A 144,179-nucleotide genomic window follows, 5' to 3' on the forward strand; every position below is an offset into this window, starting at 1 on the left:
TATAGGCCTTCTTGAACTAATACCAGTGAGGATTTTAAGGAAAAATCAGAAGCCATAGCGAAGGCCTAATCAAACCACCATTTTCTGTTTGCTTCAATGATAGTGTAACTTTTTTATTTATAGCTTTCTCCTAGTAAATATGCAATGTATGGTATCTACAGTATTGTCACTGCTTATGGGACTTTGATCTCGTCGTGTTCTCGTGTGTGCGGCTAAGTGGCCCTCATATGTCATCGCTAAACAGAACATACTGCTTGAGTGAAACCACGATGCCATCAAAAGCCATGTACGAAGACAAATGCGCTGTAAAAAAAGTCACTCAGACTACTCTAATTTGCTTAGCAACTGCCTGTAACAAGAGATATGCCAAGTCAACTTTTTCAATTTCGTTCTCCCAACAAACGACTTTACACGCGTTAGCTCACGTTACACATTTGCATGGTGCATTTCGTTTTTTAACACAGTAACTGAAAAGGTGTAAAAATTAAGCCCATTTTTTCTTAGAGACAAATACGGAAATTGCATAAACTGGCGAAATAGCTTGTTTTCCGTATTTTCCACATGCAGGTTGTCAAAAAACGTCTCTGTTCTTCTTAAGCTGATATTTTTTTAGTAGAGGGGAACAGGATAATTATTTATCATTTTCTGCGATGCGAGTGTGCACTCATACTGTCACAGCATTGTCGTGTCAATGTTAACAGTCAGTATGCGCCCCCTTCGTTAAAACTTTGATGCCGCTAAAGCTTCGCCTCTAAGAGTTCAATGTGATAGCATACTTCACAAACTTAGAGCATGAAACTTTGTGAACTTGCTATGCCCTCACTACGTGGCCTTAAGAGACTATAGGCGCAGTAGCGTGGGCGCCTTTTGTAGTGCACGGGTGGCCGGCGTCAAAGCATGATGTCATTATGACAATCCCATGTTCTCACGCCCGCTGGCAATGGGCGCTTGTATCACGCATTATTGCTGCAAATTATTATGTTGCTCAATGAAGCACGTATACAGGACGCATGTGTTTGTAAAGCATGAAAACTACTTCACTGCGTTTCCAAGGAGATGAAGTTGTTTTCACTATATTCACAAGCATACGCGTGTTCGTGTGATAAGAACATTCGCTTGCAACGTGATTGACACGGGTTCGATTCCCACTAGGACCCAAACGACCCTAGTTCGGTTCCGACTAGTGTTTTTCATCATTCAATTCATTTGCATTGTACTTGATTTTTCGGTCACGCATAGGATGATGACTTTTCGCTCAAAACCAACGACGCTGAGGCCGACGCCAGAATTTCCGCGAAACGAGCTCCTTAACGCTATGGCGTTAATAATGTTAGTGACGCAGCTAACATAAGTGTACCTATAAACTACCTCCTATAGCACGTTAATAGCCTTAAGAAATACAGAACCACCTGTTATTTGTCTGCTTCATTGTAGTGAAATGAAAGAAATTGTGTTTATTCCTGTCATTGTGAGCATGGAAACAATGCTGGATTTAAGTAAATAGGGGATTTTTCATTAGGTACAACATTATTCAAAACTAATAGGCAAACATAGGGAGTAGAGACACCAAATAGCTTCTCATGAAGTGCGTTTTGTTCAGTGGCATTTGGCACATCTTCTACTTAGTATTTTGTCCCTACCGAGATTGGCCCACTTCCGACTAAGCACACCTTAAAGGACCGCGATGAATTTTTTCGTCCGTCCAACTACATTTACACATTTTTTTGGTATGGGAGTTATCCCCCAAGAGTGCATTCGACAAAGGTATGGTTGCATCGCAAAATGAACAAGCGATCACCAACTTGTTGTATTTCAAAAGAATGCACATATAGAGGTCAGAGGCAGAAATCCCAAACGTTCTCTTTAGATGGTGTTCTTTTTTATTTATTGGAGTACCGGCGTTGCCAATGCTGTCTTATGCACTTTCCGTGACTGAAATATTCTCTCCCCAAAATTACCTGCGTGAGAACTTGCTGTGAATACGGGTGAAACGAAAGGCTTGTGTGGCGACAAAAGATATTTGTACATGACAGGTGCACTACCAAATGAGTATAAGAGTTTCATAAACATAGGAATCCGCAAACATAAATTCTAACACAACAAACTTCCATGTGGGCACCGGTATGCTTGGATAAGAAAAATGAAAACCGAGTGGGCGGACTGGAAATTTTATCATTGTATACATTCGTCCGCTATCTATAACTATATAGCCCGTAAAACGCAGTTACACATCACACATATCAAAGAGTTCGCACGGCGAGCATCCCATTCCTTTTTGAGACAAGGTTATGCTTTATGAGTACACAACCAAATCGTCATAACATTATTTCAACCCACAGTAAAAGGTATGCTCGCAAGTGCGCCAAAGTACAAATTATAACCTCTTATTCTATTTCGTAAACGTCCGCAAGCTCTACTTGAGTCAGCTACTAATTTATCATCCCTAAGATGTTCGTGTAGTATAGTGAATTACGTAACGCTAAAATTGTTAAAACAGGCTATGCATTGCAGCCTATCAGTCTGCCGGGCATGGGCGAATACATGCAGTATCGCGAAATTCGAATTTATTCTTTTTTTTAATTATTGCCGATGCACAACTTGTCACTTCTCCCCCCCCCTCCCCCTGTGCACACAATTGCTTCTATAATCTGCCTGAAGCCTGAAGGTTTCTTTCGTTTCTTGCTCATTCGACTCTATACATGTACGCAGAATCATATTCAAGAGGACAAATTTTACACTTGAATATGGGCAACAAAGTAGTAGCGATGCTTCCCTCTTAACGAAACTAAAGATGTAATCACAAATGACGACAGATTAAAGGCTGTGGTAGATAGTATAAATAAAATACATAATTGGTGATATTGTGGGCAAATTACTCAAAATATATTGAGGGCGCCGGCAAGTGCATGTCTGGAGACCTGGCACCTGTCAGGTTATTCGAACCGTTATTAAAAAGGACTGTCAACGTGTCAATTTTAATATCTTCTCTTAAGCCACCTGGATCTCAAGCTCCCCTGTAATTTCGAACGTGTCGTGAGTGTAGATTGACACATCGACGTAAAAAAGTTTACGCCAAGGGCTACGTTCTTGGATTCAAAGCCGAGGAAGTGAGGTAATATTTATAGCAACGTTCATGAGGGAACCCCGCCACAATATTGATGTATTCCTTCGACAGAAAAAATGCCATTTAGAAGAATATTTCGCTGAGAACACACCAATACGTAATGGCTTGTTGAAGGGCATTATGACCGGCTTACTACTCGGAAAGCTCTTCCCAAACTGTTTCATCTTACCAGTATGAAATCTTGTGGTGACAGGTACAACAGTTTGCGTGGTTACGTAGACACTGACAGTAAACTTGATAGTTACCTTTCATGATGTTGCTAAGACGTATTATTATTGTAGAGTTTTTAACGTTCCAAAACGACGATATGATTATGAGAGAAGCTGTATAGTGGAGGGCTCCAGAAACTTCAACCAACCGGTGTTTCTTAACGACTGAAATCGCACAGTACAAGCGCAATTGCCATTTAGCTCCATCGGTACGACCACCATGGGCGAGTTCGAAAGCACGACTTTTTCGTCAGCAGGTAAGAACCACAACCTCTACCTTACCATGGCAGAAGTTGAAATGTATTGTCAATAATTATTGCAGTTAAATGTTTGATATGACTGCAAACTCTCTTCTTGCTTCACGTTCAATCATAAAAATATATCAAGTTACAAAAATGATATCGCAGAGACAAATGAACAGAAAACAATGAAAAGTAAATCTGTTTTGCAAGCAGTGAACAAACTAATTAATGAGTAGGACTTCTTTCTATGCGTTACTTTACAATAACGCTAATGAACTTAGCAAAATTTTGTTTTCAGGAGAGCGAAGGTGCCACACATCTTCCTAAGGTGAAAGCTTCTAGTGGCTTATACTCGCGGACTTTGCCCATCCGTCCATTCATGTCTGTAAACGGGGCCAGCTGTGGCCCCTACCCTTCAAAGAGTCTCAGCAATCACGTGATAACACAGCGCCGCATAGGAATAGGTCCACAGCCACAGTTGTGGCCCCTCCCTCTTAGATTCCCTCAGCAATTATGGGATGGCACAGACGTGCGCATGTCAACACATCTTCATCAGACATCTTGCTGCAGCAGTCGAGTTAGTCGGACGGCTAGCAAGTGTTCCGGTGACGATTCCACGGAAGGCAGTCCGGAGACGTGCCCCGAGTATATCGATTCCGCCAGTAAAAAAGGACTGAAGAGAAAGGTCAAGGAAACTAAACAGACATGGCATAGTCAATCTTATGGCCACAGGCTTTGACTGAACACACATTGTAAAGCGCAAAGTGCCTTTCTTATTTAGTAGCGCTTCAGTCGGTATGCTGTAAACAATAAGCGTTCAAATAGGTTTTGGAATCTGCACCAGTATATAAATCTCTGTCATAATTTAAGGACTTGTGTACAAACCTTCTGCCACTAAATTTTGTTATTATGTAAGTGGTAATCATTCGAGAAAAAATATTAAAGTGTGGAGACACTGACCGGAGAGCAGTAGAGAAAAACACATTCGCTGGTTGCAACCACTGCATCATGGATCATGTGAACCAGCTGCATTTACTACGTTCTCAATAGCACTGTATTTGGATGAAGCGGCATCACCTTTCAACAGAACGGGAACGTTTAAAATAAAGTGATCGTCGACACAGAATAACAGCGGATCTGTAGATTGAACCCTGATTAACGACTCTGGGTCGTACACCCCCACAGTTGTCTGGCGCCGAACACCAAGACTTCTGGCTTCGAAACTTCTAATCCCTCGTGAGTTGACTAACGGGCGAAGATTTGTTGGCGATTCATAAGTAAGGCTTTATACAGCGTGATTATTCACTGCACACTACTTTCAGTGACGTAGAAACTTAGCCATCTTTACCTCCTTTTAAATTGGTAGGATTGATTCAACAATGCTAAACGAGTTTCTCCAAGACCCCGGAACCCACATTCACCCAAATAATAATAATAATAATAATAATAATAATAATAATAATAATAATAATAATAATAATAATAATATTAGTTCTTGTGGGTAAATCAACCAAATCCACCATTTCATTATGAAAGATGCCGTCATGGAGCGATTCGAAAGTATTTCAAAAGCAATTACGCATATTGCCAACAATTCACAATTCTTCAACAAGAAACCGCCACATACAGCTGTCAAGTGAGCAAACTCGGTAACGTTAGCAGCAATATCTCATTTGTTTTTTTAAATGTTTTGTTATAAGAATTAATTTTACAAGTTCATATTGCAAGCTGCGAAGTGAATTTGTGGAATCAATTCAAAGTTTATTGTATTAACACCCAATTTCTTGAGTTCTTCAGTTATCATGCCTATTAATTTTGCAAATATAAAAGCTAAACGTGACATTTCACACCCTGTTACAGAATATTCATGCCACAATACTCGCCCTTACGGGCATTCGCTGCATTTCAGAAAGCGACACTTGATCATTTTCTTAACATGAGCATCAAACATTAACAGACCTTTGCAGTTTATGCACAGTCCTGTAAAAAATTACCGCATATTCCCGGGCCAATGATGAAGAGCGGGGACAAAGCTCCTAAAACAGTCAGGGTTACACCGTGAAAAGTTAAGTGTTTTCACTCAGCACAAATGAAAGTGATAGTTTGTGTGGCATTGTGTTCTATACAAACTTAAATGACCACTTGTCCTTCGCCTTCATGATGGTCGGTGAAATGGCGCGACAGAGTTTCTCGCAGGGGCGTGATATTGGCAGTATTTGCAGATACTTGTAGAGAAGGGACGTTTCCAAGTGTTTCAGCCATTCGTGCATTTGGCATACCTCGGGATGCCATCGACGAGCACGAGCCGCAGCGGCGTACACACCCAGCGCTCCTCGTCGTCCGTGGTCCACCAAGCACGATATGGCAAGGCAAGGACACTCCTTCACGTACGGCGACGATTGATGAGAATGAGAGATAGCGGGAGTGAGCACCCTTTTTTCGGTGCAGCAGCCAATCGGAGAGCAGCTGTACCCCCATAACCATCTAGTGTAAACTCTCCAAGCGCCATATTTCATGCATCTTGAAGGGACAGTGCCACTAAGGAAACTAGATGAGAAATGGCGATGACAATGTAGAGTACATGCAGTGCCATCTAGTATATAGTCATCCAAGTACGGTTTACACACATTTCTATACGACAGCAGCCTCTATTATATAGTAAGGAAGACGCGGCTGAGGCAGCACGCTTGTTTGAGTTACGCCGATCGACGACTGAGCAGATGGTGCTATAAAGAGCTTCGCCCCTAACAGTTTTGGTTAGCAGCAAATTTCACAATCATCGGCCACTATGCCGTAATGCCAACGTGGGCAACTGCAATAGATGGTGGTAAAGAATCGGAAACGGGGCGCGGGTGCATATCCACAACACTAAAAACGCTTGCCACTCCCAACCAAGCGAAGCTTGGTCAATCTCCCTGCCTTCACTCTCTATTTTTCTCTCTCTACTTTCATCGATAATGAAAGAAATGTTTTATCGCAGGTTTGAAGAACAACACGAATCTCAAGGGAACACAGTTTACATTAGGGCGAAAATTTGGCTAAGCCAACATACAGTCTTCGGTTTTGCTTGTCATTTCTTATATTATTAAGTGAAAGTGATCCAACAAACAGAATGTGAAGGTAGCCATTCTTAGCAGACAGCTGTTACCTTTCCCCTTGTGCAGTGGCTACAGCTGAATTTAGTGTTCACAACAGCAGTAAACGTGCACTGTATAGAATGCCCAGTGGCTCGTTCCTCTTCATCATGTAGCGACGAAACCTCATTCACCTTTTATGCAGCTTTGGTAGCAAATGTATGAACAGTTACGTTCAAGTTCCCTCTAATAGTAGGTACATGCTCTGTGCTTTCGTGGGGACTTCTTTAAGGCTATGTCTAATTTTGTAGGGCCTAAAGGAAGACAAAGGGTAATTGCTACTAATGTGAACGTTTCACGGTAGAGTGTTGTTTCGTATGACGTATCATGAAAGGCGGAAATAACCATTTCACTGATGAACCTTTGATTACAGACGCCAGATTCAGCCGTCACGGCACTCAAAAAAACTCGCACGAAACACATATATATAAAGCTGCTACTATGTATGGACTCTCGAGTTGATTAGAAATCGATTTGTGCTCTACGAGCTTAAACCCGTTGGCTCGGGCACGAGTTAACGAAGCGTGGAAATACCCGAGCGCGCTCTCTCCTCCACCTTTTCAATTTGACCCCCTCTGTTTCATTCCTCTATCTTTCCCTCTCTATTTGCCACAACAATGGTAGATCGTTGGTGCCATTCACGAGCTACAGGACTACCGTAAACACTAGCCTATGGCTCCTCAAGTTTATGCCATTGTTTACTGTGGCCTCTATTTACCTAAATATGTTAGCCAACATGATAGGTGTTTGCAGTGTCTTCAATTATGTTATTTCAGGGTTTGTAACAGTTCATGCAGGAAAAAAATCACGAAGTCAGCTGAGGTTTTTTAACCAAAGAGAAAATTTTCTTCCACGGCTCAAAAAGAACCTATGGCACTTTTACATCTTTTATTTCAATTGAAAATAAATTTGGCTTAACATAATTTACGATATTTCTAATAGTGTATGGTATGTCTGCTAAGTTGGTCAAAAGTATAGGCTGACGTACGTTTTCGTATTTTCATCATTATAACCTGCAATTGTCAAGCACATAATTTGCTTTCTTTTGGGATGGGATGTCTCAGAACGGGCATATGAGGTCAAAATACAATACACGGACAAACTTTTTGAAACAACAGTTCTCGTGTTCCTGATGACTGACACCGAGCCGTATTTGTCAATGATTTGAATCTAAGTACGATGACCTTAATCAATATGTGCAAGAGGAGTGAGCCAAGGTTGTTGGAAGAGGAGGAGGAGGAGGTAAATTTATTTACAGAAAGGCAGAGAGGTCGGCCTGAGCGATAGCTTGCTCTAGCCTGCTACTCTACACTGGGGAAAGGGAAAGGGGAAAAGAAAGAATAATGGATTACGATGGTGAGACAGAGAGGTGAGTATGTAGTGTTCTTTCTAGCTGAGGCACATTTTATGGCCGCGCACATAGTCCAGTTGTTTCTAAAAAGGTAATAACTGCTCTTGTGACCACAGTTGCACTGTTGGTGTCTGGCCAAGAGCCCAACACGGTCTCATCAGTTAATGACCTACTGCGATATAGTTCAGTAGAAGAGATCAGTGTTTGTCGTTCACGTGCGTATGCTGGGCAGACACAAAATATGTGCTCAAGTGTTTCTGGCACATCACAGTGTTCACAATTAGGACCGGTGTTACTGCGACCGATGATATGTGCGTAACGTCTGGTGTACGCTACACCAAGACGAATGCGGTGGATCATACTTGTGAGTTGCCGTTTCAATTTAGGAGGCATGCGGAACCTCATTTCCGGGTCCCATTTGTCAAGTCGCTGGTGTCGCCGTTCCGGTTTGGTCCAGTGATGAAGTGTGTAGCTGCGCATCACGCAGCGAAGCAGGGCCTTCGTGTCAGCTCGTGAAAACACAATGCGTACTTCAGGGGCACTGCTTAAAGCATTTTTAGCTTCAGCGTCTGCCTCTTCGTTTCCCATCACGCCACAATGAGCGGGAATCCACTGGAAAGTTATAAGATGACCATTTGTTGAAGCAACCTGAATAAGTTCTGTGATTTCTATTGCCAAGCTGTAATACGGACCTTGCTTCATGATGCAATTATTGGTTTGCAAAGCGGGTTAGGCATCACAGAAAATCGTCCAGGCTCGAGGTCGCTCTCCGGAAATAAATCTTATTGCCTCCCGGATAGCGACAAGCTCTGTTGGAAATTTCTTTACTATGTTTGTATAACTGGAATAAATGGCAATAAGCTATGGAGGCGAAAGTGCTGCAAAGTATTCATACTTGGAAAAATCAGTGCTTACAAGACAGAGACACTACACCAAACTTGAAGAGTACCACGGCCATGTTGGGTCCTTCTCGTGTTCTGTCTCCGTCTTTCTCGCGCTGATATTTACAAGCATGATAATGATTAATCAACAGTATGATGCCATTGATGCAAGCATGGTTGAGACCACATGAGTAATATAGATTTACCATTTGAAATAACACATCGCGTTTTGAAATTTCATAAAATTGTAGACGTTCATTTATAACTATCTTAGTAAATTTATTTATTAAGCTAATGAGCAACGCTGGGGAGGGTTCACTTTGCTTTAAAATTATGCTTGTAGGCTGTGTAAACAGCTTTACATTGTGACCACTTTCATGTCAGCAACCGAAAGACCCCAATTATTGCTCCCGTAAATAAAATGTAACACACTAACGGATCGTGTCGTACAAATATAGTGATCTTTGCTAGAAATAGTGCAGGATGCATGTGTAAAACACACAGGTCCCAGCTACTGGAGTACTGATGTGCTCCATAATACAAAGCGCACAAGGGCAGTGCTGATCACGCACAAACAATATGTGTGTTTTATTTACCAATTTTGCGCAATGGTCTGTATAGTATTTTTACTCAAAGTTTTGTTGAGAACTAGGTTCACCAAACTAAATCAACATGTACCTGAAGCTGACAGCAAACATTCAGAAGCAACTTCTAGGCCAATGAAAATTAGCGCTGAGTTTTGCGACAAGGGCTACGCAGATTGACTAACGTTAATAGTTTAAGACAAAAATGATAAGCTTTCTCAGTGCTTATTGAAGTGATGGGTGTAGTACAGCTAAAATTATTACAAAATGACCTCTTCGTCTAAGGTAATTCCCCATGAACTGTTTAACTTAAAAAACTGCCAGCTGATGGGCAGTGGCTTTTTTTTAGATAAAGCTTGAGACTATGCTCTGTGACCCTATTTACGATATTCTTTACATAATGTTTAAACGCAGTCTCATAGTCGCTTCCTCAGTGATATTCTGTACCTGCCTACATAGAATTATCTAGGAGGGGTGACTACAAAGCTCATATGAAACTATAGCGGATGGCTACGCAATACACGAAGTACAACGAAACACGTTCGCAGACTTGGACAGCTTGTAGCGTCTTAACGAATACATTGGTGAAACGATAAGAATACTTGAAAATGGTGTCCAGCAAACAGTGATGGCTATATCGAGATCTGCGAATCACCACTGTTGGACGAAGGAGGATAATTTCATTGCGCTCATGCAGGCTTCCATTGAGAAAATCAAAGGATGCTTCAGGTTCGTTTTTGTGAGTAAGGCCGGTATTCGCAAAACAACCTTGGCCTTACGTCAAGTTTTCTTCAAGATTTTGTACGCTTTAGTTGCATTGTAAAGGCACAAAAATGAAAATGACGTAAAAGATAAGAACAAGATTGGTTAGTAAATGCTGGCCTACTTTGTACATCAAGCCCAATGAAGACTTACAACCGATAAGAAAAAATCGAGGTAAAGCTGATTATGCTTTGAAAATACCTGCCTAAATCAGAACAGCGTCAATGAACCTAGCGCGTACCATTTTTTCATCTGTCAGACGGCTTTGGCTCTCTGTGCATGCCTCAACCATTCCACAGGTAAGCAAACAACTCCAAGCGTAACATTGACTGCTTCAAAGTATAATTGAATTCATACTGCAAGAACAGCTTTTGAGTTTGTAATACAACATTTTTTTTTATTTTCGAACTAGAAGTAAACAAAAAAAATTCCGCCATATCCACGAAGTGAATGATGATGAGTGGGCGAAGCTCCGGAGGTAAACCTGGTAAACCATGAATCCTCTGTACATTTTGCCCACTCGATTTTATTACATCGCTCCCCCTAGCGTACGTCGCCGCACTAAATCGAACGATTGCCTTCAACCAATGACACGCGCCATATGTGACATCATTCCTATTTTATAAGATCTCGCGTCTTTCATCAACTACAAGTACCGCTTTCTAGTTTATAACATCTTGCATCTTTTCATCATCAGCTACAAGTACCACCATCTAGTAAACAATACAAGAACTAAACGAGAGGTGGCTACATACGAGACGGTACCGCCATCTAGTGAACACTGCAAGAACTAAACTAGAGGTGGCTACATACAGGCGACGGTACCGCCATCTAGTGAACACTGCAAGAACTAAACTAGAGGTGGCTACATGCAGGCTACAGGGGACGCACAGCCCACGCCCTAAGGAGCTTCGCCCCTAAAAGAATTGCATGGCGCTGTGGTAGAACACATGCTTGATAGATCTTCACTCAAATTCGCAATTTTTATTGTTCAACTTATTTGCATTTTTCTTTTTCTTGGTCACGAACAAGATAATTTTTCACTCACAACCAGCGACGCCGAAGCCAACGCTAGAACTTCTGCGTAGCGAATACTTAAGCACTATCGCGTTAAACACACACACATATCCCTAACATAGCTTTCAAATCTACAAGACTCTGAAATTTATCTTATATTCGGCCACAATTAAAACAAGCCTTAAGATTGACTTTAAGAATGGTACGCGCAAGCCTCAGTACTCTAGAAGAGCACATGGAAGCTCAGAGCGTATCGCGAGACGGAAGACAAACTGAAATCCCTAAAGGAAGGCACATACTCAATACTCTCATCAATAAGCTGCACAACAAAACACAGTATTAGGATAATATACCACATGGAACAAGGACAAATCTTTATGCACCGCCACTACCAAGGAACATACCCCACGATTATAACAACGAAGGGAGAACGAAAAACTTGAAGACAATGTTAAGCATATTCTAAATATGCAAGAAAACATCCGTCATGAATGAAAAGCATGTAAACCCACGGCATTTCATTTCGCTCAGAAATTTCATGGGCTAGAACTACCCGAACCAAGCCCCCTTCTCTCTCAGATTGTCTTGTTTTTTTTGCATCCGACGCGGGAGCGCGATCGAAATCATATTGAAGGCGATGTTCACGCTACACAATTTCCTGTGTATACTTTATTTTGAAATGAAATATTTTAACAATAATTTCTACTCGTTTTAGTGCCAAAGAAAAACGGCATTCCTATTTACCTAAAAGACAGTATAGTTGTGTTATATTTCCACATCACTAAAATACTGAATCTCATACAGCATTTATAGGAAGCAGGCATTAGCTTGAATCTTCGTAAAGTCAAACGCCCGAATTCACTGTCTGCTTCAAGGAATTCAATAGCTTGACAAGCTTAGTGACACTTAAAATGTATTTAGAATACAATGTGCTATATACAGCTGCGGATATATCTTACGTGCATGACAAAAAGTATTTAAAAAAAAAACACGCGATGTCATTTGAAGAGGAAATTAAATAGGATCACTGACTTTTTTGATAGTTTCTCCGACATATTCAATGAAGTCATGTAGTGCTTAACAGACAGTGAAGGTTTCATGTCTTGTTCATTTGCCCTCTCTTTTTCAGTGGTGTGGCCGCATTGAATATGAAAGCAGAAGACAATGGCTTTTTATTATTTTTGCCTAAAACAGTGTGTAGCCAGACATTATTTTGAAAATTTTATCTGGAAAGTGCGATGCCTCAGTGGCATTTTTGAATAGTTTCAGCCACACACATATTCAGCAATTCAGGGAAGGTGTTTATGAGATGAAATGCAGAGAAACATTTTTATCTCATTTAGATGAACGAAAGGTTCCCTTTTGAGATGTTCTCTTTGCACACGTGTGCGCCTGCACTGTGGCAATATGGTCATAGACAACAAGGGCGCCCTAAAGACCAGCGGCTAGATTCTAACATGCAACGTGCAAGCTGCGGAAAATACCGCTATTGCATTGATGATATCTTCTGCGAAAGTCGAATATATAATTCAGAATTCTCAGGCTAATGTCATTAAATTGGCAAGGCGGCGAATCTCGCTAGGACAATAAATGTTTGTAAACTATGTAGACTAAAAAATATCCAAAATATTGTGGCAGCTGCAATTTCCTCTGTTTCTGGCAACGAGGTGACTTACACTGTAGCCTGAGGGCTTACACGCGGAGCCACTGAAACAAGCCCGCTAGGATTGAGAGGAGATCGCATGGTAGCCTACAAAGAAATCACTGACCATTATCAACTGGAAAGGGCCTGGTATTCTCCCGCTATTCACACACTTACCAAGCAGCAAGTGGTAGCCTGGCGACACCATCAAACAAACACGTACCCGAACCCCATGGTATATGGCAACTATTCCTCAGATCAGTACACCAACAGCTACAAATTATGTAAGAAAAGGTTGGACCTACTTGACATCCTGTGAGCCTGTGCAAAGGTGGTCAAGCAGAATCACACCATTAATCACGCGCTGCTCAGTACACATTTGGAGGAACAGCTCTGGTCAATCTGATGGGACGATGACGACACCAGGGCTCAAGCGCCCTGAGTTGAAGCCTGGAGATGCGATCCGCACCTTCAGTGAGATTTTGTGACAAGACATTATTCCTCTCCACAGCGCTTCTACGCGTCCAGTGGAAAAGGGCATAGAGTGAGTGCCGCCTCACAAAAAACATCGGCGCGTCGCAAAGCAGATCTTACGTGACATCTGACGTTGACGTAACCCTGCAACTGGCACATATAATCTAGAGCACCGACACGTGCGTGTCACTGGCTGAGAAGGTGGAGAACCCAGATTGACATCGGCCCGTCAATCGCTCTCTATAAATATGATGCACTAGTGTATAGTAATAAGTTGACTGATCAGTAATAGGTCACAGCTCTGTGTGCGTTTGGGCCATGATGATAGCACACGCCGACTAGAGAACAGTGGGTTTTCAACGAACACATTCGCTTTTTTGCACTAAGTATCTTGACTGATTAGTCTTTATTTATGGTCTGATATTACATTTACACCCTTCACAACTGTCAACTTAAATCATCATATATTTTTTTATGTAATCTATCATATTTGAGTGGAGTTGCATTACGTTCGGGTCAATGCAAAGCTTTGCAGTAGATGTGCGTTAATCCTGTTTCTATTTGAATTTTTCCGTTCATCTGAATCATTCCCAGTTTTATAAACACCAGGGAAGATTACTAATGGAGTCCATAATAAACTGCTTTACCCTTTTTTATAAAAAGACCACATACAAGTTGCACGTATAACCATAAAACGTGGTACCAGCTATACTACTGCTCAACATATAGTAGAAGTGAGCCAGTTGTTACAGTAGGAGAATGGCCTAACGAGTGGGAAGATTAAAGCTGCGCACCCATTGTGAGCGCCTCAGCAATGATATTCCTATGATCCCCATCATCATCCATCTCAACAGCAACAAATCGTGCAGCTGCGCAGGCGGCCGTATTGCCCTAGGAGGACGTAGTCGTTGGATCGTAACTGGGTAAAATTGGTCGATTTCTAGCGCAGTGAGGAACCTCGCAACTGTGCTACAGCAGGTGCTATAAGGGAGTATAAAGCACGCTCCATGGCAGACGCTTCGCTACCTTACGTTGTGACTCTGCAGTGTGTTGTGCGCCGTTGAGGTGATCTTGGAATTATTCCAATATCATTAAAGACATGGCACAAAGCCCTCCAATATAAAACCGCACAAAAAACGTTCCTGGAGCAGTAAACTTGCACACCTCTTTGCATGGCTCTTTGCACGGTCAGAGCACTCGAGAAACTGGTGTCCTCTCCACTTCAATCACGTCAACCTTTCTCCTCACTGAAGCTTCAATTAAACTAACTGCCAGGGGCGAAGGTGGAGCTTAAACGACTATTTTTGTATGTTTGTACCTGCGTTCGTATGTGTGCGTGTATGCATACGCAAGCGACATTGAAAATTTTGAGGGGGTTCGAAGATTCTGCTTCTTTGGCTACACCCCATGAGGCCCCAGGTGACTTGTCACAACGCTGCGTCTTTTAGACTGTGAACAGTTGGCATATGACTCACCGAATCTGTCTTCGCTAGTGAGAAGAAAAAGACAACCGTCTCACGCTAACACATTGACCAGCTCTGGCTAAACTAATCCTTTTTTGTGAACAGAAAGAAAGCAGGAGATTTTTTTTTTGCTTAGTCATAGTACACCCCCACGGTTATATGTCAAACCCATTCACTAGAGATCTTTCCGGTGAGCTCTTCTACGTAGCTGTCTCTTTACTCATGACTTTGACCCCTTAGCGAAGCTCACTGTATATATATTCTTTTCATTCTTTCATTCCGTCTTTTTGGAAATGGCAAAGCAATCAGGCAAGTTCCGGTCAAAACAGCGATCACGTACAGCGATGACGGCCTGCAGAAACGTCACCGCAATATTTTCTGTTGGATAGTATTCTATCTTAGTTTGTCTAGTTTTTGACTGACAGTTCTCAGCTAGTCACGAATGAGACGTTGACCTGGGGGCCAGCGGCACGTTTTGTTGTTTTTGCTGTTGTTGTTATTGTTACCCTGGTGTTGCTTCATCTTATAAGTATAGTGAACGCTTACATCAGGGGCACTTTCTAAGCTGTTGTAACGTCACGTCAGAGTACCACAGAATAAAAGGTAGGAAGAATTTGTGGGATGAAGAGAAAAAAAAGAAGCAACGGCACAAAAGTCCGGATTGCTACTCTAAACGCAAGGACGCTGGGAACAGAGGAGGATAAACAAAAGAGGCGAAGGAAGAAAAAATAAAACGAAGAAGATCACTTTATAACTTTCCGACACGTAGGCTGTCAAGAATTTCTCTCAAAACAGTGACAGGCTTGTTTGTTTAATGTGCTCAGAATCCCACTCTTGTCTTATTTGTGAGCACCTTAGGCACGAGGGCGTCCGTTTTATTCTCTATACCAGGGTAGCGACATGGCAATACGGGTGAAGCATATGAAGATCAATGTAGTCCGTACATGCATATGAGTGCTCGAGAACCTGAGCTCATCGAGATTAATACGGAATGCACTAATCGGGCATAACCCCTTATGTGGCAAATGTTTTTTATATCCTGTACATCCACCCCTTATGTAATACCCCCTTGTGGGGTCTTTAAGGTAATAAAACATGATGATGATGATGATGAGGTGTCATATTCACACAGCGTTGCCCGTAATTGCCTATTATACTATGTGTTGATAAAAATACAATTACCCGAAAGCTATTTTTGTCCCAAACTTTCGAAGTAAACTTGAATCACCGTGGGAATAGTGCAACGTAATTTGCAGCATAAGGAAATCCTGTGAATATGAAAGCTCGAAAGACTGCGCGGAAGTTGTCGTCCTGTTTAGGTGCAAGACTGAAAAAAAAGGAAACCATGGCCCCTTGAAACACATGTTCTTGACGAGGGTATCGGACTGTATAAAGCATACATTATGGGCCCAGCTGGCAGGATCATAAGTGACGCTGTTAGCAACGCGGGCACGATTTTGTTGTGACCATTAGCGTATGATACCAGGACCCTGGCAGGAAGCTTTATGAATAAGAATTGTATCGTGTATGACTGCAGAAAACTTTAGAACGTAAAAAGCGGGAGGAAACAAAATAAAGACAAGCTTGGCAACCAGATGATAATCCGGTTAGTCATAGAGTAGGGATAATTCCCTACTCAATGACAACGTGATTAAGAATTCGAAGGAAGCAACTCAGAAAATGAAGTAGAAATTCGGAAAGAGCACTCATACTGATACGTGCGCGGCTGGCCAATGAGCTTATAATCGATCGCTGAAGCCAGGTCACTTCAACCAATGTTATCGTTGCTTTTCAAGCCGGGTGCCGGTACGTTATTGGCTGAAGAAGTTTTCGCTCCAAATATTGTGTTATAATCCACTTTTTTAACTTCACTTGAAGACTTTGGCATTTAATTTTCAAGTTACCTATAAGGTACAGTGCATGGAGCCTTGACGATGAAAAGCTATGAGTAGTATGAATAACTATGGCAGCATGTTATATATTATGTAGACGTGACGATTCCTGTCTAGTTATTTACTTAAAATCCTCAATGTTTGTGAAGAGGCCCTGGTTATGCTATTGTGGTGTCGAACGAGTTAGCAGCTACAGCGTGGAACGAACGATAATTGCAAGACGCGCCTAATAAAACAAGTGGTCTTGGTCACAATGAGCACCAGAATTCTTTGCATCAGTGTGAGGTTTAAAAAAAAAGAAGCGGCGACTTAAGGTGAAATAAAAATGAGAGTGAAAAAAAAATTCAAAACCGGTGCAAGCTGCGTGTTCAAACGTTACGGGTGCACCAATTACAAAATATTTCGTACTTCGTGCTGCTAATGAAAAATTTCCTATTTTATACACTGAAAGACGCTGCTTGTGCCTTTAAATATATTTATTATTGCCCAAGTTTCATTTATCAGTTGGTTTTATTAACACAATTGGTCTGGTTTGGATGGTTGATGTACGAGACCTCTCGTTAGATTTTACCGCGTACCAATTGACACCTTCTCCTGCCGATTCTTCCTTGATCTCCTCGCTGTGCTGTCTTTTCTGACAGCGCAATTAGTTACATATGTTCTGAGCAGTTCTTCCTCAAGAATATAAGGAGCGGTACTGGCAAAGCAACCGCACTAAGCCTGATGTCTAAGTCTGCAGCAGCGCGAATAAGAAAAGGTATGAAAGGCTGCACAAGCTACACCATTAAAAAAATTTCTCCGCTGACAAGCTTTACACAATATATATTTTCTGTCTATATCTCTTTAAAACTTTCCGTATGGCTCTAACCCTACTTCCTGATGTCGGTGGTATGCGTAATCACCGGTAGGCATGCTAAAAACAATCCCTTCATTTGAACTCGGGTCTCCTGCTTAAAAATAATCCCTTGAAGTTAGTTTGCATGCCACAAGGAGAAAACGTGAGGACAACACTCTACTGCAAATTCGCGAGATGTTTCCGCTAAAGTTCAGCAGAGTGCACTAGGCCCGGTCACACGCCACGGACGTGCTTCCAAGACTGTCTCGAACTGTTTTAGGTTGCCTCTCAGGTTTCAGCTGGTTCCCCAGCGTGAGCGGAGACTATATGAGACAAACTAATTGATGCTGTTTGAATTCTTTTTCAATAAAGCCCTGACATCACAGCATTCAACTACGCGTAGGAACCTTGCTAAAAAGTGTTAATCTGTTTATAGCGTAAATATCTGAAGGCTTATGGTTTCTGTACAAGCCACTGTGTTTTTTTCTCAAGCGTACTGCTTGTGTCCTGTTCAGCCTGGCGTGACGAAACTTGTATATGTATCTCTGCCGCCTATGCTGCATCGTGATATCGTGAAACCTAATCATAACATTCTTTTAGGCCTATACGCCTGCGGTATACCCGCGCACCTGGGGTGCACATGGTACTGCAAACTAGTTGTAGAAGCGTAAGGCCTCGAGCAATGCGATGAGCCGCTTTGTTCGGGGTGCTCCTTTTAGTGTGGGCCGGGATTCATCACAATTGGACTCGGTTATTGATGTCTATATCTCCTCAATGCAAGGAACGTTGCTGAATAATGTCGCACGCCTCGTGCGAGCTGGGTGTGCTTGCTTGAAGTATTGTGAATGCCGTTTGCGAATCGCTGATGTTGCTGTGTTGTTGCTTGTGCATGATATAGATGGTATGTCCTCAAGTCTTGCATGTGAAAGAAGTAGCTCTTCATTATGTTTTAAATACAACATGAATGCTAACTTGTGTGGGTAGTGGAACAGACGAAAGGCTATTTTTATATTCATGCACAAATATACACCGACAAAAATTATTGGAATTTAAATCAAAATACACCAAAATAGCTTTGATCTTTCCTGTCTGTTTTCAACGCTTTCAAACTCAAACAGAAAACATAGCATTAGCGAGAAATACGGCAACACAGGCAATACAGCGGAAATGGAATAGTTTTAACTTCCGCTTGAAATTACAAGAAAGTCCTGAAGATCTCTTCGGACTGATAATCTTGTGGTTCAGGAAAGAGTGAAAAAATAAAGTGAAGTGTATAAGTAAATGGTGTTAGACCTTTGTTTTTGTTATGAATATTAAACAGTCATACTTGCTATATTTTGACATCAATATTACTCGGCACTGACGTCACCTGCGAAGTGATCTTGTTTTTTTTTTTCTTCAAGCAAGCTTTTCCTTTTGGCTAACCAGTGTCATTTCCCCTGCAAGCCAGTTTACAGTTCTCATTCACATTGGTGCTACGCTTCCTTACGGAACCGACAAAGTAATCAGGCGACTTCCGGAACTAATTACGATTCTCTGCTCCGATAACGAGCTACAAAAATGGTGCCAGCGATGCTCATGTCATGCATTTATTTTCATAGTATTCCTTGTTTTCGTTCAGTGTTTTCAGACAAAGCTTTCCAGCTCAGTTCACTGACAACAATTTTTGTTGTTTATACGGTCTTATTGCGAGCATTTTGTTTGCAATTTACTTATCTCCACCACGCCTGGGCTTGGTGCGAGATTTGATAGCGCATCACAGATGATTTATGGGAAACATTTTGTGAAAATACGGATTGCTCTAATATCCTACGATGCATGCCAGAATTATTAGTAGGTAACTTATCGATTTTCAGGAACAGTTTTTCTCTAACTATCTGCTGTATATATTATAAAAACATAAAGCAACAATTATAAACTAAAAAACAATTATATTGATCTAGGTAGGACCTTTATTCGCCAAAACAACGATACCATTTTTAGTGTCTTACTGAAGGGCTGGGGAAAAAAGTTTGACGCCCGTAAGGCTTTCAAAGAAAATGAAAGCTTACCACATGAATATTTGCAAGTTTACCTACTTTCAAAGTGCCATTGCCGTTGCTAAGGCTTGATGGTTTAGCCACCTGGGCCACTAAAGGTCATAAGCCTGCCTACTTGTATCAGTTAGGGTCATAAGCCTGCCTAAACATACAGTTAGCATGAAGGCTTCTCTCGATATGTAATGATTCTAGCGTAATACACACAGTTTAGTTCACCTTCAACACTATAGTGTGCTTGAACTTGATTGTGCCGAAAAACATTCACTCCGCGCGTACACACAGGCCAAAAACCGACACTCAGCAAAAGCACCGTGTCAAATAATGTTGATAACTTATTTTATCTCACGACATCACAAAGTCCTCTTTATCTTACTTAAAAATATCTAAATACGTTACGGCTATAAATAGCTTCTTTTACAACGAGGATACTTTTTTATGGATGTATAGAAGCTTCAATTTATCGACGCTGCTGATTCAAGACAAAATCGACGCTGCTGATGGGACAAAGACAAAGTAATACAAAGTTCATCACTGTCGCCGCCACCACGAGATGGCATTGCCGTTTGTGGCTTCACTAAACAATGATCTTCAAATGTAACGAGTGTTTATATGCTACTTAGCGAGAGAGAGAGAGAGAGAGATAAATATTTTATTGGAGAGCTGGAAATGTTTGCCGGGCTTTTCGCCTGACATGCTGCTCTAGGTACTGGGTGATGACTATGATATTTACAGTGACAAACACATAACACATACAGCCACACACGTTAACTGCACTGTTTGCAATGTTTAGTTCAGGCTTTTGGCCCGCAAGGATGATGATGATTTTTGGGGTTTAACGTCCCAAAACCACCATATGATTATGAGAGACGCCGTAGTGGAGGGCTCCAGAAATTTTGACCACCTGGGGTTCTTTAACGTGCACCCAAATCTGAGCACACGGGCCTACGACATTTCCGCCTCCATCGGAAATGCAGCCGCCGCAGCCGGGATTTGAACCCGCGACCTGCGGGTCAGCAGCCGAGTACCTTAGCCACTAGACCGGCCCGCAAGGAGGTACGTAGCGATGTTGTGGCGTGTAACCCACTGGAGATGCTGTGGTGTACTACTAAGCATTACGCAGAGGCAAACCGCGTATCGTGAAACAAACAAGCCCTGAATTGCGCAACCACACCGTGAAGCACACCGTTGTTTATCCAGAGGCAATGGCTTCTACGTGTTGATTGCTTTCGCGGGCATGGTCTCTGAGTATAACTACGCTGCGCTTATTATATGAGAGAAAGAAGGAGAGAGAAATTGTTATTGAGAAGAACCCGCTGGCTGATTAGAACCTGCTGTGGGAGTGAGGAAGGCACCGTATGGCTGCTTTGTGAAGGCTGTAAAATGGTGCCGTAACACTTCAATTAAGCGAAGCACCAAATAAAACATTACAGCATCCAGGTCCTCTCAGAGACCTGATAGACTCGAGAACATACTGAAAAACAGAATATAGAACCTTGGCACATAACCATACCCTGGTTCTCATAAAAACAACATCTATGAGAGCAGCACGTGATTAGATAGAAGCACTTCCCCGAAGAACAGCAGGGCGAAAATTGTACTTCGAATACAGAAGTAGCCTCTGCATTTGAACAAATCGCTTTGCGAATAGGAAACTACCCTTTTTCGAATATCTCGAAACATTGAGACGTGCGTTGGACTGTTTGACGGTAGGAGAATCGACAATGCTCGGGAAATTGAAAACGGGGCCTGCTTTCAGGAGGAAGGACAAAGTTCACTCAGGGGACGCTGACTCTGGCCCCGAAGAATTGGAGTTGTTCGCGGAATGAACATCAGTGCGAAATGAGGGTAGCTGTGAAATGACAAGCCTTCAAAAACATAGGAACAAACCGTTGCAGCTAGGCTATAAATAACTTCGTTTTATGTGCACTCAGCTGTATTGCCTCGAATGGTGAAATATCAAATGAATAAATAATGTTCGGCGCAGAAAGGATCTCCACCTGCAGGCAATGTTCGTGGTGCAAAGCTGCAGTTTTGAACCAAGGCGTCGCGACAAAATTACTCCTACCATAGATCAGAAGCTTCTTAGGATTGCATAACCGATAGAGAAACAGTGTAGTAAAGACTAACAATAATGCCGTGAACAAGATTCTCATGTAAATATCAATGAGAAAATGTTAGTGTGTTGAAGTGAGGGCGTCAAGCGGCAAATGAAAGGCTGATTATTCGAATAGCGTAGTTACAACGCTCCGATTTCTAGTATTCTTATTTTCACTTACGTAGAGTTATTGTTGACTAAAAATGCACTGGTCTTATTCGTGATTAAACTTGCAACAGTGGAGAAGCTTTAGCTCACAAAATTTTCCGTTTGCTTTAGTGAAAAGTATCATCTTCATGCCGGCACTAGCACCACTCTTCGTCCTCGTTTTCTTTTTTCGCCGTCCGAAGAATTCGCCTGACACGTGCTCCCTCACAGCACTAGCTAGTTTGGCCTAGGATGCGGCAACGTGGATGAGTGAAAAAATGAATACATACATCCAGAAAGAGAGGGATAAAAAAAATAGAAAGAGTGAGAACAAAAAAATATACAGAAATGTAAATACAAACGCATGCGTCAAGACAGAGTGTACATAGACAAATAAGAAAATTGATAAACGAAAAATAATACAGAGAAAAAAATGAGAGAACGAGTTAGAACGAAAACAGGAGCAAAAATTAGAAAGAAAGGTAACAACAAAAAGAAAGCAGTATAAATGGGGCCGAACTGTAGTGCCGAAAGTTGCTGTGACAATTGTAATTTTAAAAATAAATAAACAGAGATAAATAAAAACACCGACAGAGAAACAAAGAGAAAAAAAGAAGGCAGACGATTGAAAAAAAAAAGTCGGCAGATCCCACGTACCTGGGAATTCACGTTATGCGAAGCATGCGGAGAGAAGGTGACCGTGTTGCAATTTTTATAGAGCGACACGTGAAGAAGTGACGCTAATTATATGTACAAATGTTGCACACACAGACATGTTGAAAAGTTGCAAATGCTTATATAACCAGTCGATTGCACTTGCGCAACGATGCCAATTAAAACAGGCGTATTAGCAACATCAGAAGCTCATATGAAGCGCTGATGGTCGTGAGGATGCTGGCCCTAGACACGGCTTCATAGATCAACTTCAGCGCATGGCAACTGACCACAACTGACGTTACCCCGACGTGACGGCTGTATCAAAAGAGTTCATTAGTAATGTTTACAAAATTGAGTAGGCAGCACTGCAACCACTATTGACGTTTCACGAAGATTAGCGTCTATTTGAAAAGTAGTTCCGAGGCCTGGCGTAGCTCTTTGGTAAAATGCTTCATCGCCACGCCGGGTGCTTGGGTTTCAATCCAGCTGGGACTCTGACATTTATTCTTTGCATTCATCGGGTCGACGCTATCAATGTTGAGTATTTCTTAACGCTCGCGCTTAGCGCTCAGCCGTGGGCAGTCAGTCACCTGTAGCACATACCCGCGTACAAGCGGCACATATCCGCCCGTGGTTATGTGCCGATGGCTGGCTGGAAGGTGTTTGATTCATGCATCATGAGAATCCATACAACACAAAAGTAAAACGTGTACATGAAAAAGTAGTACAGCGCTTACTGTGCATTGATATAAGAGTGCTTATACAATACAACGTACGCAACGGGATTGTGACATTATTCATGTCTTAACCAGCGCGTCATATTTGTCAAACCATCTTACCCTTCAATGCTACAGAACATCGTTGGCGCAAACTTAAAGGACGTCGAAAGAAGAGACTCGGAAAGGCGAGATAGATATGTAAATAGATACGCTCAAAGTCTCCGAAGTTTCGTAAGAAATGCTTCGCACTTTAAAAAAAAATAGGTAGCCACACAGCTGCTTTGTTTTACTCAGTCCTCTACCAGTAGTGGGCGCTGCGTATTTTTTTTTAATTTACAAATACTTTTAAAGATTTACTGCCGTCATAGTTTTTTCTTCTCTGGAATGAAGAAACTCTACGGAAACAAAACTACCATTAATATAAAAATTTCATGAAAAAATTAACGAAATATTTGTAACACAGAGTTAAAACTTGATACTACTTGCTATCTGTCGTGTTTATACGACTATAGGAGTGTGGCAGTGAGTAAGTACGTAGTAGTGTTCCACTGCTGCTATTGTTTTCCCGTTATATTCTTATGCAATAAAAGTCAGTAGATCTAAAGTTGGGATGGGTATTTCTAACTGGAAAGATGAAGACCGCGTCTATATCTGCTAGAGCCAAGTGTTTTATAAAACACCAGTCAAATATTTGGAACTAAAAATAACCTCCAAGTAGGTACTTTTGTAGCGGACAGACGAGTACAAAAAGCTATACTGTTATAGCATGGCAACGGGCGCCACTGGCATATACGTGCAGTGTTTATGATATACAGAAGGGTGTCTTGCAACTGTTTTCCATAACTCATCAGACACGTAGGATACATCGAAGTTTTTCTTAACATACTGAACACGATAAATGTGGTGACCTATAATTACTTTCTTGTCACACTCTAGAAGGGAAGTCACCTGTAGCGTGAAGGCGAAGACCCTCGAACCATTTTAAAGAGCTTGAACGCAAAGGAGAGTGATGCTATAACCACATTTGAACCGATAATGCTATAGTTAACCTGGAAAATGATGATAAGCACCCTTCGATGGACATATCAGGTGCCAGTTTAGTAGAAGAAGGTATAAATTTAGAGGCAAAGTTGTCTCAATGCAATGCTGCGGTCTAGAAAAAGTGGCAATGGCTGCACTGAATGTTTAATGCAGCCAATCATGCAGCTTTTGTAAATGAGAGCTTTTCTCAAACTAAACTTCAGAGAGTTCACAAGGGCATGAGGACAAAGTTTACTATACTGGAAAGTGCTTACTATAGGAAGTTTACTATACCTGCTTACTATAGTTAGAAGAATTTCTATAGCAACTTTACTAATGTTCACCATAGTTTGACTTATGGCTATTAAGCTGCAGTTCTGTTCCTTGGGGGCACGTCTACTTTCCCACATCTTTCCTAATTGGCATAACTGCTATAGACGTCTATAATTATACATCGTGCATTGGAGTTGTTCGGTACATTTTTTACAAATGTGTGGTGCTCATGTGTGCGTTTGTGAACTCTTTAAGCAAAAACAAACAGATTGAATAGAGATACGACTGAGAGATGCGTTTTATATATCTTCTGGAGCAGATTTATGCGCGTGAAGGAGTTAGCCTCTGTTGGGTGTGTCCAGTAACCAAGAAAGTGTAGATTTTAATTAAGCGGAAAGCATGAAGTCAACATCTAAGAATCTCGTTTAAAATTTGGCCAATTACAAAATAGCTCGAAATTTAAAGGAGCGTAGAACTCGTCAGTTCTGACGTACCTGTCGAAGAATACACTTTCCTGAAACCCACTCACAACCACATACGCTGCAATAACGTTGCATTACGGTGGGGGAGGTGGAATGACACTGGTTGTCTGCGTGAAGGATCAAGTTCGTATACGCGACAGATCTTGACCCTGGGGTAGCTCAGCAAAGTTTAGAAGATTGTGTCGCTAAACAAGTGATAGCTCCTTGCAGTGTTTTTGTTTTTACAAGAGATTCGGGATGTCTGGTAATACTCGTATTTGGGCATTAAGAAGACTACTAATGTTCATAAAAAATAGTACTACTGCCTATATAATTTTCAATCCTATCATTTGCCCTTTTTACTTTATTGCTTTTAAATTTCCCATTTTTTATGACTGTAAAGATTACAGTGTTCCGGTCTCGCTCTTTACCATTTAATGCATGATGTGTTTTTACATTATTACAATAGGTCGAAGGAAGTAAAGTTAAACATAATGTACAACATGCACCAAGTACAATGTAGAACAAATATTGCCTAATAGATCAAATTTATAAGCAGTGGTTGTTTTTCGTTTCCTGACAATTGCGTAAAAAATGGTGAAATAGGTGTCTTCAAGTGCTTTATAGATTTTGCTGTTGTTGTTTTCGTACATAGGTATCAATGATCTTACTGATGATTGCTCCATAATGTGTATATCTTCATGCTTAGCGTACCACACAAGCTTGATGAAATTCTTTGCCGTGTTCATTTTTTTTTTCATTTTTTTAATTGTTTCCTTCAATGTGCACTCATGAAAGCTCAAAAGGGTGCTGCATAGGAAACTTGACCATTCTTGAAGCAGCTTCGAAGAATTGAATTTCCGTTGCGACACAACCTGTAGGCTAAGGTTCCCGAAAGGTCACATGTCAGTAAACACTGACAGCTTAGCGGGAGCAACTTAAGCGAATCCCTATGAAGTCTTGCGTTGCACACGACTCGCACATGAAGGTTACGACAGCGCGAAATGCGTGGAAGTGACGGGCGACAAGGCTGCGTCTTTTAAGCTTGCCCAGTTGAGTCCACGCCCACCAACTCCCTCTGTCCTTCAGACAGTTACCTCGTGTCTTGCATGCCCCCCCCCCTCTGTTTCCTGTACAGAAACTCTGTACACTATGAGAGAATGGCCTCATGCGTTGTGGCGTGAAATTCAAGAGACCTTAACTTGGCCGTTGCGCCAACAAACTTTCCTGTTACTCTCTATGGAGCTCGCTCCTAATTACAGCAGCACCGCGGTGAAGCAGTATGCTTGGAAAGGAAGGTAAAAAAATAGGAAATCGGAGTACCGGTCGAGGCATCCTTCAAGGGGTTATTGTTGTGAAGTAATTTTGAGGGCTGCACTGTGTCGGTAAGAAAACAAATTTTCTCTGGTATACGGTAGCTTGAAAAAGAGGAATGTGGAGTAAATACCTATTTCTTCTTTTGAGTTACCACATGCACATGAGACACGCAATGTTGGATTGATATTTTATTTATATTAAAGAGGCTCCTTATATAGTGGAGTACTGGTGTTTGTAGAAAAAGGTTTGTTTTTTTGATGTCACACTGCCCTCAACGAAAGCCAAAAAAGGTGGTTGATTCATGCACCATAAAAATCTATATAACACAAAAGTAAAATGTGTCCTTGGAAAAGTAGTATAGTGCTTACTGTGCGTTGATATACGAGTGATTATACAATATTTGTATGTGTATGACAGCCGACGCACTATGTTTCGTGAATGCATCTATATAGACGCTTAGCCATACATCTCCATGCCGACGACTAACGCTCGTGATTAATGATTGAATAATGACTAAACACGCCCTCGTGGTCATGGATGCCGGTGGTAGCTGCAGAAGTCAATAGTGAGAGTGGAATAAAAGAAAACGGTGTGACAGCCAGAAAAGAAAAGAGCCTGATCAGTACGCCAAATAGGGGCTAATCGCCTACTCGTGGCAAGTTAGAGTTATTGAATGCCGCTGCCCGGTCAAAGGAAAATGCAACGCGCCTTGCTTCTTTCCTGTACGATGGTCACAATTTCTGATGTGGTGAGTGTTACTCGGAGTTATATACCGGCGAAACAGGCACATTGCTCCATACGTGGCACCGCTATTTCAGATGCGAAGCTTCTGTAGGCACTACACCAACGTTTCCAACGCGCGCGCGCACCGGAGTTCGTTTCGATGGGTCACACCGGTGATGCCACGCCAAGCGTAGATCTGCCTGCCATATAGCCGCCGGCACGCGCCGCGCTATATTGCCTTGACACATGCGCGTTTCAGCGCAGCCGGTGTCCCTCCGCCATGAAAAGAAGAAGACGCGGTGCTGGCTGGGTCATATAGCTTCCTAATATAGACTAGAGGGAACTCTGGCGCTAGTGTCTATGTGAGCTGCAACGCACAGCACTTCATCGAGCATGTGAATGATGGGTAGTACACAGATTTGTCTAATCTTCGTACTTCTGGCCTGCTTCTGGCTCCGTGTGCGTTCGTGTGGCTTGGAGCTGTTTTTTCACAAAACAAAAATCAGCAAATGTTCAGTGGTTGCGCTTAGCCACCTTATTTTTTAGGCTTGCTATCTAGAATAGGCTCACAAAATTCAAGAGGGTTCGTTCTTTCCTTCCAGACGAAACCGAAACCGCCAATAAACAAAGCCGCAAGTACGATTCGTCGCCCGAAAGTACGAAGACGAGACAAATCTGTGTAATACCCATCATACCCATGGTCGCTGAACGATCGCAGCGCCGGAATTCCCTCTAGGTATTTTTAGGAAACTCCACGGTCTGGGTAACGTCGTCGGCGCGAACTCAATCCGGTGTGCGGCGTGACATCTCTTACTGCGCCTGCGCATCCTCATTTTCTCTCCTCTCCTAAACTGCCCCCAACCTCCCCTCGCCATGCTGACGCCTGCTACCCAACGCAGTCTTTCGACTCGAGGAATCCATCCCCGCGGTGTTTACATTCCGATTGCGAATGCGCGCCATCTCCCCGGCTTGCAACGCCAACGGAAGCAGCGTCTATTAGCAAGTTTATTGTTTGAAAACAGTGACTGCTCGCGCTGCAAAAACGTTCACTGTCCACCCCATATATATATTGTACCGAAGCATAGTGGCGCCAGCTCTGTGCCAGCGTGAAAGAAGACGTTGACGTCCGTGTGTGGCTCGTGCTTGCCGGGTTCCTGCCTGTACCAGCTTGTTGCGGCTAACGTTTCTGGAATAATAACCTGTGTTTTTACGCAACCTTGCTCGTTGCATTTGGTGGAGGTGCTGGGTAACGTCCTGGAGCTCCGCAGCCGTAAGCTACCTTCTCAGTCCACGATGACCGAGCGCGTCGATCCCCCACAAGGCTCTTCCACGCTGCCACCCGTCATGTGTTCTGGTGTACTTCGTCTGCGTGACCCACCAGTATACAACGGCACTGAAGATCAAGATGTCGAGGACTGACTGGCAGAGTACGAGCATGCCAGCGCGATTAACAAGTGGGATGACCCTGCGAAGCTGATTCACGTCATCTTCTACTTGACGGATTTGGCCAACCTATGGTTCACCAACCACCAAGCCGACATCCCCACCTGGTCGGTTTTCAAAGAGGCCGTCACCTCGTTTTTCGGTCGTCCAGCCATGCGTAAGCTTCGCGCTGAACTGGGACTGCGGGGACGATTTCAGCGAAATGGTGAGAGCTTCACAAGCTACACTGAGGATGTGATCAGCCTCTGTAGGCGAGTTGATGACAGGATGACGGAGGCTGACAGAATAAAGAACATAATGAAAGGCATTGATGACGACGCTTTTCATATGCTTGTGGCCAAAGACCCACAGACCGTCACGGCCTTGATTCAGTTATGTCAAAGTTTCGATGAGCTGCGCAAGCAACGAGTTTCTACACGTCGCGCTAATACGCAGACAGCTGATATTTCGGCCTTGGAGTGCAAAAGCAGTGGCCCCGACTACAGCGTGTTAATGCCTCAAATTCAACCGTACATCCGGGAGGAAGTTGCTCGACAGCTCTCTCTTGTCGCCACCATCAACGAGACCCCCACAACACTGGACCACTCACTTCGCCGTGCTATTCAGACGCAAGTTGCCGAGGCTCTCCCTTCGCCCACATCCCCAATATCAGTGGCTGCACCGCTGACTTATGCAGAAGCCGTCCGCCGACCTTCTGCCCAACCGCCGCTCCCTTCATACAGTCCAGCCACCAACTACTACAGGTCACCAGTTTCAGTTTATCCGGTAAATCGGCCCATTCCACCACCTCGAGCACCTGCCAACTCTTGGCGTACTCCGGATAACCGGCCCATCTGCTACAACTGTGGTATTCCAGGACATGTCGCGCGCTACTGTCGTCGCCGTGGATTCTATTTTAATGATGTGCAGCATTCCGGCAACATACCTCGGCCATCAGAATCGCATGTGACACCTGATTCGCATGACTCCCGCTCACGTCGACCAGACTTCAGCCGACGTCGATCTCCTTCACCCCGTCTTCGGTCTCCTTCCCCCATGCTTCGCCGTTTCAACCACGCCCCGGAGGAAAACTGACAGTCGCAGTTCCTGAGGCAAGAGCTGCGCCACCGACGAAATTGCCAAGGCCTCATCTATCGCCCCCTAACGAGATTGCCGTGTTTGTGGACGGTTTCGCCACAACTGCTCTTGTCGACACAGGTGCCGCTATTTGTATAATCAGTGAAGTGTTATGCCGCAAACTGAACAAAGTGACGACTCCACTGGTTGAAATTTCTTTACGCACGGCGAGTTCGCAACACGTCCAACCTTCTGCCACATGCACTGCTCGTGTTGTGATTCAAGGAGTGCTTTACATCGTAGAATTTGTCGTCCTTCCGCATGCGTCTCATGAAATCATCCTGGGATGGAACTTTCTTTCCGCTAATCATGCGGTTGTCGACTGCGCTCGTGCTCAACTCGTTTTGTTTCCATTCAGCACGACATTCATAGATCTCCCTCGCTCACCCAAAAAGGTGATCGTCGCCGCTGACGTCGTCATTTCTGCTTTTTCGGTCACCGCGGTATCTCTTTTGTGCAACTCCGTTTCCGATTCAACTGCCCTATTTATGCCGTCACAAGAATGCGCTCGTCGCCGGAACCTTGTCGTCCCGTTTGCCGTCATAACACTTGCCGATGGCTCCAGTGCCGTGGACGTGTGCAATCCGTTCCCTTGTCCCGCTACCTTATTGCATGGCGAATGCATTGGGAGTCTTGACACTTATGATGACATCTTTCCTTTCGATGCCCGTTCTGATACGACACCGATGTCCGTGGATGCTGTCACAGCTGGCACCGCGCCCTCACTACCTGACGAAGACGTTCTGTTGCGCAGCGTAGACACCGGCCTTACGCAAGACCAGCGCAATCAGCTCATTCAACTACTTGACCGTTTCCGCGCCTCCTTCGACCACGGACAACCTCCCTTGGGACGCACGTCAGTTGTCGCTCACCATATCGACACCGGTCATCATACTCCACTTCGTCAGTGCCCCTACCGCGTCTCGCAGGCCGAGCGTGACGTCATCACTCAACACGTCGACGAGATGCTGCAACGTGGTGTTATTCAGCACTCACACAGTCCTTGGGCTTCGCCAGTGGTCCTCGTGCGAAAAAAGGATGGCTCCATCAGGTTTTGCGTGGATTATCGTCGACTAAACAACATCACACGCAAGGATGTTTATCCTCTGCCACGCATTGATGACGCCTTGGATTGCCTTCAAGGTGCGGAGTTTTTCTCTTCACTGGATCTGCGCTCTGGATATTGGCAAGTACCAATGGCTGAACCAGACCGTCCAAAAACGGCGTTTGTGACCCCTGACGGCTTATATGAATTTAATGTAATGCCCTTCGGTCTTTGCAATGCGCCTGCGACTTTTGAAAGAATGATGGACAGTGTCCTCAGGGGACTTAAATGGCACATCTGTCTTTGGTATTTAGACGACATAGTTGTATTCTCGGCGAATTTCGAAACTCATCTTTCCCGTCTGGAACAAGTTCTCCAGTGCCTTACGGCAGCCGGGTTGCAACTTAACTTCAAGAAATGTCGTTTTGGCGCCCGCAAACTCACAATTCTCGGCCACGTCGTTTCAAAAGAAGGAATATCGCCAGATCCTGCCAAACTGCGTGCCGTTGCCGAGTACCCCAAGCCTACTACACTAAAGGAGCTTCGTAGTTTCATAGGCTTGTGTTCCTATTTTCGGCGTTTCATTCGCAATTTTGCCTCTATAATTGCCCCTCTGACTCAGCTTCTCTCCCGTAGCACGGACCTCTCTGGCTGGAATTCCCACTGCGATGAGGCATTCACGGCGCTACGCCGGCTACTCATCTCTCCGCCAGTTCTCCGCCACTACGATCCCAATGCACCCACTGAAATTCACACGGATGCAAGCGGTGTCGGCCTCGGTGCCATTCTCGCTCAACGCAAGGATGGCTGCGACGAGTACGTTGTCGCCTATGCCAGCCGTACACTAACGAAGGCAGAGTCCAACTATTCCGTCACGGAAAAGGAGTGCTTGGCTATCATTTGGGCTATAGGAAAATTTCGCACCTACCTTTACGGACGCCAGTTTGATGTTGTCACAGATCACCATGCCTTATGCTGGTTAGCGTCCATGAAAGATCCTACTGGCCGCCTGGCTCGTTGGGCTTTACGCCTTCAGGAATACGATATCCGTGTTGTTTATCGCTCAGGACGCAGACATTCAGACGCCGATGCACTATCCCGTTCTCCACTGCCTCCTGACCTTGCCTGCTTATCAACTGCCATTTGCGATTCGTCATCGTTGAGCATCACTGACATGCCATCCGAACAGCGCAAGGATCCCTGGATCAATTCTTTGCTCGACGTCCTCTCTCACAGTTCGTCAGAAACGACTTCACGCTCCCTCTCTCGTCAAGCAAGACACTTTGCTGTCCGTGAAGGCTTGTTGTATCGCCGCAATTACGTGACGGATGGCCGTAGGTGGCTCCTTGTCATCCCTCGTCATTTGCGTTCGGACATCTGCGCTGCCTTTCACGATGACCCCCAGTGTGGCCACGCTGGAGTATTTAAGACTTACTCTCGCCTTCGTCTAAGATACTACTGGCGCGGCATGTATCGGCACGTTCGCCAGTACGTTCGGTCATGCACCACGTGTCAACGACGCAAGACGCCTTCTCACAGCACTGCTGGCCCTTTGCAACCCTTAACCTGCCCAGCGAGACCATTCGACCGCGTCGGAATTGATATTTATGGTCCTCTACCCAACTCTCTTCGAGGCAACCGGTGGATTATCGTCGCCGTGGATCATTTAACACGCTACGCTGAAACATCTGCGCTGCCTGCTACCACTGCGAAAGACGTTGCGTCCTTTCTTCTTCACCATCTCATTTTGCGACACGGTGCACCTCGTGAATTACTCAGTGACCGTGGACGCGTGTTTCCCTCGAACGCCGTCGACGAGCTACTCAAGGCATGTCGCACTGTCCATAGGAAATCCTCGGCATACCATCCCCAAACCAATGGCATGACAGAACGCTTTAACCGTACCCTTGGAGATATGCTTGCCATGTACGCCTCTGACGACCACACTAATTGGGACCAAGTGCTCCCTTTTGTCACGTACGCGTACAACTCTGCGCCACAAACAACCACTGGCTTTTCTCCTTTCTTCCTTCTGTACGGACGTGAGCCATCATGCTCCATGGACACCATTCTCCCTTACAGGCCTGATGTTTCCGAAGCGACGCCTGTTTCCGAAGCAGCTGCTTATGCCGAAGAGTGTCGTCAACTCGCTCGCTCATTTACCGCACAAGACCAATGGCGCCAGAAAACTGACCACGATTCCTCTGCGTCTACTGTACACTATAACCCAGGAATGCTGGTTTGGCTCTGGGTCCCGTCTACCCCTCCCGGTCTTTCCCCGAAGCTTTCGTCGAAATACCATGGCCCCTACCGTGTGGTGCGGCAAACATCTCCTGTCAACTATGAAGTTGAGCCCATTGATTCACCCTCGGACCAACGCTGCCGTGGGCGTGAAACAGTACACTTATCACGCCTCAAACCGTGCTATGACCCCCTTGTCGTGTCCTTTCCCTAGGTCGCCAGGTTGGCTCCTTTCTGCGCGGGGAGTAATTGTACCGATGCATAGTGGCCCCAGCTCTGTGCCAGCGTGAAAGAAGACGTTGACGTCCGTGTGTGGCTCGTGCTTGCCGGGTTCCTGCCTGTACCAGCTTGTTGCGGCTAACGTTTCTGGAATAATAACCTGTGTTTTTACGCAACCTTGCTCGTTGCAATATATATATATATATATATATATATATATATATATATATATATATATGTATATATATATATATATATATATATATATATATATCTATATATATATATATATATATATATATATATATATATATATATATATGACGTATGAAGTGATGGTTGGTAGAAGTAGAGGAGGAAGAAGTGGAGAATAGAATAAACATGGAGTATGAGCCGGGCCACGTCACCCAGTCATCATAGCGTCACAAAAGTCGACAGGATGAAGACCTGGCAGCCCCTTCATCAGTCTCACATCATCGACAAGGTTGTCCGCAAGACACCCTGACCATAAGTGAACTACCAAACCCGCATCTAGCAGTACATATCGACGAGCATCATGACGGAATCATCGACCGACCTTCCCATCCCCAAGTACACCGGAGCAGCGGACGATGGACCTGTACAGGACTGGTTCGACCTGTTCGAGCTCCACGCTACCGCTGCATCATGGTCGGAACGGGAGATGGTCGCCAACTTTACCGACTACGTCACTGGTGAGGCTTTTTAATTTTACCTCACCCACATATTCGACAACGACGAGTCTTGGCAGAAGATAAAAGAAGAAATGATCATCTGGTTTCAAGACTTTTAGGAAGATTCGATTAGAAAACACACTCTCAGTGCATTCGAACTAAGTCATCGCAGTCATAAGCAGCCTTCAAGCATTCGAGCACACAGCATGAATTTATCATTCCCGTCAGATGAAGTTAGCCACATACTCACGGAAAGACCACGCAGTCGTTTTCCCAACCTTCCACCTGGCTCCTTACCCGAGCAAATATCGCCAGTGCTTAACTCTCCGCTGCATAAAAGAATGCAATCCACTGTTGATGACCCAGATGAATTCAATACTTCGTGGCACGTGCGTACTTTGCAAACTGACTTCGTATTCAGCTCAGCAGTTCCACAAAGACAGAAGCATTCACAATCAGCATCTTGTGAAGAAAAGTGTTTTGCAGGAGCGTCTAGTGTTCATCAATCACAAGATCGACGCGACGGCAATCCAGCATACAACCTCACTGCCAACACTGAAAACAAAAGCGCAGGTGTGACTTCTGATGACACAAGTGTTATTCAGGCAACCACAAACCTTGAGTGGTTTATAAATACAGAAGATTCAAGTGCACGAAACCTCCCACATTGTCTTGCGCCAGAGACAGCTGCATTGGTTGGCGTTGTAGAAGCCTGCGGAGGACTTGCTAAGAATGCTGGCACACCACGATCAATGTCACACCACACTCAAGTCGACGAAACCAAGAAACTACAACGTCAACTTATACTTCAACATTGTCAGCGACGAAAGAAAACTTCATCGAAACCACTCTTAAGGCTCAAAGAACATTGCGAGAAGGCCCATCGTTGTGGATACATTCTGCACCAGACATTGAAAATGCACCTTCGATTAAAACATCTGCGACATCGCTATAGAAAAATCTTCAAAAGCCACAAAAGCCACAAAAGCACCCTTTGTAAACGGAAGGAACACAGGCAGCGGCCAATCAACCTCGATCAAGGCTCATGCAAGCTGCTTGTACGGCCTGTGTATCACCCACGACGAGGAATTCGATGCCTAAAATATTGGAACTGTCGATTCTGCAAGATGTTCGAACCTCGTTCGTTCTTCACAAGAATGCCAGCTGTGATTACGCTTATCTCCACGTCCAAAGCATTTTTGTGTTATCCAGGACGCAACCACCAGCCTCGCCCACCCGAACTCCTGCGTTAACCGGACTATTGCACTCTCCCCTGAAGTCTGAAAGTTTACGGAACTTCCCTGGAGCACAGAACCAATTGTGAACTATAACATTTGTGACTTTTAACCTCTCCTTGTTTACTTCTTATTGTTCGTAGTCCACGCTTTCTTTCGGGGGGAGGGGGAATCGTGTGACGTATGAAGTGATGGTTGGTAGAAGTAGAGGAGGAAGAAGTGGAGAATAGAATATACATGGAGTATGAGCCGGGCCACGTCACCCAGTCATCATAGCGTCACACACACACACACACACACACACACACACACACACACACACACACACATATGCTGCAGGCCGGCTGTTCTTATTCTGCTTCGTTTTCCTCGTCTTCTTCGTCGACTGCGCCATTGTAACGACGAGAAATAAGACACAACGCCTTTGCTGCAGGCCGGCTGTTCTTATTCTGCTTCGTTTTCCTCGTCTTCCTTCCTAGCATGCGAGTCTGTGCCAGAGAGAGTTCCAGTTTCGGTTTTCGTCATTACAATATATATATATATATATATATATATATAAAGAGGGACAATTAATCAGCTGCCCGCTCATAATAAGTTCACGTGCTACGTGACGCCAAACATGCGCATAAGAGTGTTTTCGCACTCGTTGTTTGGCTTATAGATGGCGCTGACTGTCACTCCTACTTCTAAATTCACATATAAACCCAAAAAAGTGGATGGAGGGAAGGCCGCTGTGGTAGCTCAGTAGTTAGTGCATCGAACGCGTTATTCGAAGGTCGTAGGTTCGATTCCTGCTCCCGGCTGGTTATTTTTTCATCCACTTTTCTTTCTTCCTATTTACATTCCATTGATTCTAATAACTTCCCCTGTACATTCCTTGGCATCACTGTCTGTTATATCTCATTAATATTGTGTTAAAACACAGAAAAACGAGCCCTTAGGTATACACTTCTTCCCTTATTTCATTGAACGAGGGTCTCGTACTGGCAGACTCGGTGTGTTTAGGTTGTATAAAGAGGGACAATTGATCAGCTGCCCGCTCATAATAAGTTCACGTGCTACGTGACGCCAAACATGCGCATAAGAGTGTTTTCACACTCGTTTATTGGCTTATAGATGGCGCTGACTGTCACTCCTACTTCTAAATTCACATATAAACCCCAAAAAGTGGATAGAGGTAAGGCCGCTGTGGTAGCTCAGTGGTTAGAGCACCAAACGCGTTATTCAAAAGTCGTAGGTTCGATTCCTGCTCACAGCTGGTTATTATTTCATCCACTTTTCTTTCTTTTTATTTACATTCCATTGGTTCTAATAACTTCCCCTGTACATTCCTTGGCATTACTGTCTGTTATATCTCATTAATATTGTGTTAAAACACGGAAAAACGAGCCCTTAGGTATACATTTCTTTTATTTATTATATATATGTATATATATATATATATATATATATATATATATATATATATATATATATATATATATATATATATATATATATATATATAGTCACTGAATCTGGACGTCCATTGTAGTGCCGGGGCGAGATTTCTCCTGTGCGTTGTTGAACAATAAATATTGGCAGTGTGTAAGTTAACTAAAAGTGGACTGCGGGTCTCTGTGTGCAATCGGAGCCGTCTGTCTCTCATCGCCCATTAGCAGTGGTAAAAACGTACTAGCCGAAAGTGCCGATTCGTCGCTGGGTGCTTTGCGCCTACCCAGCTTTTTCTCCTGCGCAACGCTGCAATGAGTGCAAGGGTGAAACCCACCGCCAGTGTAAGCTTTGGCGCCCTGCGCTTCGCACCTAGACATGATTTCATTCAGCTGGAGATGGTGTTCTTGGTATTGATCGATGTCATGAGCCACACCGATGCTTCTTTGGGTAAGGTCCCCACCTGGCATTGTGTTGAAGAGTTGACGAAATTATACGTTATAAAAATATATATACCGATTAGGACCGACGCGTGGAAATTACGCGTCAAAAAAACTAATCGTGGATCCCACGGTCTTCCTGCATTAGTACACTTTACCGAGTGTACTGTGAGAAGGCAATAGTATATATAAAAAGTGTGTTTTTTGAAGCCTACGAATTATGTGGCCATGGTGAAGTTGGAAACCTTTTGGTTGCTCAGCTTTTTCTTGCAGCGCGACGGCCTGACTACGCGAGTACGGTTCACTGTCACAATATTATTCCCATGCGACGCCTAGGTACCGCACAGAAGTAGAAGTTCATGAAATACCAGCCACAAATTCTGGAATCACAGGTCATTCGCAATTTTAATTTATCTGTACATTCATGGAATCCCAAATGGTTGAAGAGAATGCCCCCGAACGGCTTCATCAAGTAAAAGCCTTCTACGGATGACGCAATATTAAAAAAGTCTGGGAACTTTGACGCTTTTCGCCTCTTCTCTTTTGTTCATGTTTGTCCTTTGTTTGATGTATATTTGTTTGTGAACGCTGTATGTACACAAGCAACAACGATAAAAGTGGCCGTGGTGCAGTCGATATTGTGCCCGGTGGATACTGTCGTTGACCAAGAGGTCATGGGTTCGAATCTCGTTTTTGAAACATTTTTCTTTCTGTTCTGATTGCCTATTTTTAGACGTAATTTCCGTGATGAAGCTATGTCACTGAAATCTTGGCGGTTCCCGGCATAAAACACTTCCATGTAAAAAGGAAATACAGCTGTAAGACCAGACATTGCTTATGTTTTCTTTGCTGGAGGCGCTTTCGAGAGTATGTTTTTTTCTGGCACCCAAATTTTTCTAACGTTATGCAATTCTTATATCTAATGACTCACACCAAACAATAAAATTCCCGCGTTACGGCGTCCTGGTGTGATTTGTAACTTTTACTTGTTGAGAACTTACGGCACAAGTATTTAGAGGTATGGTATGCAGCAATGCTTCATACGTAATCAGAACTAAGAAACAGTGATGCCAAGGAATGTATCCATGTTGTTATTAGCGTTGTTTTAATGCAAATGTCAAAAATAAAAGAGGACAAAAAAATACACCTTTCTGCTGGCAGGGCCAAACATGAAATTTTTGAATAACTAGTTCGATGGTCTTCCAACTGAGCTGCAGTGGTGGTCATTTTCTCACTACAGTACGTATCTGTAAATTAACATTATGTTGAAAGTTAGCAACCATGCTTTGTCGCCTTTTTTCTTGTCTGCGTATATTCAGCGCTAATTTTCACCTACGGTATATACTTTCAAGGCCGAATTTCAAGCTGAAACGCACACAATTTGCATGCATGAGTATGAAAAAAATTGTCAATATAGCGCTATAATTTGAATTATAGTCGGTAGCTCTCTTTTTGAAGTTCAGTTGTGGCTTAATACTCTATGCACACTGCACTGCCCTGACTTTCCGTATCAAGAATGCGCCTGCTGGACATGCCTTCCGAAGAGCTTGTGTAAATCAAATCTGAAATGTTTGTCTGCACGTGATTCGCCTTTTATGTGTTTTCCTCATCACGCCTAACAACATCGAATAATGCAAAAGGCACACGCCCATTATACCGTTCTTACAATGTTCTTTAACATACAGTGAGATGCATTCGTAGTAAGATTGCGATAAGATTGCTTACGGGTCACTTTATTTCAACTCACCTAAATTTAGAGTGCTCGAAAAATTGATATCAAAAAATGAAATGTTTCCTTGTTATTCAAATTCTCATTACCTGGACATGAACAAGTGTTCTCTACACCAAAAACTATTGTTTCTAATAAAAACGTGGCACAGAACTGTCGCTAGAAAATACTTATCTTAATAAACTGATTGGTGAAAAGGCAGAAGGTGGTTTAATAGACGGTTTTATAAAGCAAGAAAGAAAATTGTACAGGCCAGCGCCTACTCGGCTGGTAACAAGTCTTCTAAAAAAATAGAAAAAAGAAAAATCGCATATATATAAAAACGTTGATATTATAACAGTACCTGGAGTGACTATAACGCAAGCACTTGAAAGAAAACAAAAACAAAACTTGCATGGTTCTTTTCAAGGAGACCTAAAGGAAGTCCATTGGCTTCGTTCTCTTCCAAGTGAATTATCACTCCTATCATGGTCGAGGGGGGCTGGTCGCAGATTGATGGGGAGGGACTAGTTGCAGATTCCACACTGTCCAAAAAGTGATTACGTATCCTTCGAGGATTCCAGGCTTTCTTGTGTATTGCAGCTTTTTATATTTCTCTTGCGTTGTTTCTCTTCAAATCCAAACTATTTGAGCGAGTTCATTTATGTATCTTTATTTTGATTTTTAATTACTTGCTTATTTACTCATTTATTGCGTAAGTTGTTTCTCTCGGAGACGGTAGTTAATCTCAGCTGCAAAGTTGCATCAAATTTGATTATTCAGATTTGAAGAGGCCGCGTATTGATACCCTCATATATAGTGTACGCACCTACACGATCCTGAATGCGCTTATGTCTTCCGAAAGTTCCGATATTCTGCCTAGTCTTTCTCCCTTTTTTTTAAACGCTTGCACTGGCTGTACATTTGTCGACACTGAAACGCAGCTACGTCAGATGTTTCTGCAAAGTGCATCGTCAATCTATTTACTGTTTTTAACAGCAGCTCCTGTGTCCTATAACATTGACAAGCGCAAAAATTGCTGCCGCAAAGGGCCCAACCCTCTATAGTTTTCCCCGAATATTTTGCTATTCGTTTTAGAAGATATTGTAAATTTATTCTAATCACTTTATTCCGAACTGGCATACATCTTTCTCCTCTCTGATTTATTTATTTCATTTTGTAGCATTGTTTTAGGCTACTACTGTAAACTACTACGCAACAGAGTGACCACGTTTTTACTCATGTAGTACGTAACTGAGAAAGTGCGTTATATCAAGTGATTTCTATCGGTAATTCTCTGATGATCTTTTTCGTATGGTAGGAAGGGAAGATAAAAGCTTGCGATGAATAAAAAATGGCAGATCCCATGTACAGTGGGAATCGATGATATGCGAAGCACGAATGAGAAATGATGACATGTCACTTTAAAATCAGCGCAACGTTACGAGGTGAAGGTAAATAAAGACACATGACATCCGTGTCATGATTATTATGTTTCGATGTCTCATTTACCTTCGTCATCTATTCAGGTCACGTGATACCAAATTTAGTATAAGTGGAGCTAGCGAAACGGCCACGAGCACGCTATGAGCGTGGTATTTTGTCATGTTGTTACATGACAAGCGTGTCAGGATAATCATGTTTGCACCAGCCATGAATTTTGCCATCTATTGACATCACGTAACACCAAATCTGGTATTTGTGGAGCTAGCAAAACGGAAGCGAGCCCCATTTACTCCAAAGTAGCGTTGAAGCGCGCACACGCTGGGCACAGCGGCGCTAAGTTAGCAAATCGCGAGCACTCTATAGGCTGATGCGACATGCTGCATTTCGCGCCGATGTGTTACCCAGACAACACTGCGTCTCCCCCAATGTTTGTGATGGAGGGACGCCGGACGCGCTAAAACGTGAATGTGTCAAAGCAACGCAGTGCGGCCTGCGCCTGCCAGTATATAGGAGGACCGGCGCCTGGCGTGGCAACGCAGGCGTGAAGCGACGAAATGAACGCCGGTGGGCACGCACATCGTGCCCACGTCGAAATGTATTGGCGCCTTGACTGTGGCATGTAGTCATGTTTTCACATGACACGCATCTCATGACATCAGTGTGGCATGTAGTCATTTTGTTACTTGTCACGCATGTCGGCATTATCATGTTTGGATGTGTCATTTACCTATGTCGTCCGCTAGCATCGCGTAATACTGAGCTTGATACATTTGAATATAACGAAAGGGACACGAGCTCAATGTGAGCGCAGCATGTAGTCATGTTCTAATATTACTCACCTCATGATTGTCATGTTGTGGCGAAGCCTTCGAACAGTGGGTCGTGCATCCACGGCACTCCTATCTTCACGGGTGCGGATGGCACTGACGTCGAGGACTGGCTCGCTATGTACGAACGCGTCAGCGTCCCCAATCATTGGGACGAGGCAGGTAAACTCGGCAACCTGGTTTTCTACCTCGCGGGGTGGCCGGCATGTGGTACAACAACCACGCATCCGATTTCCCCACTTGGTCCGCTTTTAAAACCGCCGTCGTCGACGTGTTCGGCCGTCCTGCCGCGCGTAAGCTGCAAGCCGAACAGCGGTTACGTGAACGAGCACAGCAGACCGGTGAGTCCTTCACAAGTTACATAGAAGACATCCTTGACTTGTGCAAGAAAGTGGGCGCAAGCATGTCAGAGGCTGACAAAATTACCCATGTTCTAAAAGGCATCGCCGACGATGCCTTCACCATGCTCCTGGCCAAGAACCCTCGTACTGTGGCAGTGATCATTACACTCTGCCAAAGTTACGAGGAGCTGCGGCGGCAGCGCTCGATGACCCGTCGACCACCTTCACGAGACGCTGATCTCTCGGCCTTGTCGACACTTCCTGACCACACCACCTTGCTCGATGAAATCAAGCCATTCGTGCGTGAGGAAGTTGCCCGCCAGGTCTCTTTACTGGCTTTTGCTTCCCCGCAACGTGCTCAACAGCCGTCAAGCACACTTCTGCCTCCCCTCCGCCGAGCCATTCAGCAGGAAATCGCGAAGGTCGTTGCTGAATACCACCAGCCGCCTCCAGTATCTACACCACTCAGTTACGCCCAAGTTGTCGCCAAGCCACCCCCCACCGATTCCTCTAACTGGCCCCCTTGGTTACACCGCAACCATTGCCAGGCCCCAGGCCTTCGGAGAAACTGTGCCACCTACATATGCCGACATCATCCACATGCCCCGTGTGCCGCCCACTATGCAGTTATATCAGCAGCCGGCTCGCCCATCGCGTTCTGCGACATGGATGGGACCCGCGAACCGATGGCGCACTGCTGACAATCGCCCCATCTGCTTTGCTTGTGGTTGCGTCGGTCACGTAGCACGCTATTGCAATCGTGTGCAGCAACCGCAGGGCGCCTCCAATTTCCCAGCCAATCGAGCCGCTTTTATGACCAACCGCCACATACGTCACCATCGTCCCGCCCTGCTCCATCTACCCGCCGTTCACATTCTCCGCGACGTCGCTCACTGTCGCCGATGCGGCCACGTCCACTAGAGGATGACCAGGAAAACTAGTCGTCGAAGTCCACGAAGCAAGGGCTGCGACGCTGTCGAACTGTGGAAGCCCTCAGGAAAGCCCATCGAACGTCATAGACGTGCTTGTGGATGGTGTTCGTGCATCTGCCCTTGTAGATACTGGAGCCGCCGTATCCGTCATGGGCGCAAAACTTAGCCGATTACTGCGCAAAGTGACCACGCCACTTTCCGGGCTCTCCCTCCGTACAGCCAGCGCACAAAGCATTCACCCAACAGCGATGTGTACAGCCCGCCTCATGATTCAGGACGTCATTTATGCCGTCGAATTCATCATAATTTCTTCATGCTCTCACAACGTCATCCTAGGGTGGGATTTTCTCTCCCGCCATGACGCCGTCATTCATTGCGCACCAGCAGAAATAGAGCTGACACAATTCTCTTCTTTGACGCCGGCCGACAGTCCATCTGCTGCAAGCAAGTTACTTGTCAGGGACGACACGCAAGTGTCTGCAAACTCGTCCGCGGCGGTGTCGGTCTACTGCGCAAGTCTTTCCGACACCGCTGCACTCCTCTCACCATCTCATCGTGTTTTCACCAGAAAAGGCTTGCTGGTTCCTTTCGCGACCGTGCAAGTCACTCACGGCCGAACCAGTATTTTGGTTCTGAACTCATCCCCGCACAGTGTTACGTTGGTGCGTGGAGAATGTCTCGGCAGCGTGGAACCCATCGAAGACGCACAAGTCATGGATCAACCTGATGACACGCACTGCCGAAGTTCCAATACGCTTAGTGCTGTCTCTACATCTGTTTCATCATCCGCTGATGTGTTCGGTCCTTCCATTGCCGACAACCTTACGCCGGTCCAGCACTCCCAGCTTCTGGCCCTGTTGGAAGAATTCCGCTCTTCTTTCGATGTCGCTCAACCTTGTCTCGGCCGCACATCCACTGTTACGCATCGCATCGACACAGGCGCACAACCACCACTACGGCAACGTCCATATTTCGTATCCCCCTCAGAACGCCGTGTAATCAACGAGCAAGTGGACGACATGCTGCGCCGCGATGTTATTGGACCCTCTAACAGCCCCTGGACGTCTCCTGTCGTTCTCTTCGCGAAGAAGGATGGTTCTGTGCGGTTCTGTGTGGACTACCGACGCCTCAACAAGATCACTTGTAAGGACGTGTACCCACTACCGCGTGTCGATGACGCGATTGACAGTCTGCAAGAAGCCGAATTCTTTTCATCTCTCGATTTGCGCTCAGGGTACTGGCAAGTACCTATGGCTGAGGACGCTCGACCGAAGACCGCTTTTGTCACTCCCGACGGCTTGTACGAATTTAAGGTCATGCCGTTTGGGCTGTGCAATGCGCCCGCCTCCTTTGAGCGCATGATGGGCACCGTTCTGCTTGACTTGAAATGACACACGTGCTTGTGCTACCTCGATGACGTCGTCGTTTTCGCTCCGGACTTCTCCACGCATCTTCAACGCCTGTGGCATGTTTTAACGCGTCTTAGCGACGCCACTTTGCAACTGAACCTAAAGAACTGCCGATTTGCAGCTCGGCAGTTGACGATACTCGGCTACGTCGTGTCCAAGGACGGAATTCTCCCCGATCCAGCCAAGCTTCGGGCTGTGACCGAGTTCCCTAAGCCGACATCCGTCAAGGAACTGCGCAGTTTCGTAAGACTGTGTTTTTAGATGCGGAGCATCTAATACTCGAGGCTTGTAGTGCGGCGCCGTCCGCAAGCTTCCTCCTCCTTCTTCCACCATCTGTGCATCCCTTCCTCCTCTACACACCGCGCGCGCTTCACTCCTCCACCATCTGTGCGCCCTTCCTCCTCTACACACCGCGTGTAGAGGAGGAAGGGAACTTCGGCCACACCTGCAAGGTGTGTGATCGTCTTTGGTTCGATAACAACTTAACTCGGATCGGCAACATTCAGAACAACTCCAAAGCGTTGTGGGTTCTTTGCGATACGTTTGGAAAGGGCACCGACTATGCCGACTACTTCGTGTGTGCTACGTGCAAGCAGTCGTTGATTGCCGGTCGAGTTCCCTCGGCTAGCGTGAGTTACGGCTACCGCTACCCGCCCCTGCCCGGACATCTACCCGAGTTGAACGCGGTTGAAGAACGACTCATCGCTCCTCGACTCCCGTTCATGAGTATACGACGCTTGACTCACGGCAAACACCCCGTTAACCAATTATATGCTCCGCATCCTCCTCAGTGTTCCCCCGAGGGAAGCTGCGGGCAATTTTTACTTTCGGCGCTCCACCCGAAACTTGGCGTCTATCGTATCACCGCTGACGAAGCTCCTCGGAAGTAACAGGCCTCTGCATTCGTGGTCATCACAGTGTGACGACGCATTCACAACGTTCCGTCGTTTGTTGACGTCGCCTCCCATACTCCGCCACTACGACCCTACGGCCCCTACAGAGGTACACAGGGACGCCAGTGGTGTCGGTCTTGGCGCTGTCTTTGCGCAGCGCAAACCAGGGTTCCCGGAATATGTCGTGGCGTATGCAATCTGTACGCTTACAAAATCCGAGACTAATTACACCGTCACTGAGAAAGAATGTCTGGCAATCGTCTGGGCCCTTACCAAGTTCCGACCTTACTTGTATGGTCGCCCATTTGATGTAGTCAGCGACCATCACGCACTATGCTGGTTGTCGTCATGGAAAGATCCCTCAGGCCGTCTCGCCCGGTGGGCACTTCGCCTGCAAGACTACGACATCCGCGTGCTGTAACGCAACGGAAGGCAACATGCTGACGCCGATGCCCTGTCGCGCTCTCCCTTGCCTGACGACAATGCCCACGACTCAGCGTCTCACCATGCCGTTTCTTCCATTAGCATTCATGTCGTTGCTACTGAACAGCGCAAAGATCAATGGATTGCATCACTGATAAGCTTGCTGACTGATCCATCCACCCCATCCACTCGCGCGTTGCGTCGTCAAGCCCACCATTTCGCCGTTCGCGACGACCTCCTCCACCGACGCAATTACAACGGTGACGGCCGCCAGTGGCTACTAGTCATACCCCGCAGTCTGCGCTCTGACATATGCCAATTCTTTCATTCTGATCCGCAATGGCGCACTACAGGGTATCGAAGACTTACCACCGCATTCGCCAACGGTACTTTTGGCGCGGCATGTACCGCTATGTGCAGAAATTCGTTCGCTCCTGCATAGAATTTCAGCGCCGCAGAACTTCTTCGCACTTGTCGCCGGTAGGTCTGCAGCCTCTACTTTGCCCTGCCAGCCCGTTTGGGCGCGTTGGCATCGATTTGTATGGGCCACTTCCGCTAACGTCAGCTGGTAACCGCTGGGTCATTGTTGCTGTGGACCACCTCACGCGATACGCCGAAACTGCCGCTCTCCCCGCGGCTACAGCGAGTGATGTGGCCTCCTTCCTGCTCCAAAGATTCATGCTGCGACACGGTCCACCTCAGGAACTGCTCAGTGATCGAGGCCGCGTCTTCCTGTGTGAAGTCGTCGAAGCCATTCTCAAAGAGTGCAACGTTGTTCACCGGAAAACTGCTGCTTACCACCCGCAGACGAATGGCCTCACGGAACGCTTCAACCGTACGCTCAGCGACATGCTCTCCAAGTACGTCGCTGCCGATCAAACAAACTGGGATGCCATTCTACCCTTCGTCACCTACGCATAAAACACCGCCCCTCAGAGCACTACTGGCTTTTCACCTTTCTTTTATTATATGGAAGGCACCCGCCGCACACCATCGACACTATACTTCCGTACAAGCCAGATCCGACCGAGTTGGCGCCTATTTCTGCTACAGCCAAGCTTGCTGAAGAGTGTCGAGAGCTTGCAACGACCTTTACAGCGCATGATCAAGAGCAGCAAAAGGCATTCACGCTGACACCAGCACTCCTGCGCCCACGTTCCTTCCTGGAGCGCTCGTCTGGCTCTCGATTCCTACCACTTCAACTGGCCTATCTTCAAAACTACTGCCCAAATACGAAGGCCCCTACCGTGTCGTCAAACGCACTTCCCCTGTAAATTACTTGATCGAACCCATCGAACCATCTTCGGACATGCGCCATCGAGGGTGCGACATTGTCAACGTGGAGCGCCTCAAAGCCTACCACGACCCGCTCATAGCAACCAGCTGTTAGGTCGCCAGGCGCCTCCCTCTTCGTACCCGGGGTAGCTGTGGCGAAGCCTTCGAACAGTGGGTCGTCCTCTCCAGCGCCTTCTAGTGGGTCGCCCTTTTAGCAAGAAGAGCAGCTCGTGCAGAGAGTCGGTACCCGCATTGACTATCGCTGTCAAGCATCATCGACAAGTGTCCGCCAATAAACGTCTCAACAATGTTCGCATCAGTCACATACCTTCTTCAACCATTCACCTACCGTAATAACAAATTTAGTATAGTTGACGCTAGCGAAACGGCCGCGAGCGCACCATGAGCGTGGCATATAGTCATCTTGTTACATGACACGCATGTCATGATTTGCATAATAGCGTCTGTCTCTTGTGTTCGCCATGCAGTCATGCCATTACCAGTTTTGCAACATACCATGTGAAACAAGCCACCGCAAGAGCTGCAGGACCATGAAATGTAAATCATGAACCTATGACATGCATATCATGCTTTTCAGGTCATGACTAGTCATGTTCTTCATACAGTCGTGTTATGAAATACCAAGTTTCGTGTTGATACCATTGTCAAAACGGCCAGGAGAGCTAAATGTCGTAGGCGGCTAGATAGATAGATAGATAGATAGATAGATAGATAGATAGATAGATAGATAGATAGATAGATAGATAGATAGATAGATAGATAGATAGATAGATAGATAGATAGATAGATAGATAGATAGATAGATAGATAGATAGATAGATAGATAGATAGATACGCTCATAGTCGCCGAAGTTCGCTAAGAAATGCTTCTCATTTAAAATCCGGGAAGAGGGGTTGTGTTGAGACGTCGTTTCGGCAATCTGACTTGTCTTTTTCAAGGCTAGAACAGAACAGAATATTGACATTGAAGTTGCCTCGCAGTAATATGTACTGACTTTTTTCTTATTCATGAACAAGTCCACGCCTTCGCAGAGGCATTCAACCATCAGTCGTCATGCCTCGATGTAAGTGCAGAGTCATAATTTGACTAAAACTTGTGCGCCCTGAGAAGTTCACTTATGATACTTGCCCCCCCCCCGCCCCTCTCTTTATTGATGTAGAGTTTCGCTATGCTATCATATATAGTCTAATTGATGAGGAACCCCTTCTATGGATCTTTTTGGTTTCACTGAGTACCAAGTGTAATGAAAGCTCCTTGACTGCCCCAGTGGCCGATATGAAGACAACGTAAGGAATTCATATGGGCGTCAAGAAAAGAAGTCCCCACGAGAGTGAACAACATACAGCACAAGCAGTTTGCCTTGTCGGAAGGGAAAGCAGTCGACCGCGAAAGTGTGTTCAAAGTCAAAACCTTGTTGGCCTTTTTAGTTCATACCTAACACGCCATTCCATTGGATAGCTTTCGCCAGCTCCCAAAATAGAGTGAGCAACATCCCAGGTATTATGGCAAAAAGAATATGAAGTTCTTTATTTACATTTGTCTAGTAGTTATATATAGAATAGAAACAAAATTGAATTTGTTCCTGAAGGAATCATAATTCTTCATTCTACATTAATAGAACACATAGAGTAGCCCATATTATTTAAAAAGTACATCATAAAGGGAGTGATTGGACAGACAAAAACACTTATTATTCCTTGTTCAAAACCACGTGCACGTCGTATTCAATGTTTTTTTTTTCATCTTGTTACTGTAATTTTACCCCAACAGTAGGACTCATTGTGCACACTATTATTAAGCGTAAGGCGTTACATTGTGCAGAACATATCAGGTACAGCCCTGACAAAGACCACAGATCCTCACAGCACCTCATCTGTCCCTAGCACCAATCACTTGGTGCAACACGTAAACTAGAAATGACAATCACGAGTCAGAGCTGTCGGGAGCCGAACCTTAATTTCCACCAACGCATGTCAGGTGTGGCTTGTTCTCCAATGTGAGCTTTCTGTCGCGAGCTGGAAAATGAAAATAGATCGATTCTTTTTGACCCGAAGGAAGTTTACTACAGCTTCAAGACATAAGTAAGAAAGTTCTTCACATGCTATAAATATGAATTTATGCGTGTCAGGGATTGACCTTTTTCGTATCCTCTATTTTGGGGTTCGGGTTGGTTGTTGCGAAATTTGGCATGGTTGTGCGAAATTACCTGAATGAAAACAATCCACTAACATGCTAAAATATATTATTATCCTTTGTCAACACGGCATACTCTTTATTTATTTACTTCTGTTTTTTAAACGATGATAGTTAAATAATTATCTATTAGGAAAAATTATTTTGGCAGATGTGATTGAACATTTAGGTATTATTCAAACGTGTGTGATTTTTTTCAATATCCTTCATTACTCGATAATTCCATAAGTTGTTTTAAGGCCATTCAATTCTTTGCCAATATCCTACAATGAGCTTTTCGCCTCCGTGTTTTTACCGTAAAGACGAAGAAACCATTAGCCATTACACTCTGACTTTTCTCCCTTTCTCGTCATTGAGAAAACAATTCATAATACCATCTCTTCAAAATCTGGGTCTGAAAATATCGAAAATAGCTTTTCTTTTCTTCGGGGCCTCTTTTTTTTGATATACCAGGATGCTTCCATTGCTACTGAGGAATTCATCAATCAGTGTAAAAATATAAATTAGAGAAATTCTTCACCTTTTAAATAGCTAATCAACAGCATGTCCAAAATAAATAATTATAACAAATATTTTTAGCTTATATGACTAGTGTAATAAAAAATACTAAAAAAAGGTCATTCACTACTTGGCTGATTCCCTGCGTTGGGTATAAGCTATCAGGGAAAGAGGACAATAAGAAGAAGAAGAAGAAGTGGCACACGCTGACGTTCCTGAAGGCCGCCTGCGCCCCGTTTCGGTCGGACGCCAGCGGGATCTTCACGAGGTTTTACCGAAGGTCCGGCCCACCAGCCTGCACCTGGAGAGAAGAACTGGAGTTCCAGCCTGTTTTCAACTCCAGCCTCTGCGAATGCTCACCCCATTCGACGCCCAGCCGAGGAGGAGCACGAGGGTTTCTGTGGCAAGTGAGCTGTGCCGTCGCCTCGTCGTCGCGCGAACGTGCAACGGCTCCCATTCTCCACAGCAGATCCTCAGGGACAGAGCTGCTGCTATGCAGTCAGCATCGGACGTCCTCTGTCCACAACCTCCGCAAGTCCAAGATTACCATCAAGGTGCCGGTAGGCCTTCTTGTCCTCGACGTTATGCCGGCCACGCTAGTAGCCCCAAGGCCCCTCCCGAAACAGCAGGTGGTCTTAAGCCTGCAGCGCCCGGCCTTGGCCTGCCTCATGATGAACTTCTCCTTCGAGAACATCAACGCGTCAAAATCGGCTTCCGGCGATGGCTTCCCCGCCGTGGCCTCGGGTTCAGTGCGCCGGTGGAAGGCCTTGCTCGGCTTGGACGAAGGGAGAGCAACAAGATGGCCAACCGGCAGCCAGGAGACGACTACGATGAGCTAGACAAGATCTAACTGGTCAGTGCTTGTGGACGGAATTTTGTGTTTATAATAATTTGTCAATATTTGATTAACAACGATCTTGTTCGCATAAAGCCCGGTTTTATCGATGAAATGTCATGTGTATAGTCTGCTGGTGTTCTTCCAGAGGAGCTGCGGTCACTTGTGAGAATCACAACAAGAAGCATTTCAGACACAAATGCGCGTCTCTTAAAAATTGGCAGATCCCACGTACAGTGGTAATGGATGATATACGAAGCACGAATGAGGAAGCGTGTAGTATACTAATTCGACATAATTTCATTACCAACAATCTTGTTCGCATAAAGCCCAATTTTATCGATAAAATGTCCTGTGTATAGACTACTGGTGTTCTGCCAGAGGAGCTGCGTTCACTTGTGAGAATCACAACAACAAGCATTTCAGACACAAATACGAGTCTCTTATAAATTGGCAGATGCTACGTACAGTGGTAATCAATGATATGCAAAGCACGAATGAGGAAGGGTGATAGATCACTTTGAAATGAGTCTAACGCTAAGAGGCGGAGGTAAATCATGCTGTACATGACTTTTATGTATTGATTACGTTTGGATGTTTCATTTACCTTCGTCATCTACGTGATAACAACTTCCGTATATATTGCGCTAGCGAAATGGCCTCGAGCGTTCTCTGAGCGTAGCATGTAGTCATGTTTTATATGAAATCCATGTCCTAAATATCATATTTGGACGGGTCATTCACATTCATCGTCCATTCATCTCACGCAATACCAAATTTGGTAAATGTGCAACTAGTGAAACGGCCGCGCGAACGCTATAAGCGTAGCATGCAGTCTTGTTTTGCATGAAATGTATATTATGATTATCAGGTTTGGGCGTCTCATTTAGCTTTGTCGTCTATCCACTTCTCGTGATAGCAAATTTGGCACACTTAGAGCTAGCGAAATGCCGACGAGTGGATCATGAAAGGCCCAATATACTCCGACGCAACGTTGATGCACGCGCGGGCTGGGCGCAGCGACGTCACGCTAGCAATACGCCAGCCCCATATTGTGTGACGCCAAGAGCGACTGGTGTGACCAGCGTCCGTCGGCGCGGCCCGGTGGCAACCGGCACGAAATTTGACATGCTGCATTTCGCACCAGCGACGTTACTTAGCACCGCGCCTGCAGCCTCTATCGGGATGGAGGGACACATGTGGGCTCAAACGCGCATGCGTCAAAGCAACGCAGCGTGGCGCGCACCTGCAAGTATATAGAATTTAGATCCGCAATGACGGTCAGTGGGTAGATCCACTGATCTCTAATGGGGGAATATCGGCACCTGGCGTGGCATCGGCGGCGTGACGCGATGAAACAATATAAATAAATAAATAAATAAATAAATAAATAAATAATTTAATTAGTTATTCGGTGCTCAAGGGCAAAATATATGAAGTTTTGTTGGGATGCTAAGACGGCTAGACAAGGTGGTATAATACACGACAACACAAATGCAACAAATTGCCTTTGTTGCGTTTTTAATTAGTGTGTCTGTTTGTCCTTGTTACCTTTGATGTGTTTTTATTTGTGTATCTGTTTATGCACCTTCCTACCTTCTTGGATTAATCCTTTTTATTTAGCCTAGATTTTTCTATTTTCGATTCACATACATCAGTAGCATAGTGTAAATATCAAAGAACACACCATCGATTCTTCGGTAATTGATTTTCTAGTTGGAAAAGGGGCGACGTCACAAATAGAGCTTGTACATGTAGGCACATGCAACAATCGTTAACACATTGCATCGAAAAGACCCAAGGGAGTTTTTGAGAATTCATTCAATTGCTTGCAGGAAAGATGCAGCTATGTTGTGGCTTAGGTGCTATTTACCTCTGGAAATAGTAGTCAACATACCCGCTCTAGTAAGCACGGTGACTTTGGAGCTCAAGGGCCATTTGATGCTTTTTTATGAGCAGAAGGCAAGGTCGAAGCGAAGCCCTCATATAGTTTGACATACGAAAATTGGACGCTCCATAAAAGGGTTCTGCATGTCTCTTCCAAGTACTGATCAAATTGATTCACTAAAATTTGTTATTCACAGCTGCAAAAAAAGTCAAATTCCGCCCAGTACAAGTGAAGTCACAATGATTTGTCGCATGCTGCAACTGCATTATATTTTATCTTCTAACGACGAAAGCCATGGAAGCTATGCAGAGAAGAATTACACAAAGAAAAAAGTATGCCAAGCACCATGTTATATTTATTAGGTCATCTATTATCAAAAACTTGCGGCAAACAATAATGTTTCCGTGTATCATGTTACCGTGGTATGATTCGTTACTTTTACTTACTCACTTTTGTGGCAGAAGAATTCAGGGGTATCGTATCCAGCCGTGCTACATACCTAATTATAAGAATAAAAAATGATGCAGAAGAGTGTATCCGGAATGTTATTGATGTTATTGTTTGTTATTGTGAAAAAATAAAAGGGGACGAAAATTCATGTTTTGCCACTCGTTGGCTGAGTTCGTCTACCAACTAAGATACAGTGGCAGTGGTCCACCATCCTTAGTACACATCTGTGAATAAACCTTGTGTTAAAATTTAGCAACCAAGTTGTGTGTCCCCTTCTGTTGTCTGTGTTTTTTCAGCGCTAAAATGTATCTACAATATATACTTACAAGCCAAAATTCAGGCTTGCTGAAACGCACAGTATTTATGTGCTTCAATATTAAAAAAATACGTGAGTATGGCGTCATGTTCTGAAAATAGTCAGCAGCTCTGTTTTTAAATTTTATTTGTGGCTCAATATTTCATGTACACTGAACTGTCCAAACGTTCTGTGTTGAAGACTGCGCTGGGCGGACATGCCTACAGCGGCACTTGTGTATATTAGGTCCTAAATAATTGTGTATGCACGATCAGCTCTTTTATGTGTTTGCCTCATCGCGTCATACACATCAAACTATGCAGAACGAGCACGCCCATGTTACCGTTGTTCCAATGTACACTGATATGCAAGGAGTTAGATTTCCAAGATGCATTCTCTTCATGGTTAGTTCCGGTAGCATTTCTTACGGATCAGTGCATTGCAACTCGCTTAAAGAGAGGACAAAAAATGTATATCAAGGAATAAATTGTCTCAGTCTTTTTCAGACGCTCGCTACCTGGACGTGAACAATTGTTCTGCACACTATAAACTATTGTTTATAATAAAAGCGCGACATAATATTCTCGCTTATAATCCGCCGTGGTTGTCTAGTGGCTAAGGTACTCGGCTGCTGACCCGCAGGTGCCGGGATCAAATCCCGGCTGCGGCGGCTGCATTTCCGATGGGGCGGAAATGTTGTAGGCCCATGTGCTTAGATATGGGTGCACGTTAAATAACCCTAGGTGGTCGAAATTTCTGGAGTTCTTCACTATAGCGTCTCTCATAATCATATGGTGGTTTCGGGACATTAAACCAAACATATAAACCAATCAATCAATCTCGCGCTGAAATATTTATATTATTATATTGATTTGTTAAAAGGTAGAAGCTGGTTGGATGTATGGTTTTATAAAGCAAAAAAGACAACTACACAGGCTGGGGCCTACTCAGCAGGTAACACAACTTAATTGGGAAATTGAAAAAATAGAAAAACTTCCATTTTATCAAACAATGTTGATATAATAACACTACGTGAAGTGACCCTAACAGAAGCACTTGAAAAAAACACCAAACTTGCATGATTCTTTTCAGGGAGACTTAAACGTAAAGTGCATTGTCTTCGTTCTCTAAATTATCATTTTTTTCATGTTGGAGAGGAGCTGGTCACAAATATCACACTGCCCGAACAATGATAACGTTTCGTTCAAAGATTCCATGTTTTCTTGTATTTCCCAGGTGTTTATTTTTTTCTTGCACTTTTTCAATTTATATTCAAAAATTGGAACAAGCACAATACTGTATTTGTTCTTATTCATTTATTTATAAAGTCTTCATTTACTCATTTATTGGAAAATTTGTTTCGCTTGGAGGAGGTAGTTAATCTTAACTGCAAAGTTGCATGGAATTTGATTATCCAGATATGTGGAGGCCACGTTCTGATTCCTTCATATATCTTGTACGCACCTACACGGACCTGAATGCGCTTATGTCTTCCGCGAGTTTCGATACTGTGCCTATTCTTTCTCCTTTCTTTTAAATGCATGAAATAGTTGTACATTTGTCGACACTGAAACGCAGCTACGTCAGCTGTTTCTGCCAAGTGAATCGCCATTCTATTTACTGTTTTTAACAGTAGCTCGTGTATCCTATAACATTGACAAGCACAGAAATTTCTGCGGGGAAGGGCCACCCCCTTACAGTTTTCGACGAATATTTTCCTATATATTTCAGAATATAGCGTGAATTTAATCTGATCACTTTTAGTCTTATCTGGCATGCACCTTTATTCTCTCTGATTTATTTATTTCATTTTGTAGCATTGTTTTAGGCTACTAATGTATACTACGTCGCAACAGAGTGACCACGTTTTTACTCATGTATTACGTAATTGAGAAAGCGCGTTATATCAAGTGATTTCTATCAGTAATGCTCTGATCCTTTTTGTATGGTAGGAAGGGAAGACGGAAGCTTGCGATGAAACCAAAAAATGGCAGATTCCACGTACAGTGGGAATCGATGATAAGCGAAGCACTAATGAGAAATGCTGATATGTCACTTTAAAATCAGCACAACGTTACGAGGTGGAGGTAAATGACCATACATGACTTGCGTGTCATGATTCTTATGTTTGAATGTCTCGTTTACCTTTGTAATCTAATCATGTCACGTGATACCAAATTTAGTGTATGTGGAGCTAGCAAAACAGACGCGAGAAAGCTATGAGCGTGGTATGTTGTCGTGTTCTTACATGACATGCGTGTGAGGATTATTATGTTTGCACCAGTCATACATTTCATCATCCACTGACATTGTAACATCAAATTTGGTATATGTAGGGCTAGAAAATAGGAAGCAAGCGCATCATAGAGGCCCATTCTACTCCAATGTAGCGTTGACACGCGCACATGCTGGGCACGGCGATGCTACGTTAGCAAAACGCAATAACTGTGTAGTTTGACGCCAGCCGCGACCGGCGCGACCAGCGTCCGTCTGGGCGGCCCGACGGCAACCGGCGCGAAATGCGACATTCGGCATTTCGCGCCGATGCGTTACCCTAACAGCACTGCGTCTCCCCCTCTTTTCGTGACGGAGGGACGCCAGACGCGCTGAAATGCGCATGCGTCAAAGCAACGCAGTGCGGCGTGCGCCTGCCAGTATATAGGAGGACCAGCGCCTGGTGTGGCAACGCCAGCGTAAAACGACGAAATGAACGCCGGTGGGCACGCGCACAGTGTCACGTCTAAATGTATTGGCGCCTTGACTGTGGCATGTAGTCATGTTTTCACACGACACGAATCTCATGATTATCATGTGTCCCCCAGCCACATACGTTCGTCATTCATTGGCGTCGCGCAATAGCAAATTGGCATACGCGGAGCTACGACAACGGTCGCGAGTGCTTCATCAGTGTGGCATGTAGTCATTTTGTTACAAGTCGCGCATGTCGGGATTATCATGTTTGGATTTGTCATTTACCTATGTCGTACATTAGCATCGCATAATACTGAGTTTGGTACATGTGACTCTAACGAAATGGCTATGAGCTGAATGTGAGCGCAGCATGTAGTCATGTTCTAACATGACACTCATCTGATGATTATCATGTTCGCATCAGTCACATGCCTTCGTCAACCATTCCCGTACCGTAATACCAAATTTGGTATATTTGACGCTATCGAAACGGCCGAGAGCACATCATGTGCGTGGCATGTGGTAAGGTTGTTACATGACACGCATGTCATTATTTTCATAATAGGGTCTGTTTCGTGTGTTCGCCATGCAATCATGCCATACCATACCAGGTTTGCAACATGCCGTGTAAACGGATCCACCGCAAGGGCTGCATGATCATGAAATGTTAATCATGAGAATCAAGACATCCATGCCATGATTTTCATGTTAATACAAGTGAAATATTTTCTTCAAACAGTCATGTTATGCCATACCAAGTTTGGTATTGATAACAATAATGAAACTGCCAGAAGAACTAAAAGTCGAACGCTGCTAGATAGATAGATAGATAGATAGATAGATAGATAGATAGATCGATAGATAGATAGATAGATAGATAGATGAATAGATAGATAGATTGATAAATGGATAGATAGATAGATAAATGGATAGATAGATAGATTTATAGATAGATAGATAGATAGATAGATATACAGATAGATAAATAGATAGATAGATAGATAGATAGATAGATAGATAGATAGATAGATAGATAGATAGATAGATAGATAGATAGATACTCTCAATGTCACCGAAGTTCGCTAAGAAATGCTTTGCATTTAAAATCCGTAAACAGTGGTTGCGTTGAGGCGTCGTTTCGGTAATCTGACTTGTCTTTTTCAAGGCTAGAACACAACAGAATATTGACATTGAAGTTGCCTCGCAGTAAAATATACTGACTTGTTTCTTATTCTTGAACAAGCCCACTCCTTCGCAGTTGCATTCAACCAACAGTCGTCATGCCTCAATGTTCGTGCGTAGGCTTGTATCAACTAAAACTTGTGCGTCCCAATATGTTCACTTATGATACTCGCCCCCCTCCCTCTCGTTATTGATGTATAGTTTCGCTATGCTATCAGATATATTCTAATTGATGAGGAACCCCATCTATAGTTCTCTTTAGTTTTACTGAGTACCAAATGTAATGAAAGCTTCTTGACTGCCCTTGGGGCCGATAGGAAGACAACGTAGGGAATTCAAGTAGCTGTCCAGAAAAGAAGTCCCCGTGAGAGTGAACAATATATAGCACAACGCAGTTTGCCCTGTCGAAACGGAAAGCAGTCACACGTGAAAGTGTCTTCAAATTCATAACCTTGTTGATATTTCAAGTTCAATTTCAGGAGGCCATTGGATTGGATAGCATTCGACAGCTCCAAAAATAGAGTGAGCGACAGCCCATTTATTATGGCGAGAAGAATGGAAATTCTTTCAATTTCTTTTGTCTAGTACTTAACATATATATATATATATATATATATATATATATATATATATATATATATATATATATATATATATATATATATATATATATATTAGAGACAAAATTGAATTGGTTCCTGAGAGAATCATTATTCTTCATTCTACATTACAAGAACACATAGAGTAGCCTAAATTATTTAAAAAAGTAAATCATAAAGGGAGTGATTGAACAGACAAAAACACTTGTTGGCCCTTGTTGAAACCCCCGTGCATGTTGTATTCATTGTTTATTCACCTTGTTACAGTGATTTTAGCCCAATGGTATGACTCATTGTGTGCACTCTTATTATGCATCAGGCGTTACATTCTGAAGAACATATGAGGTACAGCCCTGACAAATCCACAGATAATAAGCACCTGATCTATACCTGGCACCAGGCACTTCGTGCAACACGTAAACTAGAAATGACAATTACGAGTCAGAGCTGTCGGGGGCTGAAACCTAATTTCCACCAACCCATGTCAGGTGTGGCTTTTTCTCTACTCTGAGCTTTCTGTCGTGAGCTGGAAAACAAAAATGAATCATTTCTTTTTGACCTGTTGGCAGTTTACTACAGCTAAAAAATATGTCAGAAATTTCTTTACATGCTATAAAAATGAACCTATGCGTGCCTGGGATTAACCTTGTTTGTATCCTCTATTTTTGGGTTCGGGTTGGCTGATGCGAATGTTTCCATGGTTGTGCGGAATTACCTGAATGAAAACAATGCACTAACATACTAAAATAGAGTTTATTCTTCTTTGTCAAGATGAACATACTCTTTATTTTCTTTGTTTCTGTTTGTCTTTTTAAAACGATCATAGATAAATTCAATATCCATTACAAATACAATTATTTTGGCAGATGTGATTGAACAATCAGGTGTAATGTAAAGTGTGTGATTTTTTTTCAATATTCTACATTACTCGATAATTCGATAGGTTGTTTTAAGACCATTCCATTCTTCGTAATATTCTACAATGGTTTGTCGCCTCCGTGTCTTTACCATTAAGACGAGGAAACCATTGGCCATTCCTCTCTAACTTGTCGACCGTTCTCCTCATTAACAAAACAATTCATAACATCATCTTTTCAAAATCTGGGTCTAAAAATATCGAAAATAGTTTTTCTTTCCTTCGGCCCCTCTACTCTTTGCTGCACCGGGAGGCTTCCTTTGCTACTGAGAAATTTATCAATCAGTGTAAAAACATATTATAGCCAAATTCTTCACCTTTTAAATAGCTAATTAACACCTTGTCATAAATAAATTAGTTATAATATATATTTCCAACTTATAGAAGTAGTATAATAAAAATACTAAAAAAACTCACCCACTTCATGGCCAATTCACTGCGTTGGGTATAAGCTACCAGGGGAGGAGAAGAAAAAGAAGAAGAAACACACGCTGACGTTCCTGAAGGCCACCTGAGCCCCGTTTCGGTCAGACGCCAGCAGGATCGTCACGCGGTTTTTCCGAAGCGCTGGCTCACCAGCCTGCACCTGGAGAGACGAACTGGAGTTCCAGCCTGTTTTAAACTTCAGCCTCTGCGAAAGCACCCACCATTCGACGCCCGGCCGAGGAGGAGCACGAAGGATTCTGTGGCAAGTGAGCTGTGCCGTCGCCTCGTCATCGCGCGAACGTGCAACGGCTTCGATTCTCCACAGCAGATCCTCGAAGACAGAGCTGCTGCTACGCAGCCAGCATCGGACGTCCTCTGTCCACAACCTTCGCAAGTCCAAGATTACCATCAAGGTGCCGGTAGGCCTTCTTGTCCTGTACGTTATGCCGGCCACACTAGTAGCCCTGAGGCCCCTCCCGAAACGGCAGGTTGTCTTAAGCCTGCAGCGCTCGGCCTTGACCTGGCTCATCATAAACTTCTCCTTTGACAACATCGAGTCAAAATCGGCTTCCGGTGATGGCTTCCCCGCCGTCGCCTCGGGTTTAATGCATCGATTGAAGGCGTTGTTTGGCTTTGTACTAAGGGAGAGCAACAAGATGGCCAACCGACAGCCAGGAGACGACTACGACGAACTAGACAATATCTGACTGGTCAGTGCTTGTGGACTGAATTTTGTGTTTATACTTATTCTTCATAAGTTGATTAACAACTATCTCGTTCGCATAAAGCCCAGTTGTATCGATGAAATGTCATATGTATTGTCTACTTATGTTCTGCCAGAGCGGCTGCGTTCACTTATGACAATCACAACAAGAAGCACTTCAGATACAAATACGCATCTGTTAAAAATTGACAGATTCCACGTACAGGCGTAATCAATAATATGCGAAGCACGAATGAGAATGGGTGATAGATCACTTTAAAATCAGTCTTACGGTAAGATGCGGAGGTAAATTATGCCGTACATGACTTCCATGTCTTGATTATCATGTTTGGATGTTTCATTTACCTTCGTCATTAAGGTGATAACAACTTTCGTAATATGGCACTAGCGAAATGGCCGCGAGCGTTCTGTGAGCGTGGCATGTTGTCATGGTTTACATAAAATTCATATCATAAATATTGTATTTGGACGTGTCATTCACATTCATCTTCCATTCCCCTCACGCATTACCAAATTTGGTAACTGTGGAACTATTGAAACGGCCACGCGAGCGCTATGAGCGTAGCATGCAGTCATGTTTTATGAAATGCATATTATGGTTATCAGGTTTGGACGTCTCATTTAATTTTGTCGTCAATGCACTTCCCGTGATACCAAATATGGTACACGTAGAGCTAGCGCAACGGTGACGAGTGCATCATGAAGGGCCCAATATACTCCGACGCAACGTTGACGCACGCGCAGGCTGTACGCAGCAAGGTTACGATAACGAAACACCAGCCCTCCATGGTGTGACGCTAGGACCGACTGGCGTGGCCAGCGTCCGGTGGCGACCTGCGCTAAATGCGACATGCAGCATTTCGCGTCGACGACGTTACTTAGCACCGCGTCTTCCTCTCTTCGTGACGGAGGGACACATGTGTGCTCAAACGCACATGCGTCAAAGCGACGCAGCATGACACGCGCCTGCAAGTATATGAAATGTAGATCCACAATGAACGTCAGTGGGCAGATCCACTGATCTCTATCAGGAGAATATCGGCGCCTGGCGTGGCATCGCCGGCGTGACGCGATTAAACGAACTCCGACGCGCACGCGCGCCAGCTCACGTCGAAGTCTATTGGCGCCTTCATTGTGGCGTGTGTTATTGTTCTTATACGACACCCATCTCATCAATATTATGTTTGCACCAGTCACATACCTTCATCATCCGTTCACGGGACGTAATATCAAATTTTGGAATATGTGCAGGTAGCGAAACGGCCGTGAGCGCATCATGAGTGTGGGATGTAGTCACGTTCTTATATGACACGCAAGTCATGATCACGTTTGGACGTGCCACTTACCTAAGTCGTTCGTTCGCGTCACGTAATACCAAATTTGGTACATCTAAAGCTAGCGAAACGACCGCGAGCGCAACATGAGCGTGGTAGTCATGTTGTTGCATGACACGCATCTCATGATTATCATGTTTGCACCAGTCACATACCTTCGTCATCTATTCAGGTCCCGTAATACCAAATTCGGTATATGCAAAGCTAGCAAAACGAATGCAAGCACATCAACAGTGTGCCCCGCCGCGGTGGTCTAGTGGCTAAGGTACTCGGCTGCTGACCCGCAGGGCGCGGGTTCGAATCCCGGCTGCGGCGGCTGCATTTCCGATGGAGGCGGAAATGTTGTAGGCCCATGTGCTCAGATTTGGGTGCACGTTAAAGAACCCCAGGTGGTCTAAATTTCCGGAGCCCTCCACTACGGCGTCTCTCATAATCATATAGTGGTTTTGGGACGTTAAACCCCACATATCAATCAATCAAACATCAACAGTGTGGCATGTAGTCATGCTGTTACATGACACACATGTCATGATTTTCACATGAGGGTCTGTCGCTTGTGTTCGCCATGCAATTATGTCATACCATACAAGTTTTGTAACATGTCATTTGAACGAAACTACCGCAACAGCTGCAGGATCATGAAATGTAAATGATGACATTTATTACACACATGTCATGAGTTTCATACTGTGATTATTGAGTTATGTTCGTCATACGGTGATGTTATATCATACCAAGTTTTTATCGTTACCAATGTCCAAACGCTCAAGAAAGCTAAACTGTAGGCCGCTAGATAGATAGATAGATAGATAGATAGATAGATAGATAGATAGATAGATAGATAGATGCGCTCAAAGTCGTCGAATTTAGCCAAGAAATGCCACGCCTTTATCACGGACACTGACAATTCTATTGACGGCTATATACTACGGATAGTTTCTACATTGACGCAAAGAAACAGTTAGTTATCGTCTGCCGAGTAGAATTGAGACGAATGGGCAAGTTTCTTTATGAGTGAAATAACATTTTTCACGAATATATTGGCGTCTCGGATAGGTTTTCTAAAGAAGTACTGTAACAGTACATGGAAACTTGATAACGAATCAATCAGCGTCATTTCGGCACACTTTCACGATGATTATGGAAAAGATAGTGGGGTTCTTCAGTTCGCAACTATAATGCGGTTGCCGTGAATAATTCATCAAAGGCCAAATCGGGAGATCTGCGTCATCCTCTCGCAATGTCGAGAATGAGTAATGCAAAAGCCGTTCCTCGTAACCAAAATGTCTCACATCCTCATGACTTCACTCGGACGTCATAGACCATGACGTCAGGTGTTCGAAGCACACGGCCAACGAAAACGAGGTGAGGTGCCTCTGATGTTCGACGCAGTGCGAACATCAGAACATCAGGTGTATAAATTTCGGCATGATAGGGCAGGACCAATCTTCGCTATACTGTATAAGCCACAAATGCCTTAACTGAAAGGGAAAAAAATACAGGTCGTTTTTCTCCTCTAACCACCTTGTGAATAAAGTAAGTCCCTGGAAATTTTCGATTTCCAAATTAAGATGTCATATATTTCAATATAGCTGTTAAAATATTCCCCGTAAAAGTTGCAACTAACATGGTTATTAGCGTTGGCGGAGGGAAAGGAGAGTGGCGCCAGTGGGTTTCGTTGCAGTCCTACTTCAGTTTTGAAGGATGGTGTAGAGTCATCCCGCATGTTTACTCAGTGGGTTTTTGGTTATCCGGGAACTCCAGTTATTTCAAACTACGTTGCAAATCAAATGCATCTATTTGAAGACAACATTGGCTGAAAACAACATTGGCTGAAAACGCGTGATGTTGGATTGCAAAAATGATTTACTTCTCCCCTTTTTTCATAGATGTACCATGTCGAAAGCGTGCTTATGTGAGTAGCACAATTTAATTATACCACACTTATTTCTGATCTTGGATTTGGCAATACTATCCACCTTTGAAGATTGACATGGTACTATGCTTTACCAGCTGTATCGCTATTCGACATAAGCACCACAGCACAATTATTAAACGCCACTGATGAAACATTGCTGAAATGTGGTATTTGCTAGACCGTGTGTGTGTGCGTGTCTGTGTTCATGTGGGTGTGTGTACAGGTGTGAGTGTGCGCGCGATTTACTGCGCACTTTTAAAATTGAGGCAAAAAACTAACAAAACATTTCACCAGCTCCCAATAAAGAGAACCATAAGTAGGATGCGAAGTAGCGCATAAGTCCACTAATATTCCGTTTATCACGGGCACCTCACCCGATGTCAATTCGTTCTTACATGTGAAGCACACCATGCATTCACCGTAGTTTCTATTGCTGTTACTTGTCCCAAACTGTTATTGAAGACAGTCATGAGGGTTAATTTCCACGCGATGTGGGAGCGCGTAGGTTGATCCCGTATTTGCATGATTTTGTTTGCTGACTCCATCACGTGATCGAGAGAAAGTGTAAGCGGCAGAGCCTTCAGCGTCTTACGGCCGCTCATGCTAGCGCGTGAAAGCGCGTTCTGCACTAGGATACAACACGCTGCTGGTTTAACGTACGTCTGCAGAATATTGTTCTCCAACGCCCTCAAATAACTGCTGAGATAGTGTAAGGGGGAGAGGCCACAGCATCTTATCCAGCTCCTATACAGGCCGCGACGTGTGAGCGCGTCAGTACGTTCTGGAGGTGCTTGAATTAGTTGTTGCGCATGCGAAGTAAGCTGGCCCACTGCACACAACTGAAATTTGTTCGATATCCTGTTTCCATCTAAGACGTGGTTAGGCTGCTCGCTCCCGTGCAGAGAGGCGTTTCTTCATGATCATCATCACCACGCTTGACTGGGTTGTGAAACTCTGCCTCAGCCTTACAGTATATTCTACACATCCTTCATGTCGGGCTCACTCTTTGATTTAATGCAAGGCAATAATATTCTGTTATCGCAGGCACGATGGCAAAACGCTGAATTAATATTAAATTATAAAATTGGGAACACAGAGCTAGTTCTGTATTCATCCCAGTATTTGGCACTGCATAACTAGTAGGCCCACCCAACACCGTCAACCAAAAGCATAAAAATCATATTTTGCTCAAACTGACCTATTTAATCTTCCAATTGTTCCGAGAGCAATTAGCGAATGAAAGTGCATCAGTGATACATGCGATGAAGCTACAAAATAATGCACCTCACCCTCCATTGTTGTTGTGTCATTGATACTTTTTTGTATTTGTATTAAGTAGCCTGCATCGGCTATGAGCCCGCAGTATTAAACGAATAAATAAATGAATGAGCCAATAATAAATAAATAAATAAAGAAACAAATAATTAAACAACTGCTCGAGGGCAAAATAGATGAAGTTATATTGGGCATGCTCTTTAAGAGCCTGCTAAGACGGGTAGACAAGGTCGTATAATATAAGGCAACACAAATACAACGAATGGCCTTTGTGGCGTTTTTAAGTAGTGTGTCTGTTTGTGCACCTTCCTTGCTTCTGGGAATAATCCTTTTTATTTAGCCCATATTTTTATATTTGCGATTCACATACATTAGTACCATTGTGCAAATATCAAAGAACACACCATCGATTCTTCGGTAATTGATTTTCTAGTTGGAAAAGAGGTGACGTCAGAAATATAGCTTGTACTGGTAGGCGCATGCAACAATCGTTAACACATTGCATCGAAAAGTCCCAAGGGAGTTTTTGAGAAATGATTTATTTGCTTTCAGGAAAGATGCAGCTATGTTGTGGCTTAGGTGCCATTTACCTCTAGATATAGTAGTCAACATACCCGCTCTAGTAAGAAAGGGGACTTGGGACTTCTATGGCCATGGAATGCTTTCTTATGAGCAGAGGGTAAAATTGAAGAAGTGCCCTAGTATAGTTTGACATACGGAAAGCAGACACCCTATAAAAGGGTCCTGCATCACTCGTCTAAGTACTGATAAAATTGATTCACTAAAAGAGGTTATGCACTGCTCCTGCTGCAAAAAAAAAAAAAAAATTTAGACACCGACCAGTACAACTGAAGTCGCAAACATTTGTCGTACACTGCAACTGCTTTTTTTTCATTGTCTACGGATTAAGTCCCAGAAAGCTAAGTAGGGAGAGATCACACGGGAGAAAAAAATACGCCATGCGCGATGTTATATTCTATACGTCTTCTATTATCTAAAACTTGTGCCAAACGTTACTGCTTTTGCGTATCATTGCAGTGGTATGATTCGTAACTTTTACTTACCCGATTTAGTGGCAAAAGAATTAAGGGGTATCGTATGCAGCCATGCTACATACCTAATAAGCAGAAGCAATAAAAGAATGATGCCGAAGAAAGTATCCGGAATGTTGTTGGTGGTAGTGTAATGTTAATGTGAAAAAATAAAAAGGGACTAAAATTAATGTTTTCCCACTCGTTTTCTTAGTTCGTCTACCAACTATGCTACAGTGGTGGTGGTCCCCCATCCTAAGGACACATCTGTGAATAAACATTGTGTTGAGACTTAGCAACCAAGTTGTGTCTCCCCCTTAGTTGTCTGCGTTTATTCAGCGCTAAATTTTGACTACATTATATACTTACAAGCCAAAAGTCAAGCGCACTGATACGCAGAGTATTTATGTACATGAAAATTTAAAAAAAGTATATGAGTATGGCGCCATGATCTGAAATATAGTCAGCAGCTCTCTTTTTAAATTTTATTTGTGGCTCAATATTTCATGTACACTGAACTGTCCAAACGATCTGTGTTGAAGACTGTGCCTGCTGGAAATCCCTAAAGAGGCACTTGTGTTTATTAGGTCTTAAATGTTTGTGTATGCACGATCAGCTCTTTTATGTGTTTGCCTCATGGCGTCTTACACATCAAAATATGCAGAACGAACATGCCCACGCTGCTGTTGTTGCAATGTACACTGATATGCAAGGAGATAGATTCCTAAGATGCATTCTCACCATGGTTAGTCCAGGTAGGATTTCTCACGGATCAGTGCATTCTAACTCGCTTGAAGAGAGAACAAAATATTTATATAAAGGAATGAATTGTCTCAATGTTTTTAAACGCTCACTACCTGGACATGAACAACTGTTCTGCACACTGTACACTAGTGTTTGTAATCAAAAGGCGACATAATTATCTCACTATAAATCAATTTATTATTATATTGATTTGGTAAAAGGTAAAAATGGTTAAATGTATGGTTTTATAAAGCAAAGAAGACAACTATACAGGCTAGGGCCTACTCTGCAGGTAACACGTCTTCATTGGGAAATAGAAAAAAATAGAAAAACTTCTATTTTATCAAACAATGTTGATATAATAACACTACCTGAATTGACCCTAACAGAAACAATTGAAAAAAAAAAAACGAACTAGCATGGTTCTTTTCAGGGAGACCGAAAGGTGAAGTGCACCGTCTTCATTCTCTGAATTATCACTTCTCTCATGGTGGCGAGGGGCTGGTCACAAATTCCACACTGCCCGAACAATGATAACAATTTGTTCGAGGATTCCATGCTTTCTTGTGTCCTGCAGCTTTTTATTTTTTCTTACACTCTTTCAATTTATATTCAAAATATTTGAACAAGCTCGTTACAGTATTTAATATTATTCATTTATTTATTATTTATTTATTTACTCATTTATTGCAAAATTTGTTTCGCTCGGATGCGGTAGTTCATCTCAACTGCAAAGTTGCATGAAGTTTGATTATACAGTTTTGCGGAGGCCGCGTATTGATACCCTCATATATCGTGTACGCACCTACACGATCCTGAATGTGCTTATGTCTTCCGAGAGTTTCGATATTCTGCCTAGTCTTTCCCCTTTCTTTAACGCTTGCACTAGCTGTACATTTGTCGACACTGAAACGCAGCTACGTCAGATGTTTCTGCAAAGTGCATCGTCATTCTATTTACTGTTTTTAACAGCAGCTCCTGTGTCCTATAACATTGACAAGCACAAAAATTGCTACCGAAAAGGGCCCACCCTCTTATAGTTTTCCTCGAATGTTTTCCCATTTACTTCAGAAGATAGCGTGAATAAATTCTGATCACTTTTAGTCCTATCTGGCACACATCTTTCTCCTCTCTGATTTATTTATTTCATTTTGTAGCATTGTTTTAGGTTACTACTGAAAACTACTACGAAAGAAAGTCACCACGTTTTTACTCATCCAGTACGTCATTGAGAAAGCGCGTTACATCAAGTGATTTCTATCAGTATTACTCTCATCCTTTTTTTATGGTAGGAAGGGAAGATAAAAGGTTCCGATGAAAAAAAAAATGGCAGGTCCCAGGTACAGTGCAAATCGATATAAAAGAAGCACGAATGAGAAATATTCATATGTCACTTTAAAATCGGCACAACGTTACGAGGTGGAGGTAAATGACCGCACATAACTTTCGTGTCATGATTATCATGTTTGAATGTCTCGTTTACCTTCGTCATCTATGCAGGTCACGTGATACCAAATTTAGTGTATGTGAAGCTAGGCAAACGGCTGCGAGCATGCCATGAGCGTGCTATGTTATTATGTTCTTACATGACACGCGTGTGAGGATTATCATGTTTGCACCAGCCATACATATCGTCAACTCTTCACATCACGTAACATCAAATTTGGTATATGTGGAGCTAGCAAAACGGAAGCGAGCGCATCACGAAGGTCCAATCTACTCCAATGTAGCGTTGACGCGCACATGCTGGGCACAACGAAGCTACGTTAGCAAAACGCGAGCAATCTATAGTCTGATGCCAGGTGCGTCCAGCGTTCGTCGGCGCGGCACGACGGCAGCCAGCACGAAATGCGACTTGCTGTATTTCCTGCCGATGCGTTACCCTGACAACACTGCGTCTCCGCCTGTTTTTTCGTGACAGAGGGACGCCAGACGCGTTGAAACGCGCATGCGTCGAAGCAACGCAATGCGGCGTGCGCCTGCCAGTCAGTATATAAGAGGACCGGCGCCTGGCGGGGCAACGCCGGCGTGAAGTGACGAAATGAACCCGGGTGGCCACGCGCACCTTGTCACGTCTAAATGTATTGGCGCTTTGACTGTGGCATGTAGTCATGTTTTCTCAAGACACGCATCTCATGATTATCATATTTGCCCCCGCTATATACGTTCGTCATCCAATGGCGTCGCCCAATGCCAAATTTGGCATACGCGAAGCTAGGGTAACGGCCGCAAGCGCATGATCAGTGTGGCATGTAGTCATTTTGTTACATGTCACGCATGTCGGGATTATCATGTTTGGATGTGTCATTTACCTATGTCGTCCGTCAACATCGCGTAATACTGAGTTTGATACATGTGAAGCTAGTGAAACGGCCACGAGTGCATCATGAGCGTAGCATGTTGTCTTGTTCCAACATGACACTCATCTGATGATTATCATGTTTGCGTCAGTCACATACCTTCGTCAACCATTCACGTACCGTAATACCAAATGTGGTATATTTTACGATAGAAAAACGGCCGCGAGCTCATAATGAGCGTGGCATGTAGTCATGTTGTTACATGACACGCATCTAATGATTAGCCACCGCAAGGGCTGTAGGACCATGAAAGGTAAATCATGACAATCATGACATCCATGTCATAAATTTCATGTTATTACTAGTCAAAGACTTTCTTCAAACAGTCATGTTATGCCATACAAAGTTTGGTATTGATACCACTGACGAAACGGCCAGGAGAGTTAAATGTCGTAGGCAGCAAGATAGATAGATAGATAGATAGATAAATAGATAGATAGATAGATAGATAGATAGACATACATACATACATACATACATACATACATACATACATACATACATACATACATACATACATACATACAGATAGATAGATAGATAGCTAGATAGATAATTGATAGATAGATAGATAGATAGATGGATAGATACTCTCAATGCTGCCAAAGTTCGCTAGGAAATGCTTCGCATTTAAAATCCGGGAAGAGGGGTTGTGTAGAGATGTCGTTTCGGCAATCTGACTTGGCTTTTTCAAGGCTAGAACAGAACCGAATATTGACATTGAAGTTGCCTCGCAGTAAAATATACTGACTTTTTTTCTTATTCATGAACAAGTCCACGCCTTCCCAGAGGCATTCAACTATCAGTTGTCATGCCTCAATGTAAGTGCGGAGTCATAATTTGACTAAAACTTGTGCGCCCTGATAAGTCCACTTATGATACTCGCCCCCCCCCCCCCGCGCCTCTTGATATTGTTGTAGAGTTTCGCTATGCTATCAGATATAGTCTAACTGATGAGGAACCCCATCTATAGATCTTTTTGGTTTTAATGAGTACGAAATGTAATGAAAGCTCCTTGACGGCCTAGTGGCCGATATGAAGACAACGCAAGGGATTCAAATGGGCGTCCAGAAAAAAGTCCCCACGAGAGCGAACAACATACAGCACAAGCAGTTCGCCTTGTCGGAAGGGAAAGCAGTCGACCACGAAAGTGTGTTCAAAGCCAAAACCTTGTTGGCCTTTTTAGTTCATAACTAACACGCCATTCAATTGGATAGCTTTCGACAGCTCCAAAAATAGAGTGCGCAACATCTCATTTATTATGGCAACAAGAATAGGATTTGTCTAGTAGTTAATATAGAGAATAGAACCAAAAATGAATTAGCTCCTGAAGTAATCATTATTCTTCATTCTACAATACAAGAACACATAGAGTAGCCCAATTTATTTAAAGAGTAAATCACAGAGGGAGTGATTGGACAGACAAAAACACTTATTAACCCTTGTTCAAACCCGCGTGCATGTCGTATTCAATGTCTTTTTTTTCATCTTGTTACTGTGATTTTACCCCAACAGTAGGACTCGTTGTGCACACTCATATTAAGCGTAAGGCGTTACATTATTCAGAACATATCAGGTACAGCTCTGACAAAGACCACAGATAAGAAGCACCTCATCTATCCCTGGCACCAATCACTTTGTGCAACACGTAAACTAGAAATGACAATTACGAGTCAGAGCTGTCGGGGGCCGAACCTTAATTTCTACCAACCCTTGTCTGGTGTGGCTTGTCCTCCAATGTGAGCTTTCTGCCGCGAGCTGGAAAATAAAAATAGATCAATTCTTTTTGAGCCGAAGGAAGTTTACTACAGCTTCAAGACATAAGAAAATTCTTGACATGCTATAAATATGAATTTATGCATGTCTGGGAATAACCTTTTTCGTAATATCTATTTCTGGCTTCAGGTTGGCTGATGGAATGTTTGCATGGTTGTGCGGAAATATCTGAATGAAAACGACCCACTAACATGCTAAAATATATTATAATCCTTCTTGGTCAACATGGCATACTCTTTATTTATTTATTTCTGTTTTTTATGCGATGATAGTTAAAAGTATTATCTATTAGAAAAAATAATTTGGTAGATGTGATTGAACATATAGGTGTTACTAGAATGTGTGTGATTTTTTTCATTATCTTTCATTACTCGATAATTCCATAGGTTTCTATGGCCATTCAATTCTTCGCCAACATCCTACAATGAGCTTTTCGCCTCCGTGTCTTTACCGTGAAAACGAGGAATCCATTAGCCATTACTTTCTGACTTGTCTTCCTTTCTTGTCATTGCGAAAAGAATTCATACTACAATCTCTTCGAAATGTGGGTCTGAAAATGTCGAAAATAGCTTTTCTTTTCTTCGGAGCCTCTTTTGTTTGCTATACCGGGATGCTTCCATTGCTACTGAGGAATTCATCAATCAGTGTAAAAATATAAATTAGAGAAATTCTTCATCTTTTAACTAGCTAATCAACAGCATGTTCAAAATAAATTATATAACAAATATTTCTAGCTTATATGACTAGTGTAATAAAAAATACTGAAAAAAGCTCACCCACTAAATGGCCGATCCCCTGCGTTGGGTATAAGCTATCAGGAAAAGAGAAGAATAAGAAAAAGAAGAAGAAGCGGCACACGCTGACGTTCCTGAAAGCCGCCTGCGCCCCGTTTTGGTCGGACGCCAGCAGGAGGTTTTACCGAAGGTGCGGCCCACCAGCCTGCACCTGCTGAGAAGTACTGGAGTTCCAGCCTGTTTTCAACTCCAACCTCTGCGAAAGTGCACCCCATTCGACGCCCAGCCGAGAAGGAGCACGAGGGTTTCTGTGGCAAGTGAGCTGTGCCGTCGCCTCGTAATTGCGCCAAACGTGCAACGGCCCCGATTCGCCACAGCACATCCTCAGAACAGAGCTGCAGCTACGCAGCCAGAATCGGACGTCCTCTGTCCACAATCTTCACAAGTCCAAGATTACCATCATCGTGCCGGTAGGTCTTCTTGTCTTCGACGTTATGCCAGCCACGCTAGTAGCCCGGAGGCCCCTACCGAAATGGAAGGTGGTCTTGAGCCTGCAGCGCCCGGCCTTGGCCTGGCTCATGATGAATGTCTCCTTCGAGAACATCAACGCGTCAAAATCGGCATCCGGCAATGGCTTCCCCGCCATGGCCTCGGGTTAAGTGCGCCGATGGAAGGCCCTGCTCAACTTTGTACTAAGGGAGAGCAACAATATGGCCAACCGGCAGCCAGGAGACGATTACGATGAGCTAGACAATATCTGACTAGTCATTGCTTGTGGACTGAATTTTGCGTTTATAATAATTCAACATAATTTCATTCACAACTATCTTGTTCGCATAAAGCCCAGTTTTATTGATAAAATGTCCTGTGTATAGTCTACTGGTGTTCTGCCAGAGGAGCTACGTTCACTTGTGACAATCACAACAAGAAGCATTTCAGACACAAATACGCGTCTCTTAAAAATTGGGAGATGCCACGTACAGTGGTAATCGATGTTATGTGAAGCACAAATGAGGATGGGTGATAGATCACTTCAAAATCAGTCTAACGCTAAGAGGCGGAGTTAATTTAAACCGTACAAGACTTGCATGTATTGATTATGTTTGGATGTTTTATTTATCTTCGTCATCTACGTGATACCAGCTTTTCTATATATTGCGCTAGCGAAATCGTCGCGAGCTTTCTCTGAGCGTAGCATGTAGTCATGTTTTATATGAAATCCATGTCGTAAATATTATATTTGGACGTGTCATTTACATTCATCATCCATTACCCTCGCATAACGAAATTTGGTAAATGTGAAACTAGTGAAATGGCCGCGCGAATGCTATAAGCGTAGCATGCAGTCTTGATATACATGAAATGCATATTATGGTTTTCAGGTTTGGACGTCTCATTTAGCCTTGTCGTCTATCCACTTCTCGTGATCACAAATTTGGTACACGTGAAGCTTGCGAAATGCCGACGGGTGCATTATGAAAGGCCCAATATACTCCGACGCAACGTTGATGCACGCGAGGGCTGGGCGCAGCGACGTCACGCTAACAAAACACCAGCCCTGCATTGTGTGATGCCAGGAGCGACTTGTGTGAACAGCGTCCGTTGGCGCAGCCCAGTTGCAACCGGCACGAAATTTGACATGCTGCATTTCGCGCCAGCGACATTTATTAGCACCGCGTCTGCAGCCTCTATCGGGACACAGGGACACATGTGTGCTCAAACGCGCATGCGTCAAAGCAACGCAGCATGGCACGCACCTGCAAGTATATGGAATTTAAATCCACAATGACGGTCAGTGGGTGGATCCACTGATCTCTAATGGGGGAATATCGGCACCTGGCGTGGCATCGCTGGCGTGACACGATAAAACAATAAAAATAAAAAATAAATAAATACACAAAAAATAATAAATAAGTGAATAAATCGGTGCTCGAAGGCAAAATATATAAAGTTTTATTGGGCATGCTAAGACGGCTAGACAAGGTTGTATAATACACGACAACACAAATGCAACAAATTGCCTTTGTTGCGTTTTTAATTAGTGTGCCTGTTTGTCTTTGTTACCTGTGATGTGTTTTTATTTAGTGTATCTGTTTGTGCACCTTCCTATCTTCTGGGATTAATCCTTTTTATTTAGCCTAGATTTTTATATTTCCAATTCATATACATTAATAGCATACTGCAAATTTCAAAGAACACACCATCGATTCTTCTGTAATTGATTTTCTAGTTGGAAAAGGGGCAACGTCACAAATAGAGCTTGTACATGTAGGTACATGCAAATATCGTTAACACATTGCATTGAAAAGACCCAAGGGAGCTTTTGAAAATTCATTCAATTGCTTGCAGGAAAGATGCAGCTATGTTGTCGCTTAGGTGCCATTTACCTTTGTATATAGTAGTCAACATACCCGCTCTAGTAAGCACGGTCACTTAGGAGCTGAAGGGCCATTTGACGCTAATTTTATGGGCAGAAGCACAGGTCGAAGCAAAGCCCTCATATAGTTTGACTTAAGGAAATTGGACACTCCATAAAGGGGACCTGCATCTCTCTTCCAAGTACAGATAAAATTGATTCACTAAAAGATGTTATTCACTGCTGCAAAAAAATCAAAATCCACCCAGTACAAGTGAAGTCACAATGATTTGTCGCATGCTGCAACTGCATTATATTTTATCTTCTAACGACGAAAGCCCTGGAAGCTATGCAAAGACGGATTACACGGGAGAAAAAAATACGCCATGCGCCATGTTATATTTACTAGGTCATTTATTATCTAAAACTTGCGCCAAACAATATTGTTTCCGTGAATCATCACCGTGGTATGATTTGCAACATTACTTACTCAATTCTGTGGCAGAAGAATTCAGGGGTATCTTATGCAGCCGTGCTACGTACCTGATTAATAAGAACTATTAAAAAATTATGCCAAAGAATGTATCCGGAATGTTATTGGTGTTATTGTTGGTTATTGTGAAAAAATAAAATGGCACAAAAATTCATGTCTTGCCACTCGTTGGCTCAGTTGATCTACCAACTAAGGTACAGTGGCAGTGGTCCCCCACCCTTAGTACACATCTGTGAATATAGCTTGTGTTTAAGCTTAGCAACCAAGTTGTGTCTCCCCTTGTTTTGTCTTTGTTTATTCAGCGCCTAATTATATCTACAATATATACTTACAAGCCGAAATTCAAGTGTGTTGATACGCACAGAATTTATGCGCATAAATATTTAAAAATATACGTGACTATGGCGTCATAATCTGAAGTATAGTCAGCAGCTCTCTTTTTAAATTTTATTTGTGGCTCAATATTTCATGTACACTGAACTGTCCAAACGTTCTGTGTTGAAGACTGCGCCTGGTGGATATGTCTACAGGAACACTTGTGTATATTAGGTCTGAAATATTTGTGTATGCATGATCAGCTCTTTTATGTATTTGCCTCATCGCGTCTTACACATCAAAATATGCAGAACGAACACGCCCACGCTGCTGTTGTTGCAATGTACACAGATATGCAAGGAGATAGATTCCTAAAATGCATTCTCACCATGGTTAGTCCCGGTAGGATTTCTCACGGATCAGTGCATTCTAACTCGCTTAAAGAGAGAACAAAATATTTATATCAAGGAATGAATTGTCTCAATGTTTTTAAACGCTCACTACCTGGACATGAACAACTGTTCTGCCCACTGTAAACTAGTGTTTATAATCAAAACGCGACATATTTATCTCACTATAAATGTATATAATATTATAATGATTTGGTAAATGGTAAAACTGGTTAAATGTATAATTTTTAAAGCAAGGAATACAACTATACAGGCCCTGGGTCTACTCTGCAGGTAAAACGTCTTCATTGGGAAATAGAAAAGAAATAGAAAAACTTCTATTTTATCAAACATTGTTGATATATTAACGCAATCTGAAGTGACCCTAATGGAAGCACTTGAAAAAACAAAACCAACTTGCATGGTTTTTTTTCAAGGAGACCTAAAGGTGAAGTGCATCGTCTTCGTTCTCTGAATTATCACATCTCTCGTGGTGGAGAGGGGCTGGTCGCACATTACACACTGCCCCAACAATGATAACGTTTCGTTCAAGGATTCTATACTTTCTTGTGTCTTCCAGCTTTTCATTTTTCTCTTGCACCCTTTCCATTAATATTCAAAATATTTGAATGAGATCATATGTATCGATTCTTCTTCACCTATTTATTATTTATTTATTTACTCATTTATTGCAAAATTTGTTTCACTCGGAGGCGGTTTTTAATGTCAACTGCAAAGTTGCATGAAATTTGATTATTCCTATTTGCGGAGGCCACGTTCTGATCCCCTCACATATCTTGTACGCACCTACATGCTCCTGAATACGCATATGTTTTTCGTGAGTTTGGATACTCTGCCTAGTCTTTCCCCTTTCTTTTAAACGCTTGAACTAGTCGTACAATTGTCGACACTAAAAACGTAGCTACGTCAGCTGTTTCTGCAAAGTGCATCGCCATTCTATTTACTGTTTTTAACAGCAGCTCCTGTGTCCTATAACATTGACAAGCGCCAAAATTGCTGCCGGAAAGGGCCCACCCCCTTAGAGTTTTTGACGAATAATTTCCTATTCCTTCAAGAAGATAAGGCAAATTTATTCTCATTACTTTTTGTCCTATCTGGCGCAAATCTTTTTTCTTTCTTATTTATTTATTTCATTTTGTAGCAATGTTTTAGGCTACTACTCTTAACTACTTCGCAACAGAGTGACCATGTTTTTACACATCTATTACGTCATTAAGAAAGTGCGGTAAATCTAGTTATTTCTATCAGTAATACTCTGATCCTTTTTTTATGGTAGGAAGGGAAGATAAAAGGTTGCGATGAAAAAAAAAATGGCAGGTCCCATGTACAGTGGGAATCGACGATATGTGAAGCACGGATGAGAAATGTTGATAAGTCGCTTTAAAATCAGCACAACGTTACGAGGTGGAGGTAAATGATCGTACATGACTTCCGTGTCATGATTATCATGTTTGAATGTCTCGTTTACCTTCGTCATCTATTCACATCACATGATACCAAATTTATTGTATGTGGAGCAAGCGAAACGGCTGCGAGTATGCTATGAGCCTGGTATGCCGTCAGGGTCTTACATGACACGTGTGTCAAGAATATCATGTTTGCAGCAGCCATACATTTAGTCATCCATTGACATCATGTAATATCAAACTTGGTATATGTTAATTAGCAAAACGGAAGCGAACGCATCATGAGGGGCGCAAACTACTCCAAGTAGCGTTGATGAACGTACACGCTGGGCACAGCGACGCTGCGTTAGCAAAACGCAAGCACTCTATAGTGTGACGCCTGGCGCGACCAGCGTCCGTCGGCGCGTCTCGACGGCCACCGGTGCGATATGCGAGGTATGCTGCATTTCGCGCCGATGCGTTACCCTGACAACACTGCGTCTCCGCCTCTTTTTGTGACGGAGGAACGCCAGACGTGCTGAAACGCGCATGCGTCGAAGAAACGCAGTGCGGCGTGTGCCTGCCACTATATAAGAGGACCGGCATCAAGCGTGGCAACGCCGGCGTGAAGCGACGAAATGAACGTCGGTGGCCACGCGCACCTTGTCGCGTCTAAATGTATTGGTGCCTTGACTGTGGCATGTAGTCATGTTTTCACATGACACGCATCTCATGATTATCATGTTTGCCCTCGCCACTTACGTTCGTCATCCATTGGCGTCGCGGACTACCAAATTTGGAATACGCGAAGCTAGGGAAATGGTCACAAGCTGATCATCAGTGTGGCATGTAGACATTTTGTTACATGTCACGCATGTCGGCATTATCAAGTTTGGATGTGTCATCTACCTATGCCATACGTTAGCATCGCGTAATATTGAGTTTGGTACACGTGAAGCTAACGAAATGGCCACGAGCTCATCGTGAGCGTAGCATGCAGTCATGGTCAAACAATTAACTCGTCTTATGATTATCGTGTTTGCATCAGTCACATACCTTCGTCAACCATTCACGTACCGTAATACCGAATTATGTTCATGAAAAGCTAGCGAAACACCGAGAGTGCAACATGAGCATGGCATGTATTCATGTTGTTACATGACACGCGTATCATGATTTTCATAATAGGGTCTGTCTCTTGTTTTCGCCATGCAATCATGCCATACCATACCAGTTTTGCACCATGCCATGTGAACGAATCCACTGCAAGGGCCGTAGGATAATGAAATGTAAATCATGACAATCATGACATCCATGTCCAGATTTTCATGTTTTTACTAGTCAAATATTTTCTTCAAACAGTCATGTTATGCCATACCAAGTTTGGTATTGATAACAATAGTGAGACTGCCAGGAGAACTGAAAGCCGTAGGCGGCTAGATAGATAGATAGATAGATAGATAGATAGATAGATAGATAGATAGATAGATAGATAGATAGATAGATAGATAGATAGATAGATAGATAGATAGATAGATAGATAGATAGATAGATTCTAAAGGTTGCTGAAGTTCGCTAAAAAATGCTTCGCATTTAAAATCCGTAAACAGGGGTTGCGTCGAGACGTCGTTTCGGCATTTTGACTTTTCTTTTTCAAGGCAAGAACAAGCCAGAATATTGACATTGAAGTTACCTCACAGTAAAATATACTGACATCTTTTAATTTTCATGAACAAGTCCACGCCTTCGCAGATGCATTCAACCGACGGTCGTCATGCCTCGATGTTGGTGCGTAGGCTTGTATCAACTAAATCGTGTGCGCCCAAATAGGTTCACTTATGATACTCGCCCCCCCCCGCTCCTTCTTGCTTTTGATGTATAGTTTCACTATGCTATCAGATATATTCTATTTGATGAGGAACCCTATGTATAGTTCTCTTTAGGTTCACTGAACACGAAATGTAATGAAAGCTTCTTGCCTGCCCTAGTGACCGATATGTAGATCACGTAAGGAACCATGGTCACGAATGCTGAATTGTCGCGTGAGGTTGACGGACTTTAAAAAGAGGTGGCAGAAATGCGCAAAAGCCTTGAGATGTTTAACTCACTGTACAAAAAAAAAACAAGATCAGGAAGCGTTAGCTTTGGACAACAAAACTTTGAGAAAACGAAACGAGGACCTAGCGAGAAGAGTTACTAATTCGGAGCAATATTCACGTATCAACAACATTGAAATCAAGGGTATACTCTGCGCGCAGGGGGAGGACTACAAAGCCATCTTGCGAAAATTCGGGAACAAGATAGAGTGTCCAGTGACCTCTACAGACATTGACGTCATTCACCATGTACCCGCAAAGAAGGACAAAGAACAAAAACATAATAGCCCGATTTTGCATGAGAACAAAGAAAGCTGACTACATCAGCAAAGCTAGGAAAGCTAGGTTAACTACGGCAGACCTTGACCTCCCACAAACCCCGGCCGTTTCAATCTATATCAATGAACACTTGACGCCTGAAAACAAGCAACTTCTTGCGCGGGCATTAGCTCTAAAAAAGGAAAAAAAGTGAAACTTTGTTTGGTGTGATGGATGTCGTATCAAGGCGAGGGAAACAGATGACAGCCGGGTGTGTGTCATTGGAAGCACAGGTGACCTGTCCAAAATTTGCTAATGGGACCTAACGAAATTTGACTTGGCTTGATAATGGGTTACGTGCCTTCCGGAATAAAACACTTAGTCTCAGCTAAAAAAACCAAAATCGACGTTTTTTCATCAGAATATTCGTTCACTGCCAAACAACATAGACGATTTCAGCTTGCTACTCGATACTTTCGGAACATCGTTTTCAGTAATAATGTTAACTGAAACTTGGTTAACGCCCACATCGGACGTGTTTCAGGTTCCTGGCTATCAATCGTTCCTCCGAAATTGTCGCAATAAGCGAGGGGTGGTATCGCATTGTTTCTCAAGGAAAATATCTTGGCTGAGCTCATGGTCGAATTTACTGATGTAACCCCTGATTATGAGGTGTTAACAGTGCAGAGCCGTAACAACATGTTCTCCGTTATGTACAGACCTCCATCTGGTGACACAACAAGATTGTTTGCATTCCTTGAAAAGCTTTTCAGCTATTCATTAGAAGGGAAAAGCAACCTGATCTTAGGTGGTGACGTCATTATAAACATGCTTTCATCGTCCCGTTACAAAAAGATTTCCATTCACTCATCCCAACTTAAGGTTTTTCAAACACGATATCTTCTGCAACACGTGTGACTATCGACGGCGCATCCCTGTTAGATGTATTCATCTCTAACATTTCCATCGACTTCTTGGAGGCCGATATTGTGTACACTGACATTAGTGATCACCTAGGTATTATATTACTGGTAAATTGAATGCACTCCATAGCTAGTAAAACTACAAAGCCAGTTCTTATTTAATCTATTACCTCAGCAAATCTTGAAGAATTTCGCAAAGTTATTGCCCAAGAGGCATGGCATAGCGTTTACAAATTGAAAGATAGTGACGCTGCATACAATGCTTTTATTAGCACTTTTCAAATACTTTACCGTGATCATTTCTGTAAGAAAAAAGTGGCACTGGCATCCAGGGCACGCAAACCTTGGCTAAGGCCTGAGATTCTTCGTATGAATAAATGCAAACATGCCCTGTATGCTCAATTTGTGAAGTCTAGAGATCCAGCCCTCTTAAGCGAACTTAAAAAATATCGAAATAGTCTAACAAGCCAGCTTATGTCTGCAAAGAATGCTTATTTTGTAGCAATGTTTAGTGGCCCAGTCAATCAAAAAAGTGATGTGGCCTAGCGCAAACTGAATGCTTTGTTAAAGCCTACTTCACTTTCAGTACTTCCGGACGTTTTGAGTCACAATGGCTAAAAACTTTCGGGAAATGCGATACCGAATGCGTTTATAGAGTTGTTTTCATTGAAATCTCAGCTAAATAATGTTGATGGCCTCAATAACTACGCTCATTTTCTGCCTGTAAACGCGTTTAGTAACACTCTATTTCTTGCCCCAACTACACCACTGGAGATTTTTTCTTGCTTCAGTACTATTAGTAACAGCTGCTCCTTGGACGCCGATGGTATCCAGATTCGCCCCATGAAGCATGTGCTTGACATCGTATGCCCCATAATTACCAATATTTGTAATTTAATATTATCTACAGGTGTATTTCCAAAACAAATGCATATTTCACGCGTTGTTCCTGTTTACAAGCATGGTGCTAAAGAGAACAATACCAATTATCTACTTATTTTATTAACCCCAGCGTTTTCAAAAGCAATGAAAAAATAATGCATATCAGAATGTTATCATTTTTAATCACCACAATTTGCTTCAAGATTTTCAACATGGGTTCAGGAAGCATCGCTCTGCTGAAACAGCCCTCTTGACTCATAAAGAAATAATCATAGATGTGTTTAGTTGTAAAAAATGGCACTAGGCATATACGTCAATTTTTCTAAGGCATTTGACCTAATCAATCGTTCCATCCTTCACAGCAAATTGGAACATTATGGTGTGCGTGTGACAGCGCATGCTCTTTTAAAATCCTACCTTTCAGACAGGACACAATTCTTAGACGCCAACAACGAAATATCTGCAAGAAGTCGGTCGTTGTAGGTGTGCCTCAAGGAAGTATTTTAGGGCCACTTTTATTTTTGATCTATATTAATGACATTGTACACTGCACAAACAACGCAATACTTGTCTCTTACGCCGATGACACAGCATTTTTATTACAGGGAGCATGGAAACAGAGATAGAAGAAATGGCTAATGAAACACGGTCTGCTATAGATATCTCGGCTTCAGTGAATTTGCTAAAACAAAACACAAGGCACAAGCCCTTCAAAAACACAAGTCATTTTACATACGCCTAAAGGAAAAACCTTGATAAATAAGATGAGCTTATTTCTGGGCTCTCAGCTGTTAGACATGGTTGGTTCTGGTAGTATTCTTGGTGTATATTTTTCACGACACCTTACGTTGAATATACATGTTGATATTCTATACTCTAAGATGTCATCGGCCATTGGTGTCCTTGCACGTATGCGATCTCTTCTTCCCACTAAGGTGAAAATTATGATATACAATAAACTGGTATTATTTTGTTACAGTACTGTAGCTTAGTGTGGTGCACAACCAGTTTGACGAACTTGCTCAAGTTGCACTTACCACAGAAAAGGGCCGTACGACATATTGCGGCTGAACACTATCTGTCCTCTACGAAACTTCGTTTTCTAAAATATTGCCACCTAGAGTTGTGAGCCGGCAAGCCCTAGCGCCTCGTCCTGAAGATACACGCTCGTGTCTTTCTGCCCCGCTGTTCCTGTCTTGTCTCTACGGCTCTTGGTGCGTGACAAACTGGTGGAAGTGCTGGGTAATCTATGCACCGTACCCCTCCACATAGCAGGAACACAAGCGTCGTACCGGTAGTAACACCTGTGCATCGCACCAGCACAAGAATCCGAGGGCTATCCCCTGAGTTTGGACTGCTCGCAAACAACATGGCAGCTCCGACCAGCCCTACCGACACCAACCCAACCGGTACGAACGGCGCAACGCCGCTTCATTGCAATTAATCACACCGCGAACGCCAAATCCCTTTCATGGCACAGCACTTGAGGATGTAGAAGATTGGCTTGTTCATTAAGAGTTTGTTGCCGTGCACAACCAGTGGGACGACGTAGACAAACTGCGGCACGTCTATTTCAGTCTTTTGGATGGCGCACGCGTCTGGTATGAGAACTGGGCAGGTATTCTCACATCATGGGAAGACTTCAAACGCCGACTTCTTGGGACATATGCCAGCCCTGACCGTCGGGAGAGAGCTGAGCGCGATCTGCAGCCCCGCATACAATTGCCGAACGAAGGGGTTGCGATGTATGTCGAAGAATTGACGCACCTTCTCCGCCGAGCTGCTCCGGCATGCCAGAAGAAAAGAAGGTGCGGTACCTCATGCGCGGGGTGAAAGAGCAGCTTTTGGTGGGCTTGTACGCAGTCCATCCAAGACTGTGTCAGAATTTCTCACAGAAGCCGTCACCATAAAAAGCACTCTTAGGCACCGGGCCCCGTCATACGAACGGCACGTCAACGCTTCAACTACGGACTATACGTAGGAGCTTTTGGTGGTCAAATTAGTTTATTGCGAGAGATAATACGTTCAATCATCCGCGAAGAACTCCAGAAGCTGTCAGTGCCCTCGCAGCCCACTACCTCCTCGTTGTCTAGCGTTGTCCGAGATGAAGTCCCGCATGCCTTAAGAGAACCGCCTTGCATGCGGGATTATCAATCACCCGGTGACTTTCCCCGCATGTCGTATGCTCAAGCTTTGCGGCAACCTGTTACACCTGCAATTCCGCATCCCACCGTGGCCCCAGCCATGCTGCAGACGGTCCAAGCGGCGCCATATAACAGCGCACCTCGCCTGATCTCGCGGAAGTCAGACGTCTGGCGTGCGCCAGATCGACGTCCTTTATGCTTCCACTGTGGTGAAGCAGGGCACCTTTACCGACAGTGTCCTTACCGACAACTTGGACTACGCGGTTTTTCGACGAACTCACCACCACCAACGTTCGGTCAGCGGCCCCCTGAAATGGAAGAGTATGTGGCTCAACAGCGCGGAACTTCGTCATCCTTGCACCAGTCACGCTCCCCGTCACCACGGCAATTTTCTCCTAATCACCGCACCTATTCAAGCGTGGCACTGGGTCGGTCACCCAGTCCACGCCGGGAAAACTAACCACAGCGACCTTCGGGGGCGAGACCGCTCATACTGGACAAGTTCAAGGCCTCCTACCGACGCTTCCGCAAACTGACGATTCTCCGACGACGACGACACCAGCTGGTTCCGCGAAAATTTCATTAGACATTCCAATGCTGCTCTACATTCGCAAAGTCAGTGCTTTAGTTGACACGGGTGCCGATTTTTCTATAATAAGTGAAAAACAGGCTGCTCTCCTAAAGAAAGTGACGATGCCTTGGAACCTCAGGCCAATTCGTACTGCTGGCGGGCACATCATCATGCCACTCGGCGTTTGCACAGCACGAATACAGATTCGTGGTTCTCTGCGTAGCACGAAGCCTAGTAGACCTACAGGCTGGCCACTGTGAGGTACTTGTTACGAACTTCAGCTACGAGCGCCGACACCTTTTCCCTGGTACTGTCATCGCCTATGCCTACCCAGTAACCAATGTGACTGAGTGTTTTGCTTTCAAGGCAACCGATAATGCTGAAGCACCTCTCTGGGCCGTCGATATAAATCCAACGCTTTCTGACGAAAACAAACGAAGGCTTAATGACCTGTTGATAGAATTCTACGCCTGTTTTGCACGTTCATCGAGAATCCGTCGAACATCGATTACCAAACACCGTATTACCACCTATGGCGACGCGCACCCTATACGGCAACAGCCTTACCGCGTTTCACCAACCGAGCGGCGTGCAATTCAAAAGCAAGTGAAGGAAATGCTTCAAGCTGGTGTAATATAGCCATCAAGCAGCCCTTGGTCATCGCCAGTGGTCCTTGTAAAGAAGAAGGATGGTACACTTCGATTTTGTGTCGATTATAGGAAGCTGAATAACGTCACAAAGAAAGACGTGTACCCGTTGCCTCGAGTGGACGATTCTCTTGACAGGCTGAGGCGAACAAAGGACTTTTCCTCAGTCGACCTTAAAAGTGGTTATTGGAAAATTGAAGTCGATGAACGTGACCGCGAAAAAACGGCTTTTGTAACTCCTGACGGCCTGTATGAATTCCGAGTGCTCCCGTTCAGCCTCTGTTCTGCTTCGGCCACATTCCAACGAATGATGGATACCGTTCTCGCTGACCTCAAGTGGAAAAGTTGCCTAATCTATCTAGATGATCTCGTTGTCTTTTCAGAAACGTTTTACGAGCACCTTCGTCGCCTTCAAAGTGTTCTTGAAGCCATACGGTCCGCTGACCTTACCCTCAAGCCTGAGAAGTGCCATTTCGGCTACAATGAGCTGAAGTTCTTGGGTCACGTTGTGAGTGCTGCAGGCGTTCGGCCCGATGCCGAGAAGACTGCCACTGTGGCCGCTTTTCCAGCTCCGACAGACAAAAAAAGTCTTCGGCCATTTCTAGGGCTCTGCGCCTACTATTGTCGCTTTATTAAAAACTTCTCTAAGGTTGCGGAGCCTCTCATTAGACTTACGCTTGACGACACCCCATTTATGTGGACTGACGAACAAGCGACTGCCTTTGCGGAACTGCAACATCGATTGTCATCCCCTCCTGTACTCGGTCATTTCGATGAGGACGCTGACACAAGGGTGCGCACTGACGCAATCAACTTTGGTCTCAGGGCTATCCTGGTGCAAACATAAGATAGGATCGAACGTGTGATTGCCTACGTGAGCCGCACTCTATCACGTGCCGAAAACAACTATTCAACATCAGAGAAGGAATGTCCCGCAGTAATATGGGCGATTACAAAGATCGGGCCTTATCTCTATGGGCACCCATCAAAGTTGTGACTGACGCGTCTCTCATAATCATATGGTGGTTTTGGGACGTTAAACCCCACATATCAATCAAAGTTGTGACTGATCACCCCGCTTTATGTTGGTTGGTTAACCTCCGAGACCCCTCCGGACGATTAGCACGGTGGAGTCTGCGACTTCAGGAGTTCGATGTCACCATCGTATACAAGTCGGGTAGAAAGCATGAAGACGCCGACAAGCTATCACGAGCACCTTTGGAATCCGACGATACAGCTGTAGAAGACGACAGCGCCTTCCTGGGGACTCTCAAGGGGCGGACCTCCTCAGTAAGCAACGAGTTGACCCCGAGTTAAGTCCCATCATCGATCATTTAGAAGGCAGCACCGCGTCTGTTCCTCGTCCACTTTCCCGTACGTTGCCGTCATTTCGCTTACGACACGGCATATTATACAAGAAAAACACCGGTGTTGGCAGCAGATCTTATATTCTAGTTGTCCCTCAAGACCTTCGTGATGACATCCTATTAGCCTGCCATGATGAGCCGACATCCGGCCATCTGGGATACTCACGCACGCTCGACCGGGTTCGACAGCTATATTTCTGGCCAAAACTCGCCGCTTGTGTCAAACGCTACGTGAAAGGATGCCGCGAATGTCAGCGTCGCAAGTCACCACCTGTAAAGCCTGCAGGCCTCTTACAACCCTTCGATCCACCGCGTACGTCGTTTGACCAAGTTGGGAGGGACCTCCTTGGACCGTTTTCTTTGTCTCACTCCGGAAACAAGTGGATCATCGACGCAACTGATTACTTGACGCGTTACGCTGAAACGAAGCTATTGCCATGCGGTACAGCATCTGAAGTCGCCCAGTTTTTCATGAACCACATTGTGCTTCGTCACGGTGCCCCGTCATTCATCATCACTGACCGAGGGACAGCGTTTACGGCAAACCTGTTGGACGACATCTTCAAGCTCAGTTACACGAACCACCGCAAGAAACCGCATACCACCCCCAGAGTAACGGCTTAACAGAAAGGCTGAACAAAACGCTGGCGGACATGATTTCTATGTACGTGGATGTGCAGCATAAAACATGGGACGAAATCCTGCCATACGTAACGTTTGCGTACAACACCGCAACCCAGGAGACGACAAGGTTCGCACCATTCCGCCTCGTTTACGGTCGAGACGTGCAAACCATGCTAGACGCTATGATTCCTTGTGACATCGACCAGGAAGAGCTACTAACTCCTGATGTCGACGATTACATTCAGCGTGCAGAGGAAGCACGTCAATTAGCTCACGTGCACATAAGATCGCAGCAATATGAAGACGCCCGAAGGTACAAAATCCACCATCGACAAGTCTCCTATTAACCTGGCGACCAAGTGTGGGTTTGGACTACTGGTAAACGGCGAGGTCTCAGCGAAAAACTCCTGAGCAAGTACTTCAGACCCTACAAAGTACTACGGCGGTTGAACGAGGTCAATTACGAAGTTATTTCAGACGGAGGCTCGGCAACGACCCAACGCCACTCACCACGAACAGAGATTGTGCATGTCGTCCGCCTAAAACCTTATATTACACGATGATACTCGCTTTATTGTGCCCGGGCAGCAAACATTTCCTTTTTTTTTTTGACATTGTCCGTTACGTCTCGAACGAACTGTGAACTCAGTTAATGGTTTTTTCTCTTATGACCAATCTCAGACATTTTTTTTTTGCCTTGCATATGCCCTGTGCACTATAGGTACCGTTTCTCTCTCTCTTTTTTTTTCCTTATCGGCCCTGCCATCCCCTTGTGTATGATTATCGAGTCGATGCTCTAATGACAGAGGAAATAATGCCACCTAGAGTTGTGAGCCGGCAAGCCCTAGCGAGCCAAAATTGGCAAAGAGAACAAAAAAGAAGTGTGGTTAGCGCCTCGTTCTGAAGATACACGCTCGTGTCTTTCTGCCCCGCTGTTTCTGTCTTGTCTCTACGGCTCTTGGTGCGTGACATTATGATAATCTTCCAGTTTTCTTCTTGTACAATTACAGACTGATGTTATGCTATAAAGAGTTTGTCAAACATGGTACCAATACCACAATAAATCTTTCTAAACTTAGCATGAACACAAGCGTTGGACTCACCAGGCACAAAGACGTTTGGGCTGTACCCACCCCAAGAACTTTTTATGACAAACAATCATTGTCCTACAGACTACCTTCTTTGTTAAACTTTTTAAACCGCGAAGATTTCGATCCTTCCACTAAACAAAACTGTCAGAATAAACACTTCGCCCAACTGATACTTTATCCTCAATGATACATCTCTCAGAATTTATGCCCATTTTTTCCTTTTTATTATTGCTTTTCATGTTCATGCCACTTCATGACCATACATTTGAGCTACTTTCTTTTTATCTTAGCACTGTTTTTACAAAAGTTTTGTATTTATTTTTGTGATGATATACCTAGATGTTAATTTCACATTTGTTGTGCATGATTGACTGCCATTCCTGCTGCTTTGTCAACTTGTGATTGGGGTCAGGACCTCGTCAAGCTCTTGAGCTTTTAGTCATGTCCTCCACCTTGTCTAAAGGAATTAAAATAATTGATTGATTGATTGAAAAAAAAGTCAAGTAGATGTTCAGAAAAGAAGTCCCCGTGAGAGCGAACAATATACAGCACAAAGCAGTTTGCCTTGTCGAAACGGAAAGCAGTCGCACGCGAAAGTGTCTTCAAAGCCAAAACCTTCCCGAACTTTTTAGTTTATACGTCACAGGCCACTTGATTGGATAGCATTCGACAGTTCGCAAATGGACTGAGCAACAGCCCATTTAATATGGCAAGAAGAATAGGAAGTTCGTTTATTCATTTTGTCTAGTAGTTATTATAATTATAATACAGACAAAAATTGAATTTTTCCTTAATGAATCAATATTCTTCATTCTACATTACAAGAACACAGAGAGTAGCCCAATTTAATTAGAGAGTACACCATAAAGGGAGTGATTAAACAGACAAAAACACTTATTGGCCCTTGTTCAAACACCCATGCACGTTGTATTCATTGTATATTCATCTTGTTACAGTGATTTTACCCCAATGGCATGACTCATTGTGCACCCTCTTATTATGCATCAAGCGTTACATTTTGAAGAACATAGCAGGTACAGCCCTGATAAAGGCCACAGATAATGAGCACCTGATCAATACCTGGCACCAGTCACTTTGTTCAACACGTAAACTAGAAAGGACAATTACTAGTCAGAGTCGTCGGGGGCCGAAACTTAGCTTCTACCAACCCAAGTCAGGTGTGACTTTTTCTCCAATGGGAGGTTTCTGTCGCGAGTTGGAAAACAAAAATATATCAATTCTTTCTGACCTGTTGGCAGTTTACTACAGCCGGAAGTTATAAGTCAGAAAACTCTTTACATGCTATAAATATGAATTTATGCGTGTCTGGGATTAACTTTTTTCGTATCCTCTATTTCGGGGCTGGGGCTGGTTGATGCGAAAGTTTGCATGGTAGTACGGGATTACCTGAATGAAAACAATGCACTAACGTAATAAAACATAATATTATCCTTCTTTGTCAACATGTGCACACTCTTTATTTATTTTTTTCTCTTTGTTCTTTTAACGATGATAGTTAAATTTATCATCTATTACAAATAAAATATTTTTGGCAGATGTGAATAAATATTAACGGTGTAATTACTAATTGTGTGATTTTTTCAATATCCTTCATTATTCGATAATTTTATAACTTGCTTTAAGACCATTCCATTCTTTGCCAATATCCTACAATGGACTTTTCGCCTGCGTGTCTTTACCGCAAAGACCAGGAAACCATTAGGCAATACTCTCTAACTTGTCGTCCGTTCTCGTCATTGAGAAAACAATTCATATTACCATCCTTTCGAAATCTGGGTCTGAAAATATCGAAAATAGCTTTTTTTTCCTTCGGCGCCTTTACTCTTTGCTACACAGTGATGATTCCTTCGCTACTTAGGAATTTATCAATCAGTGTAAAAATATATTATAGCCAAATTCTTCAACTTTTTGATAGCTAATCAACACCACTTCACCAATAAATTAGTTATAATAAATATTTCTAACTTATATGAGTAGTATAATAAAAATACTTTAAAAATCCCACCCACTACATGGCCAATTCCCTGCGTTGGGTACAAGCTATCATGGAAAGACAAGAAAAAGAAGTGGCACGCGCTGACGTTCCTGAAGGCCACCTGCGCAATTCGCAATCTGCTATTAAATTAAATTCGCAATCTGCTACTTTTGTCCGAGGTCTCTCTAAATCTGTAATTGAATTGACATTTTCAAGCTCATCTCTAAATATATGTTCGTGGCAAACTTTAGACTGTGCTACTAACAGTGACCACTTGCCTATTAGTTTTGTACTGAACTTTCCAAGAATACATGTCACCGAAAAGGCCCGCTCATTCCTCAACTATAGAAAATTAGAAAAAGACTTGAGGGCTACTTTTGATCACCGCAAGGGCATACAAGGTGACATTAGGGCTATGAGTCTGTGTGCAGTGTTAAAAAGATCAGTAAAAGACGCAACCTTTAAATTAGACTCGGCCACAAGAGGTTCTTTTCGTCCATGGTGGCCTGAAGAGTGCATGAGGAGCTATAGAAAACAGAAAGCTGCATGGAAACAACTGCTGGTCAACCAATGTCGAAAAAATTGGTGTGATTATTAATTCGCAGCAGCAGACTTCAAACGCACAGCAAGTACAGCAAAAGATGGTTATAATTTGAAACGTCATGAGTATCTTTCTAGGGCTCAAAACAAAAAAGCACTCTTCAGATGTTTAAGATCTCAAAAGATGTTACCACCCGCTGAAAATATTGACTCTTCTGTTCTTTCCCCCGTGAGCTTTCTGATTAAGTAGAAAATATTGCGAAAGGGCTCCAAGATAGATTTATATCAACTATACCACTGCACATTGTGAACCTAATGGCAGGCGAGGATTTCGAGGAGGTTACTTTAGATGAGCTGGCAGAGATAATAAGGCACTTATCTCCTTCGACACCTGGACCAGACGGGGTAACAAATGCAATGATAAAAGTATGATTCGAGATTTGTCCAACTGAAGTACTTAATCTGGTGAATTTTTCTTTGAGAAAAGATTGGATACCTGCGGAATGGAAGCTGTCTAAAATGATTCCACTTCTTAAAAAGCAGAAAAAAGAATTCGCCTGGGACAATGTAAGGCCGATATCACTCACGTAAAATCTGGTTAAGCTAATTGAAAGAGTTTTGAATGCCCGGGTAATGCAATATATTAATAATAACGCAATATAAACCCAAGTCAAATTGGTTTTAGATCCGGTTGCTCAATATGGTGTGCGCATGTAGATTTAAAGAGCCGAATACCACTGGCTCATCGTCAGCGCCAATACTGTGATTTAGTTACCCTGAATTTGGCTAAAGCATAAGATAGGGTTGAGCATTCAATTTTATTAAAACAGATCTAATATCACCACTTTCCCAACTACATCACTGCGTGGGTGTCGGAGTTTTTAAGACAGAGAGAATATTACTGCTTTAAAGATGGGTACTCATCGAATAGATATAAGCAGACACGTGGCGTACCACAGAGGCTGTCCTGTTGCCAGTTTTATTTAACATTTTCTTAAGCTCCATTCCATCAACTAAGGATATTCAGTTATATGTGTACGCGGACGATATTGTTTTCTTTGCAAGTAATACCGACCTTCAATCGTTATACGAGAGTCTACAAAATTATCTCAATATGATAGAAAGATGGCTTAAAAATATTCATATGACCCTGAACGTAAAGAAAAGTGTGCTTCTTGCATTCTCTTTTTTGCAGCCTATCAACATCTCGGTAATGTACAGTAATGAGCTCATTTCGCAGGCGAATTCCCTTAAATATTTGGCCATCATATAGAATGACACTATAAATTGAGAAGTCACATTGATGATATGTACACCAAGGCAACACGGGCCATGGGGTGGCTACGGAAGCTTGCAAACCGTAAAGCGGGTTTAAGAAGAGATGTCCTAATAATGATATATAAACTTTATGTGCGGCCCATCATGGAATTCGGATGTGTAATATTTTCTGGCAGCGCAGCTTATAAAATGAGACCCCTAATACTGCTGGAAAGAGAAGCGTTGCGTTTGTGTCTTTGTCTACCAAAGTTTGTTGCAAATAACGTGTTGTATATAGAAGCTCGCCTACCTTCACTGCTAAATAGGTTTAAAACTCTTACTGTGCAAGCATTTCTAAAGATATACAGTTCACACCAAAGACTCTCATTTTACGCTTTCATTCAAGAACCGACTTTATTTTTCGAAACCCATTGGTCGCGACTACACACCCCGCAAATAGTATTTGCACAAGCGCTACTAAAGCAACTGAATGTAAAAATTAGACATATTGGTCCAATACACAACCTAAAGTCAATGTTTAGCATACAATTCGATGATATATTTCCTCATAACGCGAAACAATTGTCATATAGGTATTTAAATGACCAGTTAGCAGATTATCTAGCTCACCTAGAGATAAGCAATATCATAGCGACTGATGAATCTTTGTCAAAAGAAAAGGCTGGGGTTGGCATCATCTCTCCTTCTTTGGACTGGTCCTTTTCGATTCGACTCCCAGATTATACCCCGGTATTCATTGCAGAAATATTGGCCATTGTCCTCGCCCTACGCAAATTACCCTCAAGCGAATCATTAGCAGTTATCATTACACATTCGTTATCAGTTTGTAATGCACTTTCTGCGGCAGTAAACTCAGAGCTGATGAATACGTTTCGGCATTTAGTACCAAAAAACGTAAGAAACCTGCACTTGCTATGGTACCAGGCCACCGCGGAATATAATTGAACGAAATGGCGGACTCTTTAGCAGCACAATCCCTGAGTGGGCCCACCATCCCAGTTTTGCCTGATACGGCTTACGTAACTGGGCGATGGTTCCGAAATGCTTGCCTGCAATGGGGAAAGGTAATTTGGATAAATTCAAAGATTTCGAGCATTTGAGCTATTGCTGGAATAAACAGTGGTGTGTATCTCGCCAGTTAGAGGTCACTTATGCCATATTGCGCTGTGCAGTTCCACAACTAAAATATTACCTTAATAAAGCTCGGCTCAAGGCGTCACCGCTAGCATTTGGTGCAACGAAATTGAAGCAATTGAACATTTCTTTTTATTCGGTCATCTTCATTCTTATCAGAGAAAAAGATTTTTAGTAGCCCTATTAAGAAAGCTAGGAATACAAGTGAATCTACCAGTAATTTTATCACTTGGCGGAACTTCATTTGGTTACTGCCACAGGGATGTACGCTCCGCTGTGTTTGATTACATCAACGCAACTAAAAGATTACCATGCTAGTGAACCTATACCTTTTCAGATCTTTAGTTTATAATTCGTAGTTATGTCTTTCAAAAACAAAAGATGGTTTGACCGCTTGCTCAGCAAACATTTTTGCTTTTCGGTAGTATTAATTTAAGCTACTTTTTCAGATTGGCTTCATTTTCAATTTAGTTTCATTTAAGTATCCTGCCGCCCAGTTCTTGGCCCATCTCTTTTGTGGGTAAGCGCCATCCATCAGAGGTCATCAGCATCAGCATCAGCCTGCCCCCGTTTGATTCAGACGCCTGCAGAATCGTTACGAGATTTGAACGAAGCTTCGGACCACCAGCCAGCACCTTGAGAGAAGAGCTGGCGTTCCAGCCTGTTTTCAACTCCATCTTCTGTGAAAGCGCACACCATTCGACGCCCGGCCGAGCAGGAGCACAAGGGTTTCTGTGGCAAGTGAGCTGTGCCGTCGCCTCGTCATCGCGCGAACGTGCAACGGCTCTGATTCTCCACAGCAGATCCTCGGGGACAGAGCTGCTCCTACGCAGCCAGCATCGGACGTCCTCTGTCTACAACCTTCGCATGTCCAAGATTACCATCAAGGTGCCGGTAGGCCTTCTTGTGCTCGACGTTATGCCGGTCATGCTAGTAGCCCTGTGGCCCCTCCGGAAACAGCAGGTGGTCTTAAACCTGCAGTGCTCGGCCTTGACCTGGCTCATGATAAACTTCTCCTTTTACAACATCGAGTCAAAATCGGCTTCCGGTGATGGCTTCCCCGCCGTGGCCTCGGGTTTATTGCACCGGTTGAAGGCGTTGCTCGCTTTTGTACTAAGGGAGAGCAACAAGATGGCCAACCGCAGCCAGGAGACGACTACGACGAGCTAGACAATATCTGACTGGTCAGCGCATGTGGACTGAATCTTGTGTTTATACTAATTCTTCATAATTTGATTAACAACTATTTTGTTCGCATAAAGCCCAGTTTTACCGATGAAATGTCACATGTATAGTCTACTTATGTTCTGCCAGAGGGGCTGCGTTCACTTATGACAATTACAACAAGAAGTATTTCAGACACAAATACGCTTCTCTTAAAAATTGGCAGATCCCACGTACAGGGGTAATCAGTAATACGTGAAGAAGGAATGAGGATGGGTGATAGATCACTTTAAAATCAGTCTAACGCCAAGAGGCGGAGGCAAATTATGCCGTACATGACTTCCATGTCTCGATTATCATGTTTGTATCTTTCATTTACCTTCTTCATCTACGTGATAACAACTTTGGTATATATGGCACTAGCGAAATGGCCGGGAGTGTTCAGTGAGTGTAGCATGTAGTCATGTTTTACATTAAATACATGTCATAAATATCATATTTGGACAGGTCATTCACACTCATCGTCCATTCATCTCACGCAATACCAAATTTGGTAAATATGCAACTAGTGAAACAGCCGCGCGAACGGTATGACCGTAGCATGCAGTCATGTTTCACATGAAATGCATAATATGATTATAAAGTTTGGACGTCTCATTTATTTTGGTCGTCAATTCACTTCCCGTGATTCTAAATTTGGTACACGTAGAGCTAGCACAACGGCGACGAGTGCATCATGAAAGGCCCAATATAATCCGACGCAACGTTGACGCACGCGCAGGCTGGATGCAGCGACGTCACGCTAGCGAAACGCCAGCCCTCTATAGTGTGACGCCAGGACCGACTTGCGTGACCAGCGTCCGTCAGAGCAGCCCTGTGGCGACCTGCGCGAAATGCGACATGCACCATTTCGCGCCGCCGATGTTACTTAGCACCGCGTCTTCCTCTCTTCGTGATGGAAGGACACATGTGCACTCAAACGCGCATGCGTCAAAGTAACGCAGCATGGCACGCGCCTTGCAGTATATGAAATGCAAATGCACAATGAAGGTCAGTTGGCAGATCCACTGATCCCTGTCAGGAGGATATCGGCGCCTGGCGTGGCATCACCGACGTGACGCGATAAAACGAACACCGGCGCGCACGCGTGCTGGTTCACGTCGAAGTGTATTGGCACCTTCATTGTGGCGTGTATTATAGTTCTTATATGACACCCATTTCATGATCATCATGTTTGCACCAGTCACATACCTTCATCATCCATTCACGGGACGTAATACCAAATTTTGTCATATGTGAAGGTAGCGAAACGGCCGGGAGCACATCAAGAGTGTGGGACGTAGTCATGTTCTTACACGACACGCATGTCATGATCATGTTTGGACGTGCCATTCACCTCAGTCGTCCGTTCGCCTCCCGTAATACCAAATTCGGTACATCCAAAGCTAGCGAAACGGCCGTGAGCGCATCATGAGCGTAGAAAGTAGTCATGTTCTAATATGACACGCATCTCATGATTATGATGTTTGCACCAGTCACATACCTTCGTCATCCATTTGCGTCCAGTAATACCAAATTAGGTTGAGGAGAAGCTAGCGAAACGGCCGCGAGCGCAACATGAGAGTGGTAGTCATGTTGTTACATGACACACATCTCATGATTATTATGTTTGCACCAGTCACATACCTTCGTCATCTATTCAGGCCCCGTAATACCAAATTCGGTATATGCAAAGCTAGCAAAACGACTGCGAGCTTATGAAGAGTGTGGCATGTAGTCATGCTGTTACATGACACACATGTCATGATTCATGATTTTCACATTAGGGTCTGTCGCTTGTGTTCGCCATGCAATCATGTCATACCATACCAGTTTTTTAACATGCCATGTGAACGAAACCACCGCAACAGCTGCAGGGCCATGAAACGTAAATGATGGCATTTATTACACACATGTCATGATTTTCATGTTGTGAATAATGAGTTATGTTTGTCATACGGTGATGTTATATGATACCAAGTTTGGTGTCGATACCAATATCCAAACGGCCAAGAAAGCTAAACCGCAGGCGGCTAGATAGATAGATAGATAGATAGATAGATAGATAGATAGATAGATAGATAGATAGATAGATAGATAGATAGATAGATAGATAGATAGATAGATAGATAGATAGATAGATAGATAGATGCGCTCAAAGTCGCCAAATTTCGGCAAGAAATGCTTGGCCTTCATCACGGACACTGACATTTCTATTGGCGGCTAAATATTACGGATAGTTTCTAAATTGACGCCAAGAAACAGTTAGTTATTGTCTGCCGAGCAGAATTGAGACGAATGGGCAAGCTTCTTAGTGGGTAAAATAAAATTTTCCTCGAATATAATGTCGCGACGTCAAGACAGAGGTCGTACTTGAAGACGCTGAGAAAACAGCAGCGGGTCGGTCTTTTTATTAACCGCGCGCGCCGGAGAGTTTCTCGTCTTTCTTGTTGTTGCGTTCTGCATAAAAGCGTGCAGATGCGCGTATGCGCTGTCGCCTTCATCTTTTTCGCGGGACGCACGTGACAATATTGGCATCTCGGATAAGTTTTCTAAAGAAGCAGTTTAACAGTACAAGGAAATTATAACGAATCAATCAGCGTCATTTCGGCACACTTTCACGATGATTATGGAAAATATTGTGCAGTGCTTCAGTTCGCAACATTAATGCGGTTGCCAAAAAAAAATTCATCAAAGGCCAAATCGGTCCATCTGCGTCATCCTCTCGCAATGTCGAGAGTGAGTAATGCAAAAGGCGTTCCTCATAACCAAAATGTCTTACATCATCATGACTTCACTCGGACGCCATAGACCATGACGTCAGGTGTTTAAAGCACACGGCCAACGCAAAAGAATCTGAAGTGCCTCTGATGTTCGACGCAGTGCGAAACCACGTGAGATGTAGAAATTTCGGCATGATAAGGCAGGACCAATCTTCGCTATACTGTATAAGCCACAAATGCATTAACTGAAAGGGAAAAAAATACAGGTGGTTTTTCTCCTCGAACCACCTTGTGAATAAAGAATTTCCTGGAAATTTTCGATCTCTGAATTAAGATGTCATATATTTTAATATAGCTGTTAAAATATTCCCTGTAAAGGTTGCTACTAACATAATTATTAGCAGTGGCGGAGGCAAAGGGGAGTGGCGCCAGTGGGTTTCGTTGCAGTCCTACTTCAGTTTTGAAGGATGGTGCAGAGTCATCCCGGCATGTTTACTCAGTGGGTTTGGGGTGATCCGGGAACTCCAGTTATTTCAAACTACGTTGAAAACAAATGCATCCATTTGAAGACAACATTGGCTGAGAACGCGTGATGTTGGATTGCAAAAATGATTTACTTCTCCCCTTTTTTCATAGATGTACCATGTCAAAAGCACGCTTCTGTGAGTAGCATAATTGATTTATATCACACTTATTTCTGAACTTGGATTTGGTAATACTATACACCTATGAAGAATGACATGGTACTATTCTTTACAAGCTGTATCGCTATTCGAGATAAGCACCACAGCACACTTAGTAAACGCCACTTATGAAACATTGTTGAAATGCGGGTATTTGCTTGAACTTGTGAGTGTGCGTGTCTATGTTCGTGAGTGTGTGTGCAGGTGTGCGTGCGCGCACGAGTTACTGCGCACATTTAAAAAACGAGGCAAAAATAAACAAAAAACATCACCAGCTCCCAATGAAGAGAACCATGAGTAGCATGCAAAGTAGCGCATGGTTTCAATAAAGTTCCATTCATCACGGGCATCTCACCCGATGTCAATTCGTTCTTCTATGTGGAGCACATCATGCATTCACAGTAATTTGTGCTGCATTTACTAGTCACAAACTCTTGTTGTAGAAAATCACTCAGGTTCATTGCCCGCCATGCGGGAGCACGTAGATTGATCCCGTATTTCCATAATTTCATTTGCTGACACCAATACGTGATCGAGAGAGAGGGTTAGCGGGACAGGCTACAGCCGATTATACAGCCACTTAAGCAGAGCCGCTCATGGTAGCGCGCGCAAGCGCGTTCTGACTAGGATACAACACGCTGGTTAATCGTACGTCTGCAGAATATCGTTCTCCAACGCCATCAAATAACTGCTGAGATAGTGTAAGGGGGAGAAGCCACAGCATCTTATCCATCTCTTATACAGGCCGCAACGCGTGAGCGCGTCAGTGCGTTCTGGCAGTGCTTGAGTCAGTTGTTGCGCATGCGAAGTAAGCTGGCCCACTGCATACAACTGACATTCGTTCGATCTCCCGTTTTCATCTAAGACTTGGTTAGGCTGCTCGGTCCCGTGCAGAGGGGCATTTCTTCATGCTCATCATCACCACACCTGACTGGGTTGCGAAGCTCTGCCTCAGCTTTACAGTATATTCTAAACATCCTTCATGTCGGGCTCACTCTTTGATTTAATGCAAGGCAATATTATTTTGTTATCGCAGGCATGATGGCAAAATGCTAAATTAGAATTAAGTTATCAAATTTGGAGCAGAAAGCTAGTTCTGTATTCATCCCAGTATTCGGCACGGCATAACTAGTAGGCCCACCCGACAGCATCAACCAAAAGCATGAACGGTATATTTTGCTCACACTGACCTATTTAGCCTTTCAAATGTTGCGAGAACCATTCGTGAATGGAACTGAATGACCGATAGATGCGATGAAGCTACAAAATACCGTTCTTCACCCTTCATTATTGTTGTGTCATTGCTATTTTTTTGTATTTGTACTAAACACCCTGCATTGGCCATAAGCCCGAAGTATGGGACGAATAAATAATTAAATAAATAAACAAATTAATGTATATAAACTGGTGCTCAACGGCACATTACATGAAGTTTTATAATGCATGCTCTATAAGAGCATGCTAAGACGGCTAGACAAGGTCGTATTCTTCAAGATAACACAAATGCAACAATGTGCCTTCTTTGCGTTTTCAATTAGTGTGTCTGTGCACCTTCCTGTCTTTTGGGATTAATGCTTTTTATTTTTTTATATTTCTGATTCACATTTTATATAACTCGTTACATTTCCGATTCACATACATTAGTTGCATAGTTCAAATATCAAATAAGACACCATTGATTCTACGGTATTTGATCTTCTTGTTGCGAAAGGGGCGAGGTCACAAATACAGCTTTCCCTTACGGAAATGCTATACATGGCCCATAAATAGGTTATATGTGGCCACATATAAGCATATATGTCAGCATGTGTGGCTTTCATTTACCATATATGAATGTATATCTGGCGGAGTCGGTTCATGTATGGGGTTATAAGCAGCCATATATGATGCGGTTGGCCCATATAAGGAGTCAAATCCGGCCTTACTAAGGCACGGCCACACCATATATAACATATCAAGTGGATTCTTATATGTGAAAGTGCGCCCTTATATGGAATGAATCACGTATATATTAAGCACCATGATCACACTTTTATGCGGATTGTAATATATAACAATTTGTACACAAAGCTGACCAGCTTATTTTCTACAGCAATAGGAGTAATAACTATATATGTTATTTCTGCCATAGAAAAAAACCAAAATTTCAGGTCAGCTTTGTGTACGTGATAGTTGCAACTCAGTTGAATGCATGTATGCATACATTCGTGTAACTCGTACAGTTTTCATGGCATTTAGGGTTGTAACAATAAGTTGCACTCAATACAACGTAAGTAATGCATACGAGAGCAGACTTGTTTCACGATGAAGGAATCGTGTTAGGTCACAAAACGTCAAATTGAAGCTTCCGAACCTCGCTATTATGTAGAGCAATCCTATATAGTATTATGTAAAAACAAAGTGCATTCAACCTATATTCTTCATAATAATGCATTGTTTGTAGTGGCAGCCAGAAATAGTACTTTAATGCACTTTTAGCTTCCACATCGGTGGACAAAATTTCTGATTATTTGAAGGTTTTGATGGCTATATGCTCCCTTCATATAACAAGATTTCAATTAATCCTGTTGACCCCTCATCTGCCATTGCTTTCAGCAGCAATTTACCCTAACTGCATGCGCAGTGCAATGATTAAGAGAGTATTTTCAAAAAGAAAAAAGAACTTACGTGAATGCAACTGGCAGGCACTATTATGATTACATTCAAAATGGAAGTTGTACTAATTTATTGCAAAAATACATCTTGCGTTTCCTTTGGCTACGTTTAATGTTCCTGGCTGTGCACATATTAAATTTATTGAAATTGTTATGATAGCACTAGTAAACAAATAATTTGGTGCAATGTTTGCAAGCGTCAAATAAATCTCACGTCATACACATGTACGTTAAGAAAGGTGCAACTGACTTACACGTGATACACATTTAATCGACCTTGGAATGAAATGCTGAAGCTTGATAGCAACATTTAATGTAGGCTGCCGAATTCACAAAACTTCTATTTTGTTTAGGTATGTCATTACTTGGTCGAGGTCACTAATGCGCACGTGCCATCATCAGGATTAGCTTAAACATTGCCTTGCGAATACAATTAGTATGACACATTTTTGCGGGCTGGCGTGATGCCTAAGCCAAACTCTACATTATGTAAACAGCTCTTGCTGTGCAGGCGCGTAATGATTAAAACTGCTTGCGAACAAATCCTTTCAACACCAACACTGTAGTGCATTTACCTGTAAGATATGTATGCTCGTATATACCCAGCAAACTGCGCAATTGCACACTCGCGTATAGAAATTCATGGGCACCCAGACACTAGCATTTCATTCAATGTGGCCAGATATGTTCGGCCTTGTCAGAATGATATGAGTGTATTATCATTATAATAATAATATTATTTTATTGTTTTTGTTGTTGTTATTGTTATTATTGTTGTTGATGTATCTCGCAAAACGTCTAACGTTTCGATTCCATATGCTGTCAATACTGTGTCGCTATGTAAGTTTTATGAGATCAGGGATTTCGGTGTTCTTTTTAATAGCATGCTGAATTTTTTCTACTTGCATTAAATGTGCTGTCATGCGAGGCCTTCGTTCGCTCCCTGTTGTCTTAACATCTCTCGAGAATCTGGTTCTCCTACATCCTTGTACAAATTGTACACCGCAATATGTCGTGCTCAACTTGAGTACATATGCATATCTGATATGGAATGGCCTTGCTAAATCCAGCAGTAGCGTCACTGAGTCAGTCCAGAAAAATTTCATAAGCATTTACCCCCATCATTTCACTAGAATCCTTTCAACACTGCTAGAATATTATATTTGCCATTACTTAACGGCCGCCAAAATCGCGCTGAGCTGTTATTTCTTTACAAGCTGGTTCAGGGTGAGATATTCTGCCCTTCTCGGTTGTAATAATTTTCAAACTCCGCGTAAGTTATCCAGAGAAAATCGACCGTTGCATGTACCTACCAGCTTCTTTCAACACTCTATCCTTTACAGAATACCGAGTCTCTCAAACGTCAACTTTCTTGATTCGTTATGTTTTTCATAGTCTACAGTCATTTTTTTGGTCAGCGAGTGCTGCCCTGCCCTAACGTAGATTTGCATATGCACAGATTCTTCCCTTTTCCATCTTTCAGGAAGCCTTCTGCACGGTTATGTATATTCCACATTATTTTTCAGTCCCATTCTATGAATATCTACTCTTTTATTTGTTATTCCTATTGTGCGTTGATTTATTTTCGACTGCTCGTTTTTGCTCTATTTATTGATCTGCTTTTCTGTGAACATTCTGTATTGTATTGTTTATTTTTGTTTATTTTTGCGCGCGCCAGCACGAAAGACTTTATGGTTGTTCTTGGATACGTTAAAAATGATTTATTATTTATTGGTTGATTGAATATTATTACTATCATTATAAATGCTTGAGAAATAAGATGAAAATTTGACTGAAACGCGTCTTGGTAGCCAGCATACATGAATCAGTGATTTCAGCTCCACGGAATGTCTGTCTCAAAGGTCCTGCACGTGCAGCTTTCTGGGCCCACGAGAGGAAGTTGAAGTCCATTGTCCGAAAAAACTCGCCTGGCTGCACTGCAGCTCTTGGCAAGGTTGCAAGGGGTGCGCACAGTAAAAAATACAAAAAAGGGCGCCCGCCGGAGGGGTGCAAAATTCGGAGAACATTGTTCGAAGAAGCGCGCGTAGGCGCCCTGCAGCCCTGCCGTGGCCTACACCAGTCTGTTGACACAGCAGCAAAGAGAGTGCCGCGGCCCATTTCAAGTAACGACGAAGATAATAGTTTGCGCAAACATTCAGTCGTATGGTAATAATATTGCGTCAATAATTGTTAAAAAATAAAACGTCGTTCGCCAATAAGCTCCGGAAAATTTAGTTCTAGGGATAAGTGCGTAAATCATAGATCTCAAGGAGTAATGTAATGTTCATTGTAATGTTCATTGTCAAGCCTGCATGCACTGTATCCATCCGCGCCATTGTTGGTTTTTTGCTCGCTGGAGTCATGGGTGCAGTGCTGATCGAGTTTGTCCATTTTCATTTCTCTTGCTCTTATTTCGTGTTCAACTACTGCTCCAATTTACACAAGATAATCACGCAGCTCTCAGGAATCTACTTCGCTGTACGTGGCGAAATTGTGGACGGACGTGGAGGTGTTTTGTGTGCGTGTGCGTGTGTACACCGCAGGATTTGCGATCGTCAACTTTTCGTGCGAAAAAAAGGACACCCATGCTTGTGGGCAAGTGTTCCTTCAAAACTTCTTCCTAAAGCAGTACAAATGGACGTAGTGGCTTTAAGGTGTGAATAGGTTATCAGGATTAACAGGCTCCTTGAAAGACAAGTCTCGGTTAAATATTAAGGTAAGTTCATCATTTTCATTACCTTCGCACGTTGTTCATAAATATTATGATAACTCGAAAACATAGCGCATTGCATGCTTGCTGAGTAAATAACTTCATGCTAATCGTGGTTACGTCATTAGGCTGCTTTGTTTAAGCGATACGACAACACTTTCTTTTTTCACTTGATTCAGACAGTGCTCTATTTAAATAATCAAAAAATTTACGCCAGGAAAATATGTGTTTTGTGCCATTGTACTTTTCATAAATATATTGATGTAAATTTACTTTTGCTGTATTTTTCTAGTTTTAACGCTTGAGGAATTACCAAGGAAAAATTACAACTTGCGCAATTACAAATAAAAACAGTTGCAATTTCTCCAACTCCAAGGGTGTCATGAGATTTATGAGCCCGCGTTTGAATTTGTCTTGCGTTTGAATTTATCTTTCTTCGTCTACGTTCTCCTTGTTTTTATATTTACGTCTGTTTTGATAAGGACACGCAGTTAAAATTTTGTTGCTAGTTTGATTCTTCAAAGCAGGGTGCATTGTCACGGATCCAAATGGAAAAATTTAGGAATAGCCCGTAACTTTGTTTCCACCATCAACAATCAGGGTGATATAAGTGTAAATTTGACTGGAATGCGTACATCACAGGCAACATTATCGTTACTGATGTCGCAACATCGCGTGGTTATCCTGAGGAACTGCGCATACCCGCATACATAGTTACACAAAATAATGTGATGTCACGTTTTAATCCGTGAGCATTGTAGATAGTTTTACGCAAGCCGACAAATAAACTGGTCTGATTCATTAGGGTTTGCTCCTGTGTGAAAAAACTGGGGGACCATTAAGCTCCGTTTTTTATAGTTGAACGTGATAGCAGTATCGATCTTGTTTCTTGTGTGTAATTCAATCACTCAGTGTGTACTCTTTATTGCATGATGCTACTTGAACAATTTTATTTGTGGAATAGTACTGTGTAATTGAGAATGTTGAAAGTGTCTCAATGAAGGTTTCGCACATGGCTGTATTTTGTGCAAAAAATGGGTAGCATAGTGTAAAGAACGAGAAATATTATGTAATTACTGAGTTGCGCGAAAAAAATTGAAATACAAAAGAAAGACACCTAGACACAGCACACACTGACAAGTGAAACTTTGTTGGAGAAAACAGACATATATATGCGGTTACAAGAACACGTGCGGTGAAAGAAAATGATTAGATGAGCAGACAGCTTGTATAAATGATGTGCTTCCAGAAAAAGCCACCTCAGTAGCAAGCAACCTAAGCGAGAGTTACGTGACACATGAACCCCCAGCTTTGTTTATGAAATACGCTTCTTCGATTTCCCGCGCTATACCATGTCACTGAATCTAGCTTTAACTACCGTATCATCAAACAAGGGCGCGCAGCCACACTCTACAATGTGATGATTGGTTAGAGAATTGTTGTCTCTTTAGAGAAGCTTTGTGATCTGCAATTATATTATTGAATCCTAAATAATACTTCCCATGTGACAGCGCAGTGCCGTACACCACCTGATGTCCACACGGTGAAAGAAAATGATTAGATGTCTGCCCATCTAATCATTTTTTTCCACCTCATGTGTTCTCGTAACCACATACATATGTCTGTTTTCTCCAATAAAGTTTCAGTTGTTAGTGTGCGCTGTGTCCTGGTGTCTTCCTTTCGCACTTCAAATTTTTCGCGCAACTAAGTTAAGATGAAGTACAAAAGCGCCCAGCAGAACGTGCTTCTCAATATTATGTGTGTAAAATGTTTTAGAACTTTATGCACTCACTACGCAGTCGCAGTCGTGAGGAAATATGCGCAGTAACGTGTGTGCTTTTTGTAATGGTTGGCTGTCTTTAAACCGTGAAGTCACGTTGGTAATAACGTGTTGTGATGCCCGATGACAATGCACGCTTGTATCACGCAATATAGCTGCGATAATAAATGTTGTGCTGCGAAACTTGTATGCAGAATACGTGTATTTGTTAAGCATGACAGTTATTTTCCTTGCATTATCAACAAGAGGAAGTTATTAATGCTTTATTTCCAAGCAGATGCATAGCTGTGTGGTAGAGCACTTGCTTGCCATGCAAATGGCCTGCATGATTTTGATCAACACTCAAACCCGAAAATTTATATTATTTGCTTTATTTGCATTCTCTCTATTTTCGATCAAGGACAAGACGATTTTTCACTTAGAGCCACCGATGCCTACGCCGGAATTTCTGCGGAACGAGCTCTTCACCGCTGTTACGTTAATGATGCATTATTGGCAGAACGGAAAGTGGGTTACGTTTACAAAAGAAATTTTTTAGTGTCCCGTTGGGAAGAAATATCGCTAAAAGCCTCCGTTCCCACGCGCACAGAGACCTATAGACACCAGTTTTAGCAGTCGCTCTATAGGCTATTAGTCACAATACTTGTACATGACAAGCTTGCATACCAATCACTTTTGACCGAACTCCTTAAAAGTTGATTATCAACTCATTTAAGTTATTCAATGCACACGCAGTTCATACGGTCAATAGCAAGTCAATATTTCGTTTTGACTCACTATGGACGCTCCATTGACATGCCAGAAAAGTTTTAAATAAACACACTGTGAAAAATATCTTTACGAAACTCAAATAGGGTTCTTTTATGCTATTTAATATTGTCAAGTCGGAATCGATAAAGCTGAATATTTACTTCCACCGTACTATGTATCAGACCGTGTTGACCATAGGTTCAAGATAATAAATATCGCATGCAAGACTGACGTATTTCAAAATGATTTTTTACAAAGAAAAATTACAGGATGGAACCAAGTGCCTTCTAGCATTGCCTCTACACTCTCAAAAATTTTTTTTATTCCGTGTTAGAATCAGTGTGTTGCATTTTTGGGTGTGTCACATTTTTTTATTTATATATGTATTTCTCTTGCAGATTGTGATTCAGGTCACTTTGATTATTTGTTTGGCTGACTATGTATTTTTTGTATTCTACCTTTTGTAAACGCTTCCCCACTGTAATGCCAATTGGTGCTGTGGGTAATGAAATCAATAGATAAATAAAAAAGTGTGATAAATAAGCAATAAACTTGACCACAAGGAATGTATCTCTTCAGGAAAAGTGGACTAACAGTGACATGTGCCCACCACAAACTTTAAATATGATGCCAAGTTACATTTTTAACAATTAGTGATTGAGAATAACTTGAGATATAATGAGGATAACTTAATTGAACAAGAATGTTCAGGGGGTATGTACTGCCTTTGTTTTGGAGATGATAGTAACTGCATGCAGACCTTTCAACAAACAGCTATATTTCTAGCTGAAGAATGATTTGAGCAGCTATAATTTTTGCTGACGACACAAGCTGAACTAATATAGATGAATCGTCTGAATAGCTATATATAAAGGTATCCATATAAGGCCATATATATCAGCATCCATATAAGACCTTATATGGATGCTTCTATATATATATATAGCCATATATGGCCCTATACAGCAACACCCATAAATGGATATATAAGGCCCATATATGGCTACATCGAGAATTGGGCATATTAGGTTATATAGGGCCCATATGTGGGGATTCCATATAAAGCCAGATATGCACAATTCCTGATGTAGCCATATATGGGTTTTTTTATATGAGTCCATATATAGGTTTTTTATGGGTCTACATGTAGGCACATGCAACAATCGTTAACACACTGCAGCGAAAAGTCCCAAGGAAATTTTTAAAAATGATTCAATTGATTGCATGAGAGATACAGCAATTAAGTGGTTATGGTGCCATTTAGTTTTGTAAATAGTAGTCAACACACCCACTCTACTAAGCAAGGGGACTTCAGAGTTCAGTGACTATTTATTGCATTTTATGAACAGAGGGCAAGGTCGAAGTGGTGCCCTCTTTTAGTTTGACATACGAAAATTTGACGCTCCACAAAAAGGTCCTGCATCTCTGTTCTAAGTACTAATAAAATTGATTCACAAAGTGTGGCTATTAACTGCTGCAAAAAAAGTCAGAATCGGCCCAGTACAAGTGAAGCCGCAAAGATCTGTCACAAGCTGAAACTAAATTCTATTTTATGATCTACCGATGAAAGCGCTGGAAGCTAAGCTTAGAGGGATTACACGGGTGAAAAAATACGCCATGCGCCATGTTATATCTAATACCTCATCGATTATCTAAAACTTGCCTAAAACTATAATGTTTCCGCATATCATTGCCGTGGTATGATTAGTAACTTTCACTAACTATATTTTTGTAGCAGAAGAATTCAGGGGTATCGTATGCAGCAATGCTACAAACCTGATTAATTAGAACTAATGAAAAATAATGACAAACACCGTATCCGAAATGTTATTGGTGTTACTGTAATCTTAGTGTGAAAAAATAAAGGGCGAAGAAAGTTTATGTTTTGCCGCTCGTTGGCTCAGTTCGTCTACAAACTGAGCTACAGTGGTGGCGGTGGTATTCCCATCATAGTACACATTTGTAAAAAAACATTGTTTTGAAACTTAGTGACCATGTTGTGTCACCTCTTTTCTTGTGTTTGTTTATTCAGCGCAAATTTTAATGTACAATACATACTCACAAGCCCAAAGTTTAAGCGTGCTGATACGCACACAGTTTATGCGCATGAAAACAAAAAAACTATGTGAGTTTGGCGCCAGGATCTGAAATATAATCAGCAACTCTCTTTTTTATTTTATTTTTGGCTCAATATTTCATGTACACTGAACTGTCCAGACGTTCTGTGTTGAAGATTGCGCCTTCTGGACATGCCTCCAGAGGCGCTTGTGTAAATTAGGTGACCCAAGCACGCTGAACAAGAGGCGGCGTGTATAAATTGGTTTTTTGCTGCTTTTTAGGCAAGTATAGCTTGTAGTGAAAACGGATACAAGCGTAAACACATGCTTATGCTATTTAAACGTTACTTGCCTTGTTTTCGGAAGTTTACTATTCTCACTTCTAAACTTCATTTCCCTGGGACATTCAGCATAGGCTCACTGAGCTTCAACGTTGCGCCGCCAACATTTAGTATTTATAGCCACTTTCCAGGTTTTAGGCATAGTCAACTCATCATTGTTAATTGATGCAACGCTGAAAAACTTCTTCGCTAAGCCACCAAAATGAAAAAAGTCGGAGGTAGTGAATGCACCAGCAAATAATAAGCAAATCAAAGTCATAAAAATGGGAAAAAAATTGGAGAAACGAAGAGTATTTCTTATTCTCAGGAATACCCAGTCGGTAAGAAATTAGAAGCACGTGCTTCCAGTGACTAAATCGGCAAATATTTGCTTAAGGTCTGTGAGAGGTCGAAACGCTAACCTTGCCTTTTTTTCCCAGAATAACGTTATGTTCTCCACGGATACATTGCCACTCATCTGCTGTACAGGTTAGGTGTGTAAATTTAAACGTGAAATGAGCAAACCCCATTTCCGTGATCATGATTGATTGATATGTGAGGTTTGACGTCCCGAGACCAGCATATGATTAAGAGAGACGCCGTAGTGGAGGGCTCAAGAAATTTGGACCACCTGGGGTTCTTTAACGTGCACCCAAGTCTGAGCACAGGGGCCTACAGCATTTCCGCCTCCATCGTAAATGCAGCCGCCACTGCCGGGATTCAATGCCGCAACCTGCGGGTCAGCAGCCGAGTACCTTAGCCACTACGCCACCATGGCGGGGCCATTTCTGTGATCAAAGGTTGCAGTTGAAAGAGTTGAGATAAGCTTGATTGGTGGTGAAATGATGCTATAATACCTTCGAGAAATTTTGGGGATTTGTTGCCATTTCTGTTTCCATTTTCACTATTTGCGGTTGGGCAAACCACTGAAGTTCATAGGCTAGCTGACCAGCTCTCCGTTCTATTTTCCTGGTTCACCTTCTATTTCCTTGTCCTTTCCATTTTCCTGGTCCAGATGTTGCTCATGATATCATGTTGCAACAAGTGACCGGTGAGAGCGAAAACGTAGTGATGGCACGCGGCGGGTCATAGATTCTACACTACCCTACAGCGATTACGTTTCTTTCGAGCACTTCATGCTTTGTTGTGGCTTTCAGCTTTTTCTGTTATTTTATTGCGCTCTTGGTATTTGAAATCAAAACAATTGGTGGAGCTTACTTATATATTTATGATTGTTTATTTAATTATTTATTGCGAAAAATATTTAGATCGCAGGTGGTTGGTATCTATCTATCTATCTATCTATCTATCTATCTATCTATCAATCCATCTATCTATCTATCTATCTATCTATCTAGTCACGTAGGACCTTTAGCTCTCCTGGCCGTTTTATAATGGTATTGATACCAAACTTGGTATGGCATAACATGACCTCATAAAGATTATATCTGACTTGTCATAACACGAAAATCATGACATGTATGCCATGAATGTTATGATTCACATTTCATGGTCCTGCAGCTCTTGCGGTGGTTTCGCTCACATGGCATGTTGCGAAACTGGTATGGTATGGCATGATTGAATGGCGAACACAAGTGACAGGCCATATTATGAAAATCATGGCATGCGTTTCACGTAACGACATGACTACATGCTGCGCTCCTGATACGCTCGCGGCCGTTTCGCTAGCATCAGATATACAAAATTAGGTACGGGAATGAATGACGAAGGTATGTGACTGATGCAAACATGATAAAAGTGAGATGCGTGTCATGTAACAACATGACTACATGCCACGCCGATGAAGCGCTGGTGGCCGTCTCGCTAGCTTCACTTATACAAAATACGGTATTAAGGGACGTGAATGGATGACGAACGTATGATACTGCTTCACACATGATAAACATGACATGCCTGTCATATAATAACATGACTACACGCTACGCTCATGATGCGCCTGCGGCCGTTTCGCTGGCTTTAAGCGTACTAAACTCGGTATTACGCGACGCGAACCGACGATATATGTAAATGACACATCCAAACATGATAATCACGATATGTGTGTCATGTAACATGACTTCATGCCACAGTCAAAGCACCAATACATTCAGACGTGACGTGGTGTGCGTGCTCGCCGGAGTTCATTTTGCCGCGTCATGCCGCCGTTTTCACGCGAGGTACTGGTCCTGCCACATACTCGCAGGCGCGTGCCGCGCTGCATTGCTCTGACACATGCGCATTTCAGCGCATCCGGCGACTCTTAAGACTCTTAATTACCAAAATAGAGACGCAGTGTTGTCTGCCGTGAAATGCAGCATGTACCTTTTCACGCCGGTTGCCGTCAGGCCGCGTCGACCAACGCTGGTCGCACCTGGCGTCAGACTATAAGTGTTCGCGTTTTGCTGACATGGCGTCACTGTGCCCAGCGTGCGCGCGCGTCAATGCAAAATTGGAGTTTATTGTGCCCTTCTTCATGCATTCACGGTTGTTTTGCTAGCTCCACATATACCAAATTTGGTGTTACGTGCCATCAATGGATGACGAAGTATATGACTGGTGTAAACATGATAATCCTGACACACGTGTCATGTAACAACATTACAACATGCCACGCTGATAGCGTGCTGGCGGCTGTTTTGCTAGCTCCACATATACTAAATTTGGTATCACGTGACGTGAATAGTGCACGAAGGTAAACGACGCATCCAAACATGATATTGATGACACGGAAGTCATGTACGGCATCATTTACTTCCATCTCGTAAAGTTGTGGTGATTTTAAAGTGACATATCAACATTTCTCATTCGTGCTTCGCATATCGTTTCCCACATTACGTGGGATCTGCCTTTTTTTTCTTATTCATGAGCAAGTGCACGCCTTCTCCAATGCATTCAACCAACTGTTTTCATGCCTTGATTAAGCCATGTAGGCCTGTATCAACTAAAACTTGTGCGTCTCATCAAGTTCACTTACGATACTCGCTCCCCTCTCACTATTTATATAGAGTTTTGCTGTGCTATCAGCTATCATGTAATTGATGAGGAACCCCCTCTGTAGTTCTCTTCAGTTTCATCGATTACCAAATGTAACGAAAGCTTCATTAGTGCCCTGGTTGCCCATAATTATACATTTTAAGAACTATGACTATGCGCCCAGAAAACAAGTTGCCTTTGAGAGCGAACAGTACACAGTACAAAGCAGTTTGGCTTGACTGAACGCAAAGTATTCGCACACAGTTGTGTCTGCAAAGCCACAACCTTGTTTACTCTTTTAGTTCATACCCTATAGAACATTCACTGTCATTCACTGAAATTAACTGTTCCCGAAATTGAGTGAAGAGGAGCCTATCTACTATGTCAAAAAGAATAAGAAGTGCTTTTATGTACTTTTGTCTAGGAATTAATAAATAGAATAGACACAAAGTTCATTTGTTTTCGAGAAAATATTTACTCTTTTTAAATATTACAAAAACATACAAAGTAGCCACCTTTAATCAAAGAGGAAATCGTAAAGAGAGTGATTTGACGGACGAAAAAAAAACTTAATGTCCGATGTTCAAGTAAGGGGCCAGACAAGTGCACATTGCAATTATTGTTACAGTGGTTTTGCCCCAACAGTACCTCTCATTGTGAGCACTTTTGTTCTGTACTCTAGGTTGAAAGAGAAAGGAGCTGGAACTTAGCCGCGTGCTTCAGCACTAGTGGGTCAGTTTTATCATGTTTCATACCATCCGCTCATGTGAGGGCTGCGCGACTTCACAGGCGTAACATTATGCAGAGCATTGCAGGTACAGCACTGACAAATTTCACAGAATATCAGCACTTGGTATATATGTGGCACCGGTCATTTTGTGAAAAAAGTAAATTAGAAATGGCAATTACGAGGCTGCGCTGTGAGGTGCCAAAACTAAATTTCTACCAACCCAAGTCAGGTGAGGCTCTTTCTCCAATGTGCGACTTCTGTCACGAGCTAGAAACTATAGATCATTGCTTCTAGGGGTGAAACTCTTCAGGCCTGCGTCGTTCCCTCTCCTGCAATTGTAGTAGTAATATGCAGCCGCTCTTAGTTTATGAGTTGCTATACAGATATTTTTATGTGTATATGTCCTAGAAAAAAATATAACTAGATGACGTTAGTGGTTTTCACAACATATACAAGTAAAAGATGATGAGTGGGACCAAGCGTCCGTTTGTCCGTTTGGGAGTTCATGCACACGAGCACCCGTCCGTTCGCCCCTCCATCCATCTATCCGTGCTTCTGTCCGGCCGTCCGTTCGTGCTTCTGTCAGTCCGCGCGTGATTGTGTGCTTATCTCTGTCCCTGCATTAGTCTGTCTGTGCGTCTGTTAGTATGTCTGGCAGTCCAATTTTTTGTCTGTTCATCTGTCCGTCCATTCATGCACGCGTACTCCTGTCATTCTGTCTGTCTATTCATGTTTCCTTCCGTTTCTTTGCCCATCCTTCCGTACGTACTTCCGTCCGTTAATCCGTGCGTCTGTACGTTCGTATGTCTGTCAGTCTCTTCATGCTTCCGTCTATCCGTGCGTTAATCCATCCTTCTGTGAGTTCATCCATGAGTTCATCTGTGAGTCCATTCATGCGTCCATCCGTCTGTCTGTCTGTTCATGCGTCTGAGCTTCTGTCCATCCATCCGTGCCTCTGCCCGTGCTTTCGTTCGTGTGGACGCACGGATGGATAAATAAACGCTTCGCTTCATTAATCATCATTAACACCATTAATATTGTTACGGAGCTCGCAAACACACGGAAGAGAGAAATGAGCGTATTTCCTATATTTACATGCCAAAGTGACGCTTCAGAGCTGCCAGTCTCTCGCGCGGCGAGTCCACTTCTTTTTCATCGAACTGTTGTCCACGACGGTAGAGCCATGCCCACTGCCTCGTAATATCACCCCCGGCGAACAAAGCGCCGTCACGGCGCCCCTAAGTCAATCAGGACTGGCAGTATAGTAGGGCTTTAGGCGCGACACATGAACAACATCAGTAGATGGTGTAGCAGAGGATGAGTGCGGTTGAACGGGAGTGATGAGGTAGTCGACGTCGGTGACCTTGCGGAGAACTTTGTAGGGTCCTGTGTATCGTGGGAGGAGCTTCTCGCACAAACCTTCACGTCGATACGGCGTCCAGAGTAGGACAAGAGAGTCATCAGGGTAGTCAACGTCGCGGTGCGAGTCATCGTAGCGGACTTTTTGTGCGGCCTGAGAAGCACTGAGCCGAGTGTGCGCGATTTGGCGAGCGACGCGGGCTCGAGAAGCAGCGTCCTGCGCATAGACCGTTGGTTGGATAGTAGCAGAAGGAAGGAGTGTGTCGAATGGCAACGCAGGGTTGCAGCCGTACAAAAGAAAGAATGGAGAGTAGCCGGCGGTGTCATGTCTTGACGAATTATATGCAAATGTAACGTAGGGGAGCATTGCGTCCCAGTCACGGTGGTCAGCAGAGACGTACATAGACAACATGTCTGTAAGAGTTCGGTTGAGACGCTCCGTGAGACCGTTAGTCTGGGGATGGTAGGCAGTAGTAAGGTGATGTTCGGTAGAGCAGCTCCGGAGGATTTCGTCGATAACTTTTGCGAGGAAGCAGCGGCCCCGATCCGTCAAAAGCTGGCGCGGAGCTCCATGCCGCAGAATGACGTCATTTAGGAGAAAGTCTGCGACGTCTGTAGCGCAGCTAGTTGGCAATGCACGAGTTATCGCGTATCTGGTCGCATAGTCGGTTGCGACAGCGATCCACTTGTTGCCTGACACGGACGTCGGGAAAGGTCCGAGCAAGTCGAGGCCGATGCGGAAGAATGGTTCCGGGGGAATGTCGATAGGTTGGAGCAGGCCAGCCGGACGGAGAGCAGGACGTTTCCGACGCTGGCAGCGCTCGCAAGCAGCGACATAACGGCGCACAAATTTATACATGCCAGGCCAAAAGAACCGTTGCCGCACGCGGTGATAGGTGCGTGAAAAACCCAGGTGTCCCGCCGTCGGTGCGTCATGCAGATGTTGAAGAATAGTGGCACGCATGTGTTGGGGAATAACTAACAAATATTCCGGGCCATCAGACTTCATGTTGCGACGATACAGAATGTCGTTGCGAAGGACATATTGACGGAGAGAAGGGTCGGAATGTCCTGAAGATACTCGCTGAATGACCTTCTTGAGGGTTGCGTCCCGGCGCTGCTCTGTGCCGATGTCGTGCAAATCAGATATGGCGAGCACACAAGAATCGCCTTCATGGACAGCGAGGCTAGTAGGGTCCACCGGATAACGCGAGAGACAATCAGCATCTTGGTGCAACCTGCCCGACTTATAAATTACGTCGAAGTTATACTCCTGGAGACGTAGAGCCCAGCGACCTAGGCGGCCAGTTGGGTCCTTGAGCGACGACAGCCAACACAGAGCGTGGTGGTCCGTAATAACTGAAAACTCGCGGCCATACAAGTAGGGGCGAAATTTCGCTACAGCCCAGACCAACGCAAGACACTCGCGCTCTGTTATCGAATAGTTTCGCTCAGATGTGGAGAGAAGGCGGCTGGCATACGCAATAACACGCGTTTGGCCTCCCTGGTGTTGAGCGAGGACGGCGCCGATTCCGTGAGCACTGGCGTCTGTGCGTACTTCAGTCGTCGCAGACGGGTCAAAGTGAGCCAGTATTGGTGGTGAAATGAGCAGGTCGATCAGCGTGGAAAACGCAGCTGCTTGGTCTTGGCCCCACGAGAAGGGCACGTTCTTTTTGAGAAGATCAGTTAGTGGTCGTGCAATTGTAGCGAAATCGCGTATAAAGCGGCGGAAGTACGAGCATAAGCCCACAAAACTCCGAACATCTTTGGTTGAAGAAGGCAGAGGGAAATTCTTGACAGCGCTAATCTTGTCAGGGTCAGGTCGGACGCCAGCAGCACTTACAAGATGACCAAGGATCGTGATTTGTTGTCGGCCGAAATTGCACTTTTTCGAGTTCAGCTGGAGTCCTGCTCGACGAAAAACGGCTAAAATGGTCGACAAACGAGTTAAGTGAGTTTCAAATGTTGGGGAAAAAACAATCACATCGTCGAGGTAGCAAAGACAGATGGACCATTTATAACCACGAAGAAGAGAGTCCATCATGCGTTCGAACGTTGCCGGGGCGTTGCACAGCCCAAAAGGCATAACCTTGAACTGATAAAGGCCGTCCGGTGTGATGAAGGCAGTCTTTTCTCGGTCTAAGTCGTCGACAGAAATTTGCCAGTAGCCCGAACGCAGATCAATAGATGAGAAGTATCGCGCGCCATGAAGGCAATCAAGGGCGTCGTCGATTCGTGGCAGCGGATATACGTCTTTGCGGGTTATCTTGTTCAAGGCACGGTAGTCAACGCAAAATCTCCAGCTGCCATCCTTCTTTTTCACTAAAACAACAGGTGACGCCCATGGACTTGAAGAGGCCTCTATGACTCCTTTGGAGAGCATTTTCTCGACTTCTCGTTGTATGACCTGGCGTTCGGACTGGGAAACACGATACGGTCGCCGTCTAACAGGATTAGCATCGCCGGTATGTATTTGATGACGCACGAAGGACGTTTGACCTAAAGGGCGGTCATCGAAGTCGAAAATATCTCGGTAGGTAGTCAGAACGTGGTGAAGTTGCGCCAACTGACAGGGCAGAAGATCAGGGGCGATCATCATCGTGATTTCGTCGCTAGGTGCGTTTGCTCGGCTGGCTGCAGTATGGGACGAACAGTCTTCAGGGTCCAATGCCACGATGCTACATGCATCAAGTGGGGAAACGTGGGCTAACGAAATGCCTTGCGGGAGAACTTGGGTCGAACTACTGAAGTTAAGGAGCGGAAGCTGAACGTAGTTGTCCACAATAGTCACGATTGTATGCGGCACAGCAACACTTCGAGCCAAGAGCACATCCACCAATGGAGACACTATGTAGTCACCGTCAGGAAGAGCTGGTGATATCGTTAAGGCAACACACGTGGTGGCTTGCGGTGACAGCCGAACATAATCAACAGCGCACAAGCGGTGTGACGGTGAGGACGGCACAGGTCCAAGTCGAGGCAGTTCAAGTTGAAGAACGCCGGTTGCACAGTCGATGAGAGCAGCATGGGTGGACAAGAAATCTAAACCAAGAATTAGGTCATTTGGGCACTGCTCAATAACTGCAAAGAGAACAGATGTGGGGTGATCGGCGATAGTGATGCGTGCTGTGCACATTCCTGTGATGGCAAGACTTCTTCCGTCGGCGACACGAATAACGCCAGGGGCAGCCGGTGTGAGCACTTTCTTCAGGCGGCGACGAAGTCGGGCACTCATCACAGAAATATGCGCCCCAGTGTCAACAAGTGCAGAAACAGTCAGGCCGTCAACGTCGACGTCGATCAAATTTCGTCGTGTCGGCAGTACAAGGAGAGGATTTGAGGTCGGTACCGAGGATGCAGCTTCACCTCCAAGAGCTGCACCGCTTAGTTTCCCTGGTGAGAATTGAGCGGGGAGGTCGGGCGTCGTCGTAGAGGAGAAGGGGACGACGGGCGACGTCCTGGCGGCGAACGAGACTGGTGACGTCGAGGCGACGGTGAGCGGCTGTGCTGCGTATCAGGGGCATCGCAGGCGTAGGAATCGACGGGCAGAGGCCGGCGGTAGTTGTCGGCGATCGGCTCAGGAGGTTGGAAACGACGGTAGCTATCGGTGCGGCGAGCAGTGTTATACTGGTTTCGGGACGAAGACCAATGGTTGTGGCAATACCGTGCGACGTGACCTATGCGGCGGCAGTTAAAGCAGATCGGCCGATCATCCGCAGTTCTCCATTCGGCCGGATTGCGAGAGCGTGGATAAGACCTTTCTTGAGGTGGTGACCTGGGGCGAGGCGGCGACCTTGAACGGAAGCCAATTGGTCGAGACTGAGCAACGGCGCAGACATCGAAGCCCAAATTGCTCAGTTCTTCCCGCACAATCGACTGTACCAAGCAAACCTGAGGTACTTGCAAATCGACGTGGCCGTTGGCGGGAAGAGTAGGTGTAATTGCTTCGATTTCCCGCCGGACAATTCGCGTAATTTCAGACGCTGGTGAAGACTGCCGATGGGAGGACAGTCCATCTTCGCAGGAGGACGTCGCTGCGGTGTTCGGCAGTCGAGTAAATGATCTTGAAATCCGCCTGCTTTTGGCCAGTTCAAAACGCCGGCATTCCTCAATAATTTCGTCGACGGTCGCACAGTTCCGGCACATTAGCAGGTTGAACGCGTCGTCCGCTATGCCCTTGAGGACGTGGCCAACCTTGTCAGACTCCGACATGTCGTTGTCAACTTTACGACATAGAGCCAGCACGTCCTGTATATATGAGATATACGGCTCTGTGGACGTCTGAGCACGTATAGACAACTCCTTCTTTGCAGCCGCCTTTCGACCGATGGGCTTCCCAAATAAGTCGCGAAGCTTTTCCTTGAAGGTGTCCCAACTGCCGATCTCCTCCTCATGGTTCTCGTACCAGACTTTGGCCGTGCCTTTCAGGTAAAACAGCACATTGGCCAGCATAAGAGTCGGATCATACCGGTTGAGAGCACTGGTGCGTTCGTAGTCGGCTATCCAGTCGTCGACATCAACTTGGTCCGTACCGCAGAACGTTCCAGGATGCTTCGGATGCGTCAGCACGTACGTGGGTGGGGGTGGGGCCAGTGGAGGCGTTGCCGTGGATGGTGCGGGCGTCGCCGAGGCCGATGGAGAGGTGGCCGTGGGATCAGTCCCGTGTTCCATCACGGAAACTCCGATTTGACGACCACTGCGGAGCTCCGTTGTATGGCGCTTCGTTACCCAGCACCTCCACCAATTTGTTACGGAGCTCGCAAACACACGGAAGAGAGAAATGAGCGTATTTCCTATATTTACATGCCAAAGTGACGCTTCAGAGCTGCCAGTCTCTCGCGCGGCGAGTCCACTTCTTTTTCATCGAACTGTTGTCCACGACGGTAGAGCCATGCCCACTGCCTCGTAATAATATCATGTAAGTTTTTTATGGATGAATCTTTTTTTAGTCTAACCTTGTGCTGAGTCAGGCGAAACCAGCAGTATCTCCAGAACAGTATAATTGATGGCACTGTTTCATCCCCATTTATCGTCTTATTATTAGATGGTGTTAGACCAGTAAAAGTGTGTTCAAAAATACAGACGGATGGACGCTCGGACGGGTGGATGGACGCAGGCACGCACAGACGGACTAATGCACGGATGGATAGACAGACGGACAGATGAATGCACAGACAGACGAATGAAAACGCGGATGATTGCACGAATGAACGCTTCGCTCTGCTTGTCATCATCCAATGCGTTGATATACTGTGATTTTTTTTTACCTGAACGCAATTTACTACACCTAGAAGATCAAAGTTCGAAAATCATTTACGGACTATGCGAAGAAATTTATCTGGGCGGGGGATTCTACTTTTCGGAGCCTCCATTTCCGGATGCGCCAGTGCAAAAATTTGCGTGCTTGTGCGGATCCAATTTATCTGAATGAAAACAAGCGACCAACATACAAACCTAAATTATTATCCTTGTTTGTAAACATATCTGTATAACTTTTATTTTCTTAAATTCTATCCTTTTTTTAAAATAGGAAGTTGTTTCAATGTAATAATAGTACAAATAAAACGCAACAAATTTTGCAGGTTTGAGCACACATCTCAACTCTATTTTATATTGTTTAGAGTTCTTCGTTCATTACTCGAAAATTTTATGGATTTTATTAGACCACTCAATTCTTAGGCAATATCTTAAACTTCGTAGTTTGTCTTTGTGTCTCTTCTGTTATGAGAAATAAATCGTGTACCATTACATACTATTTTGTCACCAGTTCTCGTCACTGTTAAAAAACTCAAGAACGCCACCTCTTCAAAATTTGGGTCTAGAAATATCAGAATCAGTTCTTCAATTTTTCGGCACGTCTACTCTGAGCAAAACATGGATGTTTTCTTCGCTGTGGAGGAATTTATTATTCAGTGTGAAAGAATATTTAGCTGTAGTCTTCACCTTTTAAATATGTAATAATTGTCATTTCGTAATTTGATTAGGTATCTTAGTTTTATCTAGCTTTCATGAAAAGTTTACAAAAGAAAATGCTAAACGAAACTCACCTACTACTTTGCAAATAGTTGTGATGCTCACAGAAAACGTGCACTACGCTTTCTTGGCCTATCCCCCTGAGTGAGTGTGAGCCATGAGTCCAAGGAGTCAAGTTCTTGTTCTTGTTCACCTATTGTCAATGGCACATACCCACTATAAGGGATTGGCCGAGAATTGAGTGGTTTTAAAAATTATTGTTCAGACTTAGAATACATACTTGGCAAATTCTGTGCTTTGGGTACGAGCCATCAGAGAAGGAGAAGAAGAAGAAGCTGCACACGCTAACCTTCCTGAACGTCGCCTTCGCCTCGTTTTGTTCGGACGCCAGCTGGATCGTCGCGTGGCTCCACCGAAGGCTATGCCCACCAGCCCACCCTGCAAAGAACAGGAGCTCCAGCCTGTTGCAGACTGCAGCCTGCGCGAAAGGGCACCCCATTCGACGCCTGGCCGAAGAGGAGTACGAGGGTTCTCGTGGCAAGTGAGCTGTGCGGAAGGCTCTGCCCACCAGCCTGCCCTGGAAAGGAGAACAGGAGCTCCAGCCTGTTGCAGACTCCAGCCTGTGCGAAAGGGCACTCCATTTGACGCCTGGCCAAAGAGGAGTATGAGGGTCCTCGTGGCAATTGAGCTGACGTTGTGCCAGACTTGCGACGGCCGCGATGCTGCTCACCAGGTTCTCGGGGACAGAGCTTCTGCTATGCAGCCAGCATCGGACATCCCCTGTTCACGACCTCTGGAAGTCGAGGATTACCGTGAAGGTGGCAGCAGGCTTTCTTATCCTCGTCGTGATCTCGGCCGTGCTAGTCGCCCCAAGGCCCCTTCCGGAACTGCAGATGGACTTAGGCCTGCAACACCCGGCCATGGCTGGGCTTGTCCTCGCATACTTTTGACAACATCAACGCATCAAAATCGGCTGCCGGCGGTGGCTTCCCAGCTGTAGCCTCGGGTGCTGTGCGCCGGAGGGAGGCCTTGCTCGGCTTTGTCCTGCGGGAGAGGAACAAGACGGCCATTGGATGGCCAGGAGATGACTACGACGAGCTAGACAATACCTAACTGATCAGTTGTCTGAACTGTATTTTGTGTTTATAATCTTTCTTCATGTCTTGATTATCAAATATCTTCTACGCATAAAGCCCAGTTTTATCAATGTCCTGCGTATAGTCCACTAGTATGTCTCCCAAAGGAGCCGTGTTCAATTTCGACATTCATATCTAGAAGCATTTCAGCAACAATTACGCGTCTAATTAAAATACGGACACTGAATTTCCTATAGATGGGTAAAAATTAGGTATAGTTTCTACATTGATGACAAGAAGGAGTTAGTTATCGTCTGCCGAGCAGAACTGAGAAAGATGGGTAAACTTTTTTATGAGTCAAATTGATATTTTTCGCGCGTACGTTCAGTTTCGTAAAGCAGTAGATGAGTTTTAAAAGCGAAGCATTTCTTAGCAAAACTTCGGAGACTTTGAGCGTATCTATCTATCTATCTATCTATCTATCTATCTATCTATCTATCTATCTATCTATCTATCTATCTATCTATCTATCTATCTATCTATCTATCTATCTATCTATCTATCTATCTATCTATCTAGCTAGCTAGCTAGCTAGCTATCTATCTATCTATCTATCTATCTATCTAGCTAGCTAGCTAGCTAGCTAGCTAGCTTGCTAGCAGGCCACTTACCACTTCTAACTCTCCTGGCCATTTCGATAATGGTATCGATATCATATGGCCTAACATGACTGTATGAAGAACATATTTGACGAGTCATAACATGAGAATCATGACAGGTATGGCATGATTGTCATAATTTACATTTCATAGTCCTGCAGCTCTTGCGGTGGTTTCATTCACATGACAATTTGCAAAACTGGTATGGTTTGGCATGATTGCGTGTCGAGCACAAGCGACAAACCCTAACATGAAAATTATGACATGCGTGTCATGTAAGTCATGAGCCATGACTACACGCCACACTCATGACTACACGCCACACTCAGCCGTTTCGCTAGCTTCACATACACCAAATTTGGTAGTACGCGACCTGAATGGACGACAAAGGGATGTGACTGGTGCATGATAATCGAGTGATGCGTGTCATGTAACAACATGACAACATGCTACTCTCATGATGCGCTCACAACCAGGTAGTCGAAAAAGCTTTTTGACTACCCTAGTGACCGACATTTACACAACGTAAGAATAACAAGGGCACATCCAGAGAGCAAGTCACCATTGAGAGCGAACCGTACACAGCACAAAGCAGTGTGCCTTGACTGAAGGCAAAGCTGTCATACGCAAAGGTGTCTGCAAAGACACAACCTTTAGACCTTACCAGTTCTTACGTCATTGACCATTCGATTAGATGGCAATTGAGAGCTCCCGAAATCGAGTGAAGAACAGCCTATTTACTACGGCAAGAAGAATGCAAAGTGCTTTTACCTATTTTTGCCTATGAGTCAATGAATATATTAGGCAAATTTCACTTTCTTCTTGACGGAATGATTCTTTGTGTGTTCTATGTGTGTTCTTACAAGAACACACATAATAGCCAAATAGTGATTTGACAGAAAAAAGAAAAATCACAGCATATCCACGAAGTGAATGATGATGAGTGAGGCGAGACGTCCGTCAACCCGTCCGTGCTTCTGTCCGTCCGTTCGTTCTATCTTCCGTCTGTCTGCGTGACCGTTCATGCGTCCATCCACCCATGCGTGAGTCCGTCCGTGAGTCCGTCCATCCGTCTGTCTGTCTGTCTGTCTGTCTGTCTGTCTGTCTGTCTGTGTCTGTCTGTCTGTCTGTCTGTTTGTCTCTCTGTCTGTCTCTCTGTCTGTCTGTCTGTTCGTGCATCCATCCGGCCGTACGTCCACGCGTCTATCCATCCGCAATCCGTGTGCCAGTCTGTCTGTCAATCTGTCCGTCCGTGTGGCCGTCTAGTACCCAAGTACCGCCACCTCCTATCTCGCATCCCTTGTGGCTCATACCCGCTCTAGAGCGGGTATGTGTCACCGGTGGGTACGTACTACTACAAACGTACAAGAGACGGACACATCCATTAAGGAGCTTCACCCCTAAAAAACTTCATTGGCTAATGTTCAAAGGAGGAGGCAAAACCAGTGATCATGGCATTTATTGGTTTCTCCTTGTTACTGTGCTTTTACCCCAACAGTGCGGCTCATTGTGCGCACTTTCATTCTGTATTCTAGGTTGAAAGAGAACGAAGCGGGAGCTTTGCTATGTACTGCAGCATCAGTCGGCCAATTCTCCCATGTTTCACACCACCGCTAATGCGACGGCTGCACGATTTCACAGGCGTAACATTATGCAGAGCATTGCAGTTACAACACTGACAAATTCCACAGAATATAAGCACTTGTTGTGTCCTTGGCGCTTGTCACACTCAAACTAAACGTGGCAATTACGAGGCTGTGCTGTCGGGTGCCGACTAAATTTCTACCAACCACGGTCAGGTGAGTCTCTTTTTTCATTGTGCGCTTTCTATCACGCGCTAAAAACAATGTATCACTTCTATTTGACCTGCAGCCATTTACTACAGCTAGAATATCTACGTTAGAAAACTGTTTACGTGCTATGGAAATGAATTTATACGTGACCCAGATTCTCTTTTTTTAGCAGCCTCAATTTCTGGGTTTGCCAGTGTTAACGTTTGCGTAGTTGTACGGAAATATTTGAATGAAAGCGAAAAACTAGCATAATAACTTATATTATCATTATACTCTGTCAACATATGCTTAACAATCGTTTCTCTTTATTTCTGTTTTCTTTTTTAAAATAGGGTGTTGATTTAATTTATCAGCTATTACTAATAAAAAGGTTTTACTTTGTAGTTGTCAGTGAGCGTATTGTTATATATTGTAATGACTTTCTTTCATTACCTCGATTACTTGAAAATTCAAGATTTCTTAAGAGCAGTATAGTCTTGGTCAATATCATACAATGGGTATTTATCGTCTCTGGCTCTTGTGTTATGACGAGGAAACCGTTAGCAACTATTTTCTATCTTATCATTGTCATTGAGAAAACAACTTCATAGCGCGACCTCTTCAAAATCTGGGTCTAGAAATATCTGAATCAGTTGCTCTTTCTTTCACCGCCTCTCCTCTGGGCTAAACAGGCATGTTGTATTTGCTATTGAGGAATCTATCAATCAGTTTAAAGAATAGCTAGCTACATTCTTCATCTTTTAAATATCTCATCAATATTGATTCGTAAATGATGTCGTTATATTAGTTAATTCTAGTTCATCCACAACTTGATAAATTCTCTGCATTCGGTATGAGTCATCAGAGAAGAAGAAGAAGAAGAAGAAGAAGAAGAAGAAGAAGAAGAAGAAGAAGAAGAAGAAGAAGAAGAAGAAGAAGAAGAAGAATAAGAAGAAGAAGAAGAAGAAGAAGAAGAAGAAGAAGCTGCACATCCTATTCTTAGTCCTCCCAGTCGCTAGCCTGGGGCTGAATTTCACTATAGAAAACATACTTTCCTTCGGTTCTTACGATCTGGGCTTCAGCCACGAGAACGTTTTCTATGCAGTTTGCAAGTACCTTAATGAAAGTAAAAGAATTCAGCTTTTAATTGCGTGATTATCGTGCAAAAAAAAATCCAACATACACAAGAGCATTGCTTAACCATGCTGATTCCTATTCAAGGTAATGCATAATTGTCTTATCTGAACGAGTGACAAACATCTATTGCACTCCTTTCATTCTGCCTAGGGTGTCTTTTCTTTTATTTTCTTTTTTTTCTGGTGGGTGGTTTTGATATTGAAAAAAAATCTTACTTAAGTCATCGATTCTTGGCCAATCTCCCTGAGTGGGTACGAGCCACGGCTGTGGAATCATCATCATCATCATCATCACCATCATCATAACGTTCCTGCAGTAGCTGGCGCTTTCGATTGCACGTCCTGTGAGAGGGGATTGGCCACACTTATCACCTTTGGTTCTTCATTAGCGGTAGAATTTCATTTTGCTGAATTTTCAGGAGCCATCAATGCCGGTCTCCGGTCCCGGGTAGGGCTCGCCCTGGTCAGCCAGTCGCCCTGCTGAATCGGTACCACTGGAGTGTTTCCTCAAGAACGGCGTAAGCAGTTTGCCTGTCGCGCTTGTGCCCACTGATGGTGGAGCCATTCAGTTGAGTGAAACGGAGGTGTTTCAAGGCGAACTTCGCATCATAAGTGGTCATTTTCTGGACATCTCGGAGGTGAGGCGTTTCGGCAAGACTGGCATACTATGCAGGTCTTCAAATATTCAATGCTTAACAGACTTACTGGCCGCCACGAGATTTGCGTTATTGCTGTTCACGCTTTTATCCCCTTTCATCTTGCTTGCGTGAAGGGCATTGTTCGTGGTGTTCCAACATCAGTCCTGAAGCATTCTTAAACATGGTCTCTCCGGCCGGCGTGATATCTGTCTACACATGCACCAAACCTGTAGGTGATACGCGAGTCCCTACTGAAAGCGTCATCGTTACCTTTACTGGTCTCACACGCCCCTCTGAGCTGAAGGCCTGGCCTTATCTATTCCGTGTAGAGTCATTGACACCTCGCCCACTGCAATGCCGTAACTGCTGGTGATTTGGACATAGCGCTAATGCTTGCAGGTCCTCATTGAGATGTGCGAATTGCGGTAGGGCACATGCCACATCAAATTGTCAGGAAGACAACAGCAGGTGTTGCCTATGTGATGAAGCACACACAGCCACGGACAATAGCTGCCATGCTCGAGAACGTGAAACACAAATTCTAGAAATAATGAAGAAACGCCGTTGTTCTCGGTCTGAGGCAACATCCTTAATTAAAGAGCGCGAAGTGGGGTACGCTGCTGCTACGCCACGCCAGTGTGGGTCAATTCAAGCGACTGTCGCTTCCGCGGCGTCGGCAGCGATAGTTAGAACCACGCTGATGATTATGGAACGGCTTTTCAACACCTTTGCTGAAGGTCTGACCGAGATGCTCGCCACCAGGTTAAACAGCCTTATTCCCTCCTTCGCTGCACACACTGTCACGGTCCAGGGTGAAGCTGACCATCTCGACAATCAACAAAATAATCGGCGTCAAGAAGATGTTCCCCAGAAACGCTCGTCAGCGCTCAGTCGCCGACCCCTAAGAGGCCCAGTGGGTCGTTTGGTGACATGAGGCTTGGTAATATTATTCATAAACGAAGCAATGCTCCATTGTCTCCAACCAGTTTGCCAACGTCGAAACCAAAAAAAGTTATTACTGATACCAACAACGAGCAGGGCGTTTTGCGTTCTGCAGTCGAGTCAATTATATTAAGTCCATCATAGCGCCTGTAAAGGTTCTCCAGTGGAATTGTTGTTCCGTATCTTCCGCTTACATAGATCTTATTTATCTCATACAGCAAACAAATCCTAATATTGTTTTACTTCAAGAGTCTTGGCTTTCAGTGAACCAAACATTTACTTTGAAATATTTTCGAACTTTTAGACTGGATCGGCCAGGTAGAGGAGGTGGATTATTGGCCCTAATATCTTCAAAAATGTGTCATCAAGTTACTGTAACTTTCGAACATATTTGTCCGGATTGTGAATTGTTAGGAATAGATTATTTGTTACCTGACTCCAACAGGATTACAGTGATTATTGCGTACTTTCCGAATGGAGTAAGACGCACAGATCACCTAGATTGTGTTATCGAGAATTCTTCGTCAAATTCAATTTTATTGGCTGGGGATTTTAACTCGCATCACACTTCTTGGGGGTTTAAAACAGATGGCTGTGGCAAAAGATTGTGAAATTAGTTGAAGGATAATAATTTTCGCTGTCATAACTGTGGACAAGTTACCATTCTACGCGGGATAAGCTCATCAACATTAAACCTAACTTTTTCGTGTGGCCAGTTTATAATTTCATCGTGGGAAACGTTTGATAATGGGACGAGTAGTGATCATGTACCGATTACCTATGAAGTAATGCTACCACAACTCACCTCTCCTATCCAGCAACAACGGTTCACCAACTATAAAATTTATAAAACTGTTTTAAACTATGTGCGGGCATGTTAGAGAACACTAGTAGGTAGAAACTTACGGAGGAAACGCTCATTTCCCTGCCGAGGGTTTCAAAGCAGTGTGCACAAGCCCGATTAAGCAATCACGTTATACTGTTGAAGCAGAAGCTGAAGCATACTCCAAATTTTAAGTGCGAAGCATTTCTGAACAAACTTCGGTGACTTTGAGCGTATCTATCTATCTATCTATCTATCTATCAATCTATCTATCTATCTATCTATCTATCTATCTATCTATGTATCTATCTATCTATCTATTTAGACGCTTACTACTTGTAGCTCTCCTGAGCGTTTCAATAGTGGTAACAATACCAAACTGTGTACGGCATTATATGACTATATGAAGAACATTTTTTACTGTAGTCATAACATGAAAATCATTACATGTATTTCACGAATTCATGATTTACATTGCATGGTCCTGCAGCTCTCCCGGTGGTTTTGTTCGCATGGCATGTAGCATGTCATGATAGCATGGCGAACACAAGCGACAGACCCTAACATGAAAACCATGACATGCGTGTCATGTAACAACACGAATACATGCCACGCTCAAGATGCGCTCGTGGCCATTTCACTATTGTCACACATACCAAATTTGTTATTACGGTACCTCGATGGATGACGAAGGCATGTGAATGGTGCAATCATGATAATCATGAGATGCGTGTCATGTAACCCCACGACTACATGCCACGCTCATGATGCGCTAGTGGCCGTTTCGCTAGCTTCACTCATGTCAAATTTGGTGTAACGGACGTGAATGGATGACGAAGGTATGATAGCGGTGCAAACATGATAAACACGAGATGCGTGTCTTGTAACAACATGACTACATGCTACGCTCATGAAGCGCTCGCGGTCGTTTCGCTAGCTTCGCGTGTACCAAACTGGTATTACGTGACATGAACGGATGACATTGGTCAATGACACAGCCAAACATGATAATCACGACATGCGTGTCATGTAACATGACTACATACCACACTGATGATGCACTCGCGGTAGTTTCGCTAGCTTCACATAGGCCAAATTATGTATTGCGTGATGCCGATGGGCGACGAACGTATGTTACTGGTGCAAACATAATAAAGTTGATATGCGTGTCATGTGAGAACATAACATAGCGCGCTCGTAGCGTGCCTCGCGGCCGTTTTGCTAGCTCCACATTTACTAAATTGGATATCACATGACGTGAATAGATCACGAAGGTAAACGACACACCCAAACATGATAATCATGACATGGAAGTCGTGTACGGCATTATTCACCTCCACCTCGTAACGTTGTGCTGAGTTCAAAGTGACATATCTACATTCCTCATTCATTCTTTGCATATCATCGATCCCCACTGTACGTGGGATCTGCCATTTTTTGTTTTTTAATAGGGTGTCGAAATAATTTATAAGCTATTACTAGTGAAAAGGTTATACCTCCTAGATCTGAGTGAGCCCCTAAATTTTATTTTAAAATGTGTAATGATGTTATTTCATGAACTCTGATACTTGAAATTTTAAGATTTCGTAAAATCACTATATTCTTGGTCAGCATCCTACAGTGGGTATTTCTCGTCTCTGTCTCTTGTGTTTAACGAGAAAATCATTAGCCACTATTTTCTATCTCATCACCAGTTTTTGTCATTTAGAAAATAACTTCATAGTGAGACCACTTCAAAATTTGGGTCTAGAAATATCAAAATTAGTTGTTCTTTCTTTCGCCGCCTCCCCTCTGGGCTAAACAGGGATGTTTTATTCGCTATTGAGGAATCTATCAATCAGTTTGAAAGAATAGCTAGCTGTGGTCTTTATATTTTAAATAACTCATCAATAATGATTCGTAAATAATGTCGTTATATTAATTAATTCTCGTTTATATACTACTTTATAAATTATCTGCATTGGGTATGAGTCATCAGAGAAGGAGGAGAAGAAGAAGAAGCTGCACACGCTGACATTGCTGAACAGCGCCTGCGCCCCGTTCTGGTCGGACGCCAGGAGGATCTTCACGAGGCTCCATCGTAGGTCTGGCCCACCAGCCTTCCTCTCGATAAAACTGGAGTTCGAGCCTGTTGTAGCCTCCAGCATGTGTCCTCCAGCCTGTTGTAGCCTCCAGTCGGCGCCAGGCCGAGGAGTACGAAGGTTCCTCTGCAACTTAGTTGTGCCAACGCCGCATCTTTGCGCCATACGTGCGGCGGCCACGATGCTGCACAGCACATCCTCGGGGACAGTGTTGCTGCTACGCAGCCAGTATCGGACGTCCCCTGTTTACAACCACCGGAATTCGGGAATTAACATCAAGATGGCGGCAGGCCTTCTGGTCCTCGTCGTCATCTCGGCCACTCTGGTCACCCTGCGGCCCCGTCCCGAACGGCAGGTGGACTGAGGCTTGCAGCACCTGGCCGTGGCTTGGGTGCTCTCGCCAACTATTCTTTCAACAACACCGGTGTGTCGGAATCGATTGCCGGGGGTGGATTCTCCGCAGTGACCTCTGGTGCAAGGGGCTGGCGGGAGGCCTCGCTCGACTTCCGTCCGATGGCCAGGGGATGACTGTGACGAACTGGACCATGTCTGACTGGTCGTTGCTACTATACTGTATTTTGCGTTTATTGTTTTTATTGGTCCTTTGGTTACGAACTGTATTGTTTATATAAAGCCTATTTGCTTCAATGAGGTGTCATGTTTATAGTCAACTGGTGGTCTCCTAGAGAGACTGCGTTTAATTTTGACATTCACAACGTGAAGCTTTTCAGCAACAACTACGCATTCAATCAAAATACAAACACTGGCGTTTCTAATGGCGGGTAAATATTTATACTTTCTACATTGATGTCTAGAAGCAGTTGCATATTGTCTGTTGAGCTGAATTGAAAAGAATGAAACAGTTTTATGAGTGAGATTACGAATTCCGCGCGTATGTTCGTGTTCCGTATGAGTTTTCTAAAGCAGTAGTATCACGCGACTTGGCAATCTGATGAGGAAACAAGAGGCGAAATTTCGTCGCACTTTAACGGTGATTATATAAAAGGTAGTGCAGTTCATCAGGTTCAGAATTTTGCCGCGGTAGCCGCAGTATATTCATTAAAGGCGAATATTGACCACTGGCGCCATCATCTCGCAGCCTCAACAACGAGTTATGCAAAAAGACGCCCCTTACAACCAAAACTTTTTGGGTCCTAATGAAGTCGCTGCGACGTCATGAGGCGTGAGATTCTTGGTGCAGTCCTACGGTTGGGTAACTAGAATAAAGGTGTCCTAATCGCAGCGCCAATGGAGAACCAGGTAATGTGCCACACCAGCCTCTGATATTTGAGGCAATGCAAAACCACGTGAAGCGTAGAAGTTCTTCGTGTGTTTAGGCAAGACCAATCTTCGCTACATCATGTAAATCACAAATGTGTCGAATGAAAAGAAAAAAAAACGTGGTTATCGTTTCCAGTTCTCACAAGTGATTTATGAACGACTCTGGGAGTTTTTGATGGCCCAACTTCCAGCTCGTATATTCGAATATGGTCGCTGAAATTTTTGCCCTAAAGGTTGCATCTAAGATAAATATTTGCGTTGGCATGCGCATAGGGGAGTGGTGGCAGTGGGTTTCCGTCCAACTTCATTTTCGGAGAAGGGTGCCAACTCATCCGCACATGTTTATTCATTGGGTTTGCAGTGATCAGCCAAGTCTAGCTCTTCCAAACTGCACCGTAATTTAAATGCATATATTTGAAGACATTGTTGACTGATAGCAGGTAATGTTGCAATTTAAAATTGATTGACTTCTCAGATTTATTCGTAGAAGTACCATGTCAAAAAGCAGGGTCCTGTAAGTAGCACGTTTCAAACATCACACTTATTCCTAAATTTTGATTGTGGAATACTATGTACTTATCAAGAATGACGTGATACTACACGTTAACAGCTGTGGGGCTACCTGAGATAATTATTTATTGACATTTAATTACCGCCTCTTACGAAATATTGCCCAAGTGTGCGCATTTCCTTTACCGTGTGTGTGTGTGTGTGTGTGTGTGTGTGTGTGTGTGTGTGTGTGTGTGTGTGTGTACGCGCAAAATCGACTGTGCGTTTTAAGAAAGAAGCAACAGAAAAATATACTATCTTTCACTAAAGAGAACCGTCATTGGCATGCAAAGAAGCGCCAGGGCTCATTTAGGTTTCAATCATCACGGGTACCTCACCTAATGTTAACGCGTCTTCGCAAGTAGAGCACACCTTGAATTCGCTGTAGTCTCTGGTGCAGTTACTCGTCCCGAACTTTTGTTAGAGCACGTCACGCGAGTTCAACACCGCGCCACGCGGGAGCACGTAGATTCATCGAGCGTCTGCAGAATCGCGTTTGCCGACGCCATCACATTATTGCTGAGTTAGTAAGGGGGAGAGGCCACGAAGTTTTACCCAGCCCCTCACACAGGCTGGAACGTGCTAGCGCATGAGTACCTTCTGGCAGTGCTTGGGACACAGTTGTGGCGCATGCGAAGTAAGGGTGGTCACGACGCACACCAATGGAAGGAATTCCGCCATGAGTTGCTACACATGTATATACGAAGCTTGAAGTGGATTGATTTACTGTGCAAGTGCGTAATATCTTTTCTTTGTAGCAAATATTTCAGAACACAACAAATGAAGTACTGAAGAGAAGGACGTGTGGTTTCACTATAGTGTTATTATGTAAAGGCAAGAGACGAAGGCATCAAGTTCGCAATGTGAAGTTATGGAGCTAACGGCGGCTTTTATATTATTCGGGATTTTTGAAAAAAAAACATTTTCCAGAGCTAATGCAAGTAATCGTGGCTATGAGTAAAACCTCTAAATAGCTCAGCGTGAGAGAATTATTATTGTCTGCCTTAGTTAAAATCCTAGGCTGCTGCTGGCAGTGAAGTTTGGAGCCATTTGACCTCTCCTTCATCGCCTGCTACTGCAGCTCTCACTTCTTATGTCACAGCTATTCTTCCGCCAGGCATTGCCTCTTCTGTATCGATCGCACAAATACCCACCTGCCACGCACAAGCCATTGGACGCGGCAAGGCATGCACGGAGATTAGTGCTTATAGCTTTCCCACTAATTACACCATGGGAGCAAATCTCTGTGGATTAACAGAAGCTTCGTTAAAACTTAGGTTTCGATGCTTCACTTTCAAGCCCTAATTCTCCCTCAATCATATTACATGCAGATCAGTCGGGTGACAACACGGACAAAAAGTGATAAAAAACTTTGGCTTATCACTCTGTCTAGAAATAAATATACCAAGAAAGCGAAATGGCCTTCACAGAGGCAGCTGAGCATTTATTATGCAATATTTTGCCAGAAGTGCGAAGGAATAAATGCTACAGCAACAAACTGTCACGCGAAGAAAGGCGAGCAGCTCAAAAGTTTTATCAGACTGCTCTGGCGAAAATCACGCACGAAACGGACATACACAGGACGAGCGCGGACGATAACTGCTCCAGTTTGACCACTAAAGTGCGCTTCTGAAACGGTAGGAAAGATGCACAAAACAAACGCAAAAGTACAAGCAGGACGAGCACGACCAACTGCCAAACTATTACTTTATCGTACGTGAGCAGTGCGCTCGTTTTGTAAAGGGGGCCGCCGCAGTGAATGCAAGCCTTCGTGCTCTTCACAAGATTAGCGCATGCGCAAGTGAGACCACGACCGAAAACGGACAAATGCGAGGGGAGATGAGCTTTGGAGTGAGCCCAGCGCGCGCCCTTTGCGCCTTCAGGCCATGGATTATCTTAAAAACACGCCGAAGTTGCGGATCTACGAGGGCCACCAAACCATATATGGTGGATATAAACAGCTTGCCTTCAACAGGCTGCACATCATGCACTTTGTGGCCTGAAAGTTTCGCACCGCATGCTGTGGGGCGAGATATCGTAGGTTAGAAGCTGGTACTTTTCTTCTTGTTGTTTTCAATCGCAAAATGTTAGTGTATATTTCGCAACGTCTTATCCGTGACGGACATACGTCAGTGAAGCCGCAGTGAATCCGGGCACAAATTCATTTTGTTTTAAAGAACAACACATTAGCATTGACTTCAGGCTGACTTTTCTTGCAAATGTGGTTATAAATTGAGTTGATATGATCAATATCAACACGATAGCGCTAAACGATAGCGCTAAATGAGGCGTTACGCCTGCTTGGATTTTCAGAATTTCGTAACGAAGGTGAGAAAGAGATGCGAAGAGGCTTCTCAGTCTGATTTCTTTATTTGACACAGGCGAAGGAAGAAAATAGTCATGGTACAAATCTCTTAAGTACGCTTACCTGACACGTTTTTTTTTACAGCGAAAGCTGTTATCAAATTAAAGCTCGGCTCACGCTCGGCACCGTAGTTGTCCTCCAATACCACCGCCTCCACTGGTGTCCATAACCACTCGAGCTAAATTAGAAAAAAAGCCTAGCATCAAAGACGCAGTGGGGCTCAAATCAGAGTCAGCTGCGTGCCAGCCCAGTATTCTACCACTCAGTCACGCCTGTGCGTGGGACCGCTTGCAAACGTGCCTTAGGTAGGCTTGATGTCGGGAAAGAAATCACGTTAATATGAGAAGTAAATTGTTTTAGACCCCCAAAATAACGAAGAGGCGTCACACTATGCGAATAGTGTAATGAGTGGGTCGTCCAATGCTCCAACCCATTACAAAAGCTTGTTTTTGGTCACCTAATAAATGTGGTGCATACCCGCTTCAGGCATATATTTCTCAACGTCGTCAGCCATTCCATAAACATTTGGAAGAAAATATTTTGCAAGTGTATAGCACATACAACCATTCTCAGAAGAATGACAAAATATAGCATAGCGAATGCTGGTTTACTACCCAGAAATTATTAATAATGCCATAGTGGGTATCCAGCAAGTGTGTTTGCAGCAGTTATTCAATGAGTGTTTAGAAAGGGCCCTTGAAGGCCACTCATCCAGCTTTCGCTGTGACTGTGCTGCACCTTTCGCGCAGGCCTGGCGTTTTTATACGATACTCTGAAGGAACTTAGCCTTCTGCTGTTGTGAGTGCTATGCCTAAGATTTTTTTCTGACTCAGACGCTCTCTTGCATTTTATAATGCGTACTGTTCTTTGCTTGAACACAGCCATTCAAGTTTGCCAAGATTAGGAGAAATTGATGTAGGTGGTTTCTATGCTTTGTGATAAACCATTTTTTACGGGTTTTTGCCACGTTCCAATTGCGACCATTCACACCATATACATGTGCGAACAACACAACTACAACGGCATTCGAGATTTGTTATGAAAGATAAGAGAAAAAAGAAGGACTTGGGCAAAAACTGTTACCGATGGAAGGGATATTTGCTCTTATGTGTTGCAATACATTATAGCAACAAAATATTACGGTGTTAGTCTATCTTTATCTATTCAGATTCGTGGTTTGGCATTCGTAGTTATTTCTATCATTAAGCTTAGATTATCTGACTGCTTGCCCAGTGAACGTTTTCATCTATTCGAAGTGTTATTCTGCAACTTAATCGCCAGAGTGATTTCACTTACACATACATTTATTTTATTCATCCTGCAACCTGTTTCTTGGCCCAACTCTCGCTGTTGGTGAGCGCCATTCGTATTCGGTCATCATTATCATCATTAGAGCATGCCATCCTGGTTGCTCAAAATATCTGTGCGTCTACTAAAGCAAGCTAATGGTCACTCTCCGTGTCATAACGAAAATGAGTTCACGTTGTTCTTTTGTCGTCTCCGTGACCAATGAGGCGATGTTTATTGAAACCAGAGTTGGTGTTCATAAAGCTAAAGACACGAGTTATCTCGTTATTCTGAAAGTTGGAACTCCTTGTAGCCGGAGGCAACCAACAACATAAATACCGGAGTCTCATGCACAATATGCAATAACAATGGGAAAGACAACATTATTGCAATAGGGATCACAGCAAAGAAAGGGCGCAAGGCTTCTGTTAACTCGCCTGAAGCTCTTCGTGCTCTGCAGTTCCAGTATTTTCTTTCCTAAATACGCAGCTCACCAATACCAAGTAATCAGTATGATGAAGTACCTTCCTTATATTTGCTGGGCCTGACACTCATACAGAGATCTATGATAATTTTAATGTATGGAGAGAGGTATGCGAATAGCGCCGCTCTATGTTTTGTTTTGACACCAAATCCTCTATATCTGACATTCCCATGGACTCTGCTGATGATGTACATTGTGCTCAGGTTGATATTTTTCCGCGTTTATAATTTTATTTTAGTAATTTTATTGGTACTTTTATTGTGGTTATGGGATAGGCAGCTCTCACATGGTCTACTTTCTTAGATTTCTATCTCATATGTAAACAAAAAAAAAGCCAGACATATAGTAGAATCCAGTCAGTTTTGCTAGCATGGTAGAAGCGGTCATGGCGGATTGCTTTCGTGTTTGATGATTATCCCATCTTTAGTGAGCTCTTATAGCTGGTACGATGAATGTGTAATGGCAAAATATGGTAAACAAGATCCCTGCAGCGAAACTTGAGCATATGTGATGTGGTTGCCTCAGCGAAATGCCGATCAATACACTAAAAATTTATGGCAACTTCGCACCAGTGGTGTGAAGCCTGAAGAAAAAATGAAGCTGAGTACATATTCTTATTTTGTATTTTTTTCTTCTAATTCTATCTGTTTCTCCTGTACGCATTTTTACCTGTTGGTTTCTATTTTTTCCACTCTGTATCTGTGTACCTTTCTTCATTCCGTTCTATATTTAAATTTGTTTTCCGTCTAGCCCCCTCACGGCTTCTCGCTCTCCCTTTCTCTTAATTATTTTCCCGCTCGGCTTTGCTCACTGATTTTCTTATTTCTTTTATGTGTTTCTCTCTCGTTTTCTCTTTTATTCTTTCTTTCTTTCTCTCTTATTTGATTTGTGTATCTTCATTTTTCTTTTTCGCTCTCTTTATGGCTTTCTTTATTGCTTTTTCGATTCCTCACTATGCTATTTATTTGCTCATTGATTTTCTTACATTACCTTAATAAACTGCGCACGACGGTATTATGTTTGCAAGTACAACCCTCCATCACTCTCGCTGTGTCGCTGATCGGCGGCGTGCCTTCTTTTAGCTTCATACACACAAAAATTTTTGTCCCCCCGGAAACACATAGGCACATTTCTAACAAAAAAGTACCCGGATACGCGTGTCCTGCGAAGTATAGTGTTATAGTTGATACATTATAGAAGTACATGAGCATTGAAATGCGTACATACTTTTTTAGATGTATCTGAGTAGAGAAATGCAAATGCCCAAGAGTATGTATGGCATGTTATCGGGATAATCTTGTATAGCCATAATGCTTCGTCATGATTGAAAGCACCCCGTGAATATAGGTTACACTTTTGAGTTGACGCGAAAAAAGAAATTACACCAAATTATAAACTACCCGTTATAGAACATAGTGTACTAGATGTTGCCAAAGTCCGCAAACTTCACGCACAACATTCCGATAAACATTGAAACGTACACTTGGCCAATAATATTCGACTCAAAGTATTACGCATAACTAGTTCAACGCTGTGCACTTTGCATAAACGCAGAATTTAAAGCAGTTGCGAAGAAGATGTGCATGCAGCAAGCAGCATCGCCAACGCCGGGCTCTCTCGGCTCGTGCTTCGGTTCGTTGCTGTGTCGATCGCTGGACGGTTCTTCACGCTGTCTCGTTGCTGTCCTTAACGGCTAATAAATCTCTTCACATCTGGTGGAGGGTGCTGTTTATCCCCGTCGCTACACCCTGGAGCTGCGAAGCCGCACGCTACCGCCCGTCATGACTGACAACGCCACTCCATCGGTGCCTTCGCCCCAGTTCAACTGCCCTGTTCATTCTAGGCTACGGGACCCGAAGGTATTCAGCGGTGCAGATGGGTCCGACGTCGAAGACTGGCTCGAGCACTATGAACTGGTGAGCGCCAATAATAAGTTGAATGACGCCGAAAAGCTGGGCCACGTCATATGTTATCTCACTGGTGTCGCCGAATTGTGTTTGAACAACCACAAACACAACCTCCCCACATGGAGCGTCTTCAAGACGTCATGTGCTGAAGGGTTCGGTCTGGCCAGCTGTCCGCAAGCAGCGGGCAGAACAGCGATTGCGCGTCCACTCTCAGCAGACTGGCGAAAGATTTACCAGCTACATTGAGGACGTCGTCGACCTTTGTCGACGTGCGAATGACACCATGCCCGAATCTGACAAGGTCAAGTACATCCTGAAGGGCATCGACGACGGCGCAATTCAAATGCTCTTGGCCAGGAATCCGAGCAGAGTTTCCGAAGTCGTCAGCTTGTGTCAGAGCTACGACGAGTTGAAGAAGCAACGCACTCTGACTCGGCAACCTCAGCGTGGTGGTGAGTCACTGTCCAGTTTCGACACCATGCCAGACAATTCACTGTTGCTTCAGCAACTCCGAGCCTTCATCCGTGAGGAAGTCTCCCGCCAACTTTCTCTAGTGCCCTTCACTCACGAGACCACCACACGTCTACCTGCCCCGCTTCGCACTGCTATTTCGGAAGAGGTTGCCCAAGCTGTTCCTCTTGCGCACCACGAGCCGCCTCTATCTAGCCGTGTTCACTGCCCGCATGTCGTGCAGCCGGTAGGCGCTCCTGTCGCCTATCCGCCAGCCGTGCAGCCTGTGGCCGCGCCCCTAATGTATGCAGCGTAGCCAGTGGCTCCTCCTGTTGCCTGTTCGTAAGAGATGCAGCCTGTAACAGCGCCGTTCACATATGGAGACGCTGTGCGTAGGTTTTCACAACCGCCCTACACCACGCGCTCACAGCCCGCACGCCCGGCTGCTTATATTGCACCTTGGGTGGCACCACCAGTCGCCAATCCTTGGAGGACGCCCGATAACCAACCGATATGCTACGCCTGCTTCAATCCCGGACACGTTGTCTGCTACTGTCCCCGTACACGTCAGACGTTCGGCGACTATGTCCAATCATCGCAACTTGGCAGCCAACCTTGCGCCCAATACGGGCTGGTCTCGCCACCTCGCTATGCGCCTCCTAACGACCCCGGCTTCGTGACGCCGCGCGCATCCTTTCCTCGTCGGCGATCGTCCTCCCCATGCGTCGCCAGCCCGGACCCTCTGACCAGGAAAACTAAGCACGGATGTTTAAGAGGCAAGAACTGCGCCGTTTTTGAACTGTTTATGCTCTCGCCCCTCTCCTGCTTACGTGGTCGCAGTAACTGTCGAAGGTTATTGTACTTTCGCTCTTGTGGACACCGGCGCCGCTGTTTCTGTTATTGCCGCTAATGTCTGCCGTTAATTACGTAAAGTCACGACGCCGCTTTCGGGACTGTCGCTCTACACCGCAAGCGCACAGCAAGTAACGCCTCTCGCAACCTGCACTGCAAGAGTGTCCATCGAAGACATTCTTCACATCGTGGAGTTTATTATCCTCGCTGTCTGTTCGCATGACGTCATCCTCGGGTGGGACTTCCTATCCCGCCATAATGCCGTCATTTACTGCGCACGCGCTGAAGTTGAGTTTTCACCCTTTTGGGATGTTCCATTACTTGACGCTCTTCATCAGCCGCCGAAGTTGTTTGTGCATGAAAATACCAATATTCCACCTGAAAATTTCGCACTTTTTGTTTCAAGCAACGCCTACACGGACGCTACAGTCTTTTTTATGCCTTCCGATATCTTCACCAGTCATCCAGCTCTGCCGCTGCCCTTCGTAACAATTGACCTTGCTGCCGGAAGAAGCAATATGTTCATACTCAATCTATTTCCACACCTGTCACTTTGCTTGTGGGAGAATGTCTCGGCGGCGTGCAGGGTCTCGACCCTTCGTCTTCGGTAGATGTCACGGATGACTACTGCGACCACCCAAAATTACTGTCGGCACTCGAGGAGTCGTTCGAGGAGTCGTCCAAGGATACGTTTTCCAGCGCCATCGCCGACACCCTCACTCCTACTGAACATGCCAACCTGCTTGATCTTCTGCACGAGTTCCGGAAATCTTTCGATGTGTCACAACCTCTACTAGGCCGCACGTCACAAGTGAAACATCTTGTTAACACCGGCCTACACCAACCACTGCGTCAAAGGACATACCGTGTCTCCACTGAAAAGCACCGCGTCATCAACTATCAAGTCGAAGATATGCTTCGTAGAGACGTCATTCGACCATCTCACAGTCCCTGGGCGTCTCCTGTCATCCTGTTGCATAATAAAGACGGATCTATCCGATTTTGCGTGCACTATCGTGATTTGAATGAGATAACCCACAAGGACGTATATCCTTTGCCGCGCATTGGTGACACCATGGACACCCTTCACGGAGCGGAATTCTTCTCGTCGCTAGATTTGCGGTCTGGCTACTGGCAAGTTCTAATGGCTGAAGCCGATCGCCAAAAAACTGCATTTATTACACCTGACGGACTATACGAGTTTAACGTCATGCCCTTTGGGCTTTGTAACGCGCCTGCCACGTTTGAACGACTTATGATTAATACGCCACGTGGCCTCAAGTGGAATATGTGCCTCTGCTACCTCGACGATGTCGTAGTTTTCTCGCACGACTTTCCTACGCACCTCCTTCGCCTCAGGCACGTTTTGACGTGTCTGACCAAGGCTGGCCTAGAGCTTAACCTGAAAAAATGACGCATTGCTGCACGTGAGCTGGTGATCCTAGGCCACATCGTGTCCAAGCACGGCGTATTACTTGACCCAGCAAAACTTCAAGCAGTCGCAGAATTTCCCAGGTCGACGACCACGAAAGAACTTCACGGTTTTGTAGGGCTATGCACTTATTTCCGGCGCTTTGTTCGCAATTTCGTTCGCTTGTCACCATTAACTCACCTTCTTCGCGGTGATGTGAACCTCTCCTCCTGGTCCCCTGCATGTGACGTTGCCTTCACTACTCTGCGCCGTCTGCTCACCTCCCCACCTATTCTTCGCCACTTCGACCCGACGGCTCCTACCAAAGTGCACACCGACGCCAGCGGCGTCGGGCTCGGCGCTGTTCTCGCTCAACGAAAACCCGGCTATTCAGAATGCGTTGTAGCCTACGCTAGCTGCACTCTGACGAAAGCCGAAACTAATTACAGCGTGAGAGAAAAAGAGTGTTTGGCTCTGGTGTGGGCGCTTGGAAAGTTCCGGCCGTACTTATACGGCTGCCCGTTCGATCTAGTAACTGATCACCACGCGGTCTGCTGGCTCTCCAAGCTAAAAGAGCCTTCTGGCCGTCTTGCGCGATGGGCACTCCGCATTGAGGAGTACGACATTCGCGTCGTATACCGCTGCGGACGCAAACACTCTGACGCTGACGCCCTGTCCCGCTCACCTTTGCCCCCAGATCCAATGTGCGGAAAAACTTGCCTCCAGACCTTGTCATCGCTAAATCTTGACTCGATTGCCACCGAACAACGTCGTGACCCGTGGATCGCACCTCTTCCCGAATATCTATCTGGCACGCCCAACCTTCCGGTATTTCGATCCCTCCGACGTCAAGCTTTCCATTTTGCCATTCGCGATCAACTTCTTCATCGACACAACTATACTCCCGATGGCCGCTGGTGGCTACTGCACATTCCACGCACTTTACGATCGCAAGTATGTGCCTCTCTTCCCGACAATCTACAATGTGGCCATGCCCGGGTGTTTAAAACATATGAACGCCTTCGCCATCGCTATTACTGGCGCGGCATGTACAATTTTGTACGCAAATTTGTGCAGTCTGTCCTGACTGCCAGCGACGCAAATCAATACCGTTACGTGTGACTGGCGCATTGCAGCCACTTCCATACCCTGCCAAGCCATTTGATCGCGTTTGCGTGGACCTCTACGGCAGCCTTTCATTGACACCAGATGGCAATCGGTAGATTATAGTGGCGGTCGACCATCTATCACGCTACGCCGAAACAGCCGCTTTGCCCAGCGCTACCGCTCAGGATGTCACCTCTTTAATTTTACGTCGCTTTATCCTTCGACATGGCGCACCTCGAGAGCTCCTTAGTGACAGAGGTCGTGCTTTCCTCTCTGAGGTCGTCGAAGCTCTGCTTTCGGAATGCCACGTCATTCATCTGAAAACGACCGCATACCACCCGCAGACTAACGGGCTAACAGAACGGTTTAACCGCACGCTCTGTGATATGCTCTCAGTGTACGTGGCATCTGATCATAGCAACTGGGACCATGTTCTCCCATACGTCACACTCGCATATAATACTGCACTACAAACAATTATTTCTATTGCAGTATTAGAAAGAAAGAAAGAAAGAAAGAAATGTGAAAATCCCGTGGTTAACCACGGGATTTTCACCTTTCTTTCTTCTTTACGGACGCGACCCTTCCCATACAATCGATACTCTACTTCCCTACCGTCCTGATGATTCAGTGTCCACCTATCTTCGATGCTGCTCGACAAGCCGAAGAGCGCCGCCAGCTCGCCGTGCGTTCACCTCGGAAGAGCAGCATCGCCCGAAGGAAAACCGTAGCACCTCTCTTCCGGATCCCAGCTATGCCCCAGGGTCTCTTGTGTGGCTTACCATCCCATACCAAACTCCGGGACTCTCATCGAAACTTGTCCCCTGGTACGAGGGGCCTCACACCGCTTTAGAGAAAACCTCTCTGGTTAATTACCTAATTGAGCCACTTTCTTGATCAAATGACATGCGTCGGCGTGCGCGTTACATCGTCCATGTTTCCCGCCTGAAACCGTACCATGAGCCTCTTCCTGAAACTTCTTTGGTCGCCAGGATGGCTCCTTTTTCAGCGGGGGCGATTGTGAAGAAGAATATGTGCATGCAGCAAGCAGCATCGCCAATGCCCGGCTCTCTCGGCTCGTGCTTCGGTTCGTTGCTGTGCCGATCGCTGGACAGTTTTTCACGCTGTCTCGTCACTGTTCTTTACAACTGATAAATCTCTTCACACAGTGTTTTTGCCTGTGATCCTATGTCGGTTTAACCTCACTTGGCAACGACGCAAATGGTGACAGAGATGTAACGCTTGTTGGAGACCGGAGTACGGTAGCCAGCTTCTTCCGTCTGTGTAAAGCCCTCGTCACCACTGGCAAAACGGCTGCCGCTCACCTTCATTTTCATAAGTCGTCTTCGTGCACAAGGTGGCTCACAAGCTATCACCTAAGTAATATTTTAGGCCAAAAACTTGTACAAAAAGCGCTTGTGAATTCTTTGATCTGTTTCCGAGCGTCAAACTCATCTGTAGGCGTAGTAGGAAGAGATCGTTTGGCCGAATAGGCGGCTTTAAAGATCTACAACGAGTGCTTCTCAAGTTCAGAGGTCATAGAGTAGGAGTTTGTGATTTTTCTTCATTCTAGTAGCTGGCGCTATAGTATAAAATTGACCTGTCGGTGGCACTGCAGTATTGTTTGTACTACAGGACTGCTATATAAACATAAAACTTATACCCAGAAATAATGTCTTGGTAGTAGGTCTTTCAATACTCAGCAATATGTAAATAATAGACCTATACTCAGATGTGACGGCATGTCACGGGCGACGTGGACGAAGGGATCAGTTGGCTTGACCAAGATTAAACTCTCTGATTGGCCTAGCTTGTGGCCGAAAGATGGAAGGTCAGACGACAGCAATACACACTGTACATTGGTATAAACGTGGCATGGGACATTCGCGCATTGTCGCTGTGGCTGTGTTCTTTAAAAAAAAATCTCAGAAGCATGTGTTTCCATGCTCAAGTTCATCCGATGATCATTGAAGAATCTGGAATTCTCTCAAACACTTTACCGTGGTGCAAGGCAGTATTGACACGTGCGTTAGGCTGGTCCCATAAAACGTTTTAAAGGAGTGTGGCAATATCTCGTAAGCCCGTTGATGAAAAGCGCACATTGCGAGGTTGTGAGCTTCTGTGCACACTGTGAACTTTCAGGTTCATTCTTTCAGGTCATTTTGAATCTAGGCTGCCGCTGGCCTCAGTGCTTCTTACATGTTTAACCATCTTCTGTGGGGGCGTTGGCATGGCGACGTCAGATAGTATATTGCCAGAAAACGTCAACAAATACGCTGCATGTTGTTCGCCTGAACAGCGGTGTCCACCGTACATGGGATGTGGCGGAATTTATTAGGGTCCGCATACGAGACAGATGAATATTGAAATGTACATGGTAAGAAAGTATACGCGTACGCACGAGCACCATGCGAGAGTAGGCTATTTTAATAATTAAAATATTACTCAACCACTATTAGCACGACACATTGATTATGAATGACATTAAAATACATGAACGTTCAGGTACCACCACGTGTCTTCTCTTCTGCACGTGGCAGCCTGGCACGTATAGGCCATCCTCTAAGGGTATAATCAAACACGAACACATTGCCACTTTTCTATAAAAGCAGGGTAAAATCAACATTCCAGTAGAGCTAAAACATTTTTTTATGTCAGACATATTTATGAATGACTTATACATTCCTGACAACTTTTTGAAAGTTGGCTTCTTCTGCATACACAACAAACTTACAGGCAGCACACGCTTTACAGGCAAAGAAAGGCCGTTTTTCTTGAGCCAGGTAGCACCAGGCGAATATAGCAAAATTATCATTGCAGAGAATGTGTTTTTAAGAGTCATTTTCATAACATTTCGATAACAAAGGAGAGACTGGCCTAAATTACGTTGGGTAAACATTACAAAAACAAAATACTCGGCCAGAGCACCTGCCCTCCGGGTCTCTCAGGCTAACACCAACACTACCAAAGTTTATGTTTATAGATACTTTTTCAGTTTTGGAACTCGCCGCTTCACATTTGGGGAGCAGGCGGCCGGCTGCAGTTCCCGCCACCGCGGAGCTGTAGGTCAACTTTGCGCCAAGCAGACGAGGGTCGTTTGCAACAGCTAGGCGCGGTGCAGCCGGTGAGCACTGTTTACACAACGCCGCAACTTCTTGGTTTAGGCACGAGGAGCATAACGTAAAGTCTAAAGGCGTGTGTGGCATCTTTCCAGGCTCTTGGTGAAAATAATAGCTCACGTAATGTGGTGCTAGACGAGCATTTGTCGATTAAAGAGCCATTCCGCTGCTCTGTAACTTCCTGGTCTTCCAGGTAGTAGAAAAAATATTTAGAGCTCAGTTGTATTAGAAACGTTTCACCAAAGCCGCGGTAAAAGCTGTGACTCATGTGGTTCCAGTTTAGTTGTTTAGAAGCTATTTTTGCGAGAATCAGCATAAGGATCTTCGACGCTGCTACACGGTGCACATTATCTTCCGCAGCAAAAAATACCTCGGTGGGCCGTACCCTAAAGGAAGTTCAAACTGAGCCATTGTTGTAAGATATCAGCCACATTTAAAATAGCACTGAAACAACGCTATTTTTCCGTTCAGGTCGTATTTAAACCAGTGCACTTTCTTCTTATGAAGTATTCAGATTTATGGGTGTCTTAATGAATAATACTTAGGACTATTCAAAATGCAACATTTGTGAAAATAAGAAAACATCAGTGTATTGACACAAAAACACTTGTCCTTGTCACGCAATAGTCACGAGCATTCGAATTTCAATCTCAAACAAGCGCATAACTTAATTGCTGTAACGATTCGGACATGTGAGCAGGAAACATAGCATAAGACAATCTGCTGTGTACCTATACCCATTCGGTAATTTTGCTTGTTGAATGATGGATGTACTATGAAGGGACACTTTCTGCACTTCAGGTAAATCTTCAACTAGACAAATAAGAGTCGCTGGGGATACAGTCTTCTTCCCTTTTAATCAGCTGGCGTATCTCAAGATTTATATGTTTTTGAGTGGCGGTGGCACAGATCAAGCGTTACCTCAATTCGCTGGTTGCAATCTACACATTGTTCTTCGTTTTTTTTGTCATTTTGTTTTTTTTCTGTGTACCCGCTAACATGACACAAGTCACACATACGTCTGTTAGCCCCAGTCATGCCCACACAGTCCTTGTAATAAATATTTCTTAGCAGCGCACTTTCTCTTTTCTCTGTGCCAGTAGATGTATTCTGTGAATTCTGCGTTATAGAAGGTTATTACTGCAGGTTCTTCCTTCTCCTCAAGAACCGCCGAACTCTATTTGCAGGGAAGTTGAAGCACACTTTTTTAATCGCTCAAAAGAAAAAAATACTAGAGTCTTGCGAAGGAGCGGGGACCTCTTGCCGGAATCGATCTGGCAGATCACAAGGCAGCAGCAGTTGGTTGTTGTACAGGTACCCTTTATTTTGCGGCTTCATTACAATTACACTGGGAAATTCGTAAATAATCAAGGAACTCCATCACTCCTCGACGCCCATGCACTTTGGTCGACTTAGACTTCTCCATTTATGATATGCCTATATGGCTTCAGGATGTCGCTTCTTTGAAAGTAAACATCGTCCACCTTGCGTGTCTTTCCCAGACTTTCCCATGTATACTTCTTACTTCTGCAGTAACAGCGCGGTCGGATGGCTGGAGAAGTGGCGTTTGTGGGGACTTTTCCTCAACTTGATGGGGAACCCAGTCACAAAACACATCGTTATGATGTCCGGAGGGTCTGAGCTATGGTGCACGGGATAGAAGCTACACCATGATTAACCTCGGGAGACGTTCATACGTGCTCGATGCGTCCACACGTGGTATATGCTTAGATGATGCCCGCGATGTGAACAGTCGGAAAGTTTACTACGTCGTGGATGTGTGAGTATCTTCGTGACTGTAGGCATAAAATTTTCTTCATATAACCGTGAAAGCATGCCATGCGACGAGACATACACACAGAAAAAATGGTTCCAAATCTGCATGTGACATCGCAAATGAGAGAGTGAACAAAACGTTTATTTGATGTTCTGCGCAAGAAAAACGGTGAAGGGTATTTTAGAGGCGCTGCGTCAGAGTGCCTCGAGCGTGCAGCGGAAGCAAACGAGCGCATCGAGGCACGTTAGACACAAGCGCCATCTGGCACTTATCTTCGCAAACGAAGGTGTGCAACTCGCGGAGAACAATGCGCGCTAGTCTCGGAGGTGATAAGGTGTAGAACGCAAAGCGACGAGCAGGTGCCACCACCGTGACGTTGTAGCAAAGCGTTGGAAACACCTTTTTGAGCATCACGTGCACTGTCAGCGCAGCGTGATAAACGCTACATTCCTTAGAGTTACTTGTGTGTGCCTCTTCTAGTATAAACACAAACATTCAAAACATCGACGTGTTGTTGTGGCGCCTCAGATATGCGCAATATTTGCTTTTAAATTTGCAATCGCACAACTATAAACGGTAAACCTTGAGCAATATTGGTGGGCGCTGGGGATGGGGTTGGCCGTTTGGTGCCGTTTGAGGTATCAATAAGGGTGGACAAACATACAAATGTACAGACAGACAGACCAATATTTTTTTGTCGAAGGTCCCCGAGAAAGACTATCGTCTTTAGAACTGCGACCGAACAGCGGTATGAAACGCACAAAACTGCCGCCGCAGTGAAGCCAGCGGAAAGCAGCCGGTTACTTGGTGCAAAGGTAGACTGCAGTGCCCTCACACTCTTTTGGAGCAAATCACGCCCGCCTCTAAAGGAGGAGTAAACTGAAAAAGTATCTATAAACGTTGTCTACTACCACCACCACCGTCCTGCAGGGAAGACCACCCACTTTACATAATCCTGTTGATTGCTACAAATTCATCGATAAAATAACTAGCACTATAGAGCGCTCACATTCGTACAACTTTTCCTGAGCCTAGTAATAAATTTTACTAATAAATCCGTCCTCTCACCCACACTCTTCAACCTCGTGATGATCGAGCTTTCCGAACGACTTTCGAAAATCGACGGGCTAAGTCACACTATCTATGCGGATGATGTAACCATATGGTGCTCCACAGGGTCGGATGGCTTCATTGAGTCCGTCCTGCAAGAGGCTATCGACACCGCCGAGTCTTACCTCGACCACACCAGTCTCAGGTGCTAATGATATATTTGTCCAAACGCCGAGGTGCCAAGCCCAAAGGGTGGAAACCTCCGGCAGAACGCAATATCACCCTCCACGCCAGAGATGGTCGTACTGTACCCAGGGTAGACACCATCAAGGTCCTCGGCATGATCATCGAGTCCCGCGGAACCAACACCCAAACAGTACAAAAGCTCACAAATAATACTGAGAATGCCATATGACTCGTACGTAGAGTAGCCAACAGGCACCATGGTCTCAAAGAAGACAACCTGCTGCGTCTCGTACACGTTTCTGTTTTGTGCCATTTTACCTACGTTGCCGCTATACACAAATGGCTACGTGCTGAGCGCGATCAACTCAATGCGCTTATTCGCAAGGTGGTCAAACCAGCCCTTGGCCTCCCTATCACCACTCCAACGTACAAACTCTTTGAGCTTGGCGTACATAACACGCTAGAAGAGATCGCCGAAGCTCAGGAACGCGTGCAATTGACCCGAATCACCACCACCAAGGCGGGCCGCCATAATCTGCGCGAGCTCGGCTTCTTCTCCTAGAGGGCCAGGGACCCCCCAGAGTTGACTCTAATTCCCCGTGAAATCCGCGACCTTTTCACGAACGCTCCCGTTCCACGAAATGTACACCCCGAATACAACAGAGACAGGCGCCTTGCGCGGGCGACCGCCATTCTCAAGCGCATAGACATGGAAGCGGACAACGTCTCGTTCG

The sequence above is a fragment of the Rhipicephalus microplus genome, chromosome 2 (assembly GCF_043290135.1).
Source record: "Rhipicephalus microplus isolate Deutch F79 chromosome 2, USDA_Rmic, whole genome shotgun sequence".
Taxonomy (NCBI): Eukaryota; Metazoa; Arthropoda; class Arachnida; order Ixodida; family Ixodidae; genus Rhipicephalus; species Rhipicephalus microplus.